At 38.7% G+C, this 143,718-nt stretch overlaps 8 protein-coding genes and 1 long non-coding RNA gene across 12 annotated transcripts; 4 read left to right on the forward strand and 5 right to left on the reverse strand.

Moving 5' to 3' along the window:
• Positions 1-2,984: 2,984 nt before the first annotated feature.
• Positions 2,985-5,053, forward strand: LOC109073554 (beta-1,3-galactosyltransferase 2). Its single transcript, XM_019089657.2, has 2 exons — positions 2,985-3,087; positions 3,443-5,053. Exons 1-2 carry the CDS (start codon positions 3,062-3,064, stop codon positions 4,497-4,499), a joined length of 1,083 nt encoding a protein of 360 aa, XP_018945202.2. The 5' UTR covers positions 2,985-3,061; the 3' UTR covers positions 4,500-5,053.
• Positions 5,054-36,810: 31,757 nt separating this feature from the next.
• On the forward strand, positions 36,811-40,428 carry nqo1 (NAD(P)H dehydrogenase, quinone 1). Of its 2 annotated transcripts, none has more exons than XM_042728504.1 (6): positions 36,811-36,959; positions 37,862-38,029; positions 38,208-38,338; positions 38,432-38,545; positions 38,672-38,773; positions 39,879-40,428. In XM_042728504.1, the coding sequence occupies exons 1-6, from the start codon at positions 36,956-36,958 to the stop codon at positions 40,185-40,187; spliced, it is 828 nt and encodes a 275-aa protein (XP_042584438.1). In that variant the 5' UTR covers positions 36,811-36,955; the 3' UTR covers positions 40,188-40,428. The 2 variants fall into 2 exon arrangements, with proteins under 2 accessions (XP_042584438.1, XP_042584437.1); XM_042728503.1 differs by having other exon boundaries at positions 36,941-36,980.
• Positions 40,429-41,152: 724 nt separating this feature from the next.
• On the forward strand, positions 41,153-57,042 carry LOC109050094 (uncharacterized protein KIAA0895-like). Its single transcript, XM_042728505.1, has 7 exons — positions 41,153-41,333; positions 42,229-43,006; positions 44,154-44,297; positions 44,383-44,515; positions 46,717-47,022; positions 55,157-55,254; positions 55,363-57,042. The coding sequence occupies exons 2-7, from the start codon at positions 42,266-42,268 to the stop codon at positions 55,522-55,524; spliced, it is 1,584 nt and encodes a 527-aa protein (XP_042584439.1). The 5' UTR covers positions 41,153-41,333; positions 42,229-42,265; the 3' UTR covers positions 55,525-57,042.
• Positions 57,043-57,939: 897 nt separating this feature from the next.
• On the reverse strand, positions 57,940-65,636 carry csnk2a2a (casein kinase 2, alpha prime polypeptide a). 2 transcript variants are annotated; one of them, XM_042728506.1, is made up of 12 exons: positions 64,612-65,636; positions 64,345-64,456; positions 63,650-63,751; positions 63,152-63,202; positions 62,904-62,963; positions 62,726-62,809; positions 62,496-62,606; positions 61,273-61,374; positions 61,087-61,187; positions 60,803-60,951; positions 58,539-58,626; positions 57,940-58,427 (listed from the first exon to the last, which is right to left on the reverse strand). In XM_042728506.1, the coding sequence occupies exons 1-11, from the start codon at positions 64,710-64,712 to the stop codon at positions 58,553-58,555; spliced, it is 1,047 nt and encodes a 348-aa protein (XP_042584440.1). In that variant the 5' UTR covers positions 64,713-65,636; the 3' UTR covers positions 57,940-58,427; positions 58,539-58,552. The 2 variants fall into 2 exon arrangements, with proteins under 2 accessions (XP_042584440.1, XP_042584441.1); XM_042728507.1 differs by having other exon boundaries at positions 58,519-58,626.
• Positions 65,637-66,586: 950 nt separating this feature from the next.
• Positions 66,587-71,904, reverse strand: LOC109082998 (zinc finger protein 319). Its single transcript, XM_042728509.1, has 2 exons — positions 71,640-71,904; positions 66,587-70,293 (listed from the first exon to the last, which is right to left on the reverse strand). The coding sequence occupies exon 2, from the start codon at positions 70,076-70,078 to the stop codon at positions 68,306-68,308; it is 1,773 nt and encodes a 590-aa protein (XP_042584443.1). The 5' UTR covers positions 70,079-70,293; positions 71,640-71,904; the 3' UTR covers positions 66,587-68,305.
• A 955-nt stretch (positions 71,905-72,859) lies between these two features.
• On the reverse strand, positions 72,860-81,147 carry jph3a (junctophilin 3a). Its single transcript, XM_042728508.1, has 5 exons — positions 79,891-81,147; positions 77,385-78,147; positions 77,068-77,192; positions 75,510-76,822; positions 72,860-74,436 (listed from the first exon to the last, which is right to left on the reverse strand). Exons 1-5 carry the CDS (start codon positions 80,270-80,272, stop codon positions 74,356-74,358), a joined length of 2,664 nt encoding a protein of 887 aa, XP_042584442.1. The 5' UTR covers positions 80,273-81,147; the 3' UTR covers positions 72,860-74,355.
• Positions 81,148-83,323: 2,176 nt separating this feature from the next.
• On the reverse strand, positions 83,324-89,057 carry LOC109083001. Its single transcript, XR_006155261.1, has 4 exons — positions 87,289-89,057; positions 85,798-86,513; positions 85,415-85,664; positions 83,324-85,279 (listed from the first exon to the last, which is right to left on the reverse strand). It is a non-coding gene; the product is annotated as an uncharacterized LOC109083001 (long non-coding RNA).
• Positions 89,058-89,182: 125 nt separating this feature from the next.
• On the forward strand, positions 89,183-94,155 carry sirt3 (sirtuin 3). Of its 2 annotated transcripts, XM_042728510.1 has the most exons (8): positions 89,183-89,388; positions 89,738-89,834; positions 89,942-90,115; positions 90,189-90,421; positions 91,077-91,177; positions 91,365-91,526; positions 93,137-93,349; positions 93,652-94,155. In XM_042728510.1, exons 1-8 carry the CDS (start codon positions 89,301-89,303, stop codon positions 93,676-93,678), a joined length of 1,095 nt encoding a protein of 364 aa, XP_042584444.1. In that variant the 5' UTR covers positions 89,183-89,300; the 3' UTR covers positions 93,679-94,155. The 2 variants fall into 2 exon arrangements, with proteins under 2 accessions (XP_042584444.1, XP_042584445.1); XM_042728511.1 differs by lacking the exon at positions 89,183-89,388 and having other exon boundaries at positions 89,400-89,834.
• A 2,330-nt stretch (positions 94,156-96,485) lies between these two features.
• On the reverse strand, positions 96,486-105,990 carry LOC109082994 (D(4) dopamine receptor-like). Its single transcript, XM_042728512.1, has 4 exons — positions 105,528-105,990; positions 104,775-104,887; positions 100,955-101,550; positions 96,486-96,791 (listed from the first exon to the last, which is right to left on the reverse strand). The coding sequence occupies exons 1-4, from the start codon at positions 105,798-105,800 to the stop codon at positions 96,589-96,591; spliced, it is 1,185 nt and encodes a 394-aa protein (XP_042584446.1). The 5' UTR covers positions 105,801-105,990; the 3' UTR covers positions 96,486-96,588.
• Between the last annotated feature and the right edge of the window lie 37,728 nt (positions 105,991-143,718).

Below are 143,718 nucleotides of genomic sequence, written 5' to 3' on the forward strand. Positions count from 1 at the left end.
AAGGTGCTATATAGGATTTCTTCAAGTATAATCAGCAAACAGCTATTTGCGATGTAAAGATACAGTGTAGAATGACCTTAACACAGCGGTTCTCAATTCCAGTCCTCGTGCCCCCTGCTCTGCACATTTTTTGTTTCTCTTGTAGCTTCAGACGTTTGTTCTATTCGAACATAAGTGCCCTGCGAAGTGGACATCACAGTGGACATCATAGTCCACCATGATTCCAGGTCAAAGCGAACGTTATTATGTTTCATTTAAAGGTCACTGAAGTGTATGAAACGTGAATTTAAATTGTATTTATTTAAAGATTAATTTTGTCACACCCTAGTTTGTGTGTGAAGATGCTGCATGCCGTGGCGTAGCGCTAATATGTGAATGAATGTTCCGAGGAAGTTAACTTCAGCGGATTTCCTCTGCTCAGGGAGTAGGGAGCAATGAACTGCGGTCAAGCCAGCCGCGCCAGTTTTTTTGTTTTTTTTTTCTCATGCGCGTGTAATCGTGCACTTACTGAGAGCAGTCAAAATGTATGTAACGATCTGTCATGCACACGTTTCCTTTATACTTTTGCTTATTTTAACTTTCATTTTTAGTTTTTAAATACATTATTTTTGTACATAAACGTTTTTATTGTACATTAATTATTATAAATCGTTTGTTAATGTTAATATTAATGTTTTTCATGTTTGTGTGTGTATATATTCATATAAAGCCTAATATATATATATATATATATATATATATATATATATATATATATATAAAATGTGTGTGTGTGCATCCTAGCACTTCCACTGTGTTCCATATTCCAACACTCATAAATTTTTTTTCCTTTATAGGTTAGCTCATTCTTTCAGTTCATATGTCTTCAGAGTGACCCTGACTATCACTGTATTCATTTTCATAGGCATTTTACTGTATAGTATTGGAGAAAACTATAAGCAAAATCACCCCAAACAATCACAATGCAGTTCATGCACAGAGCTCACTTCTAATGAGCTGGTTATCTGAATCAGGTGTGTTAACAGAGAGACATGCAAAATATGCAGAGCTGGGGGTCGCAAGGACTGGAAACACACGTGTGAAATGCAGTCTGAGATTCAGTGGTCTAAGAGTTCTCGAACAACCATATGACACCTTTGAAACTAATCTTATCTTTTTTTGTAAAGCTTCTTTTTCATCGAATTCTTTTTGCATCACTGAATCATGATGTTTCTGTTTATCCCTTTAAAGCTGCTTTGAAACAATCTGCATTGTTCACTGGTTGCGAAGTGTGTACTTCCAGCTAACTTTAGAACTTATCGTGTGACCATTTCAATGACCATAAAACATGAATACTGTAGCAAACCTTGTGCTATTCTAGAATCTTAACAAGTAACATACCTTATCTTCCTGAATTTGTGTCAAGTTCTCCTCGGGGACACCCCTCTCTCTCAATGCAGAGATAAAGTCTATATTTTCTGCAGGAAATTAGTAACTTTATGATGGAGATTTCAGCCGCCAAAAGCATTCACAAGGCGCAGGGTTTTCTTGCGATAGCTACAATTACGTCGTGAGAAAATGGGTTTTACGTTGACATCACGAGAAAATTAAGTCGTTTTAACGAGAAAACGACTTTAGTTATGTCCAGATAACGAGAAAATTAAGTCGTTATAATGAGAAAACAAGAAGGAAAAAAATAATAATGCATGGCCGCTTAGAACTTCCGTAGTTGTAGCACAGCCATACGTTGAAAAGGTGAGCGTGATTTCACCAAGTACAACATATTCCTGGATCAACATTTTAATTGATCCTGGAACAACATTCCAATCAACCAATCAGAACTGAGATATAACTTTTCAGGAAATATCTGTTTTAGGATTACGATCAGGGTTAGGTGCTTCTACAAATGTATTAATCAGCTATCATTTCCCACTGATTTTAGGAATAAATTATGGGTAGGGTTAGGTTCAGGGCTAGGGATTGGGTTAAGTCTATATTTTTGGACAATAATGTTGATCCAGGATCATCAAAAGATGTTGATCCAGGAACATGTCTTACTTGGCAAAAGCACAGCGACCACGTTGAAACTTGTCCACCAGCCGCCAAGCAGACTACCTCAAGCAGACTGCTGACTAATTTTGAGTTCCTCACTTTTGACACATTGCAGTTTTTTACATTTCTTCATTTATTTCTGCTCTATTGTGTGACACAAAACTCACAAATGTCATTAAGGTAATGACAATTTACAGCCATATATTCAAAACACTATCATAAAACAGTATCAAAATACGTGGACACTTTTTCCCAGTACTTGACACAGTACTTTACTTTCAAATGTTCTTTATTTAGTTGTCCCATTACTTTCTTTCTCATTTTTCCTTTTCACCTATAAAAGGTTGTCTATGTATTTGTTCAAAGATTTTGTGCCAAAAGTTTTGCGAGACACTCATGCAGCATTTAACTCTCTTAGACCAGCTTGATAAGCTACAGTAAAATGACCTATGATTAAATATGTAAACACACGAATACATGTGTGTCTTTTGACACACCACCAGCAGATTAGCAGATAAGTGTTTTGTTTACCTTTGTTAACCATAGTACAATACCCTGAGATGGTAATGTTTTTATTGTAACCATGGTGTTGTCCTCTGTGGCATATGTCAAAAATGATTATGATCAACCCCTTGAGAGAGACACTGTATTTTTAACATGTTCACACACATACTGTAGCATTACTAGCCAGTACAATGTATTCTACTTTAAAGATCTCTTAGCATGACCTCATTATCTTTAATTATTATACTAATGTGTTGTATAATCATATGTTAGTTTCTAAGTCAGTGACTGGTTTTGTGTAATTCAGATTATCTTCACTAATGTTTGTGGCATATATCATAGTAGACAGTGTTGTTTCCTGCTTACTGTATCTCTGATGTGGTGGGGGGTGGGGGGTGGGGGGGGTGGAACTAGTTATGCAAAAAAAAAAAGGCTTGTCTCACTATGCACTTCGCACTCACCGTACATGGTGCCATGCCATGGTAGTGCTTAATAATGCGCATGAAATTCTACAAACAGAGGAAATATGATGAAAGACTGTGAAAAACAAAGGTAAACCACTAATGCTTCTGTTTTAATTTGTATATTAAATTATGAAGACATAACATATTTTTATGTAAGTTACTACCCACATTGTAGGAAATGTTCCGTACAGTTAACGATTCAATTTGAAAACATTTTTTTTTTACAGATTTAGATAAGACCAGATTCTATTCACCTTGTACATGAGTTGCAAAACATTAAATATAACTAAAGATTTTTTTATGATTTCATTAACTGTATCATATTTACATATATCTTGTACAGCATCACTGTGTGTATTAATGATAACAAAAGTTTATTTAGATGAATGCATCATTACACAACATGCCAAAAGATAGGTCAAACATTTCTTCTCTTTTCTTAGCCATGACCAGTCAAGTATTGGACGCAGATCTCTTCGTTCGATTTTTATATTCACCATTTTGCTGTTCCTGTTCCTGTGCTACTACATTGTCCCCAGTGAACTATCAGAATACTGGTCCGTAACAGTTGGATTATTTCTTCCAGAGAAATTTACCACTAAAATGGTCAATGATTCTCTGAATACAGTGCCAGCAGTGACTTCCGTGGAACCTTGGAAGCCTCCCGAGCCATATTATGTGGCATACCCACACAAGTATAATTTAGTTCTGAATGAGCCAGAGAAGTGCCAGAAGGAAAACCCTTTCGTGTTATTAATGGTACCAGTAGCTCCAAGCAATACAGCTGCTCGGGACACCGTTCGTTCAACTTGGGGATCAGAGAGGTTAGTTGGGGACAAGACCGTGAGCATATTATTTCTGTTGGGTCTCCCGACTTCAGAAGAAAGAGAAATGCTTCAACAAAATTTGCTACAGGAAAGTGAGAAGTATCATGACCTTATACAAAGTGATTTCTGGGACAGTTACTACAATCTCACCATCAAGACAATGGTAATGCTAGAATGGCTGCCTGTTTACTGTCCAAATGCCTCCTATGCAATGAAAATTGACTCTGATATGTTTCTCAATGTGAAAACCTTAGTCAGTATGCTTCTGTCTGCACCAAAGCAGAATTATATGACTGGACTTGTGGCTAGGAATGCAGTGGTACTGAGAAATCCTAATTCTAAATGGTATCTTCCAAAAACTGTTTACGAGCCACCTTTTTATCCACCCTATGCTCTGGGCTTGGGATATGTTTTCAGCCTAGACCTGCCAGAGAAACTTATTAAGGCAGCCCAACTTGTCAAACCGGTTTACATAGAAGATGTGTTTCTAGGTCTATGTATGACGCATTTAGGGATTGCTCTGACCAATCCACCTGATGGAAGCCTATTCAATGTCTTCCCTGTAGCATACAACCGCTGCCGCTATTCAAAACTCATCGCCACAACGACACGAAGCTTGAGAGACCAAGTGGAGTTTTGGAAGGATTTACAGAGACCTGGTCCATATTGCTAACAACAAATAGTTAAATCTGTGTAATGGTCACATGACTTACATGTAACAAAGCTTGCCTGTCTTTTCATACATGGACAACCAAAAACAGGCTATAACAAAAACCGGGTTAATTATGTGTCTTCGGGTTCACACTGCACAATTTCAGCCCTGTTTTTTGCTTGGAAATCAAAACAAATGCCTGAAATCGAAGGGCAAATCGGTGCTCAATCACATAGTGTGTGTTATGAAAGACTGTGTGTTATCATTGACCTGTCAGCAACAACAATTCACAGTCCTACAATGTGAATGTGTTTTGACTTAAACGGCATCCAATGAAAGAGCATGATACAGGTCAAGGGAAAGTTCAGGGGGTGGATCATAGATCTGCAAAAATAAAAAAAAATAAAAATAAACAACATTAGCATACATGGCTTCTGCAAGCAACCATTCTCTCTTTCTTGTTCTTTCCTTAATTGTTTTTATTTTTTATTTATCATTGGAAATACAGTGTACAGACAATTTGGATTGAAAGCTTTTTTGCTGCCTAAATGAATAAATCCATTCTCGTGTGAGAACGCCCGTCTCTGTGAGCTTATCTTATTTCCAATATCAGTTATCACGTGTGTTTCGTTGTGAAACATAGTTTGTAGAAAAGGCAGAGTCTAGGCTACACGAGACTATGTAATGTTTGACTTCCTGTCGCTGATCTGTCATATTGTGTGTACACAACAGGAACTAGATGTTACCTCAGACAGTCATGCAGTGTGAAATGAGCAGTGATCCAACAACTCTGAAAATAATACAGTGTGAACCCGGCTTAAGATGCAACAACAACCAAATAAATACTTGAAGACCTAGATAAGGTAAATAAGATTGAAAAATAAAAACAGTTTTAAAATGTAAATAAAAACTCGAACTACACTAGCAACAGATTTTAAAGGTGTTTTTCAGTAATTGTCTCTCTATTTTTTATTTTTTTTTGCTGCTATATATCTGTTTATGATAACGGATATTATTATCAGAACTAATGTCAGTTTTGGTAAAATAAATATTTGTACATACTGTACATGTACATACATGTAGTTAATTAATATTACTTAAATGCATAATGTATAACTGTAACAAGGAAACTGTAAAATAAATTGTAACCACAACTTCTAATGGCTCATAATTTCTGGCACCTTATTTCAATATGAAGGGCCAGGTCAGCTGTTCAGCACTTCCAAGAAAGCTATATACTGCAGGGCACAACAATAAGTACTGCCCGATGGCCCAGGGCCAGCATAAAAGAGGCTTGGGACAATTGATGGATTTGTCACAAGTTTATCATTTACACTTCTTTTTAAACCTTTCCAATTTAAACATTCAAGTGATTTTAAACCATTCAAGTGCAAGAGTCCCCACAAGACAACTCCATTCAGTGCTCCATCCATCCTGTACAGCACACATACAGACAGCCACGTCTCTGACAACGCGCAAGCCCCAAATTCTTGTTTTCTTATTGTGATGTAATGGTCAAAAACATGTTGCTAATTTGAATATTATAGCTATTTTGTAGCATTCAAGCACAAGAAGATGCGAATAACAACTTTTAGTGTGTTCTGCGTGCACAGCACACATATAGAGCTACATCTCAGGCAATGTGTGAGCACCGAATTGACTTTCTTTCCACTTCTCCTCACACTTAAGCGGACAAATATATATATAAAAGTGTCAAAATACCATCTTGATGAGTATGTGGGAAACAGTTGGATATGACTTAAGTAAACAAAAGAAATTGGATGTGCATTATTGTATTGTATTCGTGCATGGTTTCTTACAGTGGCTGCGACTAATTTACCAGCTGCTGTGATATCCTTAATGTTAATCAAAAAAAAAAGCTTTGACAATGAATGATCTTTATTAATTTATAGAGGGAAAAAATCAGTTATTTTACATTTGATTATTCAGTTTCTGTTTTTGAACACCTAAAACCCTAAAACCCTAAAGCCTCTTTAATTTGTATCTTTTTTTTCTGTTTATTTATTTGTGCTATTGCTTGTAATTTGTTCATTTGTTCTTATTTACTGTCTTTTCACTTGTCTTTAATAATGCGAGATCCGCTAGTGAGTAACACCTCGTGGTTCCATCGCAGAGAGGCACAAAATCACTTTCCAGAACATTCTTGTTCACCATTCCTGGATGGTGGAATGATCTTCCCTCCCCTATACGGAATGCGGAATCCCTGACAATTTCCAAGTGACAGCTGAAAACTCATCACATTCGAAGCTACTTGACTTCATCATTAAAAAAAAGAAAGAAAACAACTGTCTTTCTCTTTATTAATTCCTTCTCTTTCTAGCTTGTACTTATTTGAACAATGTCTAAAACTTGGTATTACAAGCACTTCCTGTGTCTGTTTTCCTCTTTAAGAAGAAACGCTTTATGTTTCACCCAATTGTAAGTCACTTTGGATAAAAGCATCTGCAAAATGACTAAATATAACTGTAAATGTAAATGTAATGCTTGAACTATTTTTGTTAGGCTAGTAGTTTTTGCAGTGGTATCAAAATTGGAATCATGAATTGTAAAATTTAACTGGTATCTAAAACTTTGATATCATATAAGCTTGTTTATTAAAATACAAGATAACATGGGCAAAAAAAAAAAAAAACTATGATAGCAACACACATTTGTTTACTTTATTTTTTTTTTTTTTATAGCAGGGCCAGTAAAAATAATTTGCAGGGCAAGTAAAAAATTGAACCACCCACCAAACTGGACCAGTAGAAAAAAATCCTTAGCCTTGAGCCCTATGCAAAGAAGAGGCCATAGCTTAGGCTAAGGCATTTGTTAAACAAAATGTATTGGTTTTGAAAAGAAAGTGATTGCATTTATAAATCTTTCAATGCCTGAAGTATATTTAAAGAGTTTTTTAATATTTGTGGAAAATAAAAATAAACAGAAATATACAAAAGATTTTAAGATTTTAATGTGCCTTTTCATTCCTGAGTTAAATTCCAATTTAATGCTAATTGCAGACCAGGGGCGGTTCTAGACCCTTTTTAGGTGGGTCTCAGCCCCCTATCTGAACAATCAGGCCAGTGCTGCTTCCTCAAGACACTTCATCATTCTTGCTCGTTTATCGATCTCAGCGAGGTACTTATGCGCTGTGACAGATCGTTAATGTGTGCACAAACATTTGAATGAAGCATGCGCACAGAGAGGCACTGCACGGACAGCACGCCAGTACCAAATCGTAGCCTGGTCTCACGAAAGTGCATTTCCGTGGCACGATTTTCTGTTTCTATTTGGCGTGCTTATGATACGCACCTTCCCCACACCCCTAGACTTAACCATTGCATCTCACAGGCACGCCAAAGTCAGTTTCTCCATATAAATAGATAAATTGAATTATTGGAGTATGTAAAATTTGTTTTTTAGCTTTTCTATTGTAAGTTGTGTGTTTTTTTTATTGTTTATTGTTATTGTTATTTTAAATGGGCAATCATGAATTGTATTTTCTTTGTTTTTGTTTTTTTTTTTACAAATGATGCATGATTGACGTTTACTTTTATTGAAAATATTGGCTTGATGTTGGGTTGTAAGATATGACTTTAAATGTTACATTGTGATGAAGTGGCTTGAATTTATTGTGAGATTGTGTTTTTTGTTTTGTTTTGTTTATTTGTTTTTTTTGAAACAACAAACAACAGTGAGGTTCCCTTTTTCTTACACATGGTTGACTTTGTTAAGGTGAGGGGGAGCAATTTGTAGTGGTTTGAGTCAAGTGAGTGTTGGGTTTTTACACTTGTAGTGTTATTTGGTTTTGTGCTGTGATTGAGTGTATTTTTTGCAGTGGAATTGCCATTCTATATGATTGGGAAACCCTATGGTCTGTAGTGGGTTAAACTTTGTTTCGTTTCTTTCGTTTCTGGTTTCTCTGCCACTTCTAATTACCATTTGTGTTCAGTAAATGTTGTTGTACTTACAAGGAAACATTGATATGTCTAAAAAGAAAGAACTGGTCCCTGGTCTTTTGGGTATGAACATATGTTTGTTTGAAGCCTTATTTTCAGTCCTACAGGTTAAACAAGTGGAACCGGGTTGGAGGGATGCATTGTTGCAGTGCCAGAGAACCGGTGATCCTTCTGTTCCTGGATATATTGGCCAGGTGTGAGTGCAAGCTAAGCATCCGGTGCAGATTCCAGCCAGAACAATGAGGTTAGTTACAGCGTACTGCCCTAAAACTTTTCCAAACATAGCCACTTTATTGGAAACCCTTGGTGGTCATGGGAGTGGTAGATTACCTGCAGGAATCCTGATTTCTCCTGCATTGTTACAGTCTTCCCAAAATACAATTTGTGTACCCATGGTTATGTCAGCACATAAACTGTATATTTATCTGCAAAAGCAAAGTTGGGTAGTTTGATTAATGTTGAGATGGTTAATCAATCTGACCAAGAAATTTCATTTAAGGAAAATTTGCAAGGTAATGTCAATGAAATAGTTATTCAGTGCCAGATGTCTGTTTCAAACCACAGTGAGCTAGAAAGGGTTGAATTACCCGGGTTTTCAGGGGCAGAAAGCGAAGTGGTTAAACATCTTTTGCATAAATATCAGGATGTTTTTGCTAAGGATGATGGTGTCTTGGGCTGCACTACTTTGATAGAGCACCATATCCCTTTGTTGGATGATGTCCCATTGTGTCAGCATCATTGCCAAATTCCATCTAGTCAGTTGGTGGCTGTGAAAGCCCACATTAACCCTCTGGGGCCTGAGGGTGTTTTGGGGGCCTAGAGAAGTTTTGACATGCCCTGATATTTGTTTTTTTTTTTCAGTTGCTTATAAAGACATAAAAGGCTAAAGTGTAATAACACTGTAATCAGCACAAACTGGGCTACAATAATATGTGAGCAGCATGTATGTACATGATTGTGTTTTTGAGAAAGCTACGTTTATGCATGGTTAGTGAAAAACTGAAATAGGAAATAAAACACCTAGAGAACATTTGTTCACAAGACTTTTGAGTACAGATTTTGAAGCCTAGAGTTTTTCTTCAAAATGATGTGAAAATCATCTTAATTACTCGCTCACAGAAAACAATATATTGATTTACATTTTTAAGACACTTTTTGTGTAGGGAAGGTATATGCGAGAAGGCGTCAACTATCATGCATAATGCTGTGATTTACACCTGAGAAGACAAAGGCCCGCATAATGAGCCTTTCAGCCAGGTGTGTGATTGAGAGAGAAGAGTTACAAGAAAGACTCTGAGGTCAAAATAATTTTTTTTTAACTACATTATTAACATTATTGTTATGGTAACTGATAGAAAAAAGTTGTGACATTTGCCAAGTATGGTAAGCCACACTCGAATTGGTGCTCTGCATTTAATCCATCCAAATGCACACACCCCCGGAGCAGTGGGCAGCTATATCCAGCACCCGGGGAGCAACTGGGGGTTTAGTGCCTTGCTCAAGGGCACTTCAGCCATGGGTTTTGAGGGTGGAAGAGAGTGCTGTTCATTCACTCCCCACCCACCTACAACTCCTGCCAGCACTGAGACTCGAACCTGCAACCTTTGGGTTACAAGTCCAATTCTCTAACCATTAGGCCACAGCTGCCCCCAACATAGAACACAATTATCACATAGCCCACATATTATCAGTGATATTTACGATATATTTATGATACATTTACACCTCAGAGGATATCGGGTATAACACATTCAAAATACTTACACCAGAGTAGATATTTATGAACAGAAGCTTAGTTACATTCATAAACACAAGTATGCTTTGTATGTAGGCCTATACAATATATATAGTTATAAACATATTTGGCTATATTCATGAACAGAGAATAGCCTATCTCAGTAAAGTTTTGTCTAACCATTCTTACTGACATTAGGCTAGCAACAATATTTTTTAAATATATCGTATTGCTGTTTATGTTATATAACATAAATAACATCCTGGCATGGTGAGACATTTAGAATGTGACACTGAGACTGAAACTTTATAATGTTTCACTTGATTATACATTTAGTCAGGAATTATAGTTTGAAAAAAGTCTAACTAGTAAAATGTGTACAGGTTATGTAAAAACTAATACAAGTAGGATAAAAATGTTTAGGATCTCTGCTTGATCAAGCCGCTGCATCAATAATCCAAAGGTAATCCAAAGCTTCTTGAGGTGAATTCTTTCTTATTTGTCACAGCAAGTCTTTTCTGCAGTGAATTCAGTCTCATTCCTTTCAGCGCGAAGTGCAAAGTAAAATGTAAAAAACTCGCTGCTTTGTTTGTTGTTATGGGGCGTTAACCCGTGGTGAGCTTCACGTGGATGATTATAATGCCAATAGTGCGCTCGGCGTGTGGGCGTGGTCGCATTAGATATAATGAAGGGAGACGTGAAAGACTGGACATCGCATTGTTTTCATATGGATTACTTTATCACAGAATATTTGTTTTTGGTAGCACTTGCTTAGTTTAAAAGTAGACACGTCAAGCTTTCTATAGATCTCTCTCTCATGTCTCTGTGTTGAGTATTTGCTGAGTTACAGTTCATTTTAATGACGCATTTATAAATGAAGATCACAGCAGGCCAAGGCTGCAGACAGCGCATCCTGTTTGTTTTCTTTATTTTAAATGTACAAAGTTTTGTTGTTATTATGTGTGTATTCAAATAAAAGTAGACCCTTTACAGATTCAATTGATGTATTGCTCTTATCTTTACGATCAAAACTGAAAGTGTAATTTAAGTTCTTTTTGGTGTTATCAGGAGAGGATGCCTCAAAATGCATATTTGCGTTAGTCGGACCCAGAGGGTTAAGCAGCTGTTGGAGAGTCAGGTCATTCGGGAGAGCTGTAGCCCATATTCATCTCCTATTGTGCTGGTGAAGAAAAAAAAAAAACATGGCTCCTTGAGAAAGTGTGTAAATTATCGCCAGTTAAATGCAAGAATTTGGAAGGATGCTTCTCCACTTCCCAGGATTGAGGATTGCCTAGATGCATTGACTGGGGCAAGATGGTTTTCTACATTGGACTTAGCAAGTGGATACAATCAAATCCCAGTGGCTGAAGCTAACCATTCCAAGACTGCCTTTTGTACTCCTTTTGGGCTCTTTGAATTTCTTTGTATGCCTTTTCAGTCCCTACTGCTCTATCTTGATGATGTGATCATTTTCTCAACAACAGTAGAACAGCATCTGCAGCGACTGAAACTGACACAGAGTCGTTTAAGGCAGCAGAATCTCAAAGTCCAGCTAGGTAAATGTTTTTTTTTTTTTTGCCCAGAAGTACATTATTTGGGACATGTCGTTTCAGCTGCAGGAGTGAGTACTGATCCGGAAAAGATAGCTGCAGTGGTAAATTAGAAATTAGGAATTTAGGTTTTTCTAGCTACTATCTGCAATTTGTGAAAGGGTTTTCACATATTGCAGAGCCGTTGAATGCTTTAGTAGCAGAAGTCATTCGGGTTCAGAAAACCAGGCGACCAAAGGTTAATTTGGGGGATAGATGGGTGGAAGCCTGTGAGAATGCATTTCAGACCCTTAAGGTAGCTTTGACCAGTGCCCCTGTGCTTGCTTATGCTGATTTCAGCAAGCCGTTTATCTTGGAGATAGATGCAAGTTTTCAAGGTTTAGGTGCCATTTTGTCAGAAACATTTCAAGAGTATCTGCTGTGCAATAAGTGTACAGTATATATAGATAACAACCCTCTTAGTCATTTGCAGACAGCAAAGCTGGGTGCACCGGAACAAAGGTGGGTAAATCAGCTTGCAGAGTTTGATTTAGACATCAAATACAAGCCTGGATGCAATAATGGCAATGCTGATGCCTTGTCTAGACAAAGCTCCACCCCTTTGGTTGTGTTGCAGGAAGCTGACCCTGTCATAGGAAGTTTCATGGTATACTGGGTCCGTAAGCAGCCACCAACATCACAAGAACATACTCTTGAACAGCCAGAAGTCTTGGAGCTAGTTTGTCAGTGGGAGAAGTTTGAAAAGGTAGATGGTGTTTTGTACAGACGACTTTGGCCACAAGAGGGTCATAAGGAAATCCGACAGGTAGTGTTACCATCTGCCCTCAGAGAGGAGGTTCTTACCTGCCTTCATGATGACCAAGGTCATCAGGGGATGGAGCGAACTGCAAGGCTAGTAAGGACACTTTGTTATTGGCCAGGAATGTATAGGTATGTTGAGGACTGGTGTAGGAAATGTCAGCGCTGTACCCTCTCGAAAGTGCTTAGATCGAAAGGTGCGTACATTTATGGGGCATTTGATGGCTGACAGACCACTAGATATTTTAGCAATCAATTTTACATTATTAGAACCATCAACTAGTGGAATGTGAAATGTATTAATCATGACAGATGTGTTTTCTAAATTTACCCAGGCAATCCCTACTATAGATCAGACAGCTAAAACAGTGGCCAAGGTATTAGTGGAATGATGGTTTTATTTGTTTGGTGTCCCACGACAGTTACATTCACACCAGGGAAGGTGCTTTGAGAGCTGCCTGATTCAAGAACTCTGTGAAATTTATGGTCTTGCAAAGACTCATACTACACCATATCGGCCTCAGGCGAATGGTCAGTGTGAGCGGTTCAATAGAATGATGCGCGACCTGCTGCACACATTCCCTGCTGAAAAAAAGAGATTGGCTATCTTGTCACAGGTGGTTTTTGTATATATAATACCACAGAGCACCAGTCTAAAGGTTATTGTCCATATGTCCTGATGTTTGGACAAGAACCACACTTACCAGTAGATTTTATGCTAAGACTGGATGACTGTGGCCCAACAAATATAGACTGTATGGCTGACCACCGAGATAATTTGGAAAGGATTTTTTAATAATGCCCAAGCCTGTCTTCAGAAGGCTGCATCTCAGTGTGCCCATGTAAATGATGCTAAGGTGTCGCAGATGTCCTTAAGGGAAGGCCAGCTGGTATATCAAAAAGCACATGACAATAAAGGCAGAAGGAAAATCCAGGATGCCTGGGAACCAATCACTTACCGAATTGTTTGATGTCCTTAAGGTCAAGGGTCTGTATGTTCTAATGTTCCAGTTGATGGTGGAAAAGTGAGACAAATACACCGTAGTGAGTTGCAACCAGTTCATGTCAGATGGTCAAACAGAAAGTCCAGGACTATGCCCTTTGAGTTAGGATCCTGAGGAGCAGAGAAGGGATGATATGATAGTCATGGTGTCAGGTGAACCTGGTGTGCCTGCAGAGAATAAGTTATGCGTGCCACTTCCAGCAGAAGAAGGTGATCCTGATGAGTTGACTTTACAGCCATGTCAACAACAGGAACAGCCTGTGCAGCGACAGGTGGACCTAGTAAGACGGACAATCCGGTCCACAGCAGGGCAGCATACAAATCCACATAATCTTCCTCAGTCAGCAGTGTGTTGAGAAGTCCAGCCAAATGGTTATATCTCTCTCCCAATGACAAATGTTTTTTAGCTTTTCTTTTGTTATGTTTTATTGTGGACTATTTATACATGGTCTTCCCTGCTTTCGAACACACAGAGACAAAGAACTGTCTGGTAAGGCTTGCGGTGATGGTTTATGTGTATACGTCAACAAAGAGTGGCGTAATAATGCTGTGGTAGTGACAAAACACTGTTCATCGCTGGTGGAGTTTTATTTGTGAAGTGTCGACCATTCTATCTGCCGCGGGAGTTCACGGTCATTGTTATTGTCGCAGTTTACACCCCCCCCCCATGTGCTAACGCGAATCAGTGAACAACAAACAAATAACCCCGATGGCTTTTTCATAATAGCCGGTGACTTCAACCATGCAAACTTAAAGACAGCTTTGCCACAGTTCTATCAACATGTGAACTTTTTAACAAGGGGAAAACACACTGGACTTTGTTTACATAACAGAAAAGAATGCGTACAAGGCTGTACCCCGCCCCCACCTCAGGTACTCTGATCACATCTCTGTTATGCTAATTCCAGCATACAGACCACTTCTGAAACTCGCCAAACCAGTTCAAAAACTCATGACAGTTTGGCCAGATGATGCTATCTCAAATCTTCAGGACTGCTTTCAGTGCACAGACTGGAACATGTTTAAAGAGGCAGCCACCTACAACAACCTCACAGACCTGCAGGAGTACACTGAAACTGCGAGTACTTATATCAAAAAGTGCACTGATGATGTTACAGTCACCAAGACCATCACCACACGTGCAAACCAAAAGCCATGGATGACAGCAGAGGTTCGTGGTCTGCTAAAGACCAGAGATGAAGTATTCAGATCAAGAGATAAAGAAGCCCTCAAAACAGCAAGAGCCAATCTGTCCTGTGGTATCAAAAATGCAAAACGATCATATGCTCAAAAAAATCAACAATCACTTCACAGACAGCAGATACACACGGAGCCTGTGGCAAGCCATTCAGACAATCACAGACTACAAGCCCCCACCATAGGCCTGTGATAACGACACATCCCTCCCGGATGCACTCAACCACTTTTATTCATGGTTTGAAATGCAGAATGACACACCTGCACAAAAACTGCCCATACCTCCCAACGACCAGGCACTCTGTCTGTCTCCAACCTATCTAGGATTAACCCATGCAAGGCTGCGGGTCCTGACGACATACCTGGCCGTGTACTGAAAGACTGTGCTGCACAGCTGACAGATGTCCTAACAAATATCTTCAACACCTCGCTGAGCCAGGCAGTCGTCCTCACATGTCTCAAATCCACAACCATCATACCAGTACCATAAAAATCACCTTTGTCCTGTCTAAATGACTACCATCCCACAGCACTGACTCCAGTCATGATGAATTGCTTTGAGAGATTAGTCATGCACAACATCAAAACCAGCCTCCCCAACACACTTGATCCACTCCAGTTTGCATACCATCCAAACCGCTCTACAGACGATGCAATTTCCTCCACCCTCAACTTGGCTCTTACCCACTTAGAAAATAAAGACTCCTATGTCAGAATGCTGTTTATCGACTTAAGCTCAGCATTCAACACAATAATCCCACAACAGCTCATTAATAAATGAAACCTGCTGGGCATTAACAATTCTCTCTGTAATTGGATCCTGGACTTTCTAACTGGAAGACCTCAGTCAGTCCGTGTCGGCCACAACACTTCGAGCACTACCACACTGAGCACAGGTGCCCCACAAGACTGTGTGCTCAGCCCGCTGCTCTTCACGCTGCTGACCCACGACTGCACTGCCAAGTTCAGCTCCAACCACATCATCAAGTTTGCGGATGACTCAACTGTGGTAGGTCTCATCAGCAACAGCGATGAAACGCACTACAGAGAGGAAGTGGCAAAGCTCACACACATTCCACAGAGGAACCGTTGAGAGCATGCTGACCAGCTGCATCACTGTCTGGTACGGGAACTGTAGTGCAGCAGACCGCAAGACCCTCCAGCGGACAGTGAACACAGCTGCAAAGATCATTGGTGCCCCTCTCCCCTCCATCCTGGACATTTTCCTTACACGATGCTCCAGCAAAGGCAAGAGTATCATGAAGGACTCCACCCATCCCTCCCACAGTCTCTTCCAGCTCCTACCATCAGGAGGACGGTACCAGAGCATCAGAGCCCACTCCGCCAGACTGCTCAACAGCTTTTTCCCCCAAGCTATGAGAGCCCTGAACTCAAACCACCCCACCCTCCTCTGAAACCCCACACAAACACCATACCTCCTGAAACATGGACCATCTCACCTTCTCCACTCCCCACACCCCCCCCCAAACCTTACCACATCACAGAAAAACTGTCTGAAACATTCTGTTTTGTGCAATTCTCCTCTATGCGCACTAGACACTTTTCACACACTGCTATGTGCACATAATCCCACAAAAGACTCAGTAATATGTGTTTACATACTCGTGCACTACAAATCATCTTGCACTGTTCCCCAGCCAGCTGCTTGACTTACGATGTTTCTCTTTACACATGTACATTATTATGTGAAGCATTCATATAGTCTATATATTTTTCCTTTTCAGTCTATGTATAGGTAAACATTTATATATAGCATATTCATATTCAAAATCTGTCAGTAGGTTAGTTGTGTATAGGTACAGTGTTTCTGTGTAGCATTCGTATAGTCTGTATTTTTTAGCTTATGTATAGGTAAACATTTATATATAGTATATTTATAGTCAAAATCTGTCAGTAGGTTAGTTGTGTATAGGTATAATATTATGTGAAGCATTCGTATAGTCTGTATTTTTTAGCTTATGTATAGGTAAACATTTATATATAGTATATTTATAGTCAAAATCTGTCAGTAGTTTAGTTGTGTATAGGTTTATACTGTTTTACTTCATTGTTGTATGTCTGTTTTTATGTACTGTAGCACCGTGGTCCTGTGAGGCACGACATTTCATTCCACTGTATGTCCACACATGTAGTGGAATGACAATAAAGCTCAACTTGAACTTGACTTGAACTTTAACTTTACCTAAAGCTGAGAAGCCTGTACATGTAGTAAACTAATTCTGAATCAGAAAGTTGCTATGGCTACTAAAATACTGTACCTTGAATGTCTTTTTTTTTTTTTTTTTTTTTTTTTTTTAAGCTCTTATCCGTTTACTTTTCCGTAAACTTACCCAGGCATGTTGCACAACCTGCTTTCTGGAATAACCCCATCCAATTTCATTTGTCCCCATGGTATCAGATTAGTTCCACCCTATCCATTATTTACCCCTCATTTTCTTGTGTATACACATCATTATTTGCATCAGTTCTTGATTTGTTCTCATCCATGTCTTCAACCAACTGTGACAAGTTTTTTGCCCTTTCGGGCCATGCTTCTATGAGCTTTTCAGGATGACAAATGCAAATAGATAATATAAGGTACAGTAAACATTGACTAAATTATAGTTGTTTGGCTTGCACCTAAAAGATCCGTGTTTAAGCTTTTATGTTGCTACAGTCAAGTCAAGTCACCTTTATTTATATAGCACTTTATACAAAACAGATTGTGTCAAAGCAACTGAACAACATTAATTAGGAAAACAGTGTGTCAATAATAATAATAATAATCCCGGGCCCTATGCACAGGCAGTCCTGATGGGCCCACATGCCCCCCCCCCCATACTGTTTTAGTTTTTTAATCCCTACATTAACAAACTGCGTACTGTATGGTAAACAAGACTTGATTCAGTCATATTTTATTTGCAGAATGAACAAGACATAGGGAACAGATAGCTTATATGACATTGGAGTGTTCTCAGTAAATACCACTGTAGGTAGCCTAATATTAATGCCATACGTGCTTAGTCATCATCTCAGACTTTCTTATCATAGTCTGTTATATAGTCTCAATTTGAATTGACAGAACATTTATTTTTATTACGATACATTACTTCAACTAATATATTACATAGACTCATTACATGCAAAGTGAGATATTGCAAGCCTTTATTTGTTGTAATTTTGATGATTATGGCGTACAGCTATGAAAACCTTTTCACAATATCCTAATTTTGAATTCGGGGTTTTCATAAACTGTAAGCCATAAATAATCATCAACATTAAAACAAATAAAGGCTTAAAATATCTCACTTTGCATGTAATGAGTCTATATAATATATTAGTTATACCATTATACCAATATATTAATATATTAACAGAATTACTGAAATAAATGAACTTTTGCACAATATTCTAATTGTTCGAGTTTCACCTGTAGCTACCGATGAGCTAACAAGCTAACTATGACACTGATTAGCCTACTATTGCTAATTTTAGATATTATAGCCTATTAATTTAAAATTAAACAAGTTTCAAAATTACGCTATTATAATGGTGTGTTGTATGCAAACAGCATTGTTAGTGTACAGTTTATTTATGTAGCCTTTACCTGAGATTACATGTATAAACAAATTGCCATCTGAAAGTGTATGTTCTGCTCTTTCAATGGGTTGTCTCAGTTCATTTTAAGCACTAACGATCGCGGATTTGCAGGGATATTCAAGCAGTTTAACACTATAAATTTTGTGTTCTAGTTTGTGACCGCCTTTGTTTCCCCTCATTTTGTTTTCTTTCCTTCTCCTGTCTTTCCTTTGTTTTTTGGTGGCCTGATTTGGCTTTCTTTGAGAAAGACATTTCTACAGCGCTCCACCAGATGCTCAACTAACATAAACAAACTGCGTGCGGATGGACTAAACCATTTGGCGCATTAGCAAGGGGGGTGAGATCACGAGACTGTCAGTCAATCAACCAAGTTATTCAGCCAATACACAAAATTTACGATTCATCTGACATTCATTATGAAATTTATTTAGGAAATGAAAATATCCAGGTAAAATAAAATATATTACAGACTTTTCAAGGGCCCTCTCTTCCTCTGGGGCCCTGGTAATCAGTACTGGTTTTACCCCCAGTCTGATGCCCCTGTAAGCAAGCCAGAGGCAACAGCTTTCCTCTGGCTAGACAAAACCAGCAGTTCAATTCCAGGCTGCAGCAAAGTCAGATTGTGCAGAAGAATCATCTGTTTCCAGTGGGCTTGTCCCAGTGGTCTTCTGAGACAAGGTCTTTACAGGGGATCTGGGGCTTATCTAGTTGTCCTGGTCTCCGTTGTCTTTCAGGGCTGTAGAGGTCCCTTCTAGGTGCTGATCCACCGTCTGGGCTGGATATGTACTGGATCTGGGTGACTGCAGTGACCATCTGATCTGGATACAGACTGGATCTGGTGGCTACGGTGACCTTGGAATAAGAGAGAAACAGACTAATATTAGCGTAGATGTCATTCTTCCAACGATGTAGCAAGTACATCGGGTGTTATGGGATGTGTTCCCGGTTCACCTAATTAATACAGCCTAAAAGTCCTTTAACGGATTTGGATATTAGAAGCATATTAGTGTGTTATATGTAAGCCAGGTTAAAGAGATGGGTCTTTAATCTAGATTTAAACTGCAAGAGTGTGCCTGCCTCCCGAACAATGTTAGGTAGGTTATTCCAGAGTTAAGGCACTAAATAGGAAAAGGATCTGCCGCCTGCAGTTGACTTTGATATTCTAGGTATTATCAAATTGCCAGAGTTTTGAGAACGGAGCGGACGTGGAGGACTATAATGTAACAAGAGCTTGTTCAAATACTGAGGTGCTAAACCATTCAGGGCTTTATAAGTAATAAGCAAGATTTTAAAATCTATACGATGTTTAATAGGTAGCCAGTGCAGTGTTGACAGAACCGGGCTAATATGGTCATAATTACTGGTTCTAGTAAGAACTCTAGCTGCTGCATTTTGGACCAGCTGGAGTTTATTAAGTGTCATAAACGCATGGATTAACATTTCTGCATTTGACATTGAGAGCATAGGTCATAATTTAGATATATTTTTGAGATGGAAAAATGCAGTTTTACAAATGCTAAAAACGTGGCTTTCTAAGGAAAGATTGCTATCAAATAGCACACCTAGGTTCCTAACTGATGACGAAGAATTGACAGAACAGCCATCAAGTCTTAGACAGCGTTCTAGGTTATTACATGCAGAGTTTTAAGGTCCTATAATTAACACCTCTGTTTTTTCACAATTTAGTAGTAAGAAATTTTTCTTACTACTAAACTACTCATCCAGTTTTTCATATCGACTATGCATTCTGTTAGTTTTTCAAATTGGTATGTTTCGCCAGGCCCGAAGAAATATAGAGCGAAGTATCATCAGCATAACAGTGAAAGCTAACACCATGTTTCCTGATGATATCTCCCAAGGGTAACATGTAAAGCGTGAAGAGTAATGGCCCTAGTACTGAGACTTGAGGTACTGCACTTGTGATCGATATGATGCCTCTTCATTCACTGGTACAAATTGATGGCAGTAATATAGGTACGATTTAAACCATGCTAATGATACTTCCATTAATACCAACAAAGTTTTCTAGTCTATGCAAAAGAATGTTGTGGTCAATAGTGTCGAACGCAGCGCTAAGATCCAATAGCACTAATAGAGAGATCCAACCACGATCAGATGATAAGAGCAGGTCATTTGTAACTCTAAGGAGAGCAGTCTCAGTCCTATGATACGGTCTAAATCCTGACTGGAAATCCTCACAGATACCATTTTTTTCTAAGAAGGAATATAATTGTGAGGATACTACCTTTTCTAGTATCTTGGACAGAAAAGGGAGATTCGAGATCGGTCTGTAATTAACTAGTTCTTTGGGGTCAAGTTGTGGTTTTTTTGATGAGAGGCTTAATAACAGCCAGTTTGAAGGTTTTGGGGACATAGCCTAATGACAATAAGGAATTAATAATAGTCAGAAGAGGATCTATGACTTCTGGAAGCACCTCTTTTAGGAGCTTAGATGGAATAGGGTCTAACATACATGTTGTTGGTTTAGATGATTTAATAAGTTTATACAATTCTTCCTCTCCTATAGTAGAGAATGAGTGCAACTGTTCCTCAGGGGATCTATAGTGCACTGTCTGATGTGATACTGTAGCTTTCCTTCCAAGCGGTTAGTTTTGTTTTCCTCCAGCTGCGCTCCATTTTCCGGGCTGCTCTCTTTAGGGTGCGAGTGTGCTTATTATACCACGGTGTCAGACTGCTGTTTTCCTTAATCTTCCTTAAGCGTAGAAGAGTAACCGTATCTAAAATGCTAGAAAAGAGAGAGTCCATAGTTTTGGTTATATCATCAAGTTGTTCTGAGGTTTTGGATATGCTAAGGAATTTCCTCTTCTTTGTAATGTACTATTAAGAGCTGCATGTCAGAACCTGTAGATTATGTTCCTCTTCATGAACTCGAGCTGTGTCGGAAATGCTTCGGGGAACGCCCCCAGCATGAACCGCTCTGAATCACGTGTGTAATCAGTCCAATGGATGGACGAGACGTCATATGCGGGAGACCTCAAAGACCAGGAAGCTTAAAAGCACGTGCGGCTACATACGTAACCTGAGACGGTTTCCTTTCTATTCCTGCTATTTTATGTTTTGCTATTTTTATGTGCATTAGTAGTGGACCTTCATGCTTATGTCTTCGTTTTGTTTTTTGTTTTTGTTTGTAAACACACATTTCTGTTTTACAGAATCACAGGACTCAAACGAACAAACTCAAACAAAAAACAACAACAAAAACACACAACTGGAGGGTTACAATACAATGTTACAAAACAATATTAGCGGGATATCAAGTACATCTCAGGATTTCAATAGGCCTGATAATGTATCAATAAGGTCCAACCAAAATTGTATTGTCTTTCTGGTGGCACCATGTATTTTGGCAGTGGCATACTCCAAAAGGGCAATGTCCAGCAAATATGACATCCACGTCAATCTAATTAGGGTAGATGGATCCAACCACAATTTTAAGATGACCTTTCTGGCAGCAATATGTGCATCAAACAGAATCCTTTTTTGAATAAAATAATATATTTAGTCAGGTGTTCATTATTTGTCATATGAATCTGGTCAACAAGGGACCCTGGGAATTTAGGAATGATCCTAGACAAATAAGCTATGTGCATATGTACTACACTTTTTATACTATAATAGAAATAATGATATTACATTTACATTTAGTCATTTAGCAGACGCTTTTATCGAAAGTGACTTACAAATGAGGACAATGGAAGTCAATAAAAGAACAATGATACGCAAGTGCTATAGCAAATCTCAGGTAGCTTAACACGGTATATGTAGCAAATTCTTTTTAAATTATATAATAAATAAAAAGTAAACAGATAGAATAGAGCAAGCTAGTGTTAGAGGCCTTTTTGCTTTTGCTTATTGTATAATAAATAAAAAGAAAAGGAATAGAATAGAATAGAATAGAATAGAATAGAATAGAATAGAATAGAAAAAGAATAGAGTAGCTAGTGTTAGTTAGTGGTTTTGTAGGCATCAATGCCTTGAATTTTATGTGAGCAGCTTGCCAGTGCAAGTTGATAAACAATTGTGTGACGTGCATTCTTTTCGGCTCAGATAAAAGTAAGAAACAAATAACCAATCAATCACAATAAGATCAATAACCTGCATTTAGAAAATAGGGTGATTTTTCATTTTGTGCCACGTTAAGAAAAAAGAAAGAAGCCTATCTTTAGGACCATAAAGATTTTTATATTACAATGTGACAATATTTTTGACAACATACTGTCCTTTGACTTAGAATCGTTCTTGATTCTAAACTGTCATTTTTCTTTTCTAACTGATCAGATTTAAAGTATGAGCATTGGGCAATCAAGACTTGATTTAAAACCTTCCAGCTTTGAGTTTTTAAAAAAACTTTTAAACTTAAAACTGCTTTAATCTTTTAAAACCATTTCAAATTTAAAACCTAAAGCTTTTTAAAGACCACACATTACTCACAAGTAATATAAAAGATTAATTCATGATCAACATGATCCCCACTAATGTAGCTTTCTATTTCTGTTTTATCACGTGATAGAAAGTCTAAGGCCTTCTCAAGCCATATGGCTGCCCTATCTAATCTGTGGCCTATTATGCATCAAACTAATATTGCTGTTGAGACAAAATGCAATGCCATCAAGTTAACATTTTTAAACATTCGCTCACTAAAAAATTAATTCTTATCAATGACTTAATAACCAAAAAACAACCTGGATTTTATGTTTCTAAATGAAACATGGCTAGAAGACAGCTGCAGTGCAACAGTCCTCAATGAAACAGCCCCTCCTAACTTTAATTTTATAAGTATCTGAAGGACTGTTAGGAGAGGTGGAGGTGTAGCTGCTCTATTTAAAGATGTCTATCAATGCAAGCAAGTGTCATTTGGTGAGTACTTGTCTTGAATATCTAGGGATTGTCTTGAAAGGTGCTCCACGCATTCGGTTTATCATTATTTACAGGCCTCCAAAATACTCTCCAGACCTTGTTGAAGAGTTCACAGAAATGCAATCAAATGCAATTCCTCAGAGTTTGACTGTTTTGCTATTGCATGAGATTTAATATATTTACATAGATAATCCAGAAAACAAAACTACAAAAGAAATTATAATTGTTTTAAACACTTTTGACCTGATTCAGCATGTGCAGTTTTTAATCAGCTGAAAAAATACTTATACTCAAATGGATACCTGGACAATTTTCAATCTGGTTTCCGACCGCATCAAAGCACAGAGACAGCGCTCATTAGGATAATAAATGATATTCACTTAAATTCTGATTCTGGCAAAATATCAGTGCTGGTACTACTAGATCTCAGTGCTGCATTTGGCACTGTCGATCATAACATACTATCAGATAGACTGGAAAACTGGGTCGGGCCTTTTGGGATGGTAATCAAATGATTCAGGTCATACTTAGAAGGGAGAGGTTATTATGTGAGTATAGGAGAGCATAAGTCTAAGTGGACGTCCATGACATGCGGGATCCCACATGGCTCAACTATTGCACCACTCTTATAAAGTCTGTAATGCTCCCACTAAGTCAAATAGTGAGAAAGAACCAAATTGTCTATGACAGCTATGATACCCAGATTTACCTAGCCTTATCGCCAAATGACTACAGCACCATTGACTCCCTCTGCCAATGCATTGATGAAATTAACAGTTGGATGTGCCAGAATTTCAGTTAAACAAGGAACAAACTGAAGTCATTGCATTTGGAAACAAAGATGATGTTCTTAAGGTGAATGCATACCTTGACTCTAGGGATCTAAAACTAAAAATCTTGGTGTGATTCTGGAGACAGACCTTAGTTTCAGTAGTCATGTCAAAGCAGTAACTAAATCAGCATATATCATCTAAAAAACATTGCAAGAATTAGATGGGTTTTTTTTTCAGTCAAAACTTCCAGAAGAGATTGCAGATTCTTGATTTAAATGCAGACTCAAAACTTATCTGTTTAGCTGTGCATTTATTGAATGAACACTGTGCAATGTCCGAACTGATTGCACTGAATTTTATGTATGATCATTTTCTATTCTTAACTGGTTTAAATTTAATTTTAAACCCTTTAAATCAAATTTTAAATCATTTTCAAATTTTTTAAAATCCTTGTTTTATTGTTGTGATATTTTTTTTTATATTATTATTATTATTATTTTCTTTTCTTTTATGTAAAGCACTTTGAATCACCATTGTGTATGAAATGTGCTATATAAATAAACTTGCCTTGCCTTGCCTAATGACAGCCCCTCCCTCTAAGTCATTAAGCATGGAGAAGGGAAATATATTCAATTCAAGTTTATTTGAACAGCGCTTTTCATGATACAAATCGTTGCAAAGCAACTTTGCAGAAAATTAAGTTTCTACAATATATTTAGTAGTAGCTTATCAGTGGTGACTGTCAGTTAATGTACATATGGCAGAAATGTATGGAAAAATCAATTAAAGACGTAATCAAATAGACGATGAACACTGTTAACAGCAATTATTATATGTTCCAATCAAACTTATAGCTAAATTTGGTAGTTCTCTATGTTGTTTCAGGGTTGGCATCATTTCTTCTCAGGTGTTCTGGATCCAGACTGAAGCTAGTGTAAATCCTAGTTACATCCCGTGGCAAAAACAGAGAAACAAATAGAGACATAATTAGCGGTGTTGCTATTCTAACCAAACAATTTTTTTTTTAACCCAAGCTAAAGAATAATAATGTGCATTTGATCAGATATAACTGCAGTACAAGATTATGAGATGCATTATTTGAATGCTTGGCCAAAGAGATGTGTCTTTAATCTAGATATTTAAACAGAAAGAGTGTGTCTGAGCCCAAACGTTATCAGGAAGGCTATTCAAGAGTTTGGGAGCCAAATGTGGAAAAGCTCTACCTCCTTTAGTGGACTTTGCTATCCTAGGTACTACCAAAAGTCCAGAGTTTTGCGACCTTAGGGAGCGTGATGGATTGTAGCGTGGTAGAAGACTAGTTAGGTACGTAGGAGCTAAACCATTAAGGGCCTTATATGTAAGTAATAATAAAGACACACTCAATATAGGGCTGCAAAGAATGAGTCCTAAACCCAGGAACAAGTTAGCATTTTAACATTTCTGGTTCCGTTGTCCCAAAGTCAATAGGTTTTTTGAAAGAGTTTTTGATTATATGCCTGAAATGAGGTCTGATAATTTACATTTATGCATTTAGCAGACACTTCTATCCAAAGCGAATTACCAAAAAGGAAAAAAACAATTCATCAAAGAGCCAACAATCATTGAAGTACAAAGGTTTATTAAACAACTAGATTAGGAAAACGGCTTTTATGTGTGTGATGTGGGTGGAAAAGCTCAGCTGATCATCAAACAATAATCAGAATCAGAATAAGAAAGAGCTTTATTGCCAAGGATTTTGTTTTAGTGACATAAGCTTCCAATACACAGAGACAAAAACAACACATAGACAATATATATATATATATATATAGACAAATATTGCAAAATAAATCGATTTATAAATAAATTGTATGAACAGTTGTGCTATAGATGTTAATGGAATAGAATAGAGTGAGATGCAGGGATGTTCTAGGATTGAGGTGGTAACAAATAAATATAAGGATATTGCAAATTTTTATTGCATAAGTGGGGAACATTTAATTGTTAGTGAGGTAGATTGCCTGGGGGAAGAAACTGTTCTTCTGCCTGGCTGTCATGGTATTTGCGGCTCTGAAGTGCCGGCCAGATGGCAAATGTTCAAAAAGGGGGTAACTTGGATGTGAGGGATCCAGAGTGATTTTCTGAGCCCTTTTCCTCTCTCTGGATGTATACAGTTCTTGAAGGGTGGGCAGGGGAGCACCAATAATCCTTTCAGCAGTCCGAACCGTTCTCTGTAGTCTTCTGATGTCTTATTTTTGGAGCTGAACCAAACCAGACAGTTATTGAAGTACACAGGACAGACTCAATGATGAATGAGTAGAATTGTTTCAGCAGCTCCTGTGGCAGGTTAAACTTTCTCAGCTGGCGAAGGAAGTACAACCTTTGTTGGGCCTTTTTTTACAATGGAGTCAATGTGATTGTCCCACTTCAGGTCCTGAAAGATTGGTGGTTCCCAGGAATCTAAATGACTCCACTGCAGCCACAGTGCTGTTCATGATGGTGAGTGGGGGGAGTGCAGGGGGGTTTCTCCTGAAGTCCACTATCATCCCCACTGTTTTGAGCATGTTCAGCTCCAGGTTGTTAAGACTGCACCAGACAGCCAGCTGCCCAACCTCTTGTCTGTAAGCAGACTCATCACCGTCCTGGATGAGACCGATGACTGTAGTGCCATCTGCAAACTTCAGGAGCTTGACAGAGGGGTCTTTTGAGGTGCAGTCATTGGTGTACAGGGAGAAGAGCAGTGGAGAGAGAACACATCCCTGAGGGGCACCAGTCTTGGTGGAGCGGCTGTTTGACATGAATTTCCCCAGTCTCACTAGCTGTTGCCTATCTGTCAGAAAGTTGGTGATCCACTGACAGATAGAGTTAGGAACAGAGAGCTGGGTCAGTTTGGTCTGGAGGGCTGTTGGGATGATGGTGTTGAAAGCCGAACTAAAGTCCACAAAGAGGATCCTCACATATGTCCCTGTTTTGTCCAGATGTTGCAGGATAAAGTGCAGTCCCATGTTTACTGCATCATCCATGGACCTGTTTGCTCAGTAAGCAAACTGCAGGGGGTCCAGTAAGGGACCAGTGATGTCCTTCAGATAAGCCAGAAACAGTTTTTCAAATGACTTCATGATGACAGACGTTAGAGCCACAGGTCTGTAGTCGTTAAGTCCTGTTATCTTGGGTTTCTTTGGAACAGGGATGAGGGTGGAGCGTTTGAAGCAGGAAGGGACTTCACACAACTTCGCCTCAGTGCAGGGGGATGGTGTCTTGTAGTTTGTGATGGCTGTCAGACCTTTCCACACTGAAGTTGAGTCATTGGAAGTTAACTGATCTTCCAACTTTTTAGCGTAGGTCCTTTTAGCCACTCTAATCTCTTTGTTCAGTGTCTTCCTGGCCTGATTATACAAGACTCTGTCCCCATTTCTGTAGGCATCCTCTTTGGCCTGACGAAGATGTCTGAGTTTTGCTGTAAATCATGGCTTATCATTGTTGAATGTTAAATAAGTCCTGGTAGAAATGCATATATCCTCACAAAAACTAATATAGGATGTTACAGTCTCTGTGAGCTCGTCCAGATTGATGGTAGCAGCTTCAAAAACACTCCAATCAGTGTGATCGAAACAGGATTTTAAAGCCCACTCTATTTCATTGGTCCATCTCTTTACAATCTTTACTACAGGTTTAGCAGATTTAAGTTTTTGCCTGTAGGTTGGTATAAGATGAACCAGGCAGTGATCAGACAGCCCCAAAGCTGCTCGTGGAACAGAGTGATATACATCCTTTATTGTGGTGTCACAGTGATCTAGTATGTTACTGTCTCTGGTGGGACATGTGACATGCTGTCTGTATTTTGGCAGTTCATGGGAGAGATTGGCTTTATTAAAGTCCCCAAGAATGATTAAAACAGAGTCAAGGTGTTGTTGTTCTGTACTCATTCCGAACCTCAGTCTTTTGTACTGACATTTAATAGTTCTTCTAAACTGTAACTGCACTGAGCATTAATCTTTGTCACACGATTTATAGTTTATGGTAGCATGACCACATAGTAAATTAAAATATAGGTCAATTTGTGGCATCCTATAGCCATTGAGTTTGAATGGCCACAGAAATAATATTACATTAATGGATGAACATGTGGATGGGAATATGAGGCCTGACAAGTGGACTGAATGAGAAATCTTTATTTGTCCGGGAGAGCAGAAGTTTGTCTGTTTTGTTGGGTAGAGAGCGGAGATTTGCCAGATGGACTCTGGGCAACGGCGTTCGAAATCCGCGGTTCCTGAGCTTGACGAGCGTGCCGGCTCTCTTCAGCCATCTGCGCGCCCTGAAGCGCTTGATCAGCGCAGCTGCTCCGCCGACTACAACGTTCAGTAAAACATCCAAATAATTGAAATCCGGTAGAAGATTTTGTGGTGTGTTCTGCCAAATGTTCAGCAGTTCATCCCTGGTGAAACTGATTGTGTTTGATAAATAAAAAACAGGAAAAACAAACAAAAACAGTACAAACACTGGAGAGCCAAGCACTGAAGCAGCCGTGTGCGGTGCCATCACGAGAACACCAACCAGGATAGCAAGGAAGCTGGAGGTAGTGTTGTAGACCTCAGTTACAAAATTATGTTGTCGTCAAGCATTGGGTTTGCAGGGATAACAAGGAGTTCTGTCTTTGCTCCTTCATCCAAGCAGAATTATGTTTAAATGAAAGATAAAGCTACATATCATCTGCATACTTTAGCAGAGTCAGGAGAAGACATGTTCCTTTATGATCATTCCCAGTCAGGTTGTGTAAATGGAGAAAAGAAGAGGAGCAGGCACTAAACCTTGAGGCACGCCAGTGATTAGCTGATGTGACATAGACTCCCCTTCATGAGAACTGAAAGATTTGCCAGTGAGGTATGACTGAAGCCATGACTGAAGTTTTCCAGTAGCAAGGGATATGTTGATGATGTAAGTGAGAGTGGGTAGCAATGTTTGTGAGGTCTGTTGTAGGTGGAAGGGGATATGGTCTGACGAACAGGTTGTGGGACCGTTGGTACAGAGAACTTTGGAGACCTCATTCTCACTAAAGGGGAGGATGGAAGAGAATAAATAAATGTGTGGGTGGAGGTCAGCTGTGGGTACAGAACTGGTTGCTGATGGTTGCTTCCTTGTCAGTGAAGTAGCTGGTGAAGTCATCAGCATTCAGAGAAGAAGTGGGAGGAGGTGGAAGGGGGTATAAATAGAGGAGAATTAATAGTCTTTACTAGTATCTGATGTGTTGCTGATTTTGTTTTGGTAGCAGGCTAGTTTGGCCGGTAGGATGTTGATGTGTAACATAGAGGGACTATTCACATCTGGTCACTGGATAGCTATCTGATTGAGAAAAGACTAGGTGTAAAGGCCCTCTGAAATGCTTTCGAAACAGATTTAAATCCGATCGCCTAAACCACTTCAGGAGGTATATATATATAAATTTTACTCCTCCTACAATGTTAAAATAATAAATGTGTGAGAGCGTGTTATAAGCTATATGATATGTTATAATCAGATATGGTACCAATATGCAAACTGCCCCAAATGAAACTGAAAGTTGCAGACGCTTTACACATAATCGTCTTCATTCAAAGTAGTGAGACTAACTCACTGAGGTCTTATTCTTTGCCTGCTTTGTGTATTGCAAGGGTGTGCTGTCTTGTGAGGTCAAATGAGATTGAAGAAGAGTTAAGAGTCAGTCGCTTGGGATTTGTCTAGGTGGTTGTGTTGCCCAATTGACCTGGTGGAAAGGTACATGACAACACAATCAAGTTTAGCAGGTTTAGTGACAGTGATGGACATGGTATTCAAAGAAGATGTAATTGCCTGGAGGAGATTCCAGATGTTGGAAATGAGTAGACCCATTTCAGTTTCAGTCAAAGCCAAAACATTATGATTTCACTGACTGTCAAAGGCTGGAATGAAGTCAGCTTTGTTGACAGCTGACCGATAGTTCTCTGATTGATTCATAGCAAAGCCCACTTACTTTATTAACAGCTCAAAGCATACAATTGTAAACTGAAACTTCCACTGGATAGCTCATAAATTAGCAACAATTGACAGATCTTATCTTGGCAGTCTTAGAAGTGCAGTTCAAAGTCCTTACTAGCAACTGTTGCTTATCTGGATCATCAAACTAAGAATGTATGCACTACAGCTCTACTGCTCACTTTGGTAGACAAATGCTTCTCTTGAGAATAGTACAAGCTCAAAATATTTTACTATTTTATACTGCAATATATATGACATCAATAATACCACACTGTGATTGTATGTGTCTGGGAAAAGGTGGTTCCTAACGAACTAAGCTTTAAAATTAAAAAAATTTAGTTCGTTTTTGAAGAATATCTGACAGAAAATGTACAAATCAGAGGCCTTTGTTAGTGGCAGAGCTTGAGGTTCACATTGTTTTTTGTTGTTGTTGTTGTTTGTTTTGTTGTTGTTTTTTCATATTAATTTCACACATCTAGTGCAAATATGTGAACTTGTTTCATAAATACAGTGTATTCCATTAGTTAACCCTAAAAGAATGGACGCGAAATGTGAAAACATGCCGCAAATGGACATTGTAACACGAGGGACACATTATAACATGACCAAAAAATAAAAATGGTCATGTTATAAAAAACAAAACAAAAACAAACACATTTAGACATTCAGAAAAATACAGAGCTGAACACACACATCCCTCCGTCCGCACACACACACAGCTCTCCCAGAACAGGAGACACAAACGAGCCAGTACTTAAAAATTCTTGAAATAATTTTGCCTTATTGTCTCTCTCTCAGCCTTAATTCACTTGTTTCTCATAGTTTCTCAACAGAATAAAAGTTATATATGTGAATTACAATCAAATAACATAGTTCTAATAGGAACAGCAGAGTTACTAGGATTTTAACCTGGCTAGTATCTTCTGCTGTAGTTAGCATTAAATATATACGTAAACTGTTAAATAACAGACCAGAAATTAAAATAATAGCAAATCTCTCAATTTTAAAACTCTCCATATAGTGTTGATATGGCAACTATCTATCTATCTATTTTCCATACCACTTTATTCTCTGCAGGGTTGCAGGGGGTTGGAACCTATATTAACATCTCGGGTCACAGGCGGGGGACACCCTGAATGGATGGTAATATTTCATTTCACTTCAAAGACATACATATAAAGTGACTCTCACTCAAAATTGCATAGTGATAATTATCAATATGATTTGTCAAAATAGAATTGCTTTAAGAGCACCCTCAGTAATTTCACAAGCACCCTTAGCAATTGGATTCTGAAACCTGCCATGTGCTGATTAGATGTAGAAATTATCATTCATGTAACCACAGTCTCAGCGTGGCAGGTGTGGTTCATTTCTTCACAATAGCTCACGTTAGCTAAATATTCCTGTAATGTAATTCACAACATTGTGACTGCACTGTGTGTATTACTAGCACAGATGTGTATGTTTGGAGCAGTCTTGCATTTGCCTCTCTTATCTGATAAGTTGTGACTCATCTTTCACAGAAGTTGCTCAGAAAACCCAAACCCAATGGTAAACCAACTTATTTTGAAAAGGTTATGATGCCCACCGGAAAAAGAAGTGCCACGCTGCAAGTTCTCCCAAAATCTAATCACTAAATCTAATCACCTTGTTCTTCTTTTTTAGGGTTTATTGGCAGTTGTCACTGAATGAACTGGTGCATTACCACAGAATGGAATGCGATATAGTGGAATGGAAGTGTGCAATCTCTGACAATCACAAAAGCATGTAATCACATGCACATGCTTGCTGTTTTTTTGCATTCACTTTTGATTACATTCAACAGAGAGGGCAGGGGAAGGGCACAGTAACTCATTTGAGGGAGCATGCTTCATTTTCTTTGACCAATGTGTGCTGGTACCACAAAAATATTCTGTAAGCCCCATCATTTATATTCTATATAATGTTTCTTGCATCTCTGCCAAAATAGTTTGTCTGCTGTCTGAATGACAAAGTTGAACTTTGGTCTCAACAGATGAGTGCACTTAGTGGTCTTGCATCCTTAATTTCTTAAATTTAATTTAAAATTAATTTGTTAAAGATGTGCAGCATTGCTGCATGTCAAAATAAATGCTTCTTTCTCAAGAGGTGAGACACAGCAATAATCAAATAAAATGAAACAACTAAGGTTGAAATTAAAATTAAAGGGCATCACAAATAGCCTATGTGTTAAATTCATGCTAACTTCCAGGTTGGCTTACAAAAAATCAAATCAAAACAAAAACAAACAAACAAACAAAAAGCTACATTATATTTGCAGCACTCTGTTGAGTGTACTGTTGATACATTCTGTGTATTTTATCCAAAATTGTGCAGCCTATTATAAACATGTCAACTCTGTAGTTTTTATACTATTATTATTATTTTGAGATTAAGAATGTTTCTTGCAGGTTTTATGATAGGGTTAGATTAGGTTTTGGTTACATTTACACATCATACTCAAAAAAAGCCACCGTTGTCGTTGAACTTTATTCTTTAGGAAGCCACCGTTGTCGTTGAACTTTATTCTTTAGGCCTATTCGGATTTAGACCAATCAGCATGGAGACCACCGATCGGCCTTGCAGTTAGAATCTGGCAACAGAGACAAAGGCACAACTTTGCCGCGTCACAATCTGAATACGAGGTGTTTTTTTTTTTTTTTTTTTTTCATAAATGCAAAGTAAGTGATCATTGTTTTTAGACTAATAGTTGCATATATAGTTGCGATATTTGTATATTTCTAACAGATTTATATTAACGATATTCTCTTAAAGTTATCGTTCATTTGTCATTTTTGTTGTTGGGTGTTTATGAAAACTGTAACTTTAAGGCTCATGTAAACAACTTGTTTTGCGCATGCTCAGTTCAAACCAGATTATAATCAACTGTCTTCTCTTTTTATTGATTATGCTTATTTCAAGTGGTTAATAGAAATAGTTTGTAATGTATTGTGCTTTCTGCTTTAATAGAAACCTATCTCTTTATTATAGCTACGACGCGCTCGTACACATAAAATGATAAATCGTTTTTGACAATAAACAGGTTAGAATCCAATACCGTGTTCTCACTGCAGAAATGTATTATTAATAATCATTCATTATTTATTTTCTCGTTTTCGAGTAAATCTCTGAAAAAGTGTAAATGTCACACAATACCAACCGCTAAATGTCACACTATATAGACTACAGATAAAAAGGAAGATATAATAAGGTACATTTTTCTCACTCAAACACTCATTGACCCCAAACCACAGTGGCAAGCTGGTGCAGCTTTATTGTCAAAGTATGACACCTAGTGCTTTTAAATAAAACAACAACATTTAACTGTAAATGTAATTACAAAATGTACAATAAATAAAAATCTCATTGTAATAATATTAAACAGCCTATTCTTCTTTTTGTTTCCCTCTTCAGAAGTTGTCCTGCTTTGCTGTTAGTCTATACACTACATTCTCAATTACAGTTTTTCTCATTTGCTAAGACACACTAAATGAAACTGGGATCCGCTTGATCTTCATCATCACATTATTAGCACAGCAGAAGTCTTCTCTTGCAAATGTTTTAACATTTTTTCATTTGTTTCACAAATTTTCACACCCTTTTTCAAAACAGTTACCACAGATCTCATTGAAAGGCCCCCAAACTCTATTGGATTCACTGTGTTGAACAAAAGAAAAAAAATCTATTCACAGCTGATAGAAACTACTTGCATAATTATAAATCTCTATGCACCTGTGTGAAACTCATTTGCACAACTCTTCAATCAGCAATCAGTCCTCATCCATCTATAAAAGATGCCACCTCTGTGTTGCTATTTGCAAGCATGGATCAAAGAGGCCATAGGCACGGAAGGAGAGTAAGAGGCCATGGCAGAGGGGCCCGAGGAAGAAGAGTTTGTATGCCTGGTGGAGGAGCTGCAGCAGCAAGAGGACAAAATCGAGCTCAAGTTTCAAATGAAATTCGGGCAACAATTATTGACCATGTCATCAATCATGGCTTGTCCTTTAGAAAGGCTGGACAAAGGGTCCGGCCCATTCTGAGTCGGAGCACTGTGGCATCTATTGTCAGGCTTTTTCGGAATGAGAACAGGTAATTCACAGTGTTACTGTAATGTATACCACTGTGTATTTCAGCTTTACTGTATTGCCCTGTTAGCAGAACAAACTTTGTCTACAGTAATGCAGATTTTTATCAATCCCATTTATGTGACTGTGATACAGTAATGTCAATTTTGACATACTTTTTGCTTTTACTTTATAGAATCCACACATTGCCACACACTGGTGGCAGAGGAAAGATATTTAGTATTGAACAGGAGTCTGCCATTGTAGATATGGTAGTGGCAAACAATGCAATCAGGCTGTGTGTAATCCAGGCAGCAGATCAGGGAGCATTTAGAAATATAAACAGTGTGAGTTTGGCAACTATAGATCGAGTCCTTAAACGAAACCATGTCAGAATGAAGCAGCTGTACAGAGTTCCATTTCAAAGAAACTCTGACATCGTAAAGGAGGCACGATTCCAGTATGTGCACGTACAGATTTTTTTTGTAATACCTTGTTTACCATAGTTACATGCGACTGGAATACTTTGCTTTATGAATTTGCTCTTTCTCTTAGAGAATAATGGAGCTTGAAGCTGAAGGGGCACATCACAAATTCATTTTTGTGGATGAAGCCGGCTTCAACCTCTGTAAAGTGAGGCGACGCGGGAGGAACATCATTGGGCAGAGGGCCACTGTCACAGTGCCAGGTCAGAGGGGTGCCAATATCACCATGTGTGCTGCCATCTCCAATGATGGAGTCCTTTGCCACATACCAACTATTGGCCCATACAATACAGAACGCCTCATCACATTTCTTGATGCATTGAAAGAATTACTGATTCCACCCGAAGAGAGAGGGCTGTTGAGGCCTGGCATGACTCTGTATGTCATAATTTGGGACAATGTGGCTTTCCACCACTCTCGCCTTGTGAATGAATGGTTTGCTGCACAGCCTCGTATTATGATACAATTCCTCCCTGCATACTCGCCTTTTCTGAACCCAATCGAGGAGTTCTTCTCTGCTTGGAGGTGGAAGGTGTATGATCACCGGCCATATGAGCAGATGCCCGTCCTGGAGGCAATGAATGCTGGTTGCCTGGCAATAGGTGCAGAGGACTGCCAGGGATGGATACGCCATGCAAGGAGGTATTTCTCTCCCTCGTTGCATTGCAAGGGAAAACATTCTATGCGATGTTGATGAGAACCTGTGGCATAATCGTCAAGAACGAATGGACTAAATGTGAAAGATAAAATGTATATATCTTTCTTTCTTTTTTTTTTTTTTTTTTTTTTAAAGGTATTTCCACCCATAAGTTTCCTTTGGTAGCTTTTTTTTTTTTCCAGTATCCATTTGAGTTTTGTAAAGTATCATATTTCATATTGATGGCTGCATTTTGTATTTTGTTGTCCATTGTGTAATGATTGATTGAAAGAATAAATTAATTTGACCACAAGTTGTGGTGTTTGATGGAAATATTTGCTTATGTTGCATGTTTTTAATGTTTTGTGAGTGTTAGAGCATTTTGCTAACAAAATGAGTCATTTTGGCCATTGAGCTTCAATTTTATCCTGTGTGTTAACGGTTTTGAAAATGTGATGTCAGATTGGGCAAATGTGTTTAAGCAATCGAGAAAAACTGTAAACAAAAAATGTTGCTTGGTTTAAAGGTTGTTTATATATTTTACACACACACACACACACACACACACGCACACACACATACATATATATATATATATGTGTGTGTGTGTGTGTATACTGTACACACACACATATATATATATATATATATATATGTGTGTGTGTATACTGTACACACACACACACACACACACACACACACACACAGATATGTATGTATGTATGTATGTATGTATTTTAAAACTTATTGGCAGTGTTTTTAAGCCTATTCACCTAACCAGGAATGGCTATGCTGGGGTGTGTTTCATTAAAGATTGACTTTATAGTGTGGCTGTGGCATTGACAGTCAAGTGACAAACATAAAAAAAAAAGAATTCCTGCAGGAACTAATTAAAAACGTGTGTATACAGGTAGCCAATGAGATAGCCATGACAATGGAAATTTGCAGGCACCAAGTGATGGTCCTCTGGCTCATATGACACTTATTGTTCCCCTTTGGGACTGGGTTCAGTTGCATTTACACCTGAGGTTCAATTACAGTTTGACTGTGGAGCCAATGCACCACAAACATACTATTCACTTACATCACTTTGGGGCTCTGGCTTCTTTCCTGCTCTACCTGATTTTCAGTTCCCTTGCACTCAAAGATACCAAACTACTTGACAAACCAGTTTTGGTGTTTTTAGTGATGCATCTAATTTCAGTGTTTTATTTTTTACTCCTTGCAGGAATATGCTAATAGATTTGACAGCTCCTAATGGAACATCCTTGCATTTGTTTTAATCAGCTGGAACTCGGACATTTTGTTTGTGAAGTGCTTAAAATCACTAAAAAGCTTTTAATCATTGTATAATTTCTCTTAAAATCATTTGTAGATTTTTGATCTGCTAAGCATTATATAATGTTTGTTAATAATTGACTAATGAAGGTTATTATAAAGTGTTACCATAGTTTATATAGCACTGCTAAGAGTGTTATTTTATTTGGTCAAGCCATATCTCATAAGTAAGTATACAGTGAAGTGCATGACACTCTGACGCAAAGTACCACTGCTGCTTTCTTTTAACATGCAATGGGTGCAACTAGATTGTCACCAAGATGTCTGTTCAGATGTCATTCTTCATGAATATATCTAGAATGACCAGTCAATCATCCCAGCCACCTACAGGTTATACGATAACAGAGACTGAAACCTGAAACACCTCTTTGCACGCAAGGGCTGGCTCAAGCTTATAAGAGCAGCTCATTGTACAGCTAAAGGCTTCTCTCCTCTATCCCAGTGCACAATTAGAGACTGCAGGCAACGAGAAATGGGTGAGAAATTTATACTCTTATGTATGTATTTTAATTTATTTTAAATCATTTAATCAGCCGGTTTGTGTTTTACTGTAAAGAATTGTTTATAGCATTTTGTATAGTGAGAGTTTATAGTAATAGTTCACCTGAAAATAAAAATTCTGTCATTTATTCAACGAAACCTGTATGACATTCTTCTACAGTACACAAAAGAAGACATTTTGAAGAATGTTGGTAACGTAACCAGTCAGTTTTGGTGTCTATTGGCTTCCATTTTATTGACCCCCCAAAAAACAAAAAAACAACTACAGACAATTCCCAAAATATCTTCTTTTATGTTCCACAAAACAAAGAAAGTCATACAGGTTTGGAACGGCATTAAAGTGAGAGAATTTTCAGCAGACAAAGCAACTAGGTCAGTGCTCACCCTTTGAAGAAATTGCTTGCTTCAAGTAATAATCTCAACTACAAGGTAATTCCAAGTAATGCCAGTACAATCAAAGGCAAGTCTCCAGTTGCTACTGCTTTGCAGAATTTTTAGCATTCTTTGGCTGTTTGGAATGAAATAGTACACAGCTTATATTGCGCACTAGGATAATAATGAGTATGACTAAGAGTATATTTTACTTAAAACTACTATTGGAAAATAGTATGTGTATAGTTTTAGTTTCAAAACCTGTGCATTGTCATCACATTTTGTGTAATCTGGCTAGTCAATACAAACCAGAAGTTGATAAGGGAAAAAAGGGAAATTCGTCAGCTCTCATTTTGTCAACAGCCTCGAGCCTACAGTATACTTGTTATTGTTGTTACAGTTACCGGAAAACTATTGGTTAACGTGCCACAACAAATCCTGTGGGTAAATAATCTCAAATACCAATGAACTCTTTCTCTTTCCCCTTATGTATGTATGTAAACAGCACAGAAGACAGCACTGATTGTTTATGGCCACCAGAGCCCCGCCTCATTCAACGCTGCTGCACGGGATGTAGCTGTTCAGGCTCTGACAAAGCAAGGCTATAAAGTCCTAGTGTCAGATCTATATGCTATGAACTTCAAAGCCTCAGCAACTGCAGAGGATATAAAGGGTAGGAATTTGCTGAACAAAATTCACAGCTTAAATACTTTACAACTGTACCCTTTTACTGCATAAGGAAAATACAAAGTGCACCCACAATTAAAATGCTACTATTGTATAGGTTCTTAAAAAATGGACTGCAGTTGCAATTATTAGTGAAGACCACTATTTTACTGTAAATATTGCAGGTGATCTGAAGAATCCTGAGCACTTTATATATAATGATGAGATGATGGCTGCATGGCAAGACGGTCGTTTAAGTGATGACATTGCAGAAGAACAGCATAAGTTGGAGCAGGCAGAGCTGGTTATCTTTCAGGTAATAGTTTCTCATTGCTGCACAGTTACAAATGTCAGAGTTTACATGTTACTTTGATCTCAGAAAATAATATGATTTGCATTATATTTGCAGTTCCCTCTCTACTGGTTTAGTATACCTGCCATCATTAAGGGCTGGATAGACAGAGTCTTAACTCAAGGATTTGCCTTCACCATGCAGAAGATGTATGACAATGGCATTTTCAAGGTCTGAATCTTTAGAGTCAAAGCTTGTTTTGCTTGCTTGACATTGCTGATTACAAGGACAGAGTCTGTTTTTATAATTCTAATGGTGATCAGATTTAGTTAAAATGTCTTTCACTATTCACACCAGGATAAGAAGGCCATACTTTCATTAACCACTGGGGGAACAGAGTCCATGTTTAAGCCCGATGGTGTCCATGGAGACGTCAACGTTCTCCTCTGGCCTTTACAGGTGAGATAAAAATATGAAACTGAATTTTTGTTTTATCTATTTAAATATAGAGGGCTAGTTATTGTGCACTTGGAATCATGCTGTATTAAGTGATCAGAATTCGAGATTAAATCCATAGGGAATGTGGGTTGTCACCTATTTTAGGCTTTAGCCCAAATAACTTTATTTTTTACTTTTGCTTTGGATTCAACTTTGCATGTAAATGTTAAAAATACAGATTCAGATACAATTACAATTACAACTACAGATAAATAGGAAATATGGACATGGAACAGAGTTGTTTGAGTGACATGCATCATTGGCTGTTGCTACATGACTTGGATGGGACAGTTTGTATTTCTGTATACAAAAATTATTACAGAAATGCAAAAAAATAATGGAAGATGGGAATGGTTTAGGAAAGTCCTATCTGGAGAAAAAGTCAGTACCCGCAAGATATAAACTTCTTTTTTTGCAGTTCTGAGTTTGCATCTCAGAATTCACATTTTCTGTGAATTTTGAGTTTACACATTGCAGTTTTTTTTTTTTTTTTTTTTTTTTTTTTTTTTTTTTCTGTCATGGAATAAAAAAATAAAAAAGGTAATTGGGACTTTTTTTTTCAGTGGTGAGTTTATATCTCACAGCTCTGCATTTGTATCTTGCAATTCTGAGTTTATGTCTTGCAATTTAGAAACGAGTAGCCAAAGACTGTGTTTAAAAATATCTCAAAATTTTTAACAGTATTAGCAGCACTGCATGGATTGTGTGAATTAGTCACAATAGTTATACACTATACACTTATACATGTACTTATGCACTACACATATACTTAACTGTATAGTCTATGAATTGTATAAATGTTATTTTGTCATTCCGCATTGGAGTCTGAAAGCACAGACAATTGAGTGCATGAAGTGTCCAATTTAAACTGCACTTTTTTATACTACAAAATGGCATAAAATAGTGCATAAATACACAAATTGGGATGCACCTAATGTACTCTACAAAGAGGCTGTTAATGACATGGCAAATGTTTATGATATGGCATACAATTTTTAACTTGTTAAATATAAAATCTTATACCAGTTGAAATGCAGATTATAAACAGATTGTGTTTTTATCACAGAATGGAGTGCTGCGTTTTTGCGGGTTTCAGGTCCTCGCCCCCCAGATCTTCTGGTGCCCAGCACACACACCTCCAGATGCCAGAAATGCCATGTTAGAGGCATGGAGGGAAAGGCTGAATGGTGTTTTTGCCGAAAAGCCTCTTTCATTTGCTCCGACCGAATACTTTGACCTTACTTTCCAAGGAGGATTTTGTCTTCGGCCAGAGGTGAAAGAGAAGTTTGCCTCTGAGTCCTATGGCATTACCACGGCACAGCATTTAGGCAAACCGCTTCCTCCAGACAACCAGACCAAAGCTAAGCAAAGCTAAAAGATCCAGTCACACAAGATAATCATTCAAGGATTTCATTCTAGGAATTTTTTGCAGAATGAAGGAGTTTTAGGTGCAAATTTAGGTATCAAATTCTTTAATGATACTATTTTGTGGATGTGGATGTTTTATATAAGATTAAAATTTGTGCATTTTAATGCGTTCAACTCATGTTTTACTCATGTTTATGTACGATTTTAACTCTAATCAAAATACAAAAAATAAATATATAACACTACTATTTTTTTGTATGTCTTCCCTTGTTCATCTCAATGTCAATTTATTATTATTATTATTTATTATTTTGTATAAATAAATGCATTCTTTTTAAGTAATTGAAGTAGCAACTATTAGATAAAGACGTGAACAACAAAAACACACTAGATTAATGCAAGAGTCAATTATTAAAATTAAGGTACATTTTAACCATAAGATTGAACTGTGTGCACAAGATATACATACATACACGTACATATACGTATGCATATTAAAATCAAAGAAATATATTATAAAGTTCACACGCTTTCAAAATTCTTACAGCTTTCTTATTCAAGGAGTCTCTGATACTGTCAATATATATATTGAACTGTGTTCCTAGGGCAGAAATGGGTACATATGTTTATGCTGTAATTTTAAACAATTCATTCATTACCCCTTTTTTAACGTTTCTGCAGTTCTTTGCGTTTTATTTCGCAAATCATAATGCAATCAGTGCTGCAGGTTTACACTGTGACAACGTGCCCCGCTAATGAGTCTATATCTTTCTTCTTAGGATAATTATGGAAATGTTCAACACCTTTATCTGTATGTGGCTACACAGAAATTGTTGTTTTTTAAATATAATTTTTCTGGGAGAAATTTTTTTTGGTATAAGTGTGAAATTTTGCCGGTGTCTTTTTTGTGTTTTTGCGCACTGTGAGAGAAGAGTGTCGAGGCGAGTATGTGATTTAGATGCGCCAACGCGTCATTTGCTGCAACGCAATCCCAGCCATCCCAATCGCAATCCCATTCCCGGCGTCATGTTCCGTTATTCCTCCATATCAGCCGTTTGACCTACTGAACGGAAGTTGAAGAGCTGCTGCTGATATTATGGACGGAATTCCAAAATGAACTGAAGTTAATTTATTTGAAAAGAAGCGCTGCGCGGTATGTGTTGCATCTTTTATACATATTGCGTTATATGTTAAAATGACTCATTCGTGGTGAATCGTCAGTGTATTGCCAAGAGCTGTTGATAATGTCATGTATCAATTACTGACATAATTTTTTTAAGCAATAGCCTGACTTTATTCTTCATTTAAAACTTTATTCTATTTAAAACACATTTCCCAGTGGATCTATTAAAATTGCTAATGGAATAAATGCCCTTTTATGACATCAAAATAAATATAAGTAATGTAGAAAAATGTAAACGTAAATGTAGAAAAATCTTTCAGAATTTTAAAATGCTTAAAGTTCGCTGTATAGTTTACTTTTATTGCTCAATAGCAAGACCGTATCCCAGTAGTAGATCTGATAAAGATATCAGACTTAAGATAAATAGTATAGTAGTAAAAATAAATGTATAAATAAATAAAAACATTCCTTCAGATTCCTTCATAATTTTTTGACAAGGTTTTAAACTGATAACTGTTTTTTTGTAACATTTGTTTCGAACGTTACATTTACCACACTATATATACTATATATATTACTATATATTTTAAAAGCCCCTGCTGAATGACAGATGCATTTCTAAAAGTACAAATATTGACATCTAGTCTCTAAATTATTATGAGGTTATGAAACTGCATGCATAATAATTATAAGAATGAACCAAATTCTATTTAAATTCATTTTCATTATTTCATTCATTCATTCATTTGGAGTAAATAAATTCATTTGTGTATAGCAAGATATGTCAGCATTCCAAAAGTATTTTTGTCAATTCTAAATCATTTGTTTGCATAAAGAGCTTTAAATCCTTATTTGTAAAATCTTTTTAAACATACTGTTTTATGTGCTGTTGAATCAGGAAGTGGAGTTATGTTTTTCTCTTCAGGTGCGCAGCATTGGTGGACAAGGGCGTGGATGTAGCAATGGTGCTGGATCTGGGTGAGAACTGCATGGAGCAGGCTAATGGAGGAGGGCTCGCAAAGAATGACTCAGAAATGTTAGAACCAGAGCCCAGCACAGAGAAACCCAAACCAGTCAGAGCCAGGACCAGCAGTATCACCCGAAGAGATGAATCGACCCACAATGGGCCTCACACGCAGCCTTGTACCACTTGGGATGGCTGCTCCCAGGTTCAGCGAAGACTCCAGAAGACAGAAGGTAGAAATAAAGGAGAATCTGTGCGGCCAAGGGAACCTTCCAAACCGCCACCTTGTCGAAGACCACTTAGTCTGGAAATAAAACCACAGCGAATTAGAGCAACGCAGCCAGTGCAGAAGGTGATACAGCCACCGTGGCGTAGTGGTGGCCCTTCTCCACCCATGCGAAGCCTAACAAGCCTTAGTTTGGGGTCAGGGAACTGGCTTCGCCGGAGTGAGAGCACCTGCACAATGAACTCCACGACGCCCGCACGTGCTGGCAGGGGTCAAATGAGACCTGCAACCTCCTTGCCACATATTGCCAGGGGTATCACTCCACTTCCTTCACCATCAACACCTCGTGGGCCGTGCCTGCTTGTGGCTCTTCGTCCCGTAAACCTGGAACAGGAGCGTCAGACCTTTTTTCAGTCTAACTATCAGTATGAGCCCCAGTTTGAGTATGCCTCGCCAGAACCTGTCAGTGTTTTGGAGAAGTACAGAGAGGGATCCAGTCTCTTTCTGTCCCAGGTATGCTTTATATAAAAAATACACAAGTTTAGGTCCAGTGAGCCACCTTACTGTCAGTGTCAACTGCAGTCACATTTAAGTTCTGTGAATTATTTCTGTCAATTATTTCAATAAGAAAACATGAGTGGGAACACTCCCCTTATTTAGATATTGCTGTTTTGCCACGTTGACCAACAGAAAGCAGCTTGGTTTGAAAGAGGATTCTGTGTAAGCAGTGCTTCGTACATTACTATAGTATTGACAATAGACAATGGACAATTTTTTGCCCACTAATTTTTTACAGACGTTTCAATAAAGTGACTGCACCTTAAGGTAGCATCTTAACGGAAATAGAAACCTCATAAGTGACCGATTTGGAACACTCTATGTAGGGAGCAACTCTGTGTGCCATATAAATAGCGCATGAGAGACTCCAATTACAGTTGATTTCTGTAGAGTTTAATGTTTGCATGTTGCAAAGCTAATGATGCAATATTCTAATAAGCTTGAAATTATAAAAGTAAAATACAGAATTTTTAATTAGTTTTAACTATTTTTATCTGTAATTTCTATATCTCTCTCCATTTTAATCAGCTTGTCAGTACCTTCTCTGTGCTGCCTTAGGTTTTGAATAAATCAATGTGCCTTGAAAGTATGCATAAATATGCTGCCTATTTGCTTTACGTTGGGAGCGCAGTTATGGTAGCATAAAATGTTGTTTACATTGGCAGCTTGCTATGTTTGATAATCAGTGATATTTTAGTATCATTGACATACTACTTTATTTGTATTAATTTTTATAGTACTCATTTTTATTAAACTTTTTTGTAATTTTGATGTGGTTTCGTCTTTTTTATTAATTCTTTTTTGTCTGTATAGTTTATATATATATTATTTCAGTTTTAGTTATTTTAGTACATCAAGTTTAACTAAATGCTTGCTTGGCAACCATCTGAAATAAAATAAATAAAATATTTATAGAAATATACTTTTTAAAATGTATTTTATTTAATTTCAGTTAATGTCTATTTATTTCATGTAACAAAAATATGTTTTTTTTCCTTTATTGTTTTAATTTTAATTAACTTGAATACCCCTGTTTGGAATATAGCCATAATGTTAAGTCCTGAAACTGTTGCCATTTGTCTCACCTCATGCCTTTTTCTAGGCAGTTGGGATTATGGAGTGTGTGCTGAGGAAGTATGAGACCTATGAAAACTTTGAAGAAGTCACAGGGGGCAGCTTGCTACCGAAGAGTCAAGTGTGGGCAGCCACACGCAAGTATCTACAGAAGGAGCGCTGTGTTGGTGAGGTGTGTGGATATCCCAGTTCAAGTGTCTGTGCTTTAGTGTTTTGAAAAATAACAAAGAAATAGTAATCTCAGATTCTGTCACCAGGTGGTCGTAAGTCTCTCTGATGAGCTTCTGTCCCAAGCAGTTATGATGGTGGAGAGATGTCGACCAACACTAACTATTAATTTGTCAGGAGCACGGCAACACTGGCTTGAGGGCATGCTTAGACACGAGATTGGTATGACCCACACACACTCCAAATTATACATCAAACAGTAATACTAAACCGATTTGTTTTGTCCTAACCAGTCTGACTGTGTCAGGTGACATTTTTTAAGTCATTTCATTCATATTGCTGTTGTGAAGTTCAAGGTAGCCCTACATATACTAAAATCTAATTGGTACAAATCGTGCTTGACATAAGAGAGTGCTGCTGTGAAAATGTTTCCTTGACTAATACCCAGTAGGACTTTTGGATTATGGCAGAAAATAAGCTCTGTGACCAAAAAAAGTTTATGATTTATACACATAAAAGCTAAATGTGGCCCTGGACCACAACACCTTTCATAAGTAGCATGGGTATATTTGTAGCAATAGCCAAAAATACATTGCATGGGTCAAAATTAAAAGATTTGCTTTTATGCCAAAAACCATTTGGATATTAAAGTTTGTCTCCATTTTAATGGAGCATTATATTGTTTAATCAATTACCCCCATGTCGTTCAAAACCCGTAAAAGCTCAGTTCGTCTTTGGAACACAATTTAAGATATTTTGGATGAAAACCGGGAGGCCTATGACTGTCCCATAGACTGCCAAGTAAATAACAGTGTCAAGGTCCATAAAAGGTATGAAAGTCGTCGTCAGAATACTCCATCTGCTATCAGACTTGCAATCTGGGTTTTATGAAGCAACAGGAACACTTTTTGTAAGTCTCTCCATATCAACTTGTGCTGCGTATGCTCTTCTTTATCATCCGCGCCACAAGGATGCGCTGTTTCTACGTGTATTTGGCTTTGAGTTGAAAGAAAACAGCGCATCCTTGTGGCGCGGATGAAACAGAAGAGCATACGCAGCATACGATGATATGGAGAGACACAGAGGAGACTGTTCACAAAGGAATTGTTGAATAAAGTCGTTATTTTTGTTTTCTTCGCTTACAAAAAGTGTTCCCATCGCTTTATAATTGATGTATAAAAATGTACCCTTATGACTGGTTTTGTGGTCCAGTGTCACAAATGTAGGCTATAAACGAACTACACCACACTTGCAAGACTTCAATGTCACTACCATTATGCCTTTGACAACTATTTAAAGTTTTAATCTAAAAAAAAAACATTTACCTCAAAATATGAGTTAGCAAGAATGAGATAATAAGAGGTTGTGAAAGCAGAAAGGGAGTAGTTTTCTGTTTATCAAAATGACGTTTAATGTCCCCAATGACCTCCGTAGTCCCATTTACTATTACTACAGTACAGTCACAGTAACTGTCTTTATTACTATATAGCAACTACCTTTTTCAAGACAATAAAGCTTTAAAAAGGTGTATTACTGATGTATTTTATGTCGTAGAATAAAACATGAAAATATCTTGAGCTTGTGTTAACCACAGACCTTTCAGTTAAAGTTGCTCTATGTAAGATTTTGACTCAACTAAACCATAAAAATACCATAATATTTTTTCAGATTATTAAGAAACATGCTAAGTTAACATACTTGTTTATCTGAAAAACAATGCTACAGTCAGTTATTCTCCTTTGAAAATGTGCATTCCGGTCCGGAATGTCGGTATTTGTTTTGGTTTGTGAAACCTGGCCTCTGCCAGTTTACTCAATTGTATTTCGGCACCCCAGGTTGCCAGTTGGCTGAAAACACAGCATTTCATTTCATTTATCATCAAGTGCACTCGTTCCTGTTTGTGTCATCAATCTGGCAACCTGTGTGTGCCAAGTCTGAGGAGGAGGGGCCGGGTGAAAAAAAACCCTCTCCAATGTTTTGAATTTGGACTGCATTACCTAGTTCAACCACTCGGTGTCAATCCTACATACAGCACCTTTAACCAAAAATGCATTAAAAAAAAAACTTGATTGTAAGATCAAGTGCAAGTGCAAAAATGCTAACTCATTTTTGTTTTCTGGCTTGCAAAAATGTGCCCTTTCTGCAGTATTCTGTATTGTATATTACATATAAGTTATGTTCTGATTGGCTGTCAATGTGTCACATTGTGTAGCATTTTTGCATTTGGTCTTGGCGGGCAAAGCACTTGTTTTTGCTGGGTCACAGCTGGTTAGGACATTGATCTTGCCATGCAAGAAATATTGTATTCTATTAACATTCTTCTGGTTGAATCTAATTGATAACTGACCATTCTTGATGTTAATTTTATAGTTTTTTGTCTACAAATCCTGCCCTTCCAGCAATTTTATGACTTTCACTCCCAGGCACACATTACTTACGGGGTGTGAATAACAGCATGCAGCCATGGGCCACTTCTGTTGGGAGAAAGCAGTTTGGACTGAAACCAGCTAATCCTACTGAAGAGGGGCTTGCTAGTCTTCACAGTGTGTTGCTACGGAAACAGCCCTTCCTGTGGCGAGCTGCCCTGCTATACTATACTGTATACCATGCCACAAACATGAGCTTCAGCCAACTGTTCAGCCATATTGCTCGCTTTGTCCAAGATCCTGCTGTACGCTGGGAATACTGCCTCCGCGCCAAACGAGGACAGACAGATACCTCGAAACCAGGTGAACTAATCGCTAAGAATAGAACTGAGAAACATTTCTAATATGTGATGTGTCACTTTATTACGTTGACTTGAGAAAGCCAGCATTCTCTGATCTATCTATCACTATAAAAGCCTAGCACCTTATTGAGACACACCCATATCTGAAACATGTTAGCAATGAATGTTAGAATGTTAAATTGTCATGTGAAACCCTACAACACATTTTTTGAGATGTTAACATATATGAACAGTTTGCACATCAGTAAAAACAACTTTAGAACTCATGTCTATTATTAAGGTAAAAGTGGTTATTTTTTTTATTTTTTTTTAAGCAATTTCATTCTTCTGGTTCAAAAAGCAAAGTTGAGCCTACGTCATGAAAAGTGACGTATATGCTTTAATCTGGAGTGGTGATTGGCTGCTGTGGCCGGAGAGTACACGTCTATGCAAGGCCGTAACCATGTCTTGAACATTGGGGGGCACCAACTTACAAATACACTGCTGTTCAAAAGTTTGGCATCAGTAAGTTTTTTCAATGTTTTTTAAAGAAATCATTCTAATATGCTGATTTATAATCAGTGTTGGAAAAAGTTGTGCTGCTTCATTGTTTTTTGGGACCTGTGATACTTTTTTCAGGATTCATTGATAAATAAAAAGTTAAAAAGAACAGTGTTTATTCAAAATAGAATTTTTGTGTTACAATATAGACTACTATTCAGAAGTTTGGGGTCAGTAAATTGCTTCTTTCTTTCTTTCTTTCTTTCTTTCTTTTAAAGAAATTAATACTTTTATTCAGCAAGGATGTGTTAAATGGATAAAAACTGATAGTAAAGACATATATAGTTAGAAAAGATTAGCATTTTGAATAAATGCTATTCTTTTTATCCTTTTATTCATCAAAGAATCAAAAAAGAAGTATCAAAGGTTCCAAAAAAAATATTAAGCAGCACAACAGTTTCAACACTTAATAAATCAGCATATTAGAATGATTTCTGAAGGATCATGTGACTCTGAAGCGCTGTCACAGAAAAAAAATATTCTAAACTATATTAAATTAGGAAACCAATATTTAATATTTCACAATATTACTGGTTTATTTCTGTATTTTTGATCAAATAAATAAAGCCTTGATGAGCATAAGAGACTCCAGTAAAAATCATTAAAACTCTACTGATTGTGAATGTAGCCTATATATAAAAAGCTACATTAAGGCGCCACTTGACGCAGAGGCTGTGGTCGCTGGTGGTACATGCTTTCATTGTGAAAGCATGAGCCTCGCCAGTCTTCGCGCACAGATCCCCTTCTTTAATGAAGGCGTTCTCCCCGTTCTACTCTCACGTCTCCTCTCTCCCCCGAGAGAAAGAAACAGCGGAGCAGGAGGGTTCTCACAGTGGGTTCGAGCAGCGAGATGATCCACGTTCTCTGAAGTACAAACATTGCTTGTAAAAGGTGCCGTGGAAACAGTACCTCTAGGGAACAGCGAGTCAGGTTTTTTCAGCTGTTACTTCTTCGTGCAGAAAGAATCGCTGTCTTATGAGAAGGCCATTCAGAATGTTAACTTTAAAACAGACCCTCATGCAGGTTTGTCCCGAGGACTGGTTTCTGACAGTGGATCTGAAAGATGCCTATAAGTACACAGACCTACCATTTGGACTGTCTCTGGCCCCTTGCACTTTTAAGTAGTACATTGACATGGCTCTTTCCCCTCTGAGACAGATGGGAATCCACGTTCTCAATTACCTAGACGATTGGCCAGTTTTAATCAGAACAGAACGGGAACTAATCGTACACTGCTGATCAGCCATCTGGAGTGCCTCGGGTTGAAAATCAACCCACACAAGAGTCAGTTGTTCCTCAGACAGAGAGCGGTCTTTCTGGGGACTGTTATAGACTTGACCCAAATGTGAGTGTGGCTTACGCCAGAACGGTCCCTGCCGATTCAGTGACTGGTGGCATCTTTCAAGCCCAGGACTTTGTGTCCCTTCAGGACTTTCTAGAGAATGCTTGGCCTAATGGCGGCTGCCTCCTCTGTTATTCCTTTAGGCCTGCTTCACATGCGGCCTCTCCAATATTGGCTGAAAGCCCATGTCCCATCCTGTCCTTTTTACAAGAGCTACTGGATAACGGATACAGTACTGGATACTGGAAAGTTTATGTGGCAGCTATCACAGTGAATAATTCCTTCAAAACAGGCCAGTCAGTCGGCAGAAACGACTTGGTTGTTAAGTTCTTGAAGGGTGCCCAGAGATTATATCCTGCTCGCCCTCAGACCGTGCCGACCTGGGACTTATTCATAGAAGGTTTGTTCTGATAAACGATAGTATCATGTATCGACGATAGGCAGAGATATCGCTGAAAGCTGAGGCCTTTGGCAATTTCAAAGACGATATTTGGCTTGTTTCCTATGAATATGTTAAATATATTTTTTCATTAAATAGAAAATATTATGTTCATTATTATTAATAATAATAATAAATGAATTACCATTATTGTGCCCAGCTATAGCCTATTGTTCATGTTAACAGCACCGCATAGTCTAACCTACACTTGCAAGACGCGCACTTGAGTTTTCGGACACTCCATGAACATGTGAACAGTGATGCTGAACATTTATTAATACTAATAGCCTACCTAATAATAGGGTACAATAACAAATTGCTACTATTGTTATTATATAATTAAAATTATAAACTATAACAACAGTCTAATTGGTCCAAACACACAACAGTCAGTCAGGAATTAAAATTAAAAGCAGCTTTATTTCCAACAACTTAATGACAACTTCTTAAGAAGAACAATGAATTAACACGAAATACTGCACTTAGTAGGCCATTCAGTTTAGATTTCTTGTTAAAGTGCAATGACATAGCCTACTTTTATTTCACACAAGGTAGAATAATTTCTGTTATACCATTCAGATATTTATGTCTACAGATTTTTAGCTAAAAAAACAAGCTGGTTTACTCTGACTGGTTTGAGAGGGTTGCGGTGGGGAGTTACTATTTTGCACGCTGCACTGAACACTCGCTCAGATGGAGTTCTGGTAACGGTAATGCTCAGGTATTTTTAAGCTATGTTTGCCATTAAAGGAAACCGGCTTCCATTTTTTTTCCCACCATTCCAGTGGTTTGTCATCACCATCAATAACTTCCTCTTGCAAGTAGGATGTGATCTCCGTTTTTGCTCGGTTGTCTGCGGGGATTGTGGACATAGACTGCTTCACTCTGCCCAGAAGACATCCCAGCGTTTTGGTCCTCTTAGCCGGCTGTATCTCAGCTGCTGCCCTTTCTACTTTCTCTTCCTCCTCCCCCTCCTCTGCTCTGATGCATTCAGGTGGCTTGATTTTATCGTTCCACCATCTCAACCTCTAGCTGACTTTTGACCTCACTCAATATGGTCTCCCTTATAGCGTGGGTCAAGGAGGATGGCTTTGCGCATCAGCTAAGGTGTGTTGTCGTCATATTTCGATTCAAGTTTCTCCAAGATCCCCTTTTTAATTTCTGACATCATCTTTACATCAGCCTCCTCCGCAGCAGAGATGAGACTGTCACGTAATTTTCAGCTGATAAAATATCAGTAAATTCTGTGACAGGCTTTAACCCATCTTTAACAGCCTCTAGTATGGCAATGTCCTGCCAAGTTAGGTTTGGGAATGTGCGACGGCTCTTGTCATTCGCAAAAACTTGTTTGATTACAGAGAGCTGCTCCAGGATTTTTATGACCATGGCATAGGTTGATCCCCAACGAGTTGCACAATCCTACAATAATAATAATAATAATAATAATAATAATAATAATAATAATAATAATAATAATAATAATAATAATAATATAGTTAATGAATAAACAACAACAACAACAATAATAATAATAATAATAAAAAAGAAATATTTGCCTATTAGCTATTAAAGTTTTCATTATTTTCTGTGGAATATTAGGATAGACTAGGTTATATCAAGATATTTGTAGAGAAACATTAAAGCAATGAATTAAGATTTGTTTATTGACTTACCGTTACCAGCATAGTTTGAGGTAGATTGAGTTGTTCCTGCGTCTTACGGAGCTCTCTTCGTCTCTGCCAGCTGTGAGAGAATGCTCCATTAATTGAAAGACAGATTCCAAACGCACGATCAGTTCTTGCCTTTTCCTTTTGCATTGAATAATTCACTGCCACATTCAAGTTATGACCAAACAGTCTAGCCATGGCCATTTGAGCCCTTGTATGGCCGCAACAATATTTGCCCCGTTGTCAGTAGTGACGCAGGAAATTTTTCACGATGGTCTCCCTCGTTTTATTGTACAGATCAGGGATGGCAGTTGTGGTGAAGTACTTGCACCCCGGCAGCTCATACTGTTTGTCAAATGTCTGAAGTAGTTATTTGAAACGTTCCTTTTCAACGGTATGATAGGAAACCATCTCTTTCGCGATATACTTAGAAACAGCTGCCGTGCACTGGGCCCACCTTTCACTGTTTCGTTTGTATTTGGTACTTTTTGCAAAAGCTCCGACGATGGATGGCTGACTTGGATTTTTGTTGACCGCCACTGAAGCTTCTTTTGGTGCTAGTTTAGCAGCCTCAGCGGGGTGGTGAGTACGCAAATGTACAAACAGGTTTGTCGTTTGAGATTCTCTTACAGACACAACTTTTGTGCAAATTTTGCAGATTGCTTGAGTTATGTCCTCAGGCTCGCCTTTGGCATCTGGTTTAAAACCAACAAATTGCCAAATAGGCGATGTGACATTTTCTTGTTAACTCAACATCTTTGCTTTCAGAATTATGGACAACGATTGAAATTTCTGCTGCGTCATTTCCCGAGATAAAAAGTAATATAAATTGAAGTAGATAATTAAATAAGTAAAATACATAGAAAAGTAAATAAATAGCCTAAGTTGATAAATTGTTAAATTAATTTAGAAATTATAAAATTTATGAACAAATTAGTGAACTATTGCACTGCCCTGCCCAAACACGATAATATCATGGATCGGCAATCTCACAGGCTGACGATATGGCGGTCTGAAAATGAAGCATAGTGCCCAACGCTAATCCATAGTCCTGAGGGTCCTAAAGGGCCCGCCTATGAGCCGCTCCATTTGGCCAACTTGCAGCCCATGTCGTTTGAGACTACCCTCCTTTTGGTATTAGCATCTGTCAAGCATTGGGTGACTTGCACTGCCTGTCTGGAGTTTGGGTCTAACGACTGTAAGGTCGTCCTCAAGCCAAGACACAGTTATGTACCTAAGGTGCTCTCAACTCCATTCAGAGCCCAGGTTATTACCCTTCTAATGCTCACCACTGCAGACGGCGTGCAGGGTCCCAATCCACTCTGCCCAGTGAGGGCCCTTAAAAGTGTACATTTAGTGCTCTTTTCAGACAATCAGAGCAGCTGTTTGACTTTCCCGCCAGGATAGTAGATGCTATAGAAGGCTTGCAATGCCCCATGGGGGGAGAGCCCACTCCACCAGAGGAATGGCCTCCTCCTGGGCGTGGTCCAGTGGAATTTCTATAAGTGAGATTTGTGCAGCCGCCAGCTGGTCGTCGCCGTCCACTTTTGCCAGATTCTACAATTTAGACATCCGGATTTTGTCTATTTAGTTTGCTTATTACCCCTGAGTGCGGAAATAGTAATATCTGTAGTCCTCAGCAGTGCTTGGGACTCAGTTTGGCTTATGTTCTTTGGAGTCCTTAATTAAGTGCTCCTAGACTGGTCTCACAGAGCAGGTAGTTTTATATCTGCTTGTAGCATGGCATGATTGGATGCCAGTTACTGACGTAACCTCGATTCCCTGAGATAAGGGAACGAGCATTGTGTCACTTGCCGTGCTACAAGCTGGCGCTCTGAGCCGACTTATATAGGAGCCACACAATTTTAAATGTGAACAGGTGGATCAACAAGAAGCTAATGCATTATAAAAATCTAAATAATTAAGACACTAAGAAATATGTACAGGTGCTGGTCATATAATTAGAATATCACCAAAAAGTTGATTTATTTCACTAATTCCATTCAAAATGTGAAACTTGTATATTATATTTATTCATTACACACAGACTGATATATTTCAAATGTTTATTTCTTTTAATTTTGATGTTTATAACTGACAACTAAGGAAAATCCCAAATTCAGTATCTCAGAAAATTAGAATATCATGAAAAGGTTCAATATTGAAGACACCTGGTGCCACACTCTAATCAGCTAATTAACTCAAAACACCTGCAAAGCCTTTAAATGGTCTCTCAGTCTAGTTCTGTAGGCTACACAATCATGGGGAAGACTGCTGACTTGACAGTTGTACAAAAGATGACCATTGACACCTTGCACAAGGAGGGCAAGACACAAAAGGTCATTGCAAAAGAGGCTGGCTGTTCACAGAGCTCTGTGTCCAAGCACATTAATAGAGAGGCGAAGGGAAGGGAAAAGATGTTGTAGAAAAAAGTGTACAAGCAATAGGGATAACCGCACCTGGAGAGGATTGTGAAACAAAACCCATTCAAAAATGTGGGGGAGATTCACAAAGAGTGGACTACAGCTGGAGTCAGTGCTTCAAGAACCACTATGCACAGACGTTTGGAAGACATGGGTTTCAGCTGTCGCATTCCTTGTGTCAAGCCATTCTTGAACAACAGACAGCGTCAGAAGTGTCTCCCTTCAAAAAGGACTGGACTGCTGCTGAGTGGTCCAAAGATATGTTCTCTGATGAAAGTAAATTTTGCATTTCCTTTGGATATCAAGGTCCCAGTGTCTGGAGGAAGAGAGGAGAGGCACACAATCCACATTGCTTGAGGTCCAGTGTAAAGTTTCCACGGTCAGTGATGGTTTGCGGTGCCATGTCATCTGCTGGTGTTGGTCCACTGTGTTTTCTGAGGTCCAAGGTCAAGACAGCCATATACCAGGAAGTTTTAGAGCACTTCATGCTTCCTGCTGCTGACCAACTTTATGGAGATGCAGATTTCATTTTCCAACAGCACTTGGCACTTGCACACAGTGCCAAAGCTACCAGTACCTGGTTTAAGGACCATGGTATCCCTGTTCTTAATCGGCCAGCAAACTCGCCTGACCTTAACCCCATAGAAAATCTATGGGGTATTGGGAAGAGGAAGATGCGATATGCCAGACCCGAATATGCGATATGCCAGACCAGAATGCAGAAGAGCTGAAGGCCACTATCAGAGCAACCTGGGCTCTCATAACACCTGTGCAGTGCCACAGACTGATTGACTCCATGCCACGCCGCATTGCTGCAGTAATTCAGGCAAAAGGAGTCCAACTAAGTATTGAGTGCTGTACATGCTCATACTTTTCATTTTCATACTTTTTAGTTGGCCAAGATTTCTAAAAATCCTTTCTTTGTATTGGTCTTAAGTTATATTCTAATTTTCTGAGATACTGAATTTGGGATTTTCCTTAGTTGTCAGTTATAATTATCAAAATTAAAAGAAATAAACATTTGAAATATATCAGTCTGTTTGTAATGACTGAATATAATATACAAGTTTCACTTTTTTGAATGGAATTAGTGAAATAAATCAACTTTTTGATGATATTCTAATTATAATATAATATAATAATTGATACGTTTGACTCATCCTGTTTTTTAAAGAATGATCCCTTTTTTTAAAGACTGAAGGTCTTTAAAGATCTTAAATTTGATTTTAAAAATACTGCAGATTCCTGGCTATATTATTGTACCATTTGGAACAACTGTCTTTTGAATAAGCCCTTTTTAACTGTCCTCTTAGGTTGTTTTGAGAATGTTCAGTAGGCAACTAATAAAAAAATAGGACCCCTGTACATTTATTTGTTGCAAATTTACAGAGAGTGGTTTTTGTTGGCTTGTTGGGGTAATATTGCTGTCATCTGACAACAAAGTTTACCTTCTGAACTAGCATAACTGCAAAAGTTTTATAGTTAATAAAATCTTTAAAAACAAATTGATATTTTATACTTTAATTTCCGTCAATAAAAAGGAAATTGATTAAGACAGTGTGTAAAAGGTTTGTGGACATGGAATAGTAAACTGGCCCCTTGGTATAAAGGAGAAAAAATGCTGGCCCTCGTCACTATCAAAGTTGCCTATCCCTGATCTAGTTTTATACTGCCTCTCTGTATTTGTAGTATAAATGTTTTTTTGCATATGTGTGTGTATACAGGTTGCTTCAGTAAAGATCAGGTCTACCTTGATGGAATTTTAAGGATTTTACGCCACAGGAGGAACATTGATTTTAAGATATTAACTGCTCTTGGCAAGGTAGGTCCTATTCACACTCATTTTTTTAAAATAATATATTTTTTTTCAGTGAATCTATTCAGTTAATAATGAATATACATACCAATTTATGTAATTCCTGTTTTGAAGGTTTCCTATGAAGATGTGGACAGACTTCGACATTTGGCTGTCCTAAATGGAACTAGGATTCCTCACTTCATGCAGGATGAAGAACGTTATCTTCAACACCTCGACCACATTGTCACAGTGAATGAACTGAGTGATGCAGAGCTTCAAGAGCTCATTCCATGAAGAGTTGCAAAAAATGTATCAAAACCATTCAATTTTCCCAGGCCAAAAAACGGTGTCTGCAAAACTGTGATTTTACAAACAACTGATTGATATAATTTTGGATGGTTTTTCATGAAAACGCGATCCATGATGATCAACCATAAAAAGTATTACAAACAGCATGGTTGTGTCCAATGATGGATGTGGTAATTTGCTACATTAAGTGCCATACTCAGTAAGTCTGTTTACAAATACAAATGATTGTGTTTTTAAACCATATGACTCAGGCATGAAAGACATGTTTGAATTCTTGCAAACCCGTTATGTTCGGAATGGCATACTACCATACTCGTACCAATTTTTTTAATATACTGTGCACAGTATGCAAATTTTCTGAATACATGAATTATGTAGTACATTATGCCAAAGTGTGCAGTACTGTAATGCAGTGGGCTTGACTTGACCTTGTGTTTCAAGTGTTACAACTGAACCAAAAGCGGTATCAACCGTCATTTCTCTCTCAATTGATTAGCTGATCAGACTGAACAAAATAAGGAATGCTAAATAATTGTATTTCAGAGTTGACAGTTGGATGTTGTATGGATTTTAACATGCATCATAGACAACAGAAAATTGCTTTGTATACTGTTTTTAATAAACTACATTGTATGCGGTACAGTAGTATTCCATTCCGAACACCACCATATTCATGAGAAGCTGAAAGAAGGTCATGTAGCATTTTAACTGCACTCGTAATGTAATGGGCACATCCCATCATGCCAAATAATATCACACAAGGCAGAGCTATTTGAGTACTAAATCAAATGAATTACCCTGACAGTATTTATATGAGGTTTCGCACGTGAACTTATGAACACCATATAGTGTGCTTCTACTAGTCTTTCAGTTTCTCTATTATTTATTATATGTTTACCTCTTGTATTCATGCAAAACACTGAATGTCTGTGGTATTAGCTTTATACACAAGTAGCAAATGCATTTTTTCTTTAACTTAGTATAGCAAGCAATGCAAAAAGACACCAAGGCCGACTCAGTTTAATGAAGTGTTCATTGAGAATCTGACGAAAAAGAAAATTACACTAATGAAAAAATTGCCCTCTTTGGCACAATTTTTTCCTCATCAGGGCTTATGAAATGCCAGTACTCTATCTAGAGATAATCAGTGTTCTTCTGAGAGCACCCTTGGTGGTCTTTATTACCTGTGCTAATGTGATGTGACACCTTTGTAGGAGAGTTGCCACTGCAACCTCTGCTTTTTGTACCTGTTTAAAGCAGTCCAGCTGGCCGGCTTCCTCACTGTGCATATTAAGATTGTGATGGACTCAGGAAGAAAAAAATTGGAGGTCATGTGGATGTGCCTTATATGGGTTCCAAACTCATGCGTCATGTCATAGCTTCACGCTATATGCTTGAAATCACATATCCATTTGTATTTATTATCATTGTCAGTACTGCACGAAAATTACACACTTCACAATAAGTTGCTGTTATCTCATTAAAATTGTACACTGAAGTCCCTAAAATCATTGTCTGAGCGCTGATATTTAAAGACTAAATATGTTGTGAAGCACGTCATAATTAAAGAAACAGTTCACCTAAAAATGAATATTTGCTGAAGATGATGTGTGTTTCTTCATCAGAACAGATATGGAGGAATTTAACATCACATCACTTGCTCACCAGTGAATCCTCTTGCAGTGAATGGGTGCCGTCAGAATCAAACAGTTGCTGCTAACATTACAATAATCCACAAGTAATCCACAGGAGTCCAGTCCATCAATTAACATCCTATGAACTAAAAAGCTTTTTGTTTGTTCGAAATCCATTGTTTGTTTTTAAATTAAAACCTGTCTCCAGCTAAAATACGAGACCTCTACCCATAATGCTTTTTTATATATATATATAGCTTAGAACTCATTGTGTGTGAATCGGGAGAGAAATATGCATGTATGATGAACCGTTTAGTTTAGAAAAGTTTAGTTTAAGACTTTTTAAGTGTGAAAGATGTGTTTTTTTTAAAAAGATTTTTTCTTTTCAAGAGTTTTTTGTGTGGTGTCGCATATAAATATGTATTTTTGTTTACATGTGATGATTTTATCAACTGTTTGGACTCTCATTCTGACGGCACCCGTTTACTTTAGAGGATCCATTTGTGAGCAAATGATGTAAAGCTAAGTTTCTCAAAATATGCTCAGACGAAGAAAAAAAAATATCTTCAACAAATGTTGTATTCCTTTAAATTGTCACTGTATTTTAATACATTTTATTATTTATTAACAATATATATTAATATTTCTATTCATTAAATTGACAGTAATTCATAATATGACCATATTTGTCTTTCACGTAATCATTCACAGCTGATTATCACTAATAACTCGCACTAAAAATGGTGGTGAAAAAACATGAGACGGATTAAAAACGGTTTCATTTAATATATCTTATTTTCAATAAATTGCAGTAAAGCCTCCATACCTGACAATACTATAGTTTATAATCTGAGCTCATATCAGCAGGGCAAGTCATTGAACAACACAATCTTCCAGTACACAACACAACCAGGATCGGGAACCCCCATCAGTAATCAACAGCCTGAGAATCATGGGGAAAGAGCAGGCATTCTTTCCCAGTCATAATATCATAGCTTAATTCAGTGTTGTTCCAAAAATGAAATGGAGACGTCCAACTCAAAAGGGGAGAGATGGGGGAATAATACCAGTAGGGTACCTAGATAACGATGGCAAGCAGCACTAATACAAAGTGAATGTAGGAGAGGGACAACAGCCCGTTGTGTTCATTCTGTACAAGTCTTGTGTTGCTTAACTTCTTGCTCCAGTAAACTGAAGCTTCACACCTGAAAGGCAGCATGTCTCTGCACGACATGTTGAGGTAAAAAGGTTTTCCTAGAAGAAAGATTCAAAAGAATGAATGAAAGAAATTATTAAAGACAATTAAATATTTTTAGACAAGTCAAAAATACAGCAGCGTACTGAATTTGTGAGTACATCCTGTACCTGCTTTTAGCCCATCATGTTGTGGTTGAGCTGCTTATTGCCAGTGCGCCTTCTGAGTTTGACAGAGGCTGTCCCTTCAGCACAGGATCTATAGAGGAATGTCAGATTCCATGTCAAATGATTTCACTTAGACAGGATGCAAAAAATTGGAATAATTAGGATTGTTTGGTAACACTTTAATTAAAGCCTTAATGTATAATGTACTATAAAGGTAGTTTTAATGCATTAATTATGCCTTGTAATGCTCCTTACAATGCATTGTACAATCTCATGAATAATTGTGTTAATTGTGTGCGTGTTAATACCACAGTTAATACATTATAACACATATCAATTCATTGTTACACTATGCATTTTAAATTTGGCTATAATTATTTATGACAACATATAATGTATTGCATCACACATGATGAAAAAATATAATGCGTTATACACACAAATGAAACACTGGGCCAAAGGCTGAATATTGATTTCGAATATCTTTTTTCCCCTCATGTATTTTGCCAATTTTTTTCACCTTTGCAAAAATTTAATTGCCAAAATGTGCTTTTTACAGTTTTGTCTTGCTTTAAAGAAAAAAATTATTACAAAACAATTTACAATGAACATCTTTTTACATTCAAGCAGACATTACATATTATACCATCAGACATTATACCAAAGCACAGTTTATCTTAAAATTAATAAGTTCGTAAAATAATATTTTTGGGCCATTTTTGAGACCCCCTTCTTGAATCAACATTTTTTTTTTTTTTTTTTTTTTTTTTTTACAAATAAATGCAGCCTTGCTGAGCAGAAGAAAATTCTTTTAAACATTAGAAAATATTACAGATCCCAATCTGAACACTGTGTGAATGTGATGATAAATGTAGAGTTGTTGTAATTATTATCATCATTATTATTGTCTTACTTTTTATTTTATTTTACAGAACAACAGTAAAATTCTTGCTTTTTCTCAGCTTTTATTTTGGCAGAAACCCACAGGAAGACCTCAGTGCTTGCGACAACAGCAGATCTCTAAATGATTCTCGTTACGAATTTGGAAAGATGTTTGTCACACGGATCACATTTACATATGCCTTGTAAAAATTCATAAAAATGTTAGAGCAACTGACAAGTAATACTGTTTCAGCACAGATTTTCCTCGTACTTTAGACTTTGAACGCTGGTTCCGCGAGTTCATGCAGCACTGTTAGAATACATGTAATTTGTGTATGTATTAGAAAACAACATTCTGCAGTATATTTACTAATCGTTAGAGGCAATTTTACAATTTCAATCATAATACAGTAACCAACAACAACCACCACCCCTTCCTCTTCTCATCGAAGACATGCAGTTGCAGTTCTAAGACATCTCTCGCTGTCGGTGCTTGTAATGATTTGTTGTCTCTGACAGTTTTAAATTCTGCCTTCCACACTGCCAACATGTTTGCTGCATTAGTGCACATCTCTATTTAATCACGTCAGATCATTGTTCGGTACAATTTATTTGCTCTTTTCGCTTTTACAATAAAGGCTTTAAGTAAAGTGTTTTTTAAGTCTCTTATCCTCACCAAGGCTTTTTATTTATTTGACCAAAATACAGTAAGAACAGAAATACTGTAAAATATTATTGCATTTTAAACTAAATGATTTCTATTTGAATATATTGTCAAATGTAATTTATTCCTGAGATTAATTTTCAGCAGAACGTTCTGAAGGATCATGTGACATCCTGTTACATCAGTCTACACAGTGTCACATGATCCTTCAGAAATCATTCTAATGTGCTAATTTGGTGCTCAATTATTAAGAATTGTTTTAAATTGACACTGAAATCTTTTGTAACATCATAAAATACTTTTACAGCCACTTTTGATCCATTTCAATTTCCACAACAATTTTAAGTAGTCTTTCGCATTGATTATAATAAAAATAATAGTTTCTTGAGCACCAAACCACCATATTATAATGATTTTTAAAAGATAATGTGGCACTGCAAACTAGAGTAATGGCTGCTGAAAATTCAGCTTTATAAACTACATTTTAAAATATATTGAAATAAATGTACTTAAGTAGAAAATGTTTCTTTTAAATTGTAAATTATTATATTTCACAATATTACTATATTTTTTGATCAAATAAATGCAGCCTTGGTGAGACTTATTTCAAAATCATAAAAAAATAAAAAAAATTATTCCAAACTCGAAAGTGAATATAATAATAAAAAATAACTTGAGAAATAAATTAAATCAGATAAGCAGATAAGGAAAGCTGGCTCACAAAAGTAGGGGTGTTCCATGGCCTCTTGGGCAGTCAGTCTCTGTTGATGATCATAACGCAGAAGTTTATCCAGCAAATCCAGAGCTTCTGGGCTCACCAAGTGCTGATTCTCTGGCTGAACAAAGTTCTCCCAGCGCTTACGGGTCTGCCTGAAGATGTTTGCAGTTTCAATATGAAACCATTTAAAAATCAATATGTAGAATTCACTAAAATATTGTACAAAGATCCTTCAAAACGGACTAATCACGAATTAGAAAATCACTGTCAATAATTCACAGACTCACTGGCCAAGCAGATCTTTGAATCGTGTGTCCAGCTCAATGTGATACTTGTTCAGGTAGCTGAATAGCTCTTCTGTTCCAAGAACCTTGGCAATTCTGACCAACTGAAGGAAAGATTCTGCTGTTAGCATACTGAATATGTTAAGACTACATATTGCAATATTTTTACAAAAGAATGAAAAGTCATACCTGGTCATAGTTGTCTTGACCATGGAAAAATGGCTCTTTCTGGAAGATCATACTGGCTAACATACAGCCTAAGCTCCACATGTCCAAACTGTAGTCATACATCTGCAAATCATTTGGGAGACTTAACTGCAATGCATGATGGTAATGTTGAAATAAGTTAACTCCATTTAACTGGCTCCTAAAATCTGGTCTTGTCTGTTCAACAAAAACCTTTTGGGAGCTAATTGTTTCTCATGGGAACATCTGTAAAAATAAGTCTGCCTGGCACCTCAGTGATAAAACTCTTGAATTCAGATGGCGATTTATTATCCATAATGGAGGAGTGAGTTCTGTGATCCTGCAAACCTGGGAACACGCCGCTCAAATGGTCAGTCACATGATTGTCAGCTGTAAACAGCTGTCGCTATTTGATTGGACAATGAAAAAAAGGTATATTTTATTGAATAATTACAATAAAGATTTTTTAATTTAATACATAATATCCTATTCATTATTTGCTTATTTAAATATTACAGGAAGCTTGACACTCTATAGTTTAAATGATTTTCTGTGTCTTGCATTTTCTTTCAAAATGATGAATGTCATTTTTAAGATCAGGAAATTTACGTAAGGTAAACATTTGACCCATTTTACACACACACACACACACACACACACACACACACACACACACACACACACACACACACACACACACACACTTAATCTATGTACCGTACATAAATATTTTAAAGATGTACTGCATACTGTAATGGTTAATTTCAAAAGTTTAAGAGTTTCCAGCTTTTCGGTAATAAATGTTCATATTTAAAAAGCATGTACATTTCCTTGCTTGGCAGTGGTCAAAAAGGATTTTAAAAAATGACTTTTTTTAACCTCAGAGATATGGATTCAGATGGCAATTTAAATACCACACAACCTTGGTGTTTTCAAAAACTTGGCTGGGAATTCTCATGTGGGTGGTGGGAGAAAAACAACAAAATTCTGCATTTAGATGGCAATAAAACCCTTAGCAATTGTAAAATTGCCTTACATCCCCATGAGAAACAATTACTGTCTGAATAAGGCTTAACACATGACACTGTAAAATACGTAATGATTACAAAAGGGAGATATTTCAGGAGCTATTCATGTAGAAAAATCACATTAACTTGGCTGCCCCCCCCCCCAAAAAAAAAAAAAAAAAATGTATGGACAGACAACCATTATAAGACACAACATACCTGATAGTCAACCAGCAGTTCTGGTCCCTTATATGATCTTGAGGCGACCCTTACATTGTATTCCTGCACGGGATGGTAGAACTCAGCAAGACCCCAATCTATTAGCCGCAACTACACCAGGTTCAAATAAAAAGAAAAAAACACATACATCAGCTCACCAACATTGATCTGCAGTCAATAGCAAGGAACACATTCAAAAACGAATCCACAATGCTGTTATCGCTCTTCACCTTTCTCATTTGGTGGTCTATCATGACATTATGAGGTTTGACATCCCGATGCATGATGCCCATGCTATGAGAGTAGTCCAGTGCCTGCACAGAGACAAAGCAGACACGCATAACGCACTCTACTGTTCTAAATAAATGACAATGTAATCTTATTTCAGCTACATCACAGCATTCTTACCTTTAGAAGTTCATACAAGTAGAACCGGATATCAAAGTCTGTTAGTCTCTGATAGAGATCCTACAAATCGGAAAACATCATGAGAGATATTAAATGCTGCATATTTCAGTTTATCTCCTTTTACTGATGATATCCAAATATAAAAAGTGCTAAGACAAGTCTTAGTTAGCCTAATGCAGTACATATATACAGTACACAATACATACATACATACATATATATATATATATATATAAAATAAGAGGTACCTTGAAGTCTGTGTTATTGATGTACTCAAACACAAGGGCTGGCGTTCTAGACTGTTGAATACCAAATGAAAAAGAAAAAGAATACAAAAAAGCGTTAAAAAATATATATAACATAAAGATGGAATGCATACATACAGTAGACACTGCCGGTTGGTTTACCTATTTTGACACAAATTAACCCTAATTTAGAAGCAGTTATGGATAACACTAGATAACTGGATAATAAATCTGCCAGTTCTGGGATTGATTTAAATATGATACGATGTGTTAAATGGAACTGATTGGTACTACACTGTTAGCTGTAGATAAAAGTTAGGAAAAATATTTAAAACATATTGCTAATGTCACAAAATGCAATCCTATACAAATTTGCAGACAGTTTCTGTGTGGGCCTACTGACAACATAAATTATCTTTTTTTTTGTATATGTTACGACTTATTTAGCAAAAACAGAATTCTGTAGGAAACAGCTGCATATATTACTAGAGCTAAATTTACCACAGGATCCTTCACTGTGTCTACAAGACGAATGATGTTGGTTCCTCCTCTTAAGTTCTCCAGAATTTTGATCTCACGCTTAATCTTCTTCTTTTTAACAGGCTGCAAAAGTAAAGCAAAAATTAAAAAGTTAGCTCAGCCAAGATTGAAAATGACACACACACACACAAAAATAAAAAGCTGTTCCATCTTTGTTCATTTTATCTTTTCATCTCGATCATCTCTGAAACACAATTAATTTTTGTACAACCACTGGAAGTCCACGTAATGTAAAAGTAAAAGCAATCCATGTGAACTGAGCGGTTTCATCAAAGTCTTCCATTTCATAAGACAAATAGATTTAATTTAAGCCTTTATACACATATAAACATTGACCAACGCACATTCATAAAGCACATTAAATAGGGTCAACTCAACCGTGCATCCTTGCGACGCAAAAACAAACATCACCGGCTCCTGCACTTCAAGCAAGCATGTTTGAGCCTGTGTTCACCATATTTAATGTGCTCTATGTACTGTATGTATATGTACATTTATGACAGACTTTTAGATCTTTCAAAAAAGTCTAGATGGTGTTTGGGGAATGAAATGAAGAGAGTAAATGATGACAAAATCATTTTTGGGTGAACCTGATTTCTTTAAAACAAACAAACAAACTTCTACCTGATGCTCAGTGAGAGACCATGCATTCTTACCTTCAGGATTTTAACAACTACTCTGTCATTGCTGTTGATGTTGATGGCCTCAAACACTTCACTGTATTTGCCTCTTCCAAGCTTTCGGACAAGCTGGTAGTCATCCTGGTTGCTGAATAAGACACAGGAAGCAATAAATAAATACAAATTAGCATTTTTGTCAACACACTACTATGCTTTTTACCATTCTATTTCCATTGAAACACTGTAGCATTGTTCATTTTGTTTTATTTTTCCAAAGAAATCATGCTAAAATAACATCTGCACCTCCAGCTAGGCACATGTGCTTCATAGTCCCAGTACTCCTTGCTCTTCACAGTGTTGGCATCAGCATACACCCGTGCTTTGCTGCTCACCGGACCGGGCATGGCGCGCTTGGCCAGTCGATCCGCCTTCCCTCCACCTACTACTACGAGACGCTCCAAGCGATTGAGAAAATTCGACCGCCTCTGCTGTGAAATACCGCAGAAAGTATTTTGGTAGCGTAAAACACCGTAACAAGCCGCTTCAATGCGATCTCTCGCGAGCAATTGTGATTGACAGCTGCTCAGCAGCGGCGCGCATGACCTCGCGCTGACGCTCGCGCCACTAAAAGCCAAAGCAAAAAGCAGAAGGCGTCCAAAACGCTGCAGAAACCAGTTTATTCTCTTTCGGAACGCCAGCTTATTAAAAAAAATAAAATTTAGGATTTCATGATGCGCGTCGGACAGCTCAATAAGACGTGTCTGTTTGTAAACACATTTAAATATAAATAATATATAACAAGATCGTAATATATGAATATGCGATTGCCTGTCGCAGCCCTCGTATTTTGCATGTAACGTTAAATAAATAGCTATGCAAGAGGAGGGGAATGAAAAATATGTAATTGAAGCACCGACCTGTCAAGCGCGCTGAATGTCGCTACGCGGTAAAGCGTAACATAAACAACGCGAAGCGGTCGAAATGTCGAGTTGATCGATTGTCTCTGGAAATGAACAGCGTTTGAGCATCACTGTTTGTTATAGTATTCATTACAGCAGTCTCACTTTAATAGCGTTCGCTCCGGATAAACGCGCTAAGCTAGCGATAGCGATGGATGGGTTTAACTGGCCACTACAACTTCAACCCACACACGGCTTCAGATGTCCGATTAATCTTCAAATGGACTGTCTCAATTCCTCCCATTGAGCCACCAATTAGATTCAGTAAGCTATCGAGGGAACCGCCGACAGGTAGGCGGATATCACCCCTAGGATAGCACTCCTGCCGATTTTTGCGATCGCATATGGAGTCACCGGAAATACTATGTGCACTTCCGGTACTTTTTTTTTTTTTTTTTTTTTCAAAATAAAAGCGTGGAACCTTAAACAGCAGTTTTTCTGCTTTAACAATTATATTTCTATAATTTATTTGTAGTGATTGTAAGATGTACATGTGCATCATTTTCCTAAATAGATATTTTACCAATGTTTTTTGTTAAAAATTATGTAGGAAAAGTAATAGATTAATTTATGACAAGAGCGCACCCTCAAAAAAACCTTCATCATAACAGGAGTTCTGACCTTGTCAAAAAAAAAATAAAATAAGTCTCCTTTGTTGCCTTTTTCTCGGTCACACTTTAGAAATAATCAGAAACGATATATCAACTGAAAACTTAAAATCTCAAAATTCATCCTTTAAAACCTATTTTAAAATCAGACACTGCATTACTACGAAAATGGTACATCAATATCATGTTATAAAATGTTTTTGTTTCATGAATTTTAAACATTTTTGTTTTGAAAGTGCACTTTCAAATCTATGTTCAAAAATGTGAGTGACAGTTAAGGGGTTAAAAAACAAATGCAGGATAGCTGTATTAATGTCCAAATTATATTGCTCTCTTCCAACAATATTTCACTACACTGAAGAGTACACTTTTACAGTCAAATCAGTGCGAAAGTTCTATATGGTCTGTAGTCCTTTTACCATTTGGTTCACAAATAATACAATGGTTATCTATGTTTACAAACATTTAATTTGTAAATGCCTTGTAGTTATGACATGCCACACCTTTGTGATGATGGGAAAAAAACAACACATTATAGCATATTTACAAATTTAGTCTTTTCAATGCCTTATCTAGAAACAGACATACAGTACGAGGTGCTAGATGGTGGGATAACCTCTGTTTTTGCTAAAATACAAAAAAGAAATAATTTTATTCAACCTGCTAACAGTCTCGACATAAAATATTGCTTCACAACAAGTAATGACACCATTCAGTCTCTGCATTTAATGCACATGAGAGTACACCAATCTGTAACAGAACAAACAATACTGATACATAAGCCATTAATGTTAATAAGGCCTGCAGAGGTATCGAGAGGGAAAAAAGAAATGTCTGCAATGTTTACATTCAAGCTGTTAGGATAATACAATGTATCATTAATATGGATTCAATTCATGTTTAGACACTGCATCGTAAGAGGTTTTTGAAGTTTAAAAAAACACTCTACTTCTACTTAATACTGCGTTTTTAGATTCCTTTAAACATATTATATGTATTTTTACTCTTGAATTTGTTTAAAATGATTTCTTTATTTTTATAATTACAAAAGCTGCGTCCAAATCTATCTGTGGTTTAGTATTTTAACTCAAATCAAAGGTTCTACCGTCAACTGATCCGGTTTGGAAAACACAAAATGAAATACCAATCGAAATTATTTGTGGCAGAGAAACTGAACAAGTTGTCTGTGGCAAAAGAATAATCCACCGAAACAGAACCAACATATCCTCACAAGAGGAAACAATCACATGCACAGTCTACAGTATGATGATACACAAACAGATACTTAATCCTAGCACTGTACTCATGTCAAAGCGATACAAAACATCCATGTACAGATAACTTTACAAATTCTACAGCATTGTTTAGCTAACGCAACACCATCTGTTTGCAATCTGCAAACAAAAATACTTCATTGTTGTTCTCTGTTGCCTGGCAGTAAAATGTAACTGTTAATCTTTGAACTACTGTAAATTTACTCTCAGAACTGCTTGCAAACTATTGCGTCATTGTTAGAGCCGAGTCAAAATGCACTAGAGAAAAAGAATGGCTAATATATATATTTTTTTCTGTGCGTGTAGTTCATTGCCTACAACTTAACATAGCAGTTTGCACTAATGACAGATTACAACAAACTGTATAAATTATTTAGGCTATTCATGCATACATATACCCTGTTACATCATGGGTTAGGTGATGGGGGTTATACATTACGAATACATACAATCACTACTGTATATAGTCCAGATGGCCATACAGTGTTCCATAGCTAACATGGAAGCATGAGGTGGAGACACTGGAAGAAAGGCAGTTAATTTAAAAGTTACAAGGCCAAATAATTAGAAACTAAAAATAAACAAAACCAATGCAATGAACATCTAGTTGTGGTCAACTGCACGAAGACCAAAAAGCAGATCCAGGTTGTTAACATCTTGCGTACCAATTTGTGCCATTCTGGAAAAGCTGTCACTGATAGATGCATTACTGCATTCTCCTCGTTTTAGATAAAATGAATGTTAGATACAATGCAGAAATCAACCTTCAGCTTTTACTTTGTCTAAAACACCAGTCTTAAGCACATGGTGTATGGATAATGAGTTGCACATGAGACAAAATAGTTCATTTTTACAAGCTTATTTTTGAGTAGCAACCACTTTTGTGTGCGGTTCTGTTCATCAATGTGGTTGGTACTTAAATGAGGCAAGTTTCTGTCTGTGGTGTAGACGCAATGTTGCCAAAATCTACCCAGCGGTACATCAAGACTTTTACAAGCTGACACATTATGTAGTTCCTTACCAGTCCAACAAGTACTGCAATGCTTGTGGGATATGTAAAACGGACGATTTCACTAAATATACGCAAGTAAATCACAATGTTGCTATTGCGTGCAAAGTGTACTTTCGCTTAGTAAGAAGCAACAGCAGACAATAACTACTCTATGCATGAGGACGCAGGATAGCCCCCTCCTTCTGCAGTGTGTTGAACTGTATGTTCTTGAAGGGCCCCAAGCTCTCCAAAACACTCTCCACACCAGACACACTTGAACTGGGCTTCACGGGAGTGGACAATGCCATGTTTGGCCAAGTGTTCGCGCTGTTTGAATCCCTTGTCACAGGTGGGACACTTGAAGGGTTTCTCTCCTGTATGGACTCTTCGATGTCTCTGCAACTCGGAAGAATATTTAAAGCGCCTCTCGCAGTCTGCGCATTTCATCGGCTTCTCCCGAGCAGGGTCGCATCGGTGCTGCACAAAATCAGACGAGGACTGGAAGCGGCGGCCGCAGAGTGAGCACTTCAGTGGCTTTTCGGTGCAATGGGAGTTCTGGTGCCTCTGTAACGTTGACGACTTTTTGTAGCCCTTCCCACACACGTCACACTTGTACGGCTTCTCCACAGCGTTCGATCCAGAGTTTGATTCTGTACACTTGTGCCTTAGAAGTTCCCCGGATTGTCTGAAGCCCTTTTGGCAAGCGGCACATTTAAACAGACTCTCGATACCGTGGACATGCTGGTGGTACAGCAGGTGGGAAGGTTGCAGGAAACCTTTGTCACACTGATTGCACTTGAAAGGGCGATCTGCTGGGTTTTTGTGCGTACGACGGTGGCGAACAAGTGCGTATTGCTGCTTGAAGCTCATCTGACACTCCTCACACTGGAAAGGCCGCTCTTCGGAGTGGGTGCGCTCGTGCTGCCTCAGGTCCGAGGGCCGTTTGAAGCTTTTCCCACATGCTGCGCAGCGGAAGGGACGCTCTCCAGCTGGCTGGCACTGGTGGTGCAGCAGTTCAGATGACTCCTTGAAATGAAGCTCGCACAGGTTGCACTTGAAAAGGTGCTCGCCAGAGTGAGCGTACATGTGCCGTACCAGGTGCTGCCTGTGCTTGAAGGTCTTCTCGCAAACGGCACATTTATATGGGCGATCGGCACTGTGAGTGCGCTGGTGGTGCGCCAGATGAGAAGCTTGACTAAAGGTCTTATCACAAGTATCGCACTTGTAGGGTTTCTCGCCTGTGTGCACTCTTTCATGACGTGAGAGTTCAGAAAGGTGGCGAAATGCCTTATTGCACACCGAGCACTTATATGGACGGTCGGAGCCCTGGAAAGCTGTAGTGGAAGAGGAACCCATGGCTGCCCCATCACTGGATGTCTCAGCAGTAGAGGGCTGCTGAGGGTTAGAAGAGGAGGAGTCTGGGCGGTACGTTTTTTCACAAATAGAGCACTTCATTGGATTGTTTCCAGTGGTGTGCTCATTATGATGTTGTGCCAAAGACGTGAGAAGGGAGAATCCCATTTTGCATACACCACACACAAATGGCTTCTGCTCAACCTGAACACACTGATGCTCTAGAAGATCCGTTGCTTGGTTGAAGATCTTCATGCACTGAGTGCACTGGAACGAACGGTCCTGGTTTACCATGCACTGGTGCTCATGGGGATTGGCCAAGTGTGAAATATCATGGCCACACGCACCACATTTGTGGCCACCTTCACTTCCCACCTGCAGCTGAGGCTGCTGAGCTGGCAACGGGTGCTGCTGTGCATGCTGGCTGTGCTGAGGCTGCTGTAAAGCAGGGTCTGCCTGTAGGACAATACCATATGCAGCACTGCCCAAAGCATTCTCTGCCCCTTTGTAGAAGGGGTGCCCAACAGGAGGAGGGGCCACTGCATGTTGCTGTTGCCATGCTTCTGTCATTGTTCCACTGTACATGTATGAATTCAGATTTCAGGGATCAGCAATTTTGGACCTGATTGCACAAAAATGTTCCAACAAGTGACAGTCAGTTCATTAGAAAGGTAACAAAGGATACTAAAATTGTCTTGTGGAGAGGTTCAAGATTTTTGGGTAAGCTTGCTCATGGTGTGAGCGGGGGGCATCTGAAATTTTCTCTAGTAAACTACAAAGAATTGTCTCCAAATGCATACCTGCAATAAGAAAAACAGTGAGTTATTACACAAAGCAAATAGTTTACACAATAATTACTCAGGGCTCCCATATCTTTTGGAAAAAAAAAAAGATGCATTTTTCCAATTACTGACTTTATAAATCATATTACAAGTACTATTACATTGCATCAATGGTTCTCAGCTCAGCCAAGAGGGACACAAGATCAATTCAAAATAAATTATTTTACAAAAATAATAATGAAAACTAATTTTAATTAAATTAATGTCACTGAAGACATACAAGTAAACTGACTTTTTTATATATATTTAAGAATAGTTACTGAAAGAATAGAAGCTGAAATTTCACAAAACTAAATTAATTGTGCAGAAGAGAGGTCAAAAAGGTTTAGAACCACTGCATTATTTAGATCTCACTGAGGAAAAAAGCTCATTCTAGCTGATAAAATTATAAGCCAAGATCAACTAGAAAAAAATATATTTTCCATGGCATTTCGCAATCATCATAATTAACATGATATCTTGTGGGAACCCTGAGTTTTGTTAATAACGATTATGGAATAAACTCACAAGGAAAGACACCCTAGTGATAAACAAGCTACTACACCAATCACATGCATATCACTGTTATGGTCCAATGTGTAACTGAATCCAAATCGATTATGGAATAAACTCACAAGGAAAGACACCCTAGTGATAATATATATATATATATATACACTTGACAAGAACAGCATTATATATATATATATATATATATATATATGTGTATGTGTATGTGTGTGTGTGTGTGTGTGTGTGTGTGTGAAATACAATATTAATACAACACAAATAATCATGCCATGCAATGCACACACTAACAATCTAAAAACGAAGTGTAAAGCCGTCTGCCTGCTAACGTTAGCCGGGAAAAAAATGGAGAAATCTGGAATTTCCTTTGATAATCTTAATTCTTTGACTGATGCAGGAAATAAGCCATGCTTCGTATATTAGAAATCCATATGCAAAGCCATAGCGTAAGGCCTAGCATAAAACGGTTTCATTGCTTTATACTCAGTTTGTATGCAAGAAAACTTCAGCTAGCTTTTGACCGATGCACACTTGCAGTCAGGGCTAGCCAGCGCTGCTAATGCTCTTCTCTAACGTCCTTAACGTTTCAATCTGCCCGTCTGCAATCGCTACATTTTATATGACTCACAAAACACAGATGCAATGGAATCATTATCTGCAAAATGCATAACGCGTCTGCAAAACTGCATGCAAATGATACGCAAAGCCCCATGCAAATGTGTTTACCAGTACGCTAAACTGTAGCTACTGCGTTAAAAGGGGCAGCAGACGCCGCCACCTCACTGGCTTTAACCTACTTTGCGTCGCGTTTTTCCTTCGATGCCTTGTTTTCCCGAAGATCCACGCTTTGAATAAATATATACAGGACGTTTTAAGGCAGGGAGAAAAAAAAAATCGGGCGCTTCCCCGCCAGTGGGTGCAGAAGGCCCAAATAAACGTGACGCATCGGACCTCTTCGACCAGCCCCTCGAACAAGGCGGACACCCCGATGATATGGGCGGAATCAAGGCGATGGAAAATCACGGATTTTACTACATATTAAACCAAAAAACACGGTTGCTATAGTTAACCCATGGTAACCAAAAATTAACCATGGTTTTGCTACACTAACCATAGTTTAACCGTGGCATTTAAGTAAAACTATGCTTATACAAATGGTAATCAATAAAAAACATGGTTACTACACTTTTACTACAATAAAATCATGGCTAATTTTCGTCTACAGTATTGTTTGACTCCAGTAACCGAATACATAGCCTATTCTCTGTGTGCAAATCCTAAAGGAATTAGTGGATTATTCAAAATAATGTAGAAAATCCATCATGTATGTATGTATTTTAAAATGTCATTTATTATTGTTAAAACCGACGTTATATTCTTGGTGTTTAATTAGGACATTGATTATTTGTTCCCCTACAGTTTGTGGTGTTAGTGAAAAATAGATTTTAAATCAGTCCATACAGAATTTACAGAAAGACAACAGTCTTACCAAGAATGTAACCAAATATTCAAGATTTAGGGGTATTTAGGGGGATTTATTATATATATAAGAATAATATTAAAATGATTCATTATATTAAATGGCGTTATGCCCTGAATATAATGAGTCCTTTTAAATTCACAAGTCAGTCCACTGCCCCTGGGATGCAAACACAGCTACATCTATACTTTAACAAAGAGAGCTTGAAATCTCCACAAGTTTTGGTCAAACTTATGTCAGAAATAAAAATTTGTCAACAGCGGTATCATGAATACCACATCAAAAAGTGACAAATCTTTTTTTTAGGTCAGTTCAGTCCTACAGCCACCAATTTTGGTCATACTTATGTCAGAGTTAAGTGTTTGTTTTTCATAATTTCTTCTCTCATCATGTATGTATGAGTGGCTCATCTCTTCGTAATGTCTTTTTGCCAGGGCTTCTTTATTTGCTGATTACCAAATCCACATCTGATATTAAAATGGAACACTGTTTTTGTGTGTGTGTGAATGTTTTCGTTGATAACCATAAGTCACAACATAACCTCAAACATTTTATTAATTTTCCACATAACTTGGAAACAATCTCATAAATCATTGCGTAAGAAAGTGCATGCTTAGGCATGCAATGATCTCACAACATGATATCACTGGATGAGTAGTATAAAATATACAATAGCAGTTTATCATTCATTAATTTAGATAATGTCAGGTCCCACTGAGAAACATAAGCTGGTATTTTTACACTGCTTTCAGTCCCAATTGTTTTCTAAGTTGCTGGACAGAGAGACAGGCAGAAAATCACACAGAGTAACAGCAGAAGAGAACAGGCTAACAAACATGCTGTAAAAATCTCCACAGGCTTAGGCTCAGTTCTTAAGCCAACTTGATTTGTTCAAAGGTGGGGTGGGAGAGAGACAAACCATTTCACGTGACCTCTGTATGAGCGGTCAACAGTACATAACCTGCTCGCTGGGATGGTTTCTCAATTAAAAAAGGCACTCAGCATATCAATGATATCTTGCAAACTTGTTAAAATATGTTAACTGTTCAGTAATATAGAATAATATATAATGAAAGCAGTGGTCATTAGGTAACAGTCTCAAACTTTATCGAGTATGAGCCGGGAATACTCAGCCACTGCTGCACCTCTGTTGTACTTTCATGTCCCATAGCAGATGTGACATCACAGAAGGTTCTTTAGTAGTGAGTTTGGCATAGCAGTGTTTCAATAGTGAATGTGTTTTCGGTGATTCAAAATGAACTACACAACTGGATTGTGCTGAAATTCTGTGAGGCGGGATTCATAAGTGTGGAAAGAATTCTGCAGGCTTATCTGATTCAAATGGCATAAGTTTAACGGGAATGCACTATATGATGAAGCCCTTTAAGATAGCTGTTACCACAGACTTATAAGTGTGTCAGATCTAGGTATGTAGATGAGAGGGTTGATTTCTATGGATGACGTAATGAGCGTCTGCAGCGATCATATAGGGCTGTACCCTGGCATACAGTGAGAGGGGGGAGGGCGTGTAGTCTTAGTTATATATAAGTGTGAATCACATCTTACATCAACTATATCATAGTACATAAAACCACAAGACCATCTTTGCACATTAAACTTCAGAGTCTTGTTACTCAATAATGGCCTTGTGTGCATTTGAAAAGAAAATAAATAAGTGTGAAATAATCTTTTATAACTGTTAAATATGTGGTAAAACATATCAGACGAGCTGTATATTAAAAAACCTAAATGTGTGTAATACTTCCTTTCTACAGAATATTGTAAATGGACCTTTTTTTATGAATGGAGGAAAAAGTAAGCAAAGTTATCTAATGGATTCTAATGGAATTATATAATAAATTTGACCATAAAAGAATTTTACAATTTACATGGACTTGCCCAACTTACACCGACATTTACTACTGTAATTTTTGGGTTCCTTATATTAAGAAGTGGTGCTAAGTGTGCATTGTGTGCATATCTTACTCTTGATGATGATCAATGCTGTTATTGACATTCTATAGGCCATATGATTAAATAAAGAAATGAATGAACAAAATGGCTACACCAATGTTGAGTAATATCACCATGACCACCAGGACAGAGCTGGAGCCCTGCAGAAAGAGAGTAAAATATCTTATTAAAAACACTGCATTGCAAATTTTAACATATTTAAACCATTAAAAAGTATTATATTAATATGTCTTTATTCCACTAAATGTAACATTTAGCAAGATCAGTTTACAGATCCTTATTAGATACCATTTGCTCCTTCCTAATGTTTCCAAGTGCAATATACATAATGTAGCATTTTACACAGCAAATAGATCCAAAAGGTGACACTAAGAACATCCACTTTTTTAGCTGCCTGGGTTCCAGAAGTATTTTTCTATTCATTTTCTCAGTAGGGATTGAAAAAGCTTTAATACAGAGGTCTAAGCCTAAGAAACCAACCAGCTCTGAGATCTGGTTCACCACAATAGTAAATTAAGGAAAAAAGTCTTTAATTATTTTATTAAGATCTACATGAACTACACATTCCATGAACCAATACAAATGATGGAATCTAATCAGAAACAGTATAGATACAGTATAAATACCAAAATATTACATTATTGTTAAAAACTCCATTAGTAGCTCAATAGTCAGACTGAATAATTGAGTCAATTGCAATGCTTTATGGGAATGAGCGGTCACTTCTGATTGTATTTGTAGAAATTATATTTCCATTGTAATTGTAGCTTCTCTGATTGGTGGAGCTCTCTTCTGAATTATGGGTAGTGTAGTTCTACACCCAGAACTGAGCTACTGTATTAAACACAATTTGAATCACATTGCCTTGTGGCTTCTAATCATCATTTAAGCACCTCAGAGCTCATGGTAGGTTTGTCTCGAAAGGTTTAAACTCTGTCATTAGAAATCAGTTTCTCTATTTGGAATGTGATTTTACTAACAGAACCAAAATACGTGACCCTGGACCGCAAAACCAGTCTTAAGTCACATGGGTGTATTTGTAGCAATAGCCAATAATACACTGTATGGGTCAGTAGATTTTTTTATGGAATTTTATGGAATATGAATGGTTTTGTGATCCAGGGTCACATATGATGCTCTATTAAACTATAGCATTAGGCATACAGAACATTGTCACCTTTCATTCACAAAGGCCATCACGCTATTTACTTACTGAGTTTGTCTTCATCAGGTTCAGATGCTCTCCTTCTTGTTCCAGTGGTTCTGGAGAAGACGTTAAAGGGGGTGAAAGAGTAATATCCCTGTGCAAAGGCCATTCCTCCACATCAACCCCAACATTCAAGGTGTCAAGCATCTGCACAGAGTCCATGGACCCCTCCCTGGCTGCAAGACCCCATTCTTTGCCTTCATGGTTTCGCTGACGTAGTCTCTGCAAATTGTGCCCTTGGAGACCCGAGCATTTCATGCCAGAGCCAAAGTTCTGATGGGAAACGGAGTCTAGGGGCTGGAACCTCATTTCAACCCGATAATCATTTTCCCCTTCTTTCTCCTGTAGATGTGAATTGGAAGAGATCCACTGGGAATTGTTTTCAACAGTCCATTCCAGAGTGGAGTTGTTGGCTCCACTGTCTGATAGCTGGTATGCATTCAAGCTAGGCTCACCAATTGAATGATTGGTAAAGGACTTTCTTGGCTTGTGGTTGGAGTGGACATGCTCATGTTGTTTTTGATAGAAGGAAACATGCTCTTGGGGTTTATAATGGTAAGAAACGTGTGGTTTTTCATGTGCAGAAATAAACTCCTTTGGTTTGTTATTGGAGGAAGCATGCTCATTGGTCTTGTGATTGGACAAATTATGACCCGCTGACTTGTGATTGGAATATATGTGCACCTGTGGTTTGAACTTGGAAGAGTCGCAATCAGCAGATTTGTGATTGGATGGTTTATGCTCCCGTTCTCTTTCCCTGGAAATTGTATGTTCCCTGGTTTTTTGATTTAAGGAAACATGCTTCCAGGGCTTTTGATTGGAGGACATTTGATCCCACACCTTCTCAGGGGCCATATGCTCAATGGGCTTGTGATTAGAGGAGCCGTTCTCCCATGGGTGGTGAGTTAAGGAATTCTCATGTCCATTAACGTGACCGATCTCCTCTTCCAGCAAGGATGGAGTTGTGGAGCGACTACTCTCCCCTTTGCTTCCTCTTCTGTGAGGACACATCTCAGCAGTCCAACTGTTGGCCCCAGTTCTCATGCTGTCCACGCCTCTACCTTCTATTAGAACCTGAATCTCGGCCCCTCCTTGTTCATCCACAGCGCTCTGCCGCATGAAACAAGCATTCCTAGTGCGATGAGTAGGTGGGCTGCAGGGAGGTGAGGGGGGGCTGCTTAGAACTGGGCTCAGGTCAGGTGTCTGGGATGGGGGTGTTGTGTCTGGTGTACAGAGCTCAGGGCTGTCTGAACCAGTCGAGACCACCTCCAGGTCTTTCTCTTTCCTGTCCTGATGCTTTGGTCTCTGGCACTCCAGTCCTAGTAAACGGAAATATGAAGACATGGTCACATTAAGTGATGAATTCTAAAATACCATCATAATCAAAAAAGATAGAATTAGACTTGGTCATTACTGATGTTGGGCAAACATTACATGGAATAAGTTTAGTACACAACAGTTCCATTCTTATATGCAGTACAGATACTGAATAATGCTTTATGGGGAAATAAGTTACATAATTTCATCTGAAATGGATTGTGGGTGTTCTTTTTTTTTCACTGACCATTCCCATAGTGATGGAAAGAGGGGGAAAGTTCTTTGGCTATAGCCCTGGCCAGACGGCACTCCTCCAGGGCTCTCCGTGCGACTCCCTCTGCAGCCTCTGCCTTTCCTCTAGCATGGCTCATCCTGAAGAAAATAAGAAAGAATGCTTCTCCTTTGATATTGATCATACTTTCCTCCAATTTTTACCCATAAGTAAGCTGGTATTTGGTTTTATTTAGTTGTGTCTTGCTCAAATGGTCATCTGTGTAACACTTTATAGATAATCCCTATTGTGATAAGAATTGCGTTCTTATGTGAGACATCATTACATCTTACCTGGACAATGCAATCTCAGCCTTCTGCTTGGCTATGTCTGCAGCTTTCTCGGCAGCTTCCAAAGCACGATCAACTTTTTCACGGATTTTGCTGGTACGGAGCGGTATTAGGTTTTTCCGCTTTCCACTCACCAGAACATTCTGCTTGTATTTTCCCTCTTCCTTGGTTCCATCTGGAAAAGTGGTGCAGCCATAGCCATGCCGCTTGTTTCCAAACCACTCACCTTCATAGTGAAGTCCATCGGAGCGATGACTTACACCCCACCCTGATCGCATGTCATTCCTCCATTCACCAGCATATGTTTCGGTGACAGTGGCATCCACGCTGCCTCCTGCCTCCGTTTCACCTAAGCTGACGTTGGAGTTGATGTCTGAGGCGGCTGAGCTGACTGTGCTCATACCTGCCTCGCTGCAGAAGGAACTCTGCTTGCTTAACTGGCTGGCCAGAGAGCTCTTGGACTCAGACCGCCGTAGCTTCAAACCACTCAATATGGACTGTCGGAAGCGGCCTTTCCTCTTCCTGTGCTTGTCTGCTTCACTGTGAGCACAAAGTACAAAGCCACTACGCCCCACTGGGCTGCCAGATACCCCACTGATACCAGAGCCATCTTCTGGAGTGGGAGCCCCTTCACTTTGATCAGATCGTAGGGAGTTTATGGAGGTGCACATAGGGGAGAAGATGATGGCTGCCATGCCATAAGGCACACTCTGTCGCACTCCATAGCCATGACGCATACCGCTCAACCACTGACCCTGGTATGTGCCTGTGAGAGGAAGTTCATATCATTATTCAGATGACTTGTACAATAGGGGTAAAATGCCCTTTTGATTTAATATTTTTCCAAAACACTAAATGACAACAAATATATAGCACTATATTTTCCTAAACACCTATTTGCATCTCAAAATCTTCCAGATTTATGAGGTCATTGTGCACACTGACAAAAAGCTCATTTGAGGTAATTAAAAAATCTATAAATCTATAGTTTCTCCAGTAACTGTTAAAAAGTGCTGCTGTAAAAAGTCCCACCATGGTCAAATGGGCCACAACCACAAAAGGAATGGATAATGGAAATTCATTTTGTGTCATTATTTTTTATTATTATAGCTCAAATTTAAACACTGTGCATTTAGTAAAAGCAGAAAGAAAAAAAATAACAAGGAAGGTTTATTATTAAATGTCAAAAGTGACAGAAATGGTTTATTATTAAATGTCAAAAGTGACAGAAATGTTTTTTTTTTACATTTATTATTATTATTATTTTTTTTTTTTACGTTTTTACTCTGCTGAACAATAGTTACTAATTCTAAAGTCGCCACTTTAAATAAAAATAACAACTAGTAAGTAAATGCATGTCCATGAGTATAACTATATACACATTTCTATTTCAAGTGACTTATGTTATTTGTTTAGACATTACATGATTTTCTAAAGTAATTTGGAACGTTCGAAAAAAGGTGCGATCAAAAAAGGTGGTCGAATAAATGCGAAGCTTTGTGTTGGTACAGTGACAGTCTGAATTGTAACAAATGCTGCGTAACGATAGTAACTGTCCAGGGTGCTGAAACGTTTGACACGCTTTATCTCGCTATTGTTGGGTATTTCGGCAAAAGTCCCGTTTAATCAACGAGCGAAATGGTTAACTACTGAATACCTGTCCATCGTTTTCTGTTTTGGATTTAACCAACCCGATCTAAAAGGGGACGTCTGTCGTGTGATGCGAACATGAGCGTTTATTTCTGTTTCCCAAATAATCCGTTCTAGTGTACAAGGACATGAATCATACCCAAATCCCACTATTTTCCGCATTAATCTCCGTAACACGTCAGGAAGCGGATTACACAAGAATGTGAAACAGCCAATCAGAGAGCACAGCGAAGAGTCTATAGTGGCATGATGACCTGCTGTCGGTCGGTTTCCATGGTAATTTACTGTACAGAGGCGTCTGTGCTTCAGATACGCGTGGTAAATTAGTTAATATGGTGAAATTTTATGCTTTAAAACACATGCTGTAGAGCACGTTTTAATTATTATGTTGCTATTATTTTCTGTAGAGTCTAAAATGTTTCATAACTTCTCTGAAGCAAAGCAGTCTCCCTATTAGACTACAATGTTATATAAGTAGAAGCAGAGCTTTCTTTTAAAACACTTTCTATTTTCCATTTCTGTTATTTAATACACTAATTCCTGTTTTCTCCTCCAACATGCAAGTGCTGTTTCTTGTCAATTTACATATAAGTTGCTACTTAAAAAGATGAGTGGTTTTCCACTGGTTTTGCTTCAGGCATCTGCCAATTTAAACTAGTATATATCAAATGACAGATGAATTTGTGCCAAAATACTATAGACTTGATTGGAAGCACAGGCTTTGGCGTTAACAGAACAACTTCCCTAAGAAACGGGAAGCATTTTAAAAGCAGATAGGCCTATTCATTTAACATGGTTAATGATTTAACATTCGTTCTTTCCAGCTACCAGAACACAGCAAATACTTTTAGAATCTGACCTCCATCCGAATAGGTCTCTGAGCCGTATCCATCCTGTAAGCCGTTGCTCCAGGTGCCTTCATAACGGGAACCGCTGCTAGTGCTTTCCAACTTGCCGTACCTGCCTTTGAACCCTTGTGTCCATTCCCCCTTGTACTCCCACCTCCCTTTGCTCTCCACGCCAATGCCATGCCTCTTGCCCTGCGCCCAGGTTCCTTTGTAACTGTTCCCACTAGGCCAAGTGTAAACTCCAAGAACTTCGAATCCATGGCTCCAGGCCCCTGCATACTCCCCCTGTCCCTGGGGACCCGTGCAGACCCCTTGGCCATGGGCCTTGCCCTGTTCCCACCCTCCACAGTACGAGCCCCCATCATCAAAGTCAAACCTGCCTCCAGTGGACATGCATGAAACAGGTTTTGGCAAATCTTTAGAATGTCAAGTGGAAAAATTGCAATTGGTGAGCAAAAAAGGAAGACCACGATCAACTATACAGGAAGTGTTACAGCAATATTCCTCCCGTCCTTCAAGTAGATTTTGAAAGTATAGAAAAAAACAGTGCTTTTAAGTCCAGACGATTTAAAGGGGTGAAGAAGAATCTACCAGGCTACCGTCCTGGTGTTATAGCTCCTGCCTGTGTGTGCATGGCCTTTGGTAATGAATGTCTTTATTGTGCATGCTACTTCCAACAGGCATACAGATGGTGAGCTTCTCCCTTCCTCTCTGCACGGTCCCAACAGGCTGAGGCACACAGCAGCGTTCCGCGTTTCTTGCGTGGAGATCAGCAGGCAAACAAGGCCTAGTTTTTTCCACAGCCAAAGAGATCCACTCAGCAGCAGCATTGATATACTCAATCAGACATTACACGGCCCCCAAACATACCGCTCCGGCTCACAAAAATGCAAAAATGTGGGAGAGCATCCATAGCCTCAAAGCACGGATGGTGTTTAGCCCTCCCTCTAGATCATGTTTTCCAAATAAAATAACAGCATTTCCTCGCTTATGTGTTAAATGAGATCAATCTAGCACAGCATTTTTCCTAATGCTACTCCCTCTCGCTCTCTCTTTTCCCTTTTGCGCTCCTGCTGTGGTGTAGAGGTGAAGCTTCTTTCCTGGAAGACTGGTTAAAAGCATCAAAAATCAGTTTAGTCCTGCTCTTTGGTCCTTTCCTCCTTCATGTTTACGTGCATATTTAAAGGTGGGTATCCATGATGGTCTGAAGCCATATGATGCTGAGTGTCTCTAGAATATGCTCATTACAGGACTGTTCCACCCCAACCCATTCCCCTCCCCCACTCATGCTCTCCTTGTTGTTCTTAAAGGGATAGAAGCTAAGAAAGTCATATGCATACAGTGGCTTCCCTAATTACCCATTTCCCTTACGATACCCTCTAATTATATCTGCATAACAGCATCATGTTATTTGTTTCTCAGGGCTTCAAGAAACATTAGATAAGAAATGCAAATATAGTATAGATTTCCCTAATTACCCATAATGCAATAACCAAGTGAAATGCTAGTGAACCTGAAAAGCACAGAATCAAGTTAAAGTGAACCTTTAGAGTACTATTTTAATATATATATATATATATATATATATATTACATTATATATATATATATAATAACACATATTACTATAAAAAGCGGGAATGCGGGATGAACTGCTAATAGCTGACATGCACATTTTTTTAAGTGCATATTACCATATTATGACTTAGACCTTATTTACAGGTATTGATGCATTCTGTAGGAATGCATGAAAGATAAATGATTTTATACATGACTTCTTTTCTGTTTTCAATAATATACCTTCATCAGAGAGAAAAAAAGAGCTGTATTCTTGCATCAGTTTTTTAATTTATGCTCATTTAAAGGCCCTCCTTCTTTAAAGGTTATACAATATGCATATGCCTAAACAACACTAAAAATCAGATACTAAGATAAGATCAATATTTATAAAAAAAAAAAAATCCATTTTGGGTCCTGCCTGAATGATGTTCTTCACTGGCAGTGTATGTGAGCATGATGAGCGCTTTTTGCTTTAGAAAAAATATCTGATTATTTGACAATGGCCTTTTAATTAATGTATTTTTGCACCACTTGGCTTCTATATACTATGATTGGGAGAGCTTTCAGATGGATGAGTCCTTAAAACAGCCAGTAATTGAATCCGTGATTGATACATAACAGTGTTTGAAAATATTTGACATGCAGGTAGATGGATGCAGAGGGCTTGGTAATAAAATCTAATTTTTGTTGTTAGAATTTGAAAAATATGATTATGTAGCTTGGTCATTTATTTTGTTAGGTAAGCTACATTCACCAGTTTGTTAAGCCTACTGCTTTTAGAGCAACATTGCTAGTGATATAATAATGAATTAGATCCAAATACACATTTTCGCCATTGGCAAGTAACATCTGTGCTTCCTCACCTTCCTCAAAATGAAAACAGCCTCATTGCTTCATTGTATTCCAATAGCGTCTAGTTGCAGGGGCCTGATGTGTAAAATAAAAATGGGCATTGAAAAGTGCATATAGGATTTCTAAATTCAGGTTTATTTAGGTGTAATAAAAGAAATGTAAAGGAAATGCATGTTTGACTGTCAAAAAGTTCTGTAAGAGCTGATGTTATTTACAGAAAAAAAATATGATACCTAATTTTTAAAACAAGTAAAAGCACTTATTTTCCTAAGTTAATTGAAACACTGACCATCCAGCTTATTATGACTAAAATCTTTACATTTAAAGTCAGTCTTGGTTTGCAATCCATATGCAAAAAAAAAAAAAAAGACAAGGCAAGGCAAACAAATCCAAAACCATTATCAAAAGAAATTATCAAAATGAATAGTTGACCCAAACTGAAAATTGTCATGATCTATTCACCCTCATTGTGTTCACCTGGCCGTTGACTTCCATTGTATGGACAAATAAAACAGTGACATTATTTGAAGGATATGAGGGTGAATAAATGATTTTGTTTTTAGGTCAAATATCCCTTTAAGCAATGAAACTCTGCAGTTGCTCCATCTGGTGTTGTAAAATGGGACTTAAAGGCTCCAGTTGCAGAGATACACCAGTGCATGTTTCTTATCAGACTATTTAGTCAGGGCTTTTGATTCTGCTATCAAGTGTACCTCAACCACGCTGTACACAATGTTAATACAATATTGAAAATCTTCATTGAAACAATTTGTTCTCTGCTCTCAGAACGTTTTGTGGTTTTGAGGCTACTAATGGGGGTTGGGAAAAATAATCAAATATTTATCACAGTTCTCTCAATAATGATACCACAGACAGAAAATACAAAAAAAAAAAAAAAAAAGGTCCTTCTACTTAAAAGGTTGAAAATAAAGGCATAGCCCATCATACATTTCAAGGATTGTCTTTTATTTAGACAATTATATACATTAAAACAAATGCATAAAAAGATCATTTACAAAATGAATTGCTCAGAAATAATTGTAAACTCACAAGATTTTGTTGTGAATCAATGTAACAAATCTTTCACTGCACTAACAATCAATTCTTCATGTACTGCATGTCATTACCTTGAAGTTATCATTCTCCAAATCAGTCTCACATACGCTAACTACAAGAAATTAATATTTGGCATGACACATCAACTTTTCAAAATGCTAATTCACTGACATTAGTCTTTCAGAGAAGCAGAAATTTTGAAAGAAGAAAGTACTTTTGAAACAGTATTTCAGTTTTGTATTCACTATAGTTTTATCAAACAAAACCAAAACAAGTGTACAGAGACAAGAAAGCTAGTTCTGGATTATTTCTCTGCTATTTACTACCATTTAGCAAAATAGTCTTTTTGAAAGTGGCACCAATATTATGCATGCTTATGTTCATGTCGGTCTAAACAGACACATTAAGTGCATTCAAATTAAAATGTTTATCACACTGAACTGTCTTTGTGTGAACAGGCCTTATTCCTACTATTGTTGGGCAGATTCTATCATCGGGTTCATTTGAATTTCACACAATGTGTTTGGAACTGAAGCCTGAAGGTTGGACACTGTGTTCACTTGTGGACATTGCTTTTCTGCATGAGCTAATAGGCATGAAAGGCAGTGGTACGGCTTCTCTCCAGTGTGCACTCTTTCATGTTTTACCAGGTTTCTAGACTCAGTGAAACCCTTTCCACAATGAAAGCACTTCAAAGGTTTTTCTCCAGTATGGATTCTTTTGTGTAGCTCCGAGTCTCTGGCTCTCATGTAGGAATTTCCACATTCAGAGCAAACAAGAGACGTCACACCACTATGTATTTTCTGGTGCTGTGTAAAATAGTCAAGAAATAGAAAACTCTTCCCACAAACAGAGCACAAATAAGGCTGCTCGTTTGAATGCATCCTCGCGTATCTTCTCAGCAATGACTTCAAAACAAATTTTTGACCACGTATGTCCACAGCCAAATGGCTTTTCTCTAAAATGAACAGCAGGTGAAATTTAAGACTTTGCAACTGAGTGCAACCTTTACCTCACAAATGGCATGAGAAAGGCCTCTCATCTGTGTGAATTCTTATGTGATGCTTCAAATGTCCTCGTTGTGTGAAGCTCTTCCCACATTGAGGACATGTGAACGGCTTCTCTCCAGTGTGAATTATGATATGACTATCAAGATGTCCTTTAGTTGGGAAACTCTTTCCACACTGAGAGCATGTGTAAGGACTCTCTCTAGTGTGACCTTTTATGTGAATATTAATACCTCCTTTACGTGTAAAGCACTTTCCACATCGAGGACATGCGAAAGGCCTTTCACCAGTGTGAATTCCTATGTGTTCTTTAAGGTGTCCTTTAGATATGTAACTCTTCCCACACTGAGGGCACGTGTAAGGCCTCTCTCTAGTGTGAGTTTTCATGTGAATATTAAGATAGCTTTCTGTGTGAAACTCTTTTCACATTGTGGGCAAGTGAAAGGCCTCTCACCAGTGTGAGTTTATATGTGTTCCTTAAAGTGTCCTTTACATGTGTAAGTCTTTCCACACATGCGGACAAGTGAAAGGCCTCTCTCTAGCGTGAATTTTAATGTGAACATTAAGGTTTCCTTTACTCATGAAACCCTTTCCACACTGAGGGCATGTGAATGGCCTCTCACCAGTGTGAGTTATTATATGATCCCTAAGGTGGCCTTTTTGAGTAAAAGTCTTTCCACACTGAGGGCACGAAGGCCTTTCACCAGTATGAATTCTTATGTGATACTTCAGGTGTCCTTTTTGGGGAAAAGTCTTTCCACAATGGTGGCATGCAAAATAATTTTTGGCTTCTGTGCTTTCAAGTGAAAAACTCTCTGAAGTTTGTGAACCACTAAAAGAGTTTTATCCAGTTACAGAATTGGGAGTTTCCTGATTCTCCTCCTTTTTATTCTGTGCTTGACATTCCTTGTTCAAATCCATCAGTTCTAAAATAAACATAGTAACATATAAAAAAAAAAAAAAAATAAATCAAGAGGAACCAATTTTAAATTAAAGGACATTTAAAGGGCACATTTTGTGAACTGAAAGTAATTACTGAACAATCATGAATGAACACCAACCTCTTTGTTCTTCAGCCTCTTCATCATTCAGCATCACTGACGTCTTCACTCTCTACAGCAAAATCCATCTTTACCACAGCGTCATGCGGAAATTGTTATTACACCACACTTGATTCCTGCTGGCTTGAACCACAGTGGCCTCTTGATGGGAATGCTTCCAGCATTCATTGGTGATTTGCTGTGGGAGTGACTTCACTGAAGATTGTGTTGTATGATTTTCTATGAGGCATGGTGGACTATAGGACCAAATCTGTGAAAATAAACAACCAAAGCCTATTTTATACTGCCAGCTGTTAATACACAGCAGAATGACAATTAAATAAATCCCATGTCAGATTCATGGGCTAAAAGACAAGGCATATGCAGGTGTACCATGCACTTACCAATTTCAAAGTCCACATGGCATACAGATACAGTAGCTGCCACATATACTTGGACACAGAGACTGAGAGAACAAGCAGATCAGACGTGTCAGTGGCTAGTGGCACATCATGTTCCCTCAGTGAGAAAAACAACACTGCATGATTTCTTATGATGTGAACAGATCTACTTCAACTCTTCCTAATCTCTCCAAGATCTGTTGCAATATCTGTGAGTTGATTCTCTCTTTCCCCAGGTAAGGAAGTTACCTTTGTTTATGAGGCCTGGCCTATATGAGAGGGAGAGATTCGACATTCTCCATGTTGAAACAGATAGCATCGTTGCCGATTTCAGACAAAGCATCGTGCAATTATGGTAACTACATACAGTGTGAACTACATGCACTACAGAATTTAAAGCAGGGGTGTCACCACCTCTGCAGGAAATTGACACTCCAGGGGAAGGACAGAACACTTTTAAGTTTAAGAGGACTTTTAATGGTTAATTCTCAGCATTCTTAGCTTACACCTGCTGGAAAAAACACCTATAGTGATGGTTTTATAATATAGTTTAGCATTTTTCTACAAACCTCATTGTTGGCAAGGTATATTATGCTCAAGAACATTATTATAACTACTTTATATCAGTATATTGCTTGTTACATCAAGGCATATTAAGGTAAAACTCTCTCAGCACCTTCTGTTGGTTTTTCTGTTTTGTGTCATGGGATGTATACTTTCTGAAAAGCAAAAACCAAAAAAATAAAAAAAAGTTAAAAACTGGACTAACTGATCATCCACCATAATACACACGCTCCAGTGTTTGCACACAGTCTCATGGCATCACCCAGGTAACAACTGGTAACTTATTCTGATTTCGCAACACCACAGTAGAAGAAAAAACACGCGAGTACCATGTGGACAAAAATTCAACTTGGCCATTTTATCATGAATACCAATATACATTTTATAAATGCTATTATATTAAAATTTGTTATTCATGTGGGTTTAATCATAAACAGGTTGTACTTATTGTAGGACAGTAAGTACCTGTTTCCTCCTGGTTTTAAGATGCTTTTGGTGATCGGATTATAACTGGTCAACGCTAAATTCAAGTTAAAAGGGATTTAAAACTTTTTGTGGTCAGATCACTGAAAGCACATACCGAGGTAGTCATAAATGCATGAGACCACATTGCATTTTTGTAGCAGGAACAATATCTGTCCTGAATTCATCCTAAACTGCAGTGATGCACCACCTATTCAATGCCCACCCACCTAAAAACCATCAATATGGACGTGTTGTGAGAAAGTGCACCAAATTTGAAATTAGAAATTTGCTGCAATGCAAATTATGGTGGAAATTGCAGCCACCCTCCTTATTGCTTTTATTATACACACACACTTGTAAGCTGCATAACATGGATTCATTCATTTAATTATTTGCGCACTGCACTCAGCTCTCCAACAAAAGTGATGACAAGAGTATGATGAAATAAGAGGTAAGTGTCTTTACCTCTCCTTGAAATACTGCATCCTAGTAAGGCGGTATACTTCAGCTGCCATGTCATCAAGTGCCACTGAAGTCTGTCTCAATTTGAAGGATACTTGGAAGGCAGCCTACGTTTCATGTCCTTTATTTGATGAATTTTGAAGGATGCATCAAGTGTATCCTTCACGTCTTCCAATCAGCCACAGTCCTTTGCACACATTCCAATTAACAAAAGAGGAATGGCTGAAAATGAGTCGGTACGGGGCTCATTCAATTTCATTTCATACATGAAATACAAAAGAAATATCTTTAGGCATTATGTTTTGTGGTAACTTAATCACATAATGCTAAACTACCCTTGATGTAAACCACTCAGAAACCACAGATTGTCACTGTATAGTACTGAAAAGAAAGTCAGCTAGACTTTTAATATTCCACATTCCAAAGTTGTTGTTTTTTTCTTCTTAAAATATTTTAATAGTATTTTCGTGTTTTGACCATGGAAGGCGGAAACCTAAATGATGTTTCCATGCAGACTTAATAGATGGTTTTATTAAAGACCTTAATGCTGACGAGGATCCTCAGAAGCACTGGTTAGGGAAAGACTCATACTCACTAGGAGTCCACTTGTTATTGGATCACTGAAAATGCATTTTAAACCAGTTGGGAACAAGGCCTAATAGGTTAAAAGTCCATACTTATGCACCATGCCATAGGTTCTCTTGTGTAAACGAACACGGTGCACCAGTCTAAAGAATTGATTGCAGTCTGAGATTGTAATAGAAAAACCGTTTAAAAATTTGGACTGTTTCTTAATTTAATAAGATGACTCATATGGACTACTTTTATAGTATATAGTCTTTTTTCAAGCTTGACAGCCTGCTGTTGAAAACTGACATTCTATAGAAAATGAGTTGAATGAACTTTCAAAAAGACATGGAATAAATTCAAGACATAAAAAGTTTTAGAAAATGTAGTGCAAAGTAAATATATCTGCTTCTAATGTGTCAATGTCCTTTACTTTTATATATCAAAATGTCCGAGCTGCTAAAAAAAAGAAACAATAATGAGAACTGCACATACAGCAATTACTTCCACGTTCATTTAACATTACTAACACAAGACGGCGTCGTAAAATTGCTATCTTGCTTGAACACATCTGTAAATAAATAAACAAATAAATAAAACAACAGTAAACCACGTTAAAATGTTTTCTATCGATTTATGCACCTAAATCACTGAAAAATACTCGCCTAGTTAATTTCCTCGGACTGATAAACAGTCCGCGGAGCATCCGTAGTGAGTGACGTCACTGCGCGACACAGAAAAGCAAAATTAAAGTCTGGCTTTTATTTAGCTTATAGACATAAGAAATAGTTCAAGTGCCAAAGGGGGTATGTTTTGTGAAATAAAAATATTTAACCATGACAATATGGAATCTACCAATGAAAGTTTAACGTCTTGTATCTAGATTTTCACGATGTAAGTCACCGATCTCCTGTAAATTACCCATACGAGCATTAGCTAACAAATATATTTGCATACACACAACACATCGAAGATAATGAAAAATTAAATATATGTATATTTTTTAACGAATTATTGACTATTTATTTAGTTAAATGTTTATAGGCTATGTACATGTTATTATTGCAATCCATTCAACAAGAATGAACAAGCTGTCATCAAAAACGCTCCATTCGCGACATCCGATCGTACGTACTGTAGTAATTACGCATTACAAAGCTCGAACTGAAATTAGTTATACATAAAGCGCATTTAAAAGCCTGTAATAACCATAATATAGTCATGTTGTGTGGATACAATATATTTTAGTGCATATATAGATGAGAATGTACAGACAAATGGCTTTTTCGTCTGTCGTGTAATTTGGTGGATACTCTATATGTCTGTTACGGTAATAACTGCGTCCCCAGTCTGCCTCTGGCTGTTCCTTCATGTTTTTATGTACTACTGCATATTCGCTGAAATAATGTGTGCCTTTTGACAAAGTAGGGGTCTAGCCAGAGTCCATTATGCTGTACTTAAAAACGGGTCTAAATGTGTGCAGATGCTGTTTTACAGAGAAATCCTTATGGAGAAGAGGACTGTCTACTACTGAAAGTATTTTCTTGTTATTGAAATAGTCATTATGTTTCTGCTGTAGCTACTTCATGTTACAAATGCCAGTGTCGTTCCTGGCAATCGTGGTATACACACTTATCTGTGTACTAATGCACTAATGATGAATTACTGTTTCTGCGTTGAAAATAATATTTGTCTTAGTTTTCGAGTTACAATATCCAAACATCCTTAAAACAGTAATAATGTAAATTTACTAGAGAATCAACGCGTCCTAAAAAATGCATGCAATTTTTGATGTTTGGAAACTAGTTTATTTTTGGGTGATTAGTCTGTAACGCTGTTCTTTTTGACCCGTGGTAAAAGAGATTCTCACAATGATGCTCCTCAGATCTGTCAAGGACAAACCTTGCCCATCAAAAGATATGGTCACATATCCCTCATGCACAAAAGGGTGCTGTATTTCTTTCACAATTCCTATATTGTCCGTAAGTATTGTTTTCTTTTCTTTTCTTTTTTGTCTCAGTTATGATCCCATTGAATCCCAGAAATTTCCCAGTGACTTGAACGTTAATCAAACATTTTGACCTGATAGAGCTGCCTTTATAAGATGTGGTGGTGTAAGAGGGCTGTTCGGAGGAGGCCGTGGCAACATTCGCCAGCAGACTCTGGAGAACATTGCAGAAAATATCAGAGAACGCAAGTTTAAAAGAATTGTGGTGATGGCAGGGGCGGGTATCAGCACACCTAGTGGAATCCCAGACTTCAGGTAAAGAAGGACTCATAAGGGTCCACCTTTGAGATGTGGTTGCAGCTTCTCTCAAATCATATTTCTCCCACAGAACGCCTGGCAGCGGTCTTTATGACAACCTCCAACAGTACAATCTGCCCTATGCTGAGGCCATATTTGAAATAAATTACTTTCATCACAATCCAAACCCTTTTTTTGCTCTTGCCAAAGAGCTTTATCCTGGTAATTACCAACCCAATCTGACACACTACTTCATTCGCCTGCTACATGATAAGGGACAACTGCTCAGGATGTACACGCAAAACATTGATGGACTCGAGCGAAGTGAGTGAAGTTCTTTTGTCTCACGTAACTAATGGTAAAAATACATTTCCATTGAAAAATGCTACCACTTAATCATAAAAAACAAAACAAAAAAAAACATAATAGGTAATTTTATATATAGATAAAATTCATAAACTGTATTTGAAATTAATAAGGATAAATACTGATACAAAGAGAAAGATTAAGATTATTTAACTTGACATGCACAACATGGACTGATGCTCAGAGAGGCATGCTGTTTGTGCTGCTAACAAAGTAATTAATTGACATAATGTTCTCTTTTAAAATGTGAATGAGTGTATATATCAAAATGCTCATATATGTCCAGTGGACTGAAGTCTGTCAGGTAAAACAAGAGCCTGTTGAATACAATAAATATTTAGTTTACGCATAGAGTTACGTTTCAACAAGTTCGAGTTAAACTTAGATAGTGCAACTCAAAAACATGTAGTAGTACACAAGTTGTAACATAGTACGCCTTTACTCAAAACTAGTATAAGTTGTAACTTACACAGAACTGGTGCAACTGGCTCCAGATTCATATAGTAATTAGCTATTTAAATGAAATCTGTTATTTATTATTATCAAAAAGTCTAAAAGAGTCAACGTTTGTGTAAATCATTTATAAATGTCATTGACCTTTCACTGATTTCAGTGGCTGGCATTCCTCCAAAGATGTTGGTGGAGGCACATGGAACATTTGCCACGGCCACATGCACAGTTTGCCGAAGGGATTACAAGGGAGAGGAACTTAGGGTAAGTATGTGTCGTTGAACTATGGCATTGAATATTTTACCCTTGGAACTGCACTTCAAATAAACTCATTTATAAACAAGCATTTCACAACCTGATTCTGACAGAATATTCTTTCGCTGTGATTTGTTTATGGTATGGTTGTTGAAATAATAAGTTAATCTCCTGATTTATGGCTGTCTCCCATTAGAATGATATCATGGAAGGAACAATACCCAAATGCCCTACTTGTAAAGGAATCATCAAGCCTGACATTGTGTTCTTTGGTGAGGAGCTCCCTCAGCAATTCTTCACCTACCTTACAGACTTCCCGATAGCAGACTTACTCATTGTCATGGGAACATCTCTAGAGGTGAGGAAAAGCTGCTGGATCTGTTAATGAGCTTTTTGTAAAGCTTAGCTCTGGATTTGTACCCACTGAACAAATGCAGTGTGAGACCAAGTCGAGTCAAGTCACCTTTATTTATATAGCGCTTTTAACAATACAGATTGTGTCAAAGCAACTGTACAGCATTAATTAGGAAAATAGTGTTTCAATAATGCAAAATGCACTATTTTTTCAGTTAAAGGCAGTTTATCATTGAATTCAGTGATTTCATCATCCAGCTCAGTTCAGTTTAAATAGTATATTTGCAATCAAGTCAACGATATTGCTGTAAATGAAAAGTCCCAAGCTATGCAAGCCAGAGGCAAGGAACCAAAACCTTGGTAGAAACCAGGCTCAGTCAGGTGGCCAGTTCTCCTCTGGCCAGACGAAATGAGCAGTTCAATTCCATAACCCCTTTAATACATTTAAACCCATTAGTTGCCGTATTTAATGAGTCTGTGGGCCACGTCTGGTTGGCTTGCACTTACATAGTTGAGTCTTTAGGGGCCTTCGCTCCAGTGGACTATTGGTGAAAGTAGCTGCTTTTTGACACATTTCCACCCCAGGAACTTAGAAATTAATGATTTTAGTTATAGGAACACCTATAACTATTTAAACCAAATATTGCTCCTAATTCAGAGTAGGGTCTAACCCAGCACAATAGGAACTACCAGTGGCGTAAGTGTAAGTTGATTGAGCGAACAGATGTTTATGAAACATCGGCACTGCATATTAAAAAGCCATATAAAGACACAATTTACACATAGTAACTCCATGAACTAACTCCATTAACAAGCGATAGATGGACCAGTGCCAGGCACTTCTCTGTCCTCCATCCTCCAGTTGTTGACAGTAGTGAATGTCACGCTTAAATGACATTTCTGACGGCCGGCTTACGTCATAAAGGAGTTCCAGCTGGCGGAGCAAATGCAACCATGTTATTATTAACAGTAGTCAATTCTTTTGATAGCAGGAAAGTCTCTGTAAAACTTTACAGAATATGAAGCGCATGTGCAAGTGCATGTGCATCAAACAGAATAAAAATGCAATTCTGACTAAAATTTACATTGCACTACAATATTTCTTGTTGGAGAGGTTTAAAATTCTATGTGTGACAAATTGTATTTTATGAGAGTAGTAACAGTGATTATTGTAATGAAATATAAATTATGTTCAGAGTGAATGTGCGTGTTCCTCATATGAGTTTTACATTTAGTCTGTGTATTTGTTTATTATGTGATTTTAACTTCTGCTTTAAAAAGGTAAGGAATTACTTGTTGTGTGTGTGTGTGTGTGTGTGAGTGTGTTGTTCAGTTGTGTGTGTGTGTGTGTGTGTGAGTGTGTGAGTGTGTGAGGTTAGGGAGGTTTTGCAGTTGGCCAATAATTAATATGAGGGCATTATTCTAAAAATGAGAAATATAGTTCAAAAATAATTTGAAATGGTTGTGTTAGATTTATACCAAGTATACCTGTATATATATAATCTGCAGATCATTAGCAAAAAGGCCTTGGTTATGGAACTAAATCCCCAGCAGATGTCACTGTTGGGTTATCTGGTTACTGCTTTTAAAAAGGCCTGTTTTCTGCATTGTTAGGTGGAGCCCTTTGCCAGCTTGGCTGGTGCCATGCGTGGTTCAGTGTCACGACTTTTGATAAATCGAGATCTTGTGGGGCCATTTGCTTGGGGGTCCCAACGTCACAATGATGTGGCTGAGCTGGGTGACGTAGTTAGTGGGGTAAAAAAGCTGGTGGAGCTCCTTGGATGGAAGCAGGAATTAGAAGCCCTAATGAATGTTGGCGGAGACAAGGTAAGTTTTAATCAATCTCTGTTCTTACAGATATAAATTACACGAGTAGATGCATATAGATTAGTCTGCTGTACTCAGCAGAACATTCATAAAATTTTGTATTCTACAAGAGTTATGGAGAAATACATTTTTTATGCTCCTCTTGCCCCATTATCATCATATTTCATATACCTCAATTGCCAGAATATTCTTTGTGGCTTTAATTTTAAAGACTGGTCCAATTTAAAAACATTTATAACATTGGCAAAACATTTTTTTATTTTATTTTTTTTTTTTTTCCAAATTTCTGTCTTTTTCCTTAGACTTCAGTGAACAACCAGGAGGAGTGAGCAACCAAATTTCATCCTGACATGGGATCTGGAAATCCAGAATGGGATTGATTGTTGGTCAGCCCTTTGGAAAGCCCAGTCATTGCTTCAGTAGTGAGCATGCACTAGAGGGACAGAGTTTCATTTGTGGAAGAGGTGTACTTGAATATACTGGGTTGAGCATGATGATCAAGAACTAAATAACTAGGTCACCTCTACATACTGCAGGTAATGTGGTAAAATAATGAAAACAGTAATGATATTACTGTAGCTTAAAGATGCAAAACAAGAATTTAATTTGTAGTTTGTTTAGCTGGCTGTTATCCATCATCTTAAACAAATTTTATGACTGTGGTGATGTGATTAATTTGTTCTGTAACTAATGGTGGTTCTGAGTTAAAGTGAGTGGCATTCAGCTTGTCAGTTCATCTCTATGAGGTGGCCAGCATGAGGCAAAACCACCCTGATGAATAATAAAAGTTTTTTCTAGAATATGAATGGAGTCTTTATCTTATGTGAGTTTGAAAAAGTTGTCAAATGAATCAATTCTTTACCAAGAATAACTTTAAATGCAATATTATTAAAATACATTGAGAATGAAGTAGACAATGTCAAACCAAGCGCCATTATTGTAAACAAACATGGCACATACAAAACCTTTTCGCCTAGGTGGAAGACTGGAGTAACATCTCACAGCAAGAGCTGGCAAATCTGGTGCAGTACATAAGATGCTATAGTTCTTGAAGCAGCTGGTGACCACACAAGACATATTCACTTTGACTTTGATATTGTTTAGGGACTAATTTTTCCATTTCTGTTCATCAGATGCCTGTGAAACGTGTTCAGTTTATGTCTCAGTTGATGAGTCTTTTTATGTTAATACAAATATTTCTACATGTTAAGAAATTTAAGTAGAAGCAGTTGAATATATATGTTGACATAATTAAGTGTAAACTTTCTGCCCACACATAGATGCTTCATTTGTCCAGTATAAATAGCAATGCATTTTCTGGTTTGGTTTGTCATGCCATATAACTTCTTTACAGTGTTATGACATTGTTAGAGTGAAAGAAAAACAGAAGTTCTGTGCTCATCGCATTCATAAACTGCCATATATTGACACACAATAAGGGAAATAGTTGCAGACTGATAATGCAGAGGACTCATTGTTTGTCTGTTTTGTCTGTTGAGAAGGTGAACTGCGCAGTTTATTGTGTCATTGTGTCACAGCGTCTGAGTATGCCAGACACTACCTCTCTGTCTAATTCAGTTCGGCCTGCTGGCTAGTGTTCCTTGGTATTATACAGGGTCTGGACGGATAAAGCAAACAATACCCTCAATTATCCGACAATTCAAGATGTCTAATGGAAGAAACACAACATTTTAAGAAGCACATCATATGATATGATGGGACAGACTTTCAGTGAAAACACCAGAGCAGAATGCTGAAATGACAGAATCTGTGGAGGTTAAACAGAAGTCAAGCAGCAATGTTTTGGATGCTCTCACTGGGGACATATCGAATATGCAGATTACAGGTTGTTATAGAAGAGGGGGCAAGCGTTGAGCTGCGATTTCTGTGGCCTGAACAAGAAGCTTATTAGCTTGGTTGTTGAAGAATGGCCTTATTAGACAACATTGAGAATGAAGCAGATAAAGTGTGACAGTTGTCATAGTGTAGTACAAAACATGATTAGCACACACACACACACACACACACACACACAAACATTCAAATATAGGGTTCTTGAGTTCTCTGTGTACAGTAGTTCTTTGGAAACATCTATTGGTTCGATGTGCCATCGCCTTTCAGGGTTCTTTGAAGTGAAAGTATAGAGATGGTTTTCTAAAGAACCCTAGAACTAGAATGGTTCTACAATGGAATCATGGCAAATTAAAAAGGTTTTCCAACTGGATCAGGTTTTAAGAACCTTGTGCATGGTGACTCCTTGCATTTGAACATACCATACGGCATCAATAAGAACCTTGTGCATGGTGACTCCTTGCATTTGAAAGTGCTATATGTGGTTTAGATTGAGATATACACATACTGCACATTTTATTTATAATTCAGTAAGAGAAGGGGGAAAAAAGAGACAAGTGGGAATTCTGCCCAGGTGTCTGATCCTTTCTTTACTGCACACAGATGATGTGCTCAAAGAATAAATCTAAGTATGGTAAAATCCTTAGGGCTTTTCAGGAACTTCATTAGAAACTTTCTCATGATGTTTTGGAGCCTTCACCTCACTGTAACATTAGGAAGTCATATTTCAAACCTCTGTTAGAGAATAGCAGCTTTATCACAAATGTCTCTTTACACAATAAAGTTTACAGCAATATGCAGATTCCATTTTCAGAAGAATGAAATCAACCTCAAAGCTATACAGGATCTACAGTATGGAATATTTCAAATACTTTACCAAAATCAAATGTATCAAAATATGAAGTGCCACTTGAGGGACTGTGCTGTTACTAAATCACAAAGTTTGTACATTGTGGTCTTTTAATTTAAAACATTCCTGCAGACAATAACATCTCATAGATCTGAAAAATGCAATGCATTATGTATTTTGTATCATTAATCTTAACTCAAACTGAGACATATTTTGACAGAGCATGGCATATTTTAAAATGCTGTACAAATGTTCTAGGCACGACTGAGAATGTTTTGTTGCACTGAAAAGTCCACTATATATATATATAATATATATATATATATATTATATATATATATATATATATATATATATATATATTTTAAAATGCTGTACAAATGTTCTAGGCACGACTGAGAATGTTTTGTTGCACTGAAAAGTCCAGCAGGATTATTAAAGAACAACCAAATTAAACAGTTGCAGTCCAGTTTACAACTACTATTGTCTTTAGCATAAATTATGGCATTATTATGTCTTATGGACCATTTGGTGTTTGTCAACAGCAGCGTGGAATAAATCCTCTGAAGAACTTTCTGAATTCAGTGTTGAAGACAGTGTAGATAATTGGGTTCAGAGCACTGTTCACGTAACCCAGCCATGTCACTGTGCTCATCAGGCCTGGAGGGATGTGACAGGATTCACACAAGGCTCGTGTAGTGTGAACTACAAAAAAAGGAGTCCAGCAGAAGAGGAAGACACCTGTGGGAAGATCACACATTATGTCTCATATTCATTATCGAACAAAAGCACAATTTGGTGCATTTTCAGAGCATTTTCTGAGAAACTACTAAACAAACCTTATATAAAAGAGTACAAAAAATATGTTTAACACAAAACAATTAATTTTCCTTTGCTAATTAAGTAGTTTTTATTTAAATAATTCCAGTTCCTCAGCTTGTAAAAACTAGCAAAATGTTCACGTACATTAAAGGAACATTGAAGAAAGTTAGCAATACAGCACTTGCACACAAGTGGACCCTCTGTAGTAAATGGGTACCATCAGAATCAGAGTCCAAACAGCTGATAAAAGCATTATCATAATCCACATGACTCCAGTCCATTAATTAACATTTTGTAAAGTGAAAAGCTGTGTGTTTAAAAGAAACAAATCCACCATTAACACATTAAACTTTAAACTGTAGCTTCTAGCCAAAATATTAGCCCATAATTCATAATAAACACACCTCCAGTCAAAAAGTCCATTCCCTGTTGTCCTCACATCAAAATCCACTGACATAATTTTTTTAGAACTGCTTTGGACTGTTTTTGCTTATAAACATTGCTTGATCTGTGCTTATTTCTCTCTTGATTCAGGCGATCTAAAATCAGGAGACTTTTTTTTTTTTTTTTTTACTTTACAGTAGAAAGCAATATTATAATCGATCATTTATATTTTTTGTGAAAGCAATAATTTGAAGTTAAAAATGTCTTGATGGATTTACTGATAACTTTTTGTTTCATAATTCAATCAATTAATGGACTGGAGTTGTGTGGATTGCGTTGATGTTTTTATCAGCTGTTTGGACTCTTATTCTGACGGCACCCATTCACTACAGAGGATCCACTGGTAAGCAAGTGATGTAATGCTAAATTTCTCCAAATCTGTGAAGAATAAATTGATGAAAAAACAAAGTCATCTACAACCTGGATGGCCTGATGGTGAGTAAACTTTCGGCAAATTATTTTTTGGAGGGAACTATTAATTTATTAACTTACTTTATTAACTATTCACTTACAGTTGAAGTCTGTATGGGCCAAAACACTGCACTAGAATACATGTTAAAATCTACACTTTAAAGACTTTAACATTACAAGTTTTATTAACATTTATTAACAAGTAAGTGTCATGACCCTTTCTGGTTCAGAAAACCCATAAAGACTGCATGAGAGGAACTGTTTACACACTTCCACCCACATGAATTCCACATAAAACAGTATTTACACTACTGAAAGGACAATTTATATTAAGTCACTGCTTAAATGACTCACATCTGTGTATGGCTAATACAAGTGCTTTCAACAAAACTAAAGCAGCACCTGGATCTGCTTTTTAACCTTGCAGAATGCCTGGTTCATTACTGTAAATGTGTTTTTTTGTTGTTGCAAATTTGATGGAATTCAAAATGATTTTCTGTGATTGATGACAGCATGCCATAACAACCCCCAAGCCACCCCCCCCCCCCCCCCCCCCAAAAAAAAAGGAGCAGTCCAGGCTCAAAATATTTGTGAATGACTTTAAGAGCTCTGGAAAGCTTTGAATAACCCAGAAACCTGCAAAATCACGGCCATTAATTCTGCATTACACAATGCTGGCATAAGAATGTCTTATGAAAGTGACCAAACTATGTCAAATCAAATGTTATGAATAACGTGAGAAAAAGCTACACAACTAAATCTACCTCCTGTATATTATAGATATTAATATGCTCCTCCACTGGCCTCAGCTCTGCTGAATTATTCAAGTATAGTAATGGTATTTCTATAAATACCCAGTAATGGAGTTAGAATAAGTTTCAGATCATCTACATAACTTCAATAAGATGTTTCTGTGATGCAAAACAAATGTTTACATCTTTGGAAATGTTACCTCTTTCCCCACCTATAGCTGAGTTGCACATTCTGTGTACAAAAAAAATTGGAAATGTCCTGTTTTTACCTTGAGAAGTAATTTAAACTATAGTCATGTATAGTCATATTAAATAAGATTATTGACATGAATAAAATGTGTTACCACATAAAGCACAACTTTATATAGTTTATATAATTTTATATAGGAGAGAGTGGGGTAAGCTGTGCCAGTTTCCCTTAAAGGGATATTTTATTTAGTTTATATAATTTTATATAGGAGAGAGTGGGGTAAGCTGTGACAGTTACACACACACACACACACACATGTTGTTACAAATGTGTTTGACTTTCTTAGTTCTGTGGAACACAAATTAAGATATTTTGAATTTTGTGTGTGTGTGTGTGTGTGTGTGTGTGTGTGCATGCACACACGTGTGTGTGTGTGTGTGTGTGTGTGTGTGTGTGTGTGTGTGTTATACAGTACAGGTCAAAAGTTTGGAAACATTACTATTTTTAATGTTTTTGAAAGAAGTTTCTTCTTCTCATCAAGCCTGCATTTATTTGATCAAAAATACAGAAAAAAATGTGATATTGTGATATATTATTACAATTTAAAATAATTGTTTTTAAATTTATTATACTTTAAATTATCATTTATTTCTGAGATGCAAAGCTGAATTTACATACATCATTATCACATGATCCTTTAGAAATCATTCTAATATGATGATTCATTATCAAAGTTGGAAACAGTTCTGCTGCTTAATATTTTTTCAGAACATGTGATACTTTTTTAGGATACTTGATGAATAAAAAGTAAAAAATAAAAAAAAAAAAAAAAGAAGCTATGTTTTTAAAATATAATTATTTTGTAATAACAATGTACACTACTGGTCAGTAATTTGGGGTCAGTAATTTTTTTTTTCTTTCTTTTTTTAAAATAAAATCAATACTTTTATTCAGCAAGGATGTGTTAAATTGATAAAAAGTGATAGTAAAGAAAATATATTATTAGAATATATATTATTAGAATTTTTTTTATTTTGAATAAATGCAGTTCTTTTTAACCTTTTATTCATCAAATATATTATACAGCAGAACTGTTTCCAACACTCATAATAAATCAGAATATTAGAATGATTTCTAAATGATCATGTGATAGACTGGATGTTACATGTGACACTGAAGGCTGGAGTAATGATGCTGAAAATTCAGCTTTGCATCACAGGAATACATTTTTTTTTTTTAAAGTATATTCAAATAGAAAACTATTATTTTTAAGTTGTAATAATTTTTCACAATATTACTGTTTTTTCTGTATTTTTGATCAAATAAATGAAGGCTTGATGAGCAGAAGAGACTTCTTTCAAAAACATTAAAAATAGTAATGTTTCCAAACTTTTGACCTGTACTGTACATTATACTTAATGATGTCTGCTATGAACAAAGATTACAAGAAAGCACAATTAATATAATATAATATAATTAGTTCTGTCAAATGATTAATCTTTATTAGTGTTTGCATAATATGTGTGTTTGTGTATATTTATTATGCATATATAAATACACACACATACATATATTTTGAAAATATTTACATTTACATGACTATATCTTTCTATAATTCATATTATAATATATTTAATATATAAACAGCATATTTTTCTGAATTATATACATGCATGTGTGTGTATTTATATATACATAAATATACACAGCACACATACATATATTGTGTAAACAAAAACTATTATTTTGGATGCGATTAATCACGATTAATCATTTGACAGCACTAAATATAATATAATAATATGAGGTCATAGAAACATTATAGAAATAGAAATAGCTATACTTTTCCCTATGGGTCAGCTATGATTTAATATAATGAACAGGTTTTCAACCACAACAACAATAATAATAATGAAGAAGAAGAACACAAGTCTAATCTTTGCTATTATGTCTCTGTGTTAATAAATGGTGGCCTGGAAAAGAGGTTAAGGCACCAGGTGAACCATGACATCATAATTGGATAGAGGGATTTGCCTGTAGTTCATTTTATCTGTGTGTTCCAGAGAAATTCAACTTCTGTGGCAATTTCATTCAAAGTTTTGAAGCTTATAACTACCTGTGCACAATAATTAAACTGCTTTGTCGATTACAGTTCAGAAGCATTTATTAAGGAGTGTTTTTATGTCTTTTTCATTCTACTTTTTGAGGTCCTTAAATGAGTTATATATTATGCACTTTCAACTCCAACAAGACTGAAACAGACAAACAAATACACCAACGCTTACCCACAACAACAGGTAAAACCCTCATAGCTTTTCTCTCCCTTCCATTGATCTTAGCCCTCTTCTTTCTCTGAGCTGGCTGGCCATAATGAATGTTAGGGTAGGCCACAGTCTGAATGGGGCTGTTTTTGTACTCAGGTGGGAAGGGGCAGACGGGCTGTGTGAAGTCATCAAGCTCCTCAAGACTGGCCTGGGCCAAATCCCTCTCAATGACCCGGGGCAGAGACGCAGGCAGAGCCCCCAAGGGCGGGAGGGCGGCAGCCACTGCAGCATGCTGTAAACTGCGGCAAGCCTGGATACTGTTTCTCAGTTTGGCTTTGCGTGATTCTTCCCACTTGCGCAAGCCATGGAACACCCCAAAGTACAGTAGGAGCATAATGGGACATGGGATGAAAAAGGAACAGACAGACGAATAAACCACATAATTGTTGTCTTCAAGTTTGCATTCTCTGGGGTCTCTTTGAGGAACATTGTTTATTCCGAAGATGACAGGAGATGCCACAGCCAGCGCCAACAGCCATGTAGCAGAAAGTAATAGAATCTGCCGATAGTCAACATGTTTCCTGTTGTAGTTAAGTGGTATGGACACTGCTATGAACCTGTCAACAGAATGCATATTGAAATTTACCATCAGGACAAATAGGAAAAAAGCATTCTAAGCACTATGATCACAACAGAGCCAAAGTTCAGACTTAGATAGTTCTCAAGCAGTTTTGCTTCAGTACCCAGAGAAAACAAGAATAAACAAGTGTGTCATTTAAATTAAACAGAAAACAACTCATTAATGTTATCGTGAGCTGCACTGGCCCAACAGTATGCAAAATGATTAACATGAATGCTGAAAAGGAAAATCAATTTTTTATTTTTACATGGAGTGTTCGGTTTCATGTGCTTAATAGCCAATAATTCACTGCACAAAATATATTGTGGTTACCAGAAACCATATTTATTCTCGTTGCAAAAGAACCCATATTTAAATTAGTCTGGGTCATATTATCTTTTACTTTTTGCATAGTTTTGTTCATGGACTTTGATGATGAGGGCATGTCACGCATTGTAGCAACTGAATGTAATAACTGTACATAATGTAATAGGCTATGTATTACATTATTATTGTAATAAAATGTTCTTCATATAACAATTTTTTCAAAATGTAATAAAATCTTGAGCTCATAATGTAATAACAATTATTACATTATGAGAAATGTATTACATTATAAACTGACCAAAATATTGTAATATTGTCATAATTATAGTTATAATAAAGTATAAACAGCCCAGTATAAGGGACAGTCAAAATATTTGTGCTGTTATTTAGCCTATGTGTATAACAGCTAGAGATATAGAGATAAAAGCCCAAATGAATCTTAGACATGGACATATTATTTGCTTTGCTTAATCATTTCTTATACAAATTTATTTATTTTTAGAATTAATTTTTACATGAATGGATTAAGCAAAGCAAATATGTTTACACCTGAGATTCATTTTAGCATTTATATAGAATAACTAAACTATAGCTGAACTTTAGTGAGGGGACATTGTTCCTCTTAGCATCATGAAAAAAAAAACAACAAAAAAAACTTTAATTAAAATTCTGAATGCATTACAGATAGTCTAGTATGTGTGCAAAGAGTGCTCCCTTTATAATTTCAAATGAACTGAGCCTGTCACTGGTCTCAGTTCATCGGTTCAATGGACATGTCTGTGATAAGCTACACTGCAAACATGGAAACTGCAAAACACTGCAGACATTGTAAATAGAAACATCTGATGCTCTCCAGAGCGCAAATGCAAATATGCACAGAAGAGTTTGTCAAATATGTTATTATGTTATTATATATGTTTTTTGTGAGAGTGATTAGCTCCCTAAACTGGTCGTGACATGATGAACTGCTTTCTGTATGGATTTAATATGGAATGTTGCTTAAATACGGGAACAGTTGGCAATCCTACTTTGCATGTTTTAAACACTTAATGTTCTTACTTTGGCCATGCATTAAATGCACATCCTTGAAAGAGTTCAGTTTGCTGATATTTACTTTAAAAGTCCATGTGAAATGGAAGTTGCTGCCGACTGGATTTCAGTGTGGTGGCGTATTTCCAACTGAAACGGAATATTGAGTAGGTAATGTCCGTGGTATGATGACAACGACAGTGGTTACATATAAATTTATTTTAATTGATCAAATTTATTGCTAGAAACAATTCAGTTGCGCCCCTACTAAATTCTATGTCCTTGAATTGAATGCATTTTTTTATGAACAAATTTTGAAAAAACAAATAAAAGTTTCCAAAGTCTAATGTAGTCTGGGATAGATTGCATGATCTGCCTCAGGCAACGGCAGCAAGTTAAATGCACAATTCTTCAATTTAATACAAGTTATAATGTGAATGTACATCAGAGGATATGTTGAAAAATAAAGTACAACTTAAAATCACACATCATTTCTGTGGTTATAACTAGGGAAATCATCAGTAAAACAGCCTATGAAGAATGTGTCAGTTACGTGACATTTACCTCAGGAAGATAAAACTGTCTAATCATATCGCCAAAATTATAAAAACATTAGGCCTATACATTTGTGTAGAATATAAACAAGTTTTTATAACAACCATTTAAATGACTATCCTCCATTTTCATAGACAAGGCTTAAGCCTTATGCCAGACTTAAATCTAAGTCGGAGCTGTTTCAACTGAAAGAAACTTGCTCTGACTGATCTTAAAATATATCAGTGCCTTTATTTTGTCTCAAAATGCACACCAGTAATGTTTTTTTCTAAGGCACCTTTATAAAAAAATATTTAAATGTCCTAATTGAGCTATGGTCTAATCCTGGCTTAGTCTAAGCCCTGTCTGTGAAACCAGGCCTATATCTCAAAAATTAAGCATTTCATAATCACAAAATTGGTAAGCTTTTTTATAAAAAATTAAAGTTCACAATGTAGCCTAATAAGCTTAATTTTCTTTTAATAAAACTGATTATGTTTTGTGCTCAAATTTATTATACTGAAATATAATTATGATATTGTAAACATAATAATAATTGTTTTAAATTATGTGCTGGTATTACCTTGTGAACTTTGATTTAATTTTTGTTTTGTGTAGTGTTTTATTTATGTTATGTGTTTGTATTAAATTTGATTATTATATTATATGAAAAATTGTTATTACATTAAAAAATTATTATTACATTATGAGCTCAAGATTTTATTACATTTTGAGAAAATCATATTATGAACATTTTATTACAATAATAAACTTAATATTTATCACATTATGTGCAGTTTTTACATTACAGTATGTGCAGTTATTACATTATGAGACACGCATGTTTAACATCTTCCTGATTTGGCCAGGTTCTAAGTGAACAATCAATTTGTGCCAAAATGTGACACATTGCTTTTGACATCAACAACAGAAGACATTACATTTATTCTGATTAATTTTAATATTTGCATTTAGCATCATTGCTATCAGATGTGACCCATTTTTGGGTCACGACTCACCAGTTGAAAACCACTAATTCACAGAATATTGCTCATCTTAGCTTTCTTAAATAAAAATACTCAAAGAACGCTTTGTCCAGCACTGATATGCTGGAATATAGTCTTGTGCACAATAAGAATAAACTTCAAGACCAGCATGACCTGTTTCTGCAATCCTGATTAGGTCAAAATAATATGCTAAAAACTGATTATGCAGTCTGCATTCTTTCTCAAGAAAATGCCCAAGGGCTCCCAAAGCAACTTTTCTCATTCCTCAGGAAAAGTAATACTATACAAAATATCAGGGATATTAGACTGAAATTAAAATACAAACCTGTCTACACTGATTGCACAAAGGTTGAATATTGATGCTGTACAGAGCATTACATCCATGGTCATTAATCCATCGCAAACAGCCACATCTAAGGACCAGACACCACCTTGAAACTGGAAAGACAGATTTATTGTGTCAAGAAAGAGTTTTAATGAGCACACTTCCTCACATTGAAGAGCATATTCGATTCATTTCAAATAAGTAAACAACTTTTTTGGATATAGATTCAGACTGTCCTTGATTCTCTTAATGAGTCAAACTAACCTAATGAGCCTAACGAAGCCACAACTTGACTGATTAAATGTGATGTCAACTTGAGGATAACAAGATAAGTGGCCTAACCTAAAAAGCTTGAGAAAGGGATTCAAAGAGGGAGTTATTTAGGAGCCTATGTAGTAACTCTTTTAAGATAAACTATCTATCTATCTATCTATCTATACACATATACATACAGTATAAACACATAATGAATATGTTACATTTGTCCTTTATTATAAAAGATTAGAATGCAATCGTAATCATATCTGAAATTTGTCAGTTACAGTACACTACTTAAAACGGGTAGTCTGGCCTATATCTCAGCGCTCATTCTTTCATTCATTCACAATGACCTACAGTATTTTGAGATAAAGTAGACCTACATGCAATATAAAATGTACTTTTTGTGTATAATATATATTTGGGAACAAATTACACAATGAAACTCTCATTATGTCTCAAACACACAGTATTGCGCTTAAACAAAACACTTACCTCTGCATAGACAAACAGGGGTAAAACCAAAACTGCCAGCAGCAGATCTGCCACAGCCAAACTCACTATGAAATAGTTTGTCGTTGTCTTCAAGGCTTTTTCCTTGTAAACACTCAGGCACACAAGCACATTTCCACAAATGATCACTATGATGAGTAAAACCCCAAATATGAGAGCAGGAACATTGTAGGTAAAGAGCTCGGGCTGAAGTGTGTTGTTCACGATCGAGATATTCACAGACATTGTTCTTGATCCGAGCGAGGGCTTCTTCATGGAAACTTTTCATAAATGTCTCATGTTGTCCTGTCCACTGTGGTCCATCTCTGCTCATCTTGTGTTGGTCAGAAGACAAGCCATCTATATCAACAGCAAAGCACCAGATAGATGCATTGAGCAGGTCAGTCCATCTGCTGTCTCTCCATAAATAACACAGTACGATAATCTGTGAAAATCGCGAGCTGCATTTCATTTAAGGTGTCACTGCCATCTGCTGTCAAAATAAAACTTTTCGACGTTGAAAAAAGATAGTAGCTGCTTCAGCCGCTTAACCAATGGAGACGCACTTGCAGGCGGCGAGCTGACGGTCGATGTGGCGCTAAGGGCGCTCATTTACTATGGCTGCAGAGCTGCTTAGACACTCTGTAGGCTACTGTATCAGCACTCGTCCGTTATCACCCTGCCCATATTTTTTAATGGCTTTTAATTGTCCCCCCATGGTGTTTTTTTTTTTTTATAAAAATCATTTATTGAATAGACTATTATATTTAATTTTATATATTATGTTTAGTTGTAGGGTAGCCTATATAGTGGAGGCTCACAGGTTCTCATACTTGTTCAGTGAATATTTCTCAAGGTAGGTTTATTTTTAAAGTTAGTTTTTGTAGCCTACATCTTGTAAAAAATAAATAAATAAATAAATAAATAAATAAATAAATAAATAAATAAATAAATAATAATAATAAATGAATCGAAAAATGGCACTCTTATTGCAAATAGCCTAACTTATGTTATAGGATTCTCAGCTAAAATAAACAGCAAAACAATTATGAAATACAAAACTCATTCACTTAATGAACAGTAAAAGTTTACAGTGTAGGTTTTGAACAACAAATATGAAAATGAATAAAGTTTAAAACTTGTGAAGACTTTCACTAGGTATATAACAAAAAGAGCTGAAACAATCTTCAAAACTTATTTTGTTTGCTGGGGGGGGGCTGCAATGCTGTTTCATGCATTCAGAGTTGTTTACACTTAAAGAGTTGGATTCTCATGGTTTCAAAGTTTCAAAGAACAATTTGGATGTATGACGGAGTATTTCGGTGCCATTTTTACTTTCGAGGTCGTACAAGTTTCGGAGAGGTTTTTTTTCGATCATGGCTCTTCATGACGTAGACGAGGGTGGAACTCCTTATATGGGCATTTCTCCAGAAAAAAAAAAAAAACGCGCCCCCGCACGCATCGACCAAAGAGAGAGCGAGGCGGCAGCGCTGCACGGGAATCACTCTGGAAGAATGTTTCCAAAGAAGTGTGTTTTTGGTTGTAAGGGAAAGATAACTTAGATCAGCTTCCTAAAGAACCCATTTATGTAAACAGTGGATGCAGTTTGTTGGGGCAGCAACGGATTTTCACAAGTGTGTTTGTTGACGAACGTTTTATAAACAAGGTCCAGTTCGACGCTGGATTTGCACATCGTTTGAAACTGAAAGATGGAGCTGTCCTCCTAACTACAAAAGATCCCGGTCATGATTCAGAACTGCAGACGGTAAGAGAAACAGCATCAAATGTCTGTTTTTTTTTTTTTTTTTTTTTTTTTTTTTTTTTTTATTGAACACAGAACAAATAACATACAAAGCACAGCATAAGACAGTCAGTATAAAATGTGACATTAATTAGTAACAGGGGATCTAAAAATAATCTCATAATATTTTAAACATGTTAATGACTTTTTGTTTTTTATCAATTTCAATGAAGATATAAAACAATCAAATTCAACTAAAAATACTTTAAATATTGGGGATGAGTTTAAACATTTTTGTTTATGTATATAAAATTTAGCCAGCAATATGAATAAATTAACAATGTATTCAAGACCTTTGTTAACATTATTTTCATAGTACGCAATAATATCCTTTAAAGAAAAACTGTATTTATCCTTTACAAGAGAAAAAATGAAATCTGCCAATTCCTTCCAAAACTTTTGGGTAATTTTACAATCAAAAAACAAATGTGTTAACACCTCTTTCTCATTTTTACAAAAAGAACACAAATCATCAATATCAGAGTATCTTGAAATTATTGATTTAACAGGGTAGATGGTATGCAAAATTTTAAAATGTATTTCTTTAGTTTTGTTATTGATACAATATTTAAAGGGGATTAACCAAGCAGTCTTCCAAATGATATATCAAATGTCTGTTTTGTTGGCATTCGGCGCTCAAGTGCTCGTCACTCTTTAGCTCCGCCCACGGCGCGCCTCCAGGAGCTCGGCTTTTTCCGGAGATAATCGTAAAGCTGTAGCTTTCTTTTATAAATATGATGAAACTAAAGACTTTTTAGAGATAAGAAGAATGCAGTGCTACTCTATAGGTACTCAAGATTAACATGAGATTGGGTGAAACTGTGTGTTATGCCCCCTTTAGGTGTAATCAAAGAGAGTGTAGTTTCATTGCACAATAACATACTTAAGCACATGTGAAAAGCTTGATTATAATGTAACTGTAGTTTATTTAATTACATTTAATGTTAATACATTTTAAATGTACAAAATTTCAACTTCATCATTCCGAATGTGTAATTTACATTACATTTACATTTAGTCATTTAGCTGATGCTTTTATACAAAGCGACTTACAAATTAGGACAAAAAAAGCAATCAAATCAACAAAAGAGCAATAAAATGCAAGTGCTATGACAAGTCTCAGTTAGCCTAACGCAATACACGTAGCAAGGTTTTTTTTTTTTTTATTGGGGGGTGTTGTTTTTTTTTTTTTTTTTTTTTAAGAAAACAAGCAGTTAGAAAACTAAAAGAGAAATAGAGTGCAAGTGTTAGAGGGCCAAGTATTTATTTTTTTTTAATTACATTTTACATTAAAAAAAAATTTAAATTACAATTTTTCAAATAGTAATTTCAAATATCTTTAAATACATGAAGTTTCAATTGAAAGTATATTTTAGTTAATCATATATGCTTGCATGCAGCATATTCGACAGTACATTTTAACCATGCATGTTTCAAAGACAAAAGTGATGAAAATGGCATAATGATGTACTTAAATTCTACTTAAGTCTGTCAAAAATCACCCTGAAGTTATTCTTAACTAATTGTATTTAAAATAAATAGAAACTATAATATATTTTAATTTAATAAGCGGTTAACAGACAACATAAAATTAAGTGTCCAAAAAACATTACATTCAGTTTGCACTTAAGTATTCTTTTAAGTATTTCTGTAATACTTTTTTCTGTACTCATTTAAAAAAAAGTATGTTAAGTGTACTTCTTTTTCATAAGGTTAAAATGACATCAGGGTGAGGAAATGATTACATTTGAACTATGTGAACTTACCTTAACTCTATTAATGTATTTGTTAACCCCGGGGTGAAGGCCACTTTTAACTATAGATTATGAAGTCTTGCTCCAAAGCAGGGTTTGTACTTGCAGCTCTTTAAATTCTGATAGCATCCAGTGTGAATTAAAAAAAAAAAAAAATGAACAGTGAAAAACCTGCATTAGCAATTTAGTATCCAGGTTTCAAGATTTCACTCGGTTTATTTGTAAATCTTCAGGTATTTCTTAAAAACATGTCAGCCCACAGTAAAAAAAAACACTTAAGAGAGTTTTTGGTTGACCATCTGTTCTATTATTTATTAACATTTGAGGTTCTCCTTCAGTTGCTTCAGCATATGTTTCCTTTGATCATACTGCCTGGGGCCAGGGGGACTACAAATAAGATATTAACTGAAATCATCATTGTAATCATATGTAAAATGAAGGTCTACAGTACATGCAATGGTTTTAGTCTTAACTTTTTCCTCCAGGGAAAGTAGAATTCAGGCTTACACTCTTTGTCTGAACATGGGACTGTAAAGAATACATCTTGTTCTCATATTTTCACCTCCATACACTCAGGCGGTAGGTGAAAGTGTAAGGTGAGAATAGCAATCTGACAGATTGTGGGGGAAGATAAAGAAGAGTGCAATTATAGCACATAGTTCATTCAGAAGGGAAATAAAGTCTCACATAACTCGTGGGTAACTTGAAGATGAAACCTTGTCTTTCTCAAGATTCTAATAAAAGTAATTTCCAATTTGTAATATGTATAGACTGTGGGCTCAGTAGTCTACAGAAAGTTCACAGATGGTTTATGTAAAAAGTCCTGTTTGGGCTCTGACAGACCCCAAGTTTTGTTTTATGTATATGTATGTATCTTTCCCCCAAAAAAGTACTTAGAACAAGACTGGACACCATTGACATTTTTCAAAATATCTGACACAGAAGAATGAAAGTCAATCAGGGTTGGACTGACATGGTGTTAAATATAAAAGAAATGTAATTTTTGACAAACTAACACTGAAGGTAATTCAACTAAACTGAAATAATTATAGACAAATGCAGTGTTATATGACGTTTGAAACCATACATCATAAATAAAAGCAATGAATTTTCACATGCTAAGATTAAAAGATAAGAGGACTGTGTCAAGAGCTGTTAGATTGACCTCAAACAGAAACATTGTTATACTTTTCACAAAGTGTATGTTCAATACCAAACAACAGTGGGTTAACATAATATCTGTTGACTGGATTTCAGTTAGGTCAGAGTAACATATTTAAAGAATTTGAAAGGAAAATATGTTCAAAATTACTATTATTATTTTTACATATAAAGCTTTGTGGGAAGAAAGTCGATCTCAAAAGAAAAACAGGGTTAGAAGGCATTCCCTAGGCTATTATCAAAGCAAATAGTCTGATATTTTAAATGTTTGAATAAAAAGCTTCACATGCACTATATTGATATAAATTCCCTATGGTACAGTTTATAAAACATTTAGTTTAACTTTTAAGCATTACTGACAGATATATCATTTGTTTTGTGTATGCCTTCTTTATGTGACACAGTTAAGGCAAACAGTTTTTAGTATTAAACATAAGATGTAACAGTTTATATAAGCTCTGCATTCATGACTTTTGACTCTAACATCATGCCGCCACAGCAAGTTACTGTATTATTATAAATAGGCCTATATTATATCATTCCTTGTTATTGTTTTCTGTTCCTCTCATGATTGACTTAGAATTTATTTATTTATTAAATCCTTGTGGTGTTTAATTTCTCGAGGCTTAAGGACACACCTGGTTTCTCAAAAAGGAAAACATATACAAGGTCACCCAAATGTTGTGATTGGATTTTATCCCAAGGGCTTTAAGATAATTTTAAGCCTTTTGAGAATATCATTTTTTTTTTTTTTTTTTTTACTTATTTTCTGTTATAAGGCCCCTTTACACACTACTGGTTATATAGATTTGTGATATATTATAGTTGGATGCAGTGTAAATGTCTTCAAAATAGGTTAGCTATATACAGCCATCTACGTCTTCTGACTCTCCAGAGGTTTCTTTTTCTGGGTTTTACAATAGGCCAAATTTTATTTATCTGGCCATACAGAATACACTAGACAACCACTGTGGTGTAGGTGGAGATATAAAATGCAATAGAAATAATACAAAAAAATAGAAATAAATATAAATACACAATAACAATTAAGTAGAATTAAGTATAAGTAATGTAAAGTAAAAAAATAAAATAACCTTCCTACTCCACGATTAAGGTTTGTGATTTTTAGACATTTCCCTTTATTTTTGGTACATCCTGTTAGTTAATTATTGATACTGCATTTAATACTCTGGTGTGTAAAATATGGTATTGACACCATGTGATGGTGACAGATCAAGATGTGAAGCTGAAAGTCAGTCTGAAAACATGCTTCAGTCTGTTCATTAATTGACCTAAATGCTAGATTGACAATATTTCTGATTAATATTTAATATATTATTTTGATGATGATGATGTATATGTTTGCTTATTTTAATTTAGTTAATTTTATTTTATTTTAATTTCCTTTTTTGTTCTGTTACTCCAGAATCAATGTTTGAAACTAAGTACTCTTTGGCTCTGAGCTTTGAGAAGATTGTCCCTTGTGAAACACATTCACCTCATACAACCTTCTAGTCTGGTATTTGGACTGATGGTAGCCAGCATGTGCTACTAGGTTCTGTGCCATCTAGATTAACTTGTTAAAACAAGCTTCACTAAGTATAGCCTTACAGAATGAAAAGTATGTTTTGTTTTTATATGATAAGTCAATAAATGCATTTCAGACTCACAGTTTTAATGTAAAATATCCTTACAGATACAAATGTTTAACTATTTTGGCTGCTGGAATCGAAGTAGCTTGTTACTATAGGATGAGCTAATGTGGAAATAACATGCAGTGCTAATGTAGAATGTGTTCCCTTTAGCACATGGACTCTTCCAGTCACCCCCGCCTTCCAGCGCGAAATTGACTATTTCAGAACTTTCCATCTGAGTTCATTAATTGACAGAGAAGAGGGTAGATGAACTATGGGCTTGGTGAGCCATTTCAGCATTGACAGCCACTCTCAGGCTTCAGCCCAAGCAGAGTACAGTAACCAAGTATGGTTGGACATATCAGATGGAGTGTTACCAGAAAGACTCAGAAGATGAAGATAAACCCCAAAGTATTTATTAACAAAACCAATACAAAGAACATAATTATTTTGGCGTAGGCCCCATCTGTAGCTTGAATCAGACGTTGTAGATTCCAGCTAATCCTGCCGAAGACGAATGCAGGGTGGAGCATACCCCCGCATGGATGGGGCCAACCTGGTGGTGGTGGGGAGGATGGTGGGAAACGTTGTGGAAGTATCTGCAAACACAATGAAGGGTTAGTAGAGGGCTTTTATATTCCTAGTGTTGAGTGCCGATTGGCTAGATCTAATTGTAATACGTGACTTGGCATTAAGTCTTCCTAGTAGAACTTGCACTGACGCTTCCATTTCTTGTGTTGATTGTGTTTTGTCTAGATCTAATTGTAATACGTGTATTTGCATTAAGTATACAAAGAACAGAATTATTTTGGCGTAGGCCCCATCTGTAGCTTGAATCAGACGTTGTAGATTCCAGCTAATCCTGCCGGAGACGAAGGCAGGAAGAAAGAAAAAGATTAATACCCACCAGACGAAGTACTTCTTACAAGATCCTTAGATCATATGGACAAAAGGAAAAAATTTAATTAGTCATAATTAAAGTGATTATAAAAGCATTTAAGAATGTATCAGATTATAGCTTAAAGAATTAGCTTATAGAGTAGAGGAAATGTGCCGCGACAGGCCTGAGAGTAATAGAGGCCACGACAGGCAGGACAGTGATACAGGCCATGACAGGCCTGACAGTGATACATGCCACGACAGGCCAGGTATTGATAGAGGCCAAGATAGGCTGGATAGTGATAGAGGCCAAGAAAAGGCCGGATATTGATAGAAGCCACGATAGGCCAAATACAGCCATGATAGGCCAGATAGAGGCTACGATAGGCCAGAGAGTGATAGAGGCCGGATAGGCCATACTGAGAGTTAGGTCACAGAAAAGGCCCCGGCGGGCCACAGTGGGAATGGCCCCAATAGGCCTTAAAGAAAAGCCACAAAGGCCGCAGAGACAAGGCCTAGCTAGGCCACAGATGGAGATGTCCAGATGGGCCATAGTGAGAAAGTCAAGAGGCTGTAGAATGAAATGCCTCAGTAGACACAGTGAGGAAGGCCATGTAAAAAGACCACGGTTGGAAACGCCACACGCGATGGTTAACAGAGGGGAAGGCCATGAAAGACAGGCCACAGAAAGAAAGGCCAAGTTAAGCCGCAGTAAACCCATAGAGGTTGTTGGGTAATATGAATAGGTATTGTACCACCACCAGTAATTGCATATAGATTACCTTGAGGACAGTTTGATATTCTTTAAGATGGTTTGTGGTTCAAGGTCTAATGTAGGATTCGGATGTGGCGTTGACCATCTTCCCAGTAGCTTGATTTGAACTCCAAGTTCAACAGCAGTAGTGACCGCTGTTTTGAAGCGGTGACAGACCGACCGCAGCTTCTAAAGGTGACCAAATAGGGCTAAGCATTATTTAGGCTAGACTCCTGGACAGATTTGATAGAACTCCATCTAACTACGAGAACCCACAGAAGAAACCTATTCCCCCAAAAATAAAAAAATAAGCCAGATAAGCATGACCATAAAAAGAAGAGATACTCTATGTTAAGTGAAGTCCCTGATAGGCTGTGATATGTGAAGGCCACGATAGGCTGAATTTCATAAACAGTAATGGACAAACTTACCTAATGACCACCATAGCAGAATTATGCAAAGTGCCACAATAGTCCATGTAATGTGAAGGCCGCAACAGCCAAGTAAGAACGAAGTCAATAGGTATGAGGAACAGAATGAACCAACACCAGTAGATGCACAAAATAAACAAGCCGTGATTATAACTTAGACTGCATGAAATCCAAATTGACTTTGCTTTACTAGCGCACATTGCTAGTCTTGATTAAAACAATTAATCAAATTGTTTGTCTTCGTAATCTTTAATCAAAATCTGAACATTTACTTCTGCTCTGGTATGACATTTCTTTTCTGATGACATCAGTTTGATGGTTTGGGCAGAATATCCTTAAACACACCCCTCCAGCTGTTAGGTTGCTATGAGTGAGAGTCAGAGACCAGGAGCGCAAACAAAACCATGCCCTCTATTCAATATTAAAAGATATAAAGAGGTGGAGTGCATATATATAAAAATGTGATCCATAGAGACAAAGAGGAGGAGCGCAAATATAAAACGCGGAGCATTGAGCCAAATCTTACCTAGAACTCAAGTGGAAAAGGACCACGTATAAATCAGCTTGATAGAGCCTGCATTCATAATCGCGCCAGTCCAAAGAGTGAGCGGTGTAAAGATGAGGTGAGAGTCACGGTTCTCTGCATCTGCAGCCATGGAATCTAAATGATTGCATTGTGATGAAATGCCAAGGTTAGTAAGATGATCAAATAAAGTAATTAAGTTTTATGCAGAAAGCGTAAAACATATAAGCATAAATATTGGAACTGTAAAACAGAACTATTCTCTGGCTTAACTCCCACAAAAGCTTGATAGACTCCATTTAACCATAGGAAACCCGACGAGTGAACCTTCAAAGAAACCAGATCGCATGAAATACAAGTTAGTTGAGTGCCGATTGGCTAGATCTAATTGTAATAAGTTAGGATTATATATATTGATACATTACCCTTGCAGAAGGATTAGAACGCTTTACATTTAACACCGATGCCTTACTAGCCAATTAAACTTCAACAGCTATTGAATCCTGTAAAAGCATAAAGAAAGCCCTTACACAAAGATTTTTTGCAGAACTTTAAAGCAGATGTTATGAGTGAGCATACACTGTCCAGGACATTAAAGTTACTGGGCACAAACTAAATTAACAGAATAGTGGTAATTATAACCTCCAAGTCCAAACATTGACAAAGTTTAGGAGGAAATCCGGAGAGGAAGTCATCTATAGATAGGAAGTACATAAAAACATCAGACTATAGAAAGGCCTTGACAAGTGCAAGTTCCAAGATAGAATACTTTAATGCTCACCACACAGAACGAGCGCCAGCTAGTTATTTAATAGAACAAACTAATGCCACATAGCTAAGCTAGAGCTAATTGCCTTAAATATGTCCTGAGAACAGTAAAAGAATAACAGATTAGACGAAAGTATGATGACATGATTAGTTAGTCAATATACTGTGCATTGGGAAAACTTTAGTGTTTGAGCACAGCAAGAAACATGTCCGTTTCCATTCATGCTCTTATTCAGAGGACGCTAGTGCAGAAATAGACAGCGAGGACCTCTTTGCAGAAATGGTCTACACAACAGGAGAGACTCAAGTCGTAATACTTACCCCATTCCAGTACAAAGCATTCAGGAATTGTTGTAGATAGACGCAAATGAAACAATGACTGAATAAACAAAAACAAAAGCATATGATATGACAGTAAATAACTTACAGTGTGCTAGACATAGCATATTTTACAGAAAGGAATAATACGAGCAACAATCTTTATCAGTATCAGTATAGAGATTGTAAGCCTTTAATAACGAGCCTCAAAATGCCTCATTACAAAAGAGTTGTTCCAAACATTGAATGTATTAGTTTGATCAACATCTTAATTATGCAGTGCTAGTCTGCTAGATAAACGAACAATCATGCAGCACCAAGTGCTTTATCTTAAACGTGTGAGTAAATAACCTTGCAGAGAATAAAAATTTTTCCCTAGCGCCACAAGTGCATAAAACAAAAATGATATAATGGTGTAGGCTGATGAAGTGAAGACAAGATGCCGATGGAGACTGGCAGCCTTGTTTCCGACTGCAGGCCCGGAGAGATTTCATGCGTGCTGGTTCACGTGAGCGTACAGATGAAATATTTTGTTGATTGTGACCCAAGCAGCACCGACGCGACAGCTCGGATACACTAACAGTGTATGCGTTGCCAAATCCGCATTTTTTCTACGGAATTGGGCTATTCTAACACTGTTGTTGCGGGTTGCTTTCATGTCCGCTGGTTGAAGTGACCCCAATAATGTGATATGTAGCACCCCGAATGTGAATTTTACTGGGGAACCTCTCTTGAAACGCGATTAGGCTAGTTTTGTGTAGCAATTGGCGGTTTTGAGAAAACCTGGCAACCCTGGAAAGCACTTGGAATTCCGCCAATGTTTCACATGCTCTGCTGAGAAAACCCTGAAGCCTGTATATCATCCAACACTACCAAACAACCGCAAACATTCCCGCAACACCAGAGCAATGCCAACGATCTAGTGTGCATCTTGAGAGTAATGTCAAACTCGCAATAGTTTGCAGGAGACTAACTTAACTATATGCGAGTAACCCAGGGAAAGTCGGGCAATAAGTCACGCGACAGTTTGAGCAAGAAACATCGCGGCAGTATCTGCAAACACAATGAAGGGTGAGTAGAAGGCTTTTATATTCTTCGTGTTGAATGCCGATTGGCTAGATCTAATTGTAATACGTGATGTGTCATTAAGTCTTCCTAGTAGAACTTGCGCTGATGCTTCCATTTCTCCTGTTAGTCTAGATTTCGAACTTGATAAATGGACACTGAGAGATGAATTGCCAAGTGCATCTGATTGGCAAGGAGAAAAGGAAGTAGAGCTTACAGCCATGTTGCAGGAAATTTAATGACAGAATGCAGACCTGCGACGTCAAGCAAGTCAGCTTCCGGAGATCATCTCAGCATCACAGGCTGCCAACAGAATGCTATGTTACATTACAAACTTCAAAATTTTAAGGCAGAAAAGGGAGACCCATCAAGGCCAGTGCCATCACCAGTGTCGTCTCCAGGTCCATTTACTCCAGTGGTGAGCCGTGAGACCCCACAATGGTTCCATCCGACGCCAGCCCTACAGACAAAGCCACCAACACTGCCTACTGCAATGAGAGAACTGCACCCAGCTACAATGGATGAGTACCCTGGCTTAGCTAAGGATTTTAGAAACATGGACATTTCTTCCTCAATGCATAGGAGAGTACCACCACAAGTGCATTTCAGTGACCCACCTCAACCCAGGTACCCTTGTTCCCCCGCACATTCCATCCCATCAGTCAGAGTTCAAGACCCCAGCGCATGAGTTAGTGCCACAAGAAGGTATTGATGAGGTCAAGGCAAGACCAAGTGCATCCAACTTCTCTGTGACAAAACAGTGTTGATGTGAATGGAATCTAGCACTATACTACCCCTCTTCTATTTGCTAAAGGTATGCCATGTCTACATGCTCCCAGGTCCACCAGTCAGTCCTTCTCTTCTGGCAGTTGTCCTGCGTTTTCGAGAACATTCCATTGCCAGTAGTAGTGACATTCATGGGATGTTCCACCAGGTACTCCTTTTATCCGAATCAGTCCGAACTGATTGCACTATATTTTATGTATAATCATTTTCTATTCTTAACTGTTTTAAACTCATCTTAAACCTCTTAAATCCATTTTTAAATAATTTTCAAAGTTTCTAAATTCCTTGTTTTATTGTTGTGATTATTTTTTATTATTATTATTTTCTTTTCTTTTATGTAAAGCACTTTGAATTACCATTGTGTATGAAATGTGCTAGGGGTGCATGATAAATATCGGCCAATAATTAATGTGCATCTTGTCAGTAAAGCCGGTTCTCTGACAAGCTGCGCAAATCCACGTTCTTTATCAGCATTGATTTGCGCAGCTTGTTAGGTAACAACGGCTCTGTGTAGTAACAGCTGCTCTATGTGAAATCACGAACCTGATGGAATTTACCGCTGATTAGAGAACCGGCTTTACTGACGAGATGCGACAAACCGCTGTTGAGATTTATTTGGAGAGATCTTCAGACAGACAAAGCACCAGACGTTTACAAATGCCAAGTTCTACCCTTTGGAACAATGTGTAGCCCTTGCTGTGGAACATCCACTCTACAGAAGCTATCCTGGATAACAGTGAGACAGATGACACACAGTTCTCAGTAGAGAACTCTTTCTACATTGATAACTGCCTTCAGATATTCACCTCAAGTAAAACAGTGAAAGATTTTGTCAATAGACTCCGCAGCCGCTTAAGTTCAGAAGGCTTTGAATAAAGACACTGGGCGTGCAATAATCCATCAGTTATCAGTCACCTGCCAGCTAATGCTCGATCTCAAAGTAATATCCAGTGGCTCAGTGTAGGCCATCAAAATGCACTGGAGTCAACGGGTTACATTGGCATTGCTCATCAGACACTCTCTCCTATAAGCAACGCTGGACAGGCCACCCACTTCCAACTATGCAGAGCATATACTGTATCCTCACTACTCAGTACTGTATGGCCCTATTGGCTATATTGTGCCATTCATAACACAAGTCAAAGTAATTGTACAGAGGTTACAGGACAAGAAAAGAAAGTTGGATGATCCCTGACTGCCTGATGAACTGTTTAACTTGAGGAAAGTTTGGGAGAGTGAGCTGGATGATCTACAGCATGTGGCGAGTGTTGGTTGTTGTATGGATGCCTGTTGTGTTGTTTAAGTTGAGAACAGTTTTATGGTTCTGTAGCCTAGTTGATGTAAGATTTTTTGTGTTACTTCAGAGCAATCATATGGTTCTGTAGCCGTGGTGTTACTACAGCAAAGAACTTACCCAAAGAGGGAATATACTTAATCATTTCAAAAAGGTATTCATCTTTACTAGAATTAATGTAATCATTTTATCTAGACAATCTGTTCGACAATGCCCGCCCGCGAACTGGATGCTAGACTCCCTTATCAAATATCAATAAAAATACCCTTCTTACAAACTCCAAGAAATATTAATCTTTTGATCAGGAAGAACAATATTTTCTGTGTCTGTAGTATTTAGATTACTGAATAGTAATTACTAGAAAACAAAGCTTGTAGCTTTGATCACACGATTCAGGGACTTCGATCTTGATGAGCAATAAAACGGTTCAATTCAAGCAAATTATTGTATTTAATAAAAGCGGACTAAAGAGTACATAACTACAATTCACACAGAGTAAATATGAGTATATAGCAAACAAACAATACAGTTTAAACAAGATAATCAAACGAAAATAGTAAAAAGAGAGAGAGAAAGAGAGAGAGAGAGAGAGAGAGAGAGAGAGAGAGAGGGAAGGCAGATCTCAGAGTGACAATTTTCAAACAGTTAACTTTGCGAGAGACTCCAAGTCATTGGATAATTTCACAAAAGTGGAATAGCCTAGACCAACCTTAAACAGCAATTTTTAAGTTGCGATGTAAGACAATACTTGCTTTGATCTGGCTCTTGTGTGTAGCTGAGCTCAAATTGTCCGTTGTTGTAGCTTCTGCGTTGTCCGTTCCGGAGCTGGTGATGCGTGAGTTCGTGGTTAACGCGAATATAAACTTTGCCAAAAGATGATTAGACTTAAGTTCGTTTGACTCGTGAGGACAATTGAACGAAGTCAAATATCCGAAGACAATAAAGAAAAACTAAGATAAAACGAAAAAGTAAAGAAGAACAAACGGAGGGACTTCTTGAGAAGTCCGATCGCGAACTGGGAAACCCCCCTCTCTCTCTGGCGGAATGCCACGAGCAAGGGTTTTCTTTTGTTTTTATTGAAAGGTTGGTTCACACCTATGTCACCTTATGAACCAATGAGGGTGTGAGAAACTGAGGCGGGAAAAATCTTCTTTGTCTGCTGATTTCCGCCCACTGGTCTAATTCATGGCGATGACAAAATTACACATTTTTCCTCAGAAAGATTGTACTTCTGAAAAAATGCATCTTTTTGTAATTTGCCGTTGAGATTCGTCACAGTCGGGTTTCTACGATTATACAGACACCATAAACTATAACTTTGCGAGTCAGGGATACAGAGATACAGAGTTGTTCCTAACTACAGGCATATAAAGTTTGATTAAACACACAGTAAACATTATATCTATTCCACTATATCACGTGAAGACATCTAAGCACATAAAGAGATACATTTAATACATTTAGAGGTAGTTTATCAAAAGTGTTCATGTGTGAGCCAGAAAATGCTCGTGTGGGTGTGTGTGTGTGTGTGTGTGTGTCTGGAATGTCGTCGTGCTGTGACCAAAAGGGCGGGTGTTTTCTTTCCTTTGATGCTCACGAGAGTGTCTCTGGATCATCTCGAAGGTGTAATAAATGTCACGAGGGCTGGGATGTTATCGACATCGCGGCGCCCGAGGGGGGATTTTATGTTGGAGGATGTCGTAAAAACAAAAGTCCTTATCTTTTTTTTTTTTTTTTTTTTTTTTAAGTTCTTCTCTCTGAGTGCAGGACGTGTTAGAGACTCAGGATTCATTAATATGAAACAGATGGTTGAATACCATCCGCTCATTAGTGTTACATTCCCCCTTTGTGGTCGGATGATGCCCTGTGGTCATTATCGGACCACACCCATCACAATGGTCGGATGGCAGGTGAATCATGACGGTCGGAGAGCAGGTGTTTGTTAGGGCTGACGACCCAGCTCGATGAGGTCCGTATCAGTTTTCTGGTGTGGTACCTTCCCTCCGTGGTTTCCATCGGAGACCTCCAGTCAGGGTTGTCCTGAGTTTGGCTGCAGAGGTTCGCATCTCGTTGAGTTTCCTGTATAGGATGAAGGCCACACCAAGGGTCAGGGTGTGTCCGATGACCATGGAGATGCACAGTGCTGTGTCAGCTGCAGTCCAGGCTTGGACAACAGGTGAGGTGTTCAGGATGGTTGATCGAGACAAGGCTTGGAGGGCTGCGTCGACGGGAGCAATGTCAATGAGCTGAGGCCCCCCCCTTTTTCAGTCCATAGTTCTAACTCTGGACCTAGGGTGAAGTTGTAGTTCTTGAAGAAGGATGGGATTTCTAGTTCTGATTGGTACTCTTCACTTGGAAGATGGTATAAGGCCAGATCGTCAAGGTGGAGGATGGCCCCTCGCGGGACTTGAATCCACATGCTCTGGTCAAGCAGGTTGACACGGGTGGCGGTGTCATGCTGGTCGTAGGTCAATGTAGCGGTACGTACTGGAGTGTTAACGAGCCATCTATCACCTACAATCTCAGCTTGCGTCTCGGTGACTTGGCTGCGAGGCTGGGCGTCGGCAGGGCAACGCGTGTCGCTGATCATGGGTTGCAACCCGCAGATTCCATCAGTATTGTCTCTGAGAAACGGTTTGCTGGGGCAGAGGTAGTGGATGTCTTTAGTCAGGGTGCACATGTGCAGGTTCGGGGCTAAGTACAGCTGGGGTGTTGCTGTCATGGTATGCCACCACCTCAGGGGTACGTATCTTGATATGCGTGTTATCCTTCCAGAACCCCACATTAACAATTTCTTTGAGTCTGTAGATTCGGCTCGACTCTATGATTGGTAAGTTCAGGAGGAAACTCATCTCCTTCTGCTCGGGGTCCACGTAGAGGGGAATAGAGCGCTACCCAGTGAGTAGGCAAGGTGTATTTGCATAGGATCGGTGGGTGTGGTGATGGCGGAAGCCAGCACACTTTGCACCAGGCTTAAGGGTATCAGGTATGGTGGAATTCTTTGAGTTGCTTGTCAGTTTCTGGTGTGGTACACTTCCCGTAACATGTCAGTCATTAATGCTGTGGCTAGCTGCGTTTGGGCAAAGTCATTCTGGAAGACAGTGAACAGCTGTTTTCATGGAGTTCACGGTCTGGTTCAAAAGCACGCTATGAGTGTTGAGAATGACCACCGTTCCTTTCAATGTCTTTCCGATGGTTTGCAAGGATGCACTCTGTGTGGTGAGTTGCTCTTTTAGCTGTGGAAGTTCAGTCTGAATTTCAGCCACGTGCCGTCTCACAGTGGCTATGTTTACTGCATTGACACTGGACATACCAATGTTGAACAGAGTTCCAACAGCAGCGGCGGCTCCGAGCAATGCTCCCAGGAAACGTTTTGGAGCGGCGGTTGTGTCCACCTAATTCCGCCTGGGTAACAGTCATCTTCTCAAGTTGGTTGAGCATGTGCTTGACATCGGCCTCGGCGTGATAGAGGGAGTCCTCTGTCCAACGGGAACCGGCCCAGCTGTACTGGGCTACTGCGCGGGGGTAGTGTGCTCTGTAGACGTTGCGGGGGTCGAGTCGAACGTATACTTTCTGGGTGTGCGTCCGACAATTCGTGATCAGGAGTCCTGGTTGTTCTCTCAGTACAATGCCCGAGGCCGGACCCGGTGTGATAATGTCTGATGGTGGCTGGCCTCTGGTTGTCTGGAGGCACAGGATGACAATCCACAGCAGCATCCTGTTACAGGCCAGAGAGAGAGAGAGAGAGGTAGGGAGGAAAAAGGGGAAAGAGAGAGGGAACAGGTCAGTGAGGGTTGTCCCGGGTTGGATGGGACAGTCTTTCCGCTTCGATGGTGGCGGTTGAGTTTAGCTTGCATTGGCCCCTCCCTGTCTTTCTCTGCTAGTGGCCACATGTCTCTTAATCTGGTTACGGTGGACCCATTTGAGAACTGGTTCTCTCGATCTCCGGTTTAGCTGGATTTGGTACGCAACTGGGGAGAGTTTGTTCATAATCTCATGGGGTCCCGTCCAGTGTGTGGTAGGAATTTCTTTGACAGCCCGCTGGGGGCCCGTCTGAGTTGGCGGGGTGAAGCTGTAATACAAGACCCTGTCGCCCACATTTAGTTCTTGGTGTGATGCTTTCCGGTCGTAATATGCTTTCTGGCCTTCAGCGCTTTTTTGCAGGTGTTGCTGGGCAAAAGCAAAAGTTGTTTTCAAGTGTCTATGGAGCTCGTCAAGATACTGGAATGTGGTGTAAGCAGTGACAAGGTTGGAGTCTCCTGGTTGATACAGCAAGTGTAGTGGCAGGTGTCATCTGCCGCCCAGTCATGAGTTCAAAAGGGGACACCCGTGTTGATTCCTGCGGGGTGGCTCTGATGGCCATCAGCACAAGGGGTAGTTTCACATCCCAGTCTTTCTGGTTAGCAGACACATACTTTTTAAGCATGGCGACCACCGCTCGGTTTGATCTCTCTACCTGGCCGGACGCGATTGGATGGTGGCTGATGTGAAGTTTGGCTTGTACCCCTAGGCATTTCCAGATCTGTTGCATGATCTCGGCCGTGAAGTTGGTACCTCTGTCTGAGTTGACTCTCAGTGGCAATCCGAACCGGGAGAAGATATGGTTCATCAGGAGGTATGCCGTGGTTTGGGCAGTGTCATTGGGTGCTGGCAGACACTCTACCCACTTGGTAAACTGGCACACCACAGTGAGAAAGTACTTGTTGCCTCTTGTTGACCTGGGCAGGGGTCCTACCCAGTCAATTTGAAGGTCTGACCACGGGAACGTGATCTCTCTGCGTTGCAGTGGGGCTCTGTGGTTTTTCGTTTTGCTGGTGTGAACTGGCAGCACACAAGACATTCTCTGACTGACGTACTCTGCCACATCTTGCTGCATGCCGGGCCAAAATGCCACCTGTGTCAGTGTGTCAAACGTGGCTCTGGTACCGTGGTGTCCAGCACATGGTGTGTCGTGGGCGTACATTAGTAGTACCCCCCTTTGGCATCGTGGCACCACGAGCCGTGGCGCTGTGTTGTCATCAGGTGCAAACCACAGAATGTCGCCCTGTACGCGCAGCATGTGTCTGGTGTTATATAGGTGTCGGAGGCACGAGTCATCAGTGAGCTCAGCCTGCGTGATAGGGTGGTTGGAGGGGTCAGAGAGGTGGTTAAGAATTGTCTTTATGGCAGTGTCAGAAGCTTGCATATCTGCAATGTCGTTGTTGGAAATCTGTGGAGTTAGCGATAGCGGCTGTGAGGCGGGCACTGCCACAGGTGAAGGTCGTTTGCTGCGGGTTAACACTTCAACATTGGGGCTGGGGGTGGGTTCTGGGGTGACCACACCTCCCCATGTAGTGCGCCTGTTTTGGCGAGGGCGTCAGTTTGATCATTTAGGTCTTTGTCCAGACCTGGTAACTTCGAGTGTCCTTTTACCTTCTTCCAGTACACAGTTATATTGTGTGTTTTTGTGATGTTATCACATTCCTGGAACAGGTGTTGGTGTTTGACTGGCTTGTTGTTTGCCGTTTTGAAACCATTCTGTTTCCAACCTGGAAGGTGGCACACAAAACTGAGTCTGGCATAGTTAGAGTCTGTACAGATGAGGGTTTCTCTGATGTCATGGGCTGATGCGATCTGCAGAGTTATGAGGATGGCTGCTATTTCTGCATACTGTGAAGACTGGGGACCTAATTTGAAGTGTTGTGGGGGGCACGGCTGGTCGTTGACCCACAGCACTCCTGCACCTGCCTTAAGGATGCCATCGTGGTTGTAGGAGCATCCATCAACGTAGGCTGTGAGCATGCCTTGACACGCATTCTCTTCAAAGTACCTGTGACAGGTTGGTTGTTGCTGTTGGGGTTCTTGCACGCCCATTGCTTCTGCAGGTGTGTTATCAGAGCAGTTTTGGCATGCAGCCAGGCCATTTCCCAGTGCAGACTTGTGATTCTGTGCATACCGTGCCTCAACATTGCGTCCTTGGAGAGCCATTAACCATGTGGCTATGCGTGAATTGGTGACCACGCCATCTCGGATTCGTTGGCTGTTGAGGAACATTACTGGCTGGTGGCAAGTCTCTATGATAACTTTTTGTGCTCCAATGTAATTGGAGAATCGCTGAATGGCCCATACAGTGCAGAGCAGAGCTTTTTCACAGTCTGAGAACTTACACTCTGGTGGAAGCAGTGTCTTGTTGGCATAGGCAACTACTTTCTTGTCTTGGTCATGCCGTTGGTACAGGCCAGCACTGAGACATTGGTCAGAAAACCCAGCTTCCAGGTAAAATTCCTTTTGTGGATCGGGGTAAGCAAGACATGGAGCTGTGCATAAATGTCTTTTTAGTTCTTTCATGGCGTGTGTTCTTGAGCCTTCGACCAGACGAAAGGGCAGTCCTTTTTTAGCAGAGCTGTCAGAGGTCTGGCAATGTCTGAGTAGTTTTCGATGAACTGTCGAGAGTAATTGCATACCCCTAGAAAACTCCGCAGCTCAGAGACATTAGTGGGAGGCTTGATGTTTTGAATAGCATGAATACGGTTCGACTGTGGTTCAATGCCTTGGGATCCGATGAGCAGGCCCACGTAGTTAACCTTAGTTCGGCACCACTGTCCTTTGTGGAGGGCGATCTTGGCTCCGGCGGTGGATAATTGGTTCAGAACATAGTCTATTTCTTTCAGGTGGTCGGCCACCGTTGTACTTTTCATGAGAACATCATCTACAAAGATCAGGTTACCTCTCATTCTAGCATCTGGGCAGGCCTTGTTCAGAAAGATGTTGAATTCAGCTGGTGAGTTGGCGTAGCCAAACGGACACCTGTTGAAGGTGAACTGTCGGTTGCCAAATGTGAACGCCAGCTTGTGTTGGTCTTCCGGGTGCACCGGAATGGTCCAGAATCCAGAGGCCACATCAAGTGTAGAGAAGATTGTGGCTCCTCTGATTCGGGGTATTTCTTGTTCTAGCTGGGTCATGGGCCATCGTGACAGCGGCACCTGTTGATTCAGTTTCCTGTAGTCAATGGTGGGTCGCCATTTGCCGTTAGGTTTGAGGACGGGCCAGATGGGGGCTGAGTAGGTGCTGTTGCATGGACGGATGACACCTTTCTCAAGCATAGATTCGATGATCTCCTGCACTGGTTCATGTGAGGCGATGGGAATCTTGTACTGTTTGACAAAAGTGGGAGGAGCATCAGGGTGCGTAGGGATGCGTACCGTGTGGAGGCTGGTGAGACCACAGTCTAAAGAGTCTTTGGCAAAGGATTCTTTGAACTTATACAGAACTTGTCTGAGTCCTTGACGATCCGTATCGCTCTCAAGTGCATTAGCATCTTGTAGAATTTGCTGCACTTGAGATTCAAAACCTGGGTAAGGCTCCTCCGTCGGTGTGTGTCATCAGTCAGTTTGGTATTGAGAGGTGTAGTAGGTTCAACAGTCTCACCGACGCTCTGGTGGGAGACTGTGTATACTGCAAGGTGTTGGTCCTCAGTCAGCTCCGTTCTGCACACCTGGTCTTTGGTCACTGACATGACAGATGTGATGGCGATGAATTTGAAGGGTGCAGTGAACAATGTGTTGTCTATACTGCCTTCAGGTATCAGTGCAGGTGGAATGGGCCCAATGACAGGTAGTAAAAGTTCAAAGTCATGAAAGTCATGGCTCACTAGCCATCCCAGCCGGTAGGCCTTGGGAATGTTGATGTCAGTTGCCGTGCAGTTGTTGAAAAGGATGTAGACAACACGAGATGACACTTCAGTGAGGGGTGTGGCTTCCAGTGTGAGTCCGAGTTCCATACATTCAGGCGAAGGTTGGAAGAAACCCAGCGTGTGGTTTAAGGTTTGACCACATCGCATGTTTGAGCCTAATAGCGACCCCTTTGGTGTAAGCTGGTACCACCGTTTCCTGTTCGTTGACTAAGGTGCAGACCTCTGGGATGGTCTGTCCTGACATGAGGTTGTCATGGTTGATGGAAACGTGTGGCTGCAAAGTCAATGGGGCCCATACAACTTCATTAAAGATGTCTACATGAGCCTTGAGGCGAATCAAGATGTCTGCTCCAATGTAAACATCGTGGGGCAGGTCCGGAACGACCAGGAAATAATGAGTCAGGCACCGGTAATTCCATTTCACATACAAAGCGCGTGTTCCTCTGGCAGACACCATAGAGGATGGGTGTGGGTTCAAGGGGAAACGGGTGCGCTTGCTGGCATACGGAAGGTCCGGTGTCTTCTCAATGATTGCGTTGTATAGTGAGAGACTAATGGCTGAGTTGTCTGCCCATATGGCCAGAATAATGTCCGTTGTGGTTACATCATGCAGCTGCAGTTCGGTCTTGACCTTGGGGCTGTAGGTATCAGAGTCTTTGGTGGCCTTGAAGGTGCAGAGGAGCGAACTTGAGCCTTGGCTTGTAGTTGAGGCTGCGTACCCATGGCTGACTGCTGGGGTTCCCTTGACCTCTGTGACCTGACAGTCTGGCTCTGTGGGAGTTCCCGTGACCTCGGTGACCTGACAGTCTAGCTCTGTGGGAGTTCCCGTGACCTCGGTGACCTGACAGTCTGGCGCCGGCGACCTGTGTGGCTGGAGGGGAAGAGGATCTCGCACTTGAGCCCAGACTTTCAGCTGTTTGAAGTCTAGTAAAGGCTCAAAGCGATCTAGCAGGTCTTTGCCGATGAGAAATGAATAAGTGTTCATTGGTGAGACATAAATAGGATGTACTAGGCTCATAGGACCGATAGTCAGGTGGATGGGAGCTACGTTTCTAAGCTGGATGTCATTTTGGCTGTATGACTGTACATTCAGCTCACAAGTGTGGAAATTAAGAGTTCGATTCTGTCTTTGAGCTTCAAATTTGAGCTTATCAAATAGTTCAGCCGAAATCAACGTGAGGTCTGAGCCTGTGTCCACAAGGGCTTCGAGTCTCATTTCCTTTTCTAAGGTGATGGTTAGGTAGAGTTTCCGAGCCACTCCCTTCTCGATCAGGTTCCCCAGGAGTTTTGGTGTTGGGGCTTGTGTGTCGATCGATAAGCAGTCAGGGTATGTCTTGTGTGTTTCGTTGTGGGTACAGATAACCAAAACAGCACTTTCTGGTACCTCAGTGTGAGGGATGATGCTTTTTTGGTCAGGAGGTGCAGACGTCACCTGGACTGAGTGGGTACTGCTGTCATTTGATGATGCAACAGCTAGTTCCATAGTTTGTGGTTGCAAAACAGTGTTCTGGGTGCTTGGTTCAGTTGCTGAGATGTCGGGAAGGGTGTTGGTTTCAGGCATAAGGTTTAGTCATGCGGTGTCTGGTTTATCCTTCTTGTCTTCCTTGTGAGGTTTCTTTTTAAGGAACTCTTTCAGTACATTCAGAAGTTCTGCAGCTTCGGACTTGGCTGCACTTTCCTTGTTAGATGTGGGTTCAGCCTTGAGCTTCCAAGCGTCACGTTGAGAGTGTTCCCCCTCCCGGCTCCCTGGGCTTGGTGTTCTGGAGGCTGTAGGTCGGCTATTTCTGAGTCGCCGGCTGGCTTCCCAGGTGCCCCCCCCCTTTTGGTTGTGGGAGGGGCGAGGCCGGTCCCAGGATCCTCCAGAGCGGTCGTTCTGTTGCCTCGGACGGGCACCACCACGACCACGCTGCCCTCTGCTGGCTTGGAACGGTCTTGACTCTCGGTTGTTGGGTCTATAACTGTGGTGCGGTTGGGTGCCCTCTAGGGTCAACTCTGAATAGGACTCAGAGACAGGGCAAATAGTTGGGTGTTTTACAGTCTTTTCTGACAGAGTCTTTTGTTTGGTGTAAGCCTTATGGGCTAAGTCGCGTAACTGTTGCGTTGACATGCTACGCGGGCACACTAATACTCCCAAATGGTGGCTTACAGTAGGATGGAGGTTTCGAAGGAACAAAGTTCGGAAGTTAATGTCTTCCTCCATGCCTGGTTCATTTCGTGCTCCGAAGTAGGCACGTCGCAGTCGGTTATAGAAATTCGTTGGGGTTTCAAGTCGACTTTGCTTGAGGTCCATTGCGGTTACTAACCCTTGGTCTGATTCTGGATCAGAGAATTCACGCACCAAAGCTTTTCGCAGTTGCTGGTAGTCTGTTTTGACAGTCTCTGGTTGATGGTCTAAGAAACTGCGTACCTCACGACTGGACGTAATTCTGAGCAGGTACAGTTTGTCCCAAGTGGTTACGTTGGCGACAGTTTGTAAGTGAAAGTCTATGTCCTGTAAGTAAGCGTGAATGTCATGGCCTCCTGCAGGATCTGGGTTGAACGTAGGGATGTTTCTAGCCAGCTTGTCCAGTTCTTTGGGAGCCATGTGTCTGTGGCTGGTGACCAGGACTTTCTGGAAGGGTTTTCCCTCCCCCGCTGCTGACAGGGGTTCGTGCAGGCTGGTTGGTGACATTTTGAAAAGCAGGCTTTCACTCCCTTTTTCAGCTCTAAGTTCTTGGCTGAAAGGCTTGGGTCCACTGGCCAGGGGAAACTCTGTGGAGTGTGTTTCCTCTTTTTGTTCACTTTGCAGTCTATAAGAATGTTTCAGTTCTCTGTGAACGATGTCAAGTTCATCTTTTAGAAAGTTTTTATGATGCTGTGTAAGACCATGGATTTCAGCTCGGGCCATGTTCAGGTGATTTTCATAGGCCTTAGCTTTAGCATCTCTTTCTTTCAGTTCAATTTCAGCCCTTTCAAGGAGGGTTTCAGCTTGTCAGAGCTTTGCCTCGAGTCCCTCTCGGGCTTCTCTCTCCAAATGTTCTCTTTGGTCTGTGTCCAGATGAAGATTCTCCAGGGCATTTTGAAGTCTGTCTACTTCCTCCTGTAGCCCTGGGTCTGTGGCATCCTCTTTCTCGTGCTGGTCTTGGGTCTCGAGAAGTAGCTTATCTAGACGGCTCTGGGTGTGAGCCTGATGCTTCCGGGCTTCCTCCGCTTGAAGTCTTAGAGTTGCAGCTTCCTATTCCAGGTCGAGGTAGCTCTTTTCGCTGAGCCGTGCCTGGGCGATGAGGAGGTGAGCTAGGGTCCCGGTGATCCTGGCGAGTTCTTTGTGGGGGTAACTCTGCGTCGGATCGTGTGCCATCAGCTGGTCCATCTCAGTGTCCAGTTGTCTTTGGCTCAAGTGATGCAGGTCCCTGGTGCCTGTGGGCAGGAAGGGGGTCGTCATCGTTTCCAGCCATGTCGCTAGCTGATCCCAAGGGACTGCGGGACTGGATGGAACGGGACATCCTGGCTCACTGCGGACGAGAGAAACACAGCACACACACAAAGAGGACAATGCAAGTTTGTTTTCTGGCTAACGAGCTATCGTACGGGCTATGCCGTCTATAAGAATTTCGGCTAACTGATGCAGACAGTTAGACAGTTAGGCGGGTTCAATTACGGGTCGGCCAAAATAGAGACTTTGACAGGTGGTAGCCTCGTGGGTCACCTGGTGACACCGGCTGTTCGGTTGTCGCTCTACTACTTAGCTCTCCTTGGGGTCTCTCGGTGAACTGTAAGAAACAAGATCACAACAGCATGAAAAGGGCAAAAAAAAATAAATAAATTGAAGATAGGAAAGAGCACAGTGAAAACAAAACACCAAATAAATTGGTCTGCAATGAAATGGAATGAATACGAACGCTGGAAGTGTTAGGAAGAAAATAAAGGGGCTAAACCTGCTACCTTTCGCAAAAGTTTCTGCTAGGGCCTACAGCACGTGTGGCTATGGGAGTAAGAGACCTAGGAAAAGGGTGTGGCTTAGAGAGGAAAAGTGGACCAAACACTTAAAAATATATCCGGGGGAATATCTAATATTCTGTGCCTTATAATAAGTGGATGGGTTTTATCCACAATCAAATACACAAAGGATGAACAAAGGAAACTTAAAGTGAATTAAGATTTTTGTTTTGTTTAACATCAACTGAGTGAATATATATAGAGAAATTAAAGGCAACAGCTGTACCTAATTATGATAAAACAAAAAGGGAAACTTAAGTGAATTATGATAAATGATGGTAATTATAAAATAAAATTAATCCAAGCACAGCTGTACCTAAACAGTTTAAAAAAAAAAAAAAAAAAAAAAAAAAAATCAAAAAGAGGAAAAGACAGTATCAAAAAACACAGGAGCACAGAGGACGCAGTAGCTGGTTTTCACCACAAGGGGGCGTACTCCCTCTCTGTGCTTCACCAGGTGAGCAGAAAAATTTAATTCAAATTAAAAATTCAAAACTGGTTTAAATTGAAATTTAAAATAAGCATGTAAGAAGAATTAAAAGGAAAATCTGAATAATATCCTATAACAATCAATGATAACAGTAAGGTATCATTAATAATTATGAAATAATCAAAAAGGGGTAAGGGTAGAAACATGCAATTCAAAACAGAATTGAAAAGAGAGAGATCAGAGAGCTGAACGCTGTGAACCGACTTAACAGGAGACGGCCACTAGATGGCTCACTTCCTTTTAAGTAAGTCAATCAGTGGTTGACCTGAGACATTTAATTTACACTATTAAACCAATTAAATTTTAATTCAAATCATGTTCGAACCAAACTCAAAGTAAATGTAAACAGTCAAAGGCAGGAAAATTTGTCTAACATAAAATAATATTCGCACGAGCAAAGCTGTAAATGCAAATAATTATTGAGAATTTAGACAGGCTAATGCAACAACCACAGTGAGATTTAAAATAAGCAGTAAGAGTGCATTATCTGAAACGGCCACGAGATGGCGTAATTGCACTCATGCAGGCTGAAATCAGAAGGCGAGGCGTAATTTGAGACTTCTAAATACGTAAAGGACGCCCTCTGGTGTTTAGTCAGCGGAATTACAGACAACCTCAATGTGATTTAGAATCTGAGCGTTTGTCGGCTGATTTTCTGCGTCAAAATCACAACTCAACAAACAAACAGACAAAGGTTTTAGGACCTTTGCGGTGCTATATTACACAAGAGCGTGAGGCAGGATTTCTTCGCTGCAAAAACACGCAAATGTGAGCAACAGGAATTGTCCGTCTGTTGCACTCCCATACACATTTATCAAAATAGCACTTATGATTTAAATGTTTTAGGTTTAAAATCGGGTAGCTAAGCCAATTTTTAGACCAGGAGATTTATCTTTTATTTTTGAATATCACTGTGGTTTACCACGAATTCAATAACGATACAAGTAATTACAAGGCCTTTTAACGACTGAAACAAAGGAACTTCGCTCTGATCAGATTTACGTCTTGTCCTAAAAAAAGAGATTTCTTCGTCTTTAATAGGCGGGTTATTAATATTAAAATGTTCTCACTGCAGAGAGATCTTGGTCTTTCTTAACAGGAGACTTTTAACATTATACTGCAGTGTACTTTCGTTAAAAATAACAGTGACTATGGGTTTTCTTTTTAGAAACTGTTAATGTGCTGAACAGCTGGCTTTTGTGCCGAAGGAGTTCGCTCGAAGCGCGACTTAACTCACAATTCAAAATGCGCGTGCATAATATTAACATCCAAAAATATGCATGAATATAAATATGAATATTGCTCACCAAAAACAAAGTTTGAACGTTGCCCAAAATATCTCCACCATAAAATATGTAGCAACAATCACTTTCTGGGGAATAATTAACTCAAATGAAGTGAATATTCATGAGTCTATGAATATGATGTGCTTATTGCTTACAAATATTAACTTACCCAAAGAGGGAATATTTAATCATTTAAAGGTAATCTTTACTAGAATTAATGTAAGTTATCTAGACAATCTGTTCGTCCCGCGAACTGGATGCTAGACTCCCTTATCAAATATCAATAAAAATACCCTTCTTACAAACTCCAAGAAATATTAATCTTTTGATCAGGAAGAACAATATTTTCTGTGTCTGTAGTATTTAGATTACTGAATAGTAATTACTAGAAAACAAAGCTTGTAGCTTAGATCACACGATTCAGGGACTTCGATCTTGATGAGCAATGAAACGGTTCAATTCAAGCAAATTATTGTATTTAATAAAAGCGGACTAAAGAGTACATAACTACAATTGACACAGAGTAAATATGAGTATTTAGCAAACAAACAATACAGTTTAAACAAGATAATCAAACGAAAATAGTAATGAAAGAGAGAGAAGAGAGAGAAAGAGAGAGAGAGAGAAAGAGAGAGAGAGAGAGAGAGAGGGAAGGCAGATCTCAGAGTGACAATTTTCAAACAGTTAACTTTGCGAGAGACTCCAAGTCATTGGATAATTTCACAAAAGTGGAATAGCCTAGACAACCTTAAACAGCAATTTTTAAGTTGCGATATAAGACAATACTTGCTTTGATCTGGCTCTTGTGTGTAACTGAGCTCAAATTGTCCGTTGTTGTAGCTTCTGCGTTGTCCGCTCCGGAGCTGGTGATGCGTGAGTTCGTGGTTAACGCGAATATAAACTTTGCCAAAAGATGATTAGACTTAAGTTCGTTTGACTCGTGAGGACAATTGAACGAAGTCAAATATCAGAAGACAATAAAGAAAAATTAAGATAAAACGAAAAAGTAAAGAAGAACAAACGGAGGGACTTCTTGAGAAGTCCGATCGCGAACTGGGAAACCCCCCTCTCTCTCTGGCGGAATGCCACGAGCAAGGGTTTTCTTTTGTTTTTATTGAAAGGTTGGTTCACACCTATGTCACCTTATGAACCAATGAGGTGTGAGAAACTGAGGCGGGGAAAAATCTTCTTTGTCTGCTGATTTCCGCCCACTGGTCTAATTCATGGCGATGACAAAATTACACATTTTTCCTCAGAAAGATTGTACTTCTGAAACAATGCATCTTTTTGTAATTTGCCGTTGAGATTCGTCACAGTCGGGTTTCTACGATCATACAGACACCATAAACTATAACTTTGCGAGTCAGGGATACAGAGATACAGAGTTGTTCCTAACTACAGGCATATAAAGTTTGATTAAACACACAGTAAACATTATATCTATTCCACTATATCACGTGAAGACATCTAAGCACATAAAGAGATACATTTAATACATTTAGAGGTAGTTTATCAAAAGTGTTCATGTGTGAGCCAGAAATGCTCGTGTGGGTGTGTGTGTGTGTGTGTGTGTGTGTGTCTGGAATGTCGTCGTGCTGTGACCAAAAGGGCGGGTGTTTCTTTCCTTTGATGCTCACGAGGGTGTCTCTGGATCATCTCGAAGGTGTAATAAATGTCACGAGGGCTGGGATGTTATCGACATCGCGGCGCCCAAGGGGGGGTTTTATGTTGGAGGATGTCGTAAAAACAAAAGTCCTTATCTTTTTTTTTTTTTTTTTTTGAAGTTCTTCTCTCTGAGTGCAGGACCGTGTTAGAGACTCAGGATTCATTAATATGAAACAGATGGTTGAATACCATCCGCTCTCATGAAAGTTCTGAATACAGAGCTGGCTTTGCCTATCCACAGTGTCAATCTGTGGTCTGATTCCACAACTGTCCTTAACTGGTTGCTATAACCCTCCTGTTGTTTCAAAGAGTTTGTAGGTACCAGAATAGCAGAAATTCAGGAACTCACAAAGTCTGATAAATGGAGGTATGTGCCATCAAAGGAGAATCCCACAGATTACATCCCCATGGGAAAATTTCTCTGTGACACAGGCCAGGAAAGCAGATGGAACAAAGAGCCCAAATTTCTCAGACAAACAACTGACCCCTGGCCAGAGATGCCACCGTTTACAACCTTTGATCAAGATGGTGAACTGAGAAAGCCGATCTTCTGTGGTCCATCAATTTCCTCCTCACCCATTCCTGATCCACAGAATTATGATACACTTCCAGAGTTACTAAAGGCTTACATCTAGCAAGTCAACAGGGTGGCCATGGATATCAAAACAGCTGTCTACAGATGACAAAAGATGACTACAAAAAGGCAGAACTTGCAGTCATTCATCAAAGCCAGAGCAGCTCATTTCCAGAGGAACTGCCACCTCAGAGCAGGTAAACCCTTGCCAAGGAATAGCCACTTACTGTGCTTAGCTTCTGAATTTCATGAGGATACCAAACTCATATGATTTGGGGAACGGCTCTGTCAAAACAGCCAACTGGAGGAAGATGCTATACATCCCATAGTCCTTGAACACCAAACTGATAATCAAGGACTATGATGATCAGTTGCATCACCCAAGGCCAGATAGGGTGTTTGCTGAACTTCAGCGGAAAAACTGGGTGATACGGGGTGAGCTGCAGTCAGAAACAACCAAGGACAGTGTCCAGAGTGTCAGAGATGGCAGGGACAACCCCATCCCCCGAGAATGGCAGACCTGCCACCTGCCAGACTAAGGATCATCAACCTGTCTTCTACTCGACAGGTGTGAATTGTTTTGGACCTTACACCATAAAGGTGGGATGTAGAACTGAGAAAAGATGGGGAATCATCTTTAAATGCATGACTTTAGCATAGTTCACATTAACAACCTCACCAGTAGGGACACAGATTCCTTCTTGATGGTTTTAAGGCAATTCATTTCAAGGCATGGTAAACCCTTTGAGATCCTAGCAGACCAGGGAACCAACTTTAAAGGAGGAGATAAAGGAGGGAACTAAAAGAGACATTCAGTGCTCTGCACCCTGAGCTCCAAGCCCAATTTGCAAGCCAACAGATCAGATTCATCTTTAATCCACCCTGCACTTTAAAAAACGCTGGGTTGTTTTTTCAACCCAAATGCTGGGTTGAGACCGCTGGGTAGGACATTGGGTTGAAAATTGGTCTCGATTATAACCCAGCATCGCTGGGTTGGGAACGCGGAGGTGAACAAGAGCACGCACGTCACATTAAAATCGTATGTCTCCAGTGCTAGAAGCCGCCATTTTCTCAGCATGAAAGAAGCGAGAAGTGATTGAAAGACATTATGGTAAGTAAAGATTCAAAATGTAAAGTTATTATTCATTGTTTATGTCCGGGAGTATTTTGAGGTTTCATGAAAGGCGGAAATAAAAGAGCTTATATTGAAAAATACGCGGACGCAGTTTTCGCCTCAGAAATGGAGGTCTTTTACTGAATGGAAGAGGTAACGTTACTTTTAATATAACGTCCGTGAGTGTCTTATTTTCATTAGATTTTACAATATCTGCACTTTTTGAGGTGTTAATAGATGGTTATGGTTACGGTTACAGTTACACTCATGGCAATTTATCTTATTTTTCACGGTTAAACTGAATGTGTACTGAAAGACTGTGCGGTTAAACTGGGCGTGTACTGGGCGTGTACTGAAAGACTGTGCAGCAGAACTCACTGATGTCTTCACAGACATTTTTAACATCTCACTGAGTCAGGCTGTTATTCCCACATGCTTTAAAACTACCACTATCATCCCAGTCCCGAAGAAGCCATCTCCATCCTGCTTCAATGACTACCATCCTGTTGCACCCCCATCCTCATGAAGTGCTTTGAACGGCTAGTCATGCACCACATCAAGTCTGCCCTCCCCCCCTCCCTGGACCCATTCCAGTTTGCATATCGGTCCAACCGGTCGACCGATGATGCCATCTCCACTGCCGTCCACTCAGCACTCACCCATCTGGAAAAAAAGGACTCTTATGTCAGAATGCTGTTCATAGACTTCAGTTCAGCATTCAACACAATCATCCCTCAACAGCTCATCTACAAGCTGAGTCAGCTGGGGCTCAACACTTCGCTGTGCAACTGGCTGTTGGACTTTCTGACTGGAAGACCTCAGGCAGTACGTGTCGGCAGCACACACATCCAGCACCATCACACTGAACACTGGGGCCCCCCAAGGATGTGTGCTGAGCCCCCTCCTCTTCACTCTGCTGACCCACGACTGCACACCGTCACACAGCTCCAACCTCTTCATTAAGTTTGCGGATGATACGAATGTTGTGGTTCTGCAACGTGAGGTGGATGAGACAAACTACAGGAGCGAGGTGAGCCGCCTGGCCGGGTGGTGCAGTGACAACAATCTCTTTCTGAACGTGGAGAAGACGAAGGAGATTGTTGTTGACTTCAGGAGAGCACACACTCAGCACGTTCCTCTGACCATCAACGGTGCGACTGTGGAGAGAGTGAGCAGCACCAAGTTCCTGGGTGTGCACATCACAGAGGACCTTCTCCTGGACCGACAACACTGCAGCACTGCCCAAGAAATCACAGCAGCGTCTCTACTTCCTCCGCAAACTGAGGAGAGCCAGAGCCCCACCCCCCATCATGTACACATTCTACAGAGGCACCATCGAGAGCATCCTGACGAGCTGCATCACTGTGTGGTATGGCGCCTGCAACGCGTCCTGCCGAAAGACTCTACAACGCATAGTGAGAGCAGCTGAGAAGATCATTGGTGTCTCTCTACCCTCCCTCCAGGACATTTATGGAACACGTCTCACCCGCAAAGCCCTCTGCATCACAGGTGATCCCACTCACCCATCACACAGCTTCTTCAGCCTGCTACCATCAGGGAGGAGACTGCGGAGTCTCCAGGCCAGGACCAGCAGACTGAAGGACAGCTTCATCCACCAGGCTGTCAGGAAGCTGAATTCCCTCCCGAACCTGCCCCCCCTCCCTTCTCTCCCTTCTTCTTCCCCAGGCACCACTGAACTATGAACACCCCCCACCCCCCCCACACACACACTAATTATATGATGACATGCACGAGTCACTTGTGCAGCATTGGTCTGCTCACTCACACCGCTCACACTACCTCATTCGGCATGGAACTACCTCATCAGTCAGTTAAATAACTGCTCTTGGTCACTTGTCACTTGTCACTTTAATCAGACTTAAGATATTTTTAATAAGTGATTTTTTTTTGCACTAAAAAATCTTTTAACTGCACTGCTGTTCACTTCATTTATTTGCACTATGTCTGTCATTTACCTTGCGCTGCTTTATTTAACTTTAACTTTATTTTTAACTTTTATTTTTATTATATATGTTTTTTTTTTTTTTTTTTTTTTTTTTTTTTTATAATTCCCTTATTGTATAATTGTATCTACATTTTATATTTGATCTAGTTATTTTTTTTAGGCTTTAATGTTAATGTTATCTGTATGCACCGGGGGTCTGAGAGTAACGCAATTTCGATTCTCTGTATGTATGTACTGTACATGTGGAAATTGACAATAAAGCAGACTTGAACTTGAACTTGAACTTGAATGTACTTTAGTTTCCTAAAGGAAATGGCGTTATGTTATAAAGACAGGAATGATTATTTTGAGGCTGTTTAAGTGGTAATTGTTAAAAGTATGTTTTACATGTAATATTTCAGAATTGTTGAGCTTGTGTCTTCATTGTGTCCGTGCCGGTAGTTAAAGACACAGAAGCCTGCTTGTGTGAGGAGGAGGTGGTGTTCTCAGCTTCTTCTGAAGAGAGGGAAAGACGGGTTTAAGGCAAGTAATGTTAAACTTCATAATTCCATCATGTTATCATTTTTTTTTTTTTACTAAGACTAAAAGAATGTTTGTTTTTGTAGATCCTGAAAGCCAGAGACAAGATAACTTCATTCTTTTGAGACTGATGTGAGTTATTTTTAGAAAATAAATGTTTCTGTTGTTTCCTGCCTGTTTACTTCACATTTTGATGCAACAACAGTATGATTACATATTTTAACTATAGATGTCCTTTTTTTCTTTGCAGAACTCAAACTAACTTTGGAGTTAAGGACACAGAAGCCTGCATGTGTGAGGAGGAGGCGATTTTCTTAGCTTCTTTGGAAGAGAGGGAAAGACAGTTTAAGGCAAGAGAACTTCATAATTCCATGTTATCAGTGTTTTTTTTTTTTTTTTTTTTTTTTTTTTTTTTTTTTTTTTTTTTTACTAAGAGTAAAATAATGTCTGATGTCTGTGTTTTTCATTGCAGAACTCAAACCAACTTTGGAGGTGTCTGATTTGGAGAGTTATTATTCTTGGTCTTCCCTCTTAAAGGAATAGTTCACACCAAAAAAAATAATTTGCTTGCCCTCATGTCATTCCAAATCTGTAAGACTTTTGTCTGTCTTTAGAATACAAATGAATATATTTTTAATTTTCTCATAATTTTTTGTTAATCCATTGAGAGTCTAGATAATCAGTATTTTCAAGCCTCATAAATACAGAGTTATTGTAGAAGTAATCCATTCCGATATTTATATATGATTAAATCTTAAATTACATGATAGCGAACATGTATGTTAAAAAAAAAATAAATAAATAAATATATATATATATATATATATATTGGTCTCCCAGACTAGCAATGGAGGACAAAAATTAAGAGAATATTAAATATATTTGTTTGTGTTCCAAAAATTGTTTTGTATAGGTCTGAAACAACATGGGGGAGAGTAAATTATTACCATTTAAATTTTTTGGTGAACTAACCCTTTGAAGAGCAGCCCTCCACGTACATGAAAATTTGTGAGGTATGTAAATGTCATGTCTGTTTTAATGTTTAAGTAAAGAAGTAGCTTTCTGAAAGCAATATATTTATTCAAACAATATTACATGCCCTCACACTAGTGCTGTCATTATTGCATTCTAGAGCACTGTGGTAGACAGAGACATTAAACAACCACACAAAGTGTTGAAATTGTAAAATACTATTTACCTATCCTTACTGATGTGAATACACCTCTACCTGAAAATGGATAGAGTTTAATTAAATGTTTTTCTCTTTTTAGGCCACTGATGAAGAACAGGTGGTGACTGGGATGAATGCTGGTCAAAGAAGAGAATGTCCTTTCCTCTAAACTGATGCAGCAGTGGTTTTAAAGGAGGACACTGCCCTGGGTGATGTAGAAGATGTCACATGCTGTGCTGATGGGGCTTCTTCATGACTACATCAATTATGCCAAAGAGATCATGAAAGTTGACAGTGATGCATGATCTGTATTCATGGACTATTAAAAAAACTGTAAGTGTATAATTTGTAAAAACAAAATGTTAAATGCTTGTTCTGTGTTGTTTAGTAGAAATAGAGTTTACACTGTCATTCATACACATGCATCTGTTAAATGTTATAATATCAGTGTTAATGTTGTGGTTTATGTGTGTACTGTCATGCCAGAATAGTTTGTAAAGAACTTAACTAATTGCACAATTATTGTATAATAGTGTTTTTGTATATTTTTATACAATATAAAAAATGTACCAAAAAATCAAATTTGATCTTAAAAGTTATATTCAACAAATATTCAGTGATTCATTTATCAACTTTGTAGCTGTTAATGCCGTAGTTTTCTGCATTTCTTCTTACATGCATGTTACTTTTTGACTGTTTTTAATAAATATTTACATTTTGATAGTTATTTGTGTGTAAAAGTGATTTTAAAATGAACAAGATTTGAAGGTTTAATGCCTAGCTTAATTTGGGTTCATTTTAGCTTAGCAATGTAGTAATTTTAAACCATTAAAGAAGCAACCCAGCATGCTGGGTTAAACATAATAACCCAACTGGTTTGGTTAAAATAACCCAGCGTTGGGTTTGTGTCACGGTTCATGAATCGGCTGTCTCACACTGAGGTGTCTGTGTGAGTGTAATTGTGTGGGTGTGGTTACTCATTGTGTTGATTAGTGTCACCAGCTGTCGTTGATTTCACCTCCCTTTATATGTCAGTAAATTCCCTCTCATGTTGTCAGATCGTTGTGGTTGTTCCCTGGTGTGCGTCCTGTTCTTGTGTCTTGTCAAGCCCCGTTCTCCGTTGGATTTTGTCAGTTCTTCGTGTCGTTTGGATTTCGTCAGTTCCTCGTGTCGTCTGGATGTTCAACGGTTCCTGGGGTTCTCTTCACGCTCTTTCACCGCACCACCACCGGATCGCCATCTCGTCCCTGCTTCACCACCACCACCTGAGTGTTTGTCCCCGGCCTGTGTCTTTACTCTGACCATCATTATAATTAAACTTGTTTACTTGCATCTTGCATCCTCTCATTATTCATCACAGAAAGATGTTAGCAAATATGGATGCAGCAAGCACTTCTCAACTCCAGGATTTCATCGCTCACAGTATCTCACGTATGGACCAGCAGGAAGAAAACAACTCAGGCACAGGTCGAGCGGTACAAGCACTCGTGAAGCAGGTGTCCGAGCTCACCCAACAGGTACAGCTTCTACGGACTCCCACTGCGCTCCCCACGCCGCCCGTTCCCCCACCACCAGTGCCGGCAGCAGCGGTAGGACCAGAGCCACGCCTACCCACACCAGAAGGATATTCCGGTGAGCCTGAATTTTGTAGAGCATTCATCACGAGATGTTCCATGCATTTTGCTTTACAACCACGTACTTTTCAGAGCGAACAGACCAAGGTAGCGTTTGTGCTCACCCTGCTGTCAGGAAGAGCAGCGCTTTGGGGAACGGCGGTGTGGGAGAACGGACACAACTGCTGCACCTCGTTCCAGGCACTCTCCGAAGAAATGAGGAGAGTTTTCGATCGGGCAGTGGCGGGTAAGGAGGTGGCCAGATTACTCGCCGAACTGCGACAGGGAGAAGGCTCGGTGGCGGATTTTTCCATTCGGTTCCGCACCCTGGCCGCAGAGTGCCGTTGGAACAAGGAAGCGCAGTGGGATATGTTCCTGCATGGGCTGGCTGACCGCGTTTATAAGGAGATATACGCCATGGATTTACCAGAGACACTGAACGGACTGATAGAACTGGCCCTGAGAGTGGACGCGCGTCTTAATCGCATAACCCGGCTGACGCGTCCCAGCCGTCCACAGCCCAGCCCAGAGAACCACCAGGCCGATGGTGCGAGCGCGGTCAGCCCCGCATTCGATCATGAGCCCATGCAGGTGGGGAGAGCTCGGCTTTCCCGGGAGGAGAGAGAGAGGCGGAGATCCCAGGGACTTTGCCTATACTGCGGCTGGGCGGGCCACTTCATCCACTCCTGTCCGGTAAAAGAGCAGGCCCGGTAGTAAGTATGAGGCTACTATCGGGTGGGATCTCCGCCGTGAAGCCCTCATCACCATCATCGACCCTCCTCCAACGGTAAGACTGAGATGGCAGACGTCGACGCACTGCACCAATGCACTACTGGATTCAGGAGCGGAGGGTAATTTCATGGATTTTAACGTTGGCTGTTCAACTGCAGATCCCCATCACTCCCCTCTCGCACCAGATCACCGTCAACGCACTCAATGGACAAGAACTTCCCCGGATCACTCATTCCACCGTGAGTATCACCCTCATCACTTCTGGCAATCACACCGAAACTCTCTCATTTCTCCTCATGGACTCACCACTTGCACCATTGGTTTTGGGACACCCGTGGCTCTTTGAACACAACCCCCGGGTCGACTGGTGCAGTAACACAATTTCCACATGGAGTAACCACTGTCATGAATCGTGTTTAGTGTCTGCCTGTCCCTCTGTGTCTGGTTCTGTGTTTCAGAGTAAGGCAGCGGATTTGTCTAACGTGCCCGCGGAGTACCTCGACCTGAAGGAGGTGTTCAGTAAGTCCCGTGCTGCTCTCTCTCCCTCTGCATCGTTCCTATGACTGTGCTATAGATCTACTGCCAGGTAAGACTCCGCCTAAAGGCAAGCTTTACTCTCTTTCTGTTCCTGAGAGGGAGGCCATGGAGAAATATATTTCTGATTCTCTGGCCTCTGGGTTCATCCAGCCTTCCTCTTCTCCTGCGGGGGCGGGGGTTCTTTTTCGTTGGAAAGAAGGATGGTTCTCTGCGGCCTTGCATTGACTACCGAGAGCTGAACAATATCACGGTAAAGAATTCTTATCCTTTGCCGTTGATGTCTTCAGCTTTCGAGAGGTTGCAGGGAGCATCCATTTTCACGAAACTGGACTTACGCAATGCATATCATTTGGTTCGCATCAGGAAGGGGAATGAATGGAAAACCGCTTTTAATACCCCCAGGGGACACTTTGAATATTTGGTTATGCCCTTCGGGCTTTCCAACAGCCCAGCGGTTTTCCAGGCACTTGTGAATGACGTGTTGAGAGACATGGTAGATCAATTCATATATGTTTACCTGGATGACATATTGATTTTTTCTTCGTCTCTCCAGGAACATGTTCAACACGTCAGGCGAGTGCTCCAGAGACTCTTAGAGAATGGGCTTTTTGTCAAGGCGGAGAAATGCTCGTTTCATGCACAGTCTGTTCCCTTCCTAGGGTACATCATCTCTTCTGAGGGAGTGCGCATGGATCCTGACAAGGTTAAGGCTGTGGTAGATTGGCCAAGTCCAGATTCCCGTAAGGCCCTACAGCGGTTTCTGGGGTTTGCCAATTTTTACCGGCGTTTCATTGGCAACTTCAGCCAACTAGTCGCACCTCTGACTGCCTTGACCTCCCCCCGAACGACGTTCAGGTGGTCGAACACTGCCGAGGCAGTGTTCACCAACCTCAAGAGTCGCGTCGTTTCGGCTCCCAGTCTCGTCACCCCTGATCCCACACGTCAGTTCGTGGTGGAGGTCGACGCATCGGAGGTGGGAGTAGGAGCAGTGCTTTCACAACGCGCTTCCTCAGACGATAAGATGCATCCCTGTGCGTTCTTTTCTCATCGATTATCGCCTGCCGAACGTAATTATGACATTGGTAACAGAGTTGTTGGCAGTTAAGTTAGCGTTGGAGGAGTGGCGTCATTGGTTAGAAGGGTCTGGGGTACCTTTTATCGTTTGGACCGACCATAAGAATCTTGAATACATCAGATCAGCTAAGAGACTCAACTCCAGGCAGGCTCGGCGGGCTCTTTTTTTCTCGGACGTTTTGATTTTGCTCTCTCTGTACCGCCCCGGGTCTAAGAACATCAAACCCGACTCTTTATCTCGTATTTTTGATCCATCCGAACGCCCGGTCACTCCCGAGTGTATTTTACCTGAGAAAGTTGTCATCTCCACTCTGGTATGGGAGATCGAATCGAAGGTTAAGACAGCCTTAGAAGGGGTAACACCTCCGCCTGGTGGCCCACCGAGTCGTTTGTTTGTGCCGGAGGGGTTACGGTCCGACGTTATTCGATGGGGTCATTGTTCCAATGTGGCTTGTCATCCAGGAGTGACTCGCACTGGTTTTCTAGTTAAGCAACGATTCTGGTGGCCACTTATGGCTCGCGACATTCACGATTTTGTTTTGGCTTGTTCAGTCTGTGCCACTGGTAAGACATCTAACCGACCCCTAGATGGGTTACTTCGACCTCTGGTGTTTGCAACGTGTGGAGTGCATTGTCGA

The sequence above is a fragment of the Cyprinus carpio genome, chromosome B7, assembly GCF_018340385.1.
Source record: "Cyprinus carpio isolate SPL01 chromosome B7, ASM1834038v1, whole genome shotgun sequence".
NCBI classification, from domain to species: Eukaryota; Metazoa; Chordata; class Actinopteri; order Cypriniformes; family Cyprinidae; genus Cyprinus; species Cyprinus carpio.

Excerpts from the sequence above, each read along its gene's own strand:
- LOC109082994 (XM_042728512.1), bottom strand. The coding sequence starts at position 105,800 with ATGAAGAAGCCCTCGCTCGGATCAAGAACAATGTCTGTGAATATCTCG. Across the intron at positions 104,888-105,527 it reads CCCTGTTTGTCTATGCAGAG|TTTCAAGGTGGTGTCTGGTC; the intron begins GTAAGTGTTTTG and ends CTGTCTTTCCAG. Across the intron at positions 96,792-100,954 it reads GGTTTTACCTGTTGTTGTGG|GTGTCTTCCTCTTCTGCTGG; the intron begins GTAAGCGTTGGT and ends ATCTTCCCACAG.
- jph3a (XM_042728508.1), bottom strand. The coding sequence starts at position 80,272 with ATGTCCACTGGAGGCAGGTTTGACTTTGATGATGGGGGCTCGTACTGT. Across the intron at positions 77,193-77,384 it reads GCTGAGATTGCATTGTCCAG|GATGAGCCATGCTAGAGGAA; the intron begins GTAAGATGTAAT and ends TATTTTCTTCAG. Across the intron at positions 76,823-77,067 it reads TTTCCATCACTATGGGAATG|GACTGGAGTGCCAGAGACCA; the intron begins GTCAGTGAAAAA and ends TCCGTTTACTAG.
- nqo1 (XM_042728503.1), top strand. The coding sequence starts at position 36,956 with ATGGGTGAGAAATTTATACTCTTAT. Across the intron at positions 38,339-38,431 it reads CAGAGCTGGTTATCTTTCAG|TTCCCTCTCTACTGGTTTAG; the intron begins GTAATAGTTTCT and ends TTATATTTGCAG. Across the intron at positions 38,546-38,671 it reads ATGACAATGGCATTTTCAAG|GATAAGAAGGCCATACTTTC; the intron begins GTCTGAATCTTT and ends TATTCACACCAG.
- LOC109082998 (XM_042728509.1), bottom strand. The coding sequence starts at position 70,078 with ATGTACAGTGGAACAATGACAGAAGCATGGCAACAGCAACATGCAGTG.
- sirt3 (XM_042728510.1), top strand. The coding sequence starts at position 89,301 with ATGCTGTACTTAAAAACGGGTCTAAATGTGTGCAGATGCTGTTTTACA. Across the intron at positions 91,178-91,364 it reads ACAAGGGAGAGGAACTTAGG|AATGATATCATGGAAGGAAC; the intron begins GTAAGTATGTGT and ends GTCTCCCATTAG. Across the intron at positions 91,527-93,136 it reads TCATGGGAACATCTCTAGAG|GTGGAGCCCTTTGCCAGCTT; the intron begins GTGAGGAAAAGC and ends CTGCATTGTTAG.
- csnk2a2a (XM_042728506.1), bottom strand. The coding sequence starts at position 64,712 with ATGCCCGGTCCGGTGAGCAGCAAAGCACGGGTGTATGCTGATGCCAAC. Across the intron at positions 62,964-63,151 it reads TCAATAACACAGACTTCAAG|GATCTCTATCAGAGACTAAC; the intron begins GTACCTCTTATT and ends TCCGATTTGTAG. Across the intron at positions 62,607-62,725 it reads TAGACCACCAAATGAGAAAG|TTGCGGCTAATAGATTGGGG; the intron begins GTGAAGAGCGAT and ends AACCTGGTGTAG.
- LOC109073554 (XM_019089657.2), top strand. The coding sequence starts at position 3,062 with ATGATGAAAGACTGTGAAAAACAAAG. Across the intron at positions 3,088-3,442 it reads AAAGACTGTGAAAAACAAAG|CCATGACCAGTCAAGTATTG; the intron begins GTAAACCACTAA and ends CTCTTTTCTTAG.
- LOC109050094 (XM_042728505.1), top strand. The coding sequence starts at position 42,266 with ATGGTGCTGGATCTGGGTGAGAACTGCATGGAGCAGGCTAATGGAGGA. Across the intron at positions 43,007-44,153 it reads CCAGTCTCTTTCTGTCCCAG|GCAGTTGGGATTATGGAGTG; the intron begins GTATGCTTTATA and ends GCCTTTTTCTAG. Across the intron at positions 55,255-55,362 it reads TATTAACTGCTCTTGGCAAG|GTTTCCTATGAAGATGTGGA; the intron begins GTAGGTCCTATT and ends CCTGTTTTGAAG.